This window comes from Mya arenaria, chromosome 3 (genome assembly GCF_026914265.1).
Source record: "Mya arenaria isolate MELC-2E11 chromosome 3, ASM2691426v1".
NCBI classification, from domain to species: Eukaryota; Metazoa; Mollusca; class Bivalvia; order Myida; family Myidae; genus Mya; species Mya arenaria.
Window position 1 is genome coordinate 52,415,119 of NC_069124.1, and position 144,179 is coordinate 52,559,297.

At 36.1% G+C, this 144,179-nt stretch overlaps 9 protein-coding genes and 2 long non-coding RNA genes across 15 annotated transcripts in view; 1 reads left to right on the forward strand and 10 right to left on the reverse strand.

Annotated features, from left to right (window-relative positions):
- LOC128227065 (uncharacterized) overlaps positions 1 to 2,077 on the reverse strand; it is a 6,119-nt gene extending 4,042 nt beyond the window's left edge. Inside the window, exons 1-2 of the mRNA XM_052937268.1 lie at positions 1,595 to 2,077; positions 534 to 578 (exon numbers count right to left, since the gene is read on the reverse strand). Coding sequence (XP_052793228.1) covers positions 534 to 578; positions 1,595 to 1,764 — 215 coding nt within the window. The 5' untranslated portion in view covers positions 1,765 to 2,077. The remainder of the gene's footprint in view (positions 1 to 533; positions 579 to 1,594) is intronic.
- Positions 2,078 to 4,293: 2,216 nt separating this feature from the next.
- LOC128227063 (uncharacterized) lies at positions 4,294 to 10,529 on the reverse strand. 2 transcript variants are annotated; one of them, XM_052937264.1, is made up of 8 exons: positions 10,313 to 10,529; positions 8,472 to 8,591; positions 6,937 to 7,020; positions 6,699 to 6,782; positions 6,284 to 6,485; positions 6,062 to 6,139; positions 5,545 to 5,622; positions 4,294 to 5,455 (listed from the first exon to the last, which is right to left on the reverse strand). In XM_052937264.1, the coding sequence occupies exons 1-8, from the start codon at positions 10,474 to 10,476 to the stop codon at positions 5,105 to 5,107; spliced, it is 1,161 nt and encodes a 386-aa protein (XP_052793224.1). In that variant the 5' UTR covers positions 10,477 to 10,529; the 3' UTR covers positions 4,294 to 5,104. The 2 variants fall into 2 exon arrangements, with proteins under 2 accessions (XP_052793224.1, XP_052793225.1); XM_052937265.1 differs by lacking the exon at positions 8,472 to 8,591.
- Positions 10,530 to 21,154: 10,625 nt separating this feature from the next.
- LOC128227064 (uncharacterized) lies at positions 21,155 to 26,929 on the reverse strand. Of its 2 annotated transcripts, XM_052937266.1 has the most exons (8): positions 26,717 to 26,929; positions 25,102 to 25,185; positions 24,403 to 24,465; positions 24,233 to 24,316; positions 23,436 to 23,637; positions 23,198 to 23,275; positions 22,492 to 22,569; positions 21,155 to 22,407 (listed from the first exon to the last, which is right to left on the reverse strand). In XM_052937266.1, exons 1-8 carry the CDS (start codon positions 26,830 to 26,832, stop codon positions 22,054 to 22,056), a joined length of 1,059 nt encoding a protein of 352 aa, XP_052793226.1. In that variant the 5' UTR covers positions 26,833 to 26,929; the 3' UTR covers positions 21,155 to 22,053. The 2 variants fall into 2 exon arrangements, with proteins under 2 accessions (XP_052793226.1, XP_052793227.1); XM_052937267.1 differs by lacking the exon at positions 25,102 to 25,185.
- Positions 26,930 to 32,488: 5,559 nt separating this feature from the next.
- On the reverse strand, positions 32,489 to 37,159 carry LOC128227069 (uncharacterized). The gene is made up of 3 exons (XR_008259762.1): positions 36,938 to 37,159; positions 33,139 to 33,216; positions 32,489 to 33,047 (listed from the first exon to the last, which is right to left on the reverse strand). It is a non-coding gene; the product is annotated as an uncharacterized LOC128227069 (long non-coding RNA).
- A 1,152-nt stretch (positions 37,160 to 38,311) lies between these two features.
- LOC128227070 (uncharacterized) lies at positions 38,312 to 44,262 on the reverse strand. 2 transcript variants are annotated; one of them, XM_052937270.1, is made up of 9 exons: positions 44,134 to 44,262; positions 42,302 to 42,531; positions 41,013 to 41,054; positions 40,813 to 40,884; positions 40,488 to 40,583; positions 40,141 to 40,342; positions 39,864 to 39,938; positions 39,419 to 39,505; positions 38,312 to 39,232 (listed from the first exon to the last, which is right to left on the reverse strand). In XM_052937270.1, exons 2-9 carry the CDS (start codon positions 42,502 to 42,504, stop codon positions 38,861 to 38,863), a joined length of 1,149 nt encoding a protein of 382 aa, XP_052793230.1. In that variant the 5' UTR covers positions 42,505 to 42,531; positions 44,134 to 44,262; the 3' UTR covers positions 38,312 to 38,860. The 2 variants fall into 2 exon arrangements, with proteins under 2 accessions (XP_052793230.1, XP_052793232.1); XM_052937272.1 differs by lacking the exon at positions 41,013 to 41,054.
- A 3,794-nt stretch (positions 44,263 to 48,056) lies between these two features.
- LOC128227071 (anhydro-N-acetylmuramic acid kinase-like) lies at positions 48,057 to 53,977 on the reverse strand. Its single transcript, XM_052937273.1, has 2 exons — positions 52,356 to 53,977; positions 48,057 to 49,329 (listed from the first exon to the last, which is right to left on the reverse strand). The coding sequence occupies exons 1-2, from the start codon at positions 53,100 to 53,102 to the stop codon at positions 48,931 to 48,933; spliced, it is 1,146 nt and encodes a 381-aa protein (XP_052793233.1). The 5' UTR covers positions 53,103 to 53,977; the 3' UTR covers positions 48,057 to 48,930.
- A 14,044-nt stretch (positions 53,978 to 68,021) lies between these two features.
- LOC128227072 (probable protein phosphatase 2C T23F11.1) lies at positions 68,022 to 90,525 on the forward strand. Of its 2 annotated transcripts, XM_052937274.1 has the most exons (11): positions 68,022 to 68,109; positions 69,272 to 69,447; positions 69,906 to 69,989; positions 70,598 to 70,633; positions 74,659 to 74,724; positions 75,069 to 75,134; positions 75,976 to 76,049; positions 80,260 to 80,401; positions 81,356 to 81,439; positions 82,579 to 82,724; positions 83,235 to 90,525. In XM_052937274.1, the coding sequence occupies exons 2-11, from the start codon at positions 69,345 to 69,347 to the stop codon at positions 83,424 to 83,426; spliced, it is 993 nt and encodes a 330-aa protein (XP_052793234.1). In that variant the 5' UTR covers positions 68,022 to 68,109; positions 69,272 to 69,344; the 3' UTR covers positions 83,427 to 90,525. The 2 variants fall into 2 exon arrangements, with proteins under 2 accessions (XP_052793234.1, XP_052793235.1); XM_052937275.1 differs by lacking the exon at positions 70,598 to 70,633.
- A 1,311-nt stretch (positions 90,526 to 91,836) lies between these two features.
- LOC128227074 (GH3 domain-containing protein-like) lies at positions 91,837 to 99,586 on the reverse strand. The gene is made up of 7 exons (XM_052937276.1): positions 99,530 to 99,586; positions 98,082 to 98,335; positions 96,713 to 97,619; positions 96,376 to 96,503; positions 95,908 to 96,053; positions 95,042 to 95,115; positions 91,837 to 93,837 (listed from the first exon to the last, which is right to left on the reverse strand). Exons 2-7 carry the CDS (start codon positions 98,306 to 98,308, stop codon positions 93,607 to 93,609), a joined length of 1,713 nt encoding a protein of 570 aa, XP_052793236.1. The 5' UTR covers positions 98,309 to 98,335; positions 99,530 to 99,586; the 3' UTR covers positions 91,837 to 93,606.
- Positions 99,587 to 121,479: 21,893 nt separating this feature from the next.
- Positions 121,480 to 123,080, reverse strand: LOC128227075 (uncharacterized). Its single transcript, XM_052937277.1, has 2 exons — positions 122,752 to 123,080; positions 121,480 to 121,875 (listed from the first exon to the last, which is right to left on the reverse strand). Exons 1-2 carry the CDS (start codon positions 123,046 to 123,048, stop codon positions 121,780 to 121,782), a joined length of 393 nt encoding a protein of 130 aa, XP_052793237.1. The 5' UTR covers positions 123,049 to 123,080; the 3' UTR covers positions 121,480 to 121,779.
- Positions 123,081 to 127,400: 4,320 nt separating this feature from the next.
- Positions 127,401 to 133,341, reverse strand: LOC128227076 (uncharacterized). The gene is made up of 7 exons (XM_052937278.1): positions 133,331 to 133,341; positions 133,012 to 133,174; positions 131,424 to 131,468; positions 129,632 to 129,833; positions 129,088 to 129,162; positions 128,609 to 128,692; positions 127,401 to 127,786 (listed from the first exon to the last, which is right to left on the reverse strand). The coding sequence occupies exons 2-7, from the start codon at positions 133,167 to 133,169 to the stop codon at positions 127,433 to 127,435; spliced, it is 918 nt and encodes a 305-aa protein (XP_052793238.1). The 5' UTR covers positions 133,170 to 133,174; positions 133,331 to 133,341; the 3' UTR covers positions 127,401 to 127,432.
- Positions 133,342 to 139,373: 6,032 nt separating this feature from the next.
- LOC128227078 (uncharacterized) lies at positions 139,374 to 143,889 on the reverse strand. Its single transcript, XR_008259763.1, has 3 exons — positions 143,778 to 143,889; positions 142,933 to 143,006; positions 139,374 to 142,017 (listed from the first exon to the last, which is right to left on the reverse strand). It is a non-coding gene; the product is annotated as an uncharacterized LOC128227078 (long non-coding RNA).
- Between the last annotated feature and the right edge of the window lie 290 nt (positions 143,890 to 144,179).

Below are 144,179 nucleotides of genomic sequence, written 5' to 3' on the forward strand. Positions count from 1 at the left end.
TGGACTGATAAGGATTAAAACATGTTAAAGTTGTCAATGGAAATGACGTTTACTCGAAATCTTCCTAAATTCTACATTTACCGAGCAAACTTGACCATAACGTTTTATAACAAATGTTATTTGCGTATACATGTGCAACATGTTCAGCAGATCTTCTATTTATTTTTGAAGTTTTTGATAAAAGCGCGCCAAATTAAATGCGAACATAACATCATTTTCGGAAATGACGCAGTTCAAGTCTCGTCGCAGCCTTGTGCGCGCTGACGTTTGATTTTGGAGTGAGTGCAGACTAAAATTTCTTAACAGTGAAAAATCTCTATTAAGGTTTATATTAAAGGTGTGTAAAGTTATGTTCCTTTCAAAAATATTATGATATATAAGAAAACCATGAATACAAAAATATATAAGAACTAGAGATCATTGAAATAAACGTTAGTAAATAAGAGTTTACAGCCAAATGGATATTCAATTTGACGTGTGGTGATGGATTAGAATACCATTAACAGTTGTAGTATGTAAAAGCAAGTACGAACCTGTATCTAAGATCTCCATCTTCGTGTCTATGCCGTCTTATTTGCCTACAGTGGAAATAATAGTTAGTGCTACTCTGCGACATTTTAATTTGCAATAGTTGTTTTTTATAAGTGTTCGATTTTATATACATGTAATTACTATATGACAATTAGAAATTAGAAATAGTCATAGGAATGAAATTAGAACTTAACAACATTTGTCTGAACAAAAAAATAAAATAAACAAAAGTGCTCTGTATCAATTTTTATAATTATTGGCAAAAGTGATATCAATTGTAAAAAGTTGTATATTAATTACAAAGCATTTAAGTTCTGCAAGCCATTGTTTAATTACCCCCGTGCCAAAGAGCAGGCATATATTCCCAAAAAAAGATAATTCAAGAGGTTGTAGCAATACAAATGTGTAATAACAAATTAATCCATCTTACTACAAATCAAACAAGGTTTCCAATAGCCAACATACTAAATTGTGTATCTATGTTGAAGCTGCACTCTCACAGATTTACTGTTTTCACAACTTTTTTATATTCGTCTTGGAATGAGCAAGTTTTTTGCGTAAATATCTGCAAACCAGTGGAGAAAGACTGTTGACAAAAGATCAGATCGCAGATTTTCATATTTTCGTTCGAAAATTAATGTTTTATGGCTAAAAGCGTTACTAATGGTTTAAGACAAATGCAAAAAAAAATCTGTTTTGAAACTTTAATATAAAAATCTGCGATCTATTTTTGTCAGCAGTCTTATTTTACTGGTTTGCATGCATTTTCGCAAAAATTTGCTCGTTTCAAGACAAAAAATAAAAACAGCTGTCAAAACGTGTAATCTGTGTGACTGCAGCTTTAAAACATTGATATTATATTTGGACTAGGCAGTTGCATTATAGTCCACATAATACTTATAAGACAGAAACTCTGTTTGATTATCATCTTTTTCAAATTCTATGCAAGATAACTATGCTCCTCCCGTTTTAACCATCTTTTCAGCATTATCTGCCTTGCAAAATAAAACGAAATATTCGTACCAACTGTGTAAAAACGAAAACCGAAAGTCGGCAAGATTACCCTGCAAATGGCTGTCTGTTAACCGGAAGAGTATCTATCGGTTCTGCAATGAGTCTTTGTGTCAATAAGTCTTCATCATCTTGGTATTCGTTTGTACAGAAGCGAATGCAGCATAGAAAACAAAAACCACTTCCTTGTTCTTTTTCTTCCGGGTTCACTGAATGGGGCATTTTGAATGTCAAACTGATAAAATTACGTGGCCAAATGCTCCTATTTTCAACCTAATAATTTATTCACAAACATATTCCATAATGTTTAATTCAAACAGTCATTATAGTTCAATTTGTAAAAGGAAGAGCAATAATTCACATCTTAAAGGACACCCATTTTACTTCCGTACAGCGAATAGAGATTTCAAGTTGACATAAATAAACTGCTATTAGGTTGATATTTCAATACCCGTTAAGTATGTAATGCGGAGATAAGTTCATGCATTTACAATGCTGTATTTCATTATTATTCATATTTAGAAAAGAAACTATAGATATTCCATTCCATTCATCTTTTTATATAATACGTTTTAAAACATATATGTTCTTGAAAAAGGGTAGAAACATTAAATATAGACATATTTTTATCAGGCTGTCTTTGCAAAAATCAATGCAGATATATTTAGCGTGATACCATGAACTTCATTATTATTGCATTTAGTGAAACCCCGTATTGGTTTATATGTGTATTTTTATCCCTAAAATATCTCATTTTTACCATATATAGTCATTTATAATGCACACATCGCTGTGTAAAATGATAAGCTTTCTCCATCCACGGCACTTACCTAGTATTTTCTATATCCATTCATTCATCTTCGTAAAGAATGCGTTATGTTTAAAAACGTAATTGATCTTGAATAGTCGTGAACAATATGATTTTCAAGTACATGTGCTCGCTGATATGTTACATTCGTAAAATAAATTAATGAAAATCATATTCGAATCGGCAGTAATTGGTAAGGAAGTTTTGTAAACGGTTGGTATAAGCACAGAAGGCTAAGAACAATTTTTGAGCTTAGAACCAAATTGGAAAAGGAGATTTAAATTAAAATGTAGTTTTATAAAATCATTGCTAAAATGACAGTTTGATTTTTGATGGGCAAAGGGCAAAACCTTTATCTGTCAGTCATTTTGTCAGAAGAATATATTATAAATTTTATAATATTGCCATCGTTTTGCTGCCGCCGGCTGCTGTGCCGTTGACGAAGCGGTGTTTAACGTTAGAGTTGGCTACAACTTTTAAACAGAATGAACTTTTGACAAACCGTAAATGCGTAGCAAGTTTCAAATATCTGATTCAATTATTGTTTAGGTATACCCATGGAACGACATTGGGAAAAAGAAAGTATCAAACAGCAAATTGGGCTTACACGGTTTAACACATTGGTTCTTACATTCGTGGGTCAGCATAGTAACAAAACTAAGCGTTGGTTTGAAGGAGAAATCAAAGAAAGTCAATCATTAATGTTTCTACAACTAAATTTTTGACAACTAAACAATTTGTAAACATCGCAATTTGATATTTGCACGATGCTAGTAAACAGAGAAGGTATTTGTATCAAATATTACAGCGATCATAGTAATAAGAAAATTGGATTGTTAGTTTTTAAAAACTGATTTATGTCTCCGGTCATTTTATGTTTAATAAGATGATTATTGTTTCAACACATTGATTTCCTGTATGCTGACATGCAGAATATACGAATACGAATAGTTTATTACGTACTACAAGGCCTCCAGCCCAAAATACACATTATCACATTTGTTATATAGATGACATATTCATAATTTAAATAATAAATAGACATGCACATGTATGTACAGTGAAACATATAATGGTTATGAAACGATAACATTGGTGCATAAATAAGTATGTAGGCAATATTTAAACATGTTTGTAACATATAATTATGTTCGTAATTGAATGTTGTTTAAACTTGAATAGTTGAATATTAAACTAAATGTTGATAGAAATTATATTAAACCGTCCAACGGGAAGTATCTATATGAGAATATATGTCGTTTAGTGTAGAACTGAGGTGTTCCTGACATTTCCGAATTACCTCACGTATAAATCAATTATACAAAGAGAGGTCCTTCAGAGGCACAAAACTAGCTGTCGCAGTTCGATTGAAACTGTTCAATGATAGTAATAGCAAGTGTAACTTTCTGAATGGTACTACGCTTGAGTGTGTTCATTTACGTATATGTACTCCTCAAGTTCACCTGAACTTCTATTCTTTAAATGAACTGCCTTTCGTCCATTGCGAATGTTTTCCGATGAAGGCAACATCATCGGACATGTTCGGATCACGAATCATCGCATATTAATTTGCATGCATTCTCATTCATCAGATGTGTGATAATGGTCAATATAACGCATAGTATCATCGCTCTGGTGTACGAGAATGTGTACATGTAAATTTAAAATCAGCATGTAAGAAAGTGTTCATAATATGTTAAATGTATTTTTGTCATTTTTACGTGACGTTATTTGATAAACTGTTTCCGGTTTATGATTTTCTTAACTGAAATGAAGTACTTTTTAACACTGCTTTAATATAATAATGAGCTATTGGTGTAAATATAAGTAATGATTTGTGTGATTTATATTATAATCGGGGATATGAGCACAGTCGGGCTGGTTAATGTACGAAGGACTCAACACACCTTAACCAGCCCAACTGCGTTTATACCCCGATAATGACATTAATCTTGCAATTCATTCCTTAATTATTGAAGCGCAGTTTTATCGATATTTATTTGTCAAAAGGCAGCCAATTCACTGCAGATCATTTCCTCGTGTCTCCAAATTTCTAGTTGTACAGTAAACTCCAAAAACAATGAACTCCTCTGGATCTTCAGAAGTGTTCATTATATCCGGAGTCCCTTATATCCGAATAACGAACTAACTCCTTTTACATGGATTGTGTATAAAACGAACTGATTAATATAACGAACAAGGCTTGTTGACTCCTGTCGAATGTTAAATTATTAAATCCACATTTCATGACATTATTTATTTTTAGATAATTCATGGTCATATTTTTAAGAAAGTAATTCCCATTATAAACTCTGTGTCAGCCATTGCACTCACGAGTACCCATTATTAATATTCCATAAAATATATGCCATAAAATGCCATTGTATAACAACAATTATTCCTTACGCATGTTCGTGTTTTTGGTCTCAAAGAATATAAACACAACTGAATGATTATTTACAATAAATAAACACAAATTCATATAACCAGATAATTTTGAATACATAAATACTAATGTTTTAACAAAGATAATAGAACGTTTTTATAAGAAACAATGTTACACAAATTAATGATAGGATATTTAATTCAATGTCATTTCTATTAGAGTATGATCCCAAACGCATTCGCTCTTAAACTGTGTGATCTCAATTGTTTCAGTGTTTTCTCCACTGCCTTCTATTATTGATCGTTTTCTTCACTTTGTATTTAATGCAATTTCACTTTTAGTAGAAAATGAATCCAAACACCTTGGCTCTAAAGTTTTGTGCTCTCAGGAGTGTCTTCACCACTGTCTTTTATCATTGTTTGGTTTTCTTCACTTTGCCTTTCTTCAACCAATCCCTGTGCTATGCCTTTCGATAGCAAAGGACCTTCTATTGTGAGAAACAACACAGGCCAAACGACATAGTCAACCAGTTCGCCTTTCTGTGTGTAATACTTGTAATGGTTGGTGTCCAGCGGTTGCCCATGCGTGTTGACGGAAGTGTCCACATAAACTGGTGGGTCTTGTACAGCCATCAGCCAGCAAAGCTCAACACTTTCGTTGATAAAATTCTCTGCTATGTCGATAGCTTGTTTATTCTCGGCAAAACGACCGTCCAATTTCTAGTAAAACAAACAATAATTTTTTAGTCTCAGCATTATTTTTTATCAAAACCAACAAAATTCAATAAATAAATAAATGAATAACTTACAGCCGTAATCTGGTCCTTGGGTACCATCGAAGATTTCTTTCTCTTGTCTTTCAGCGTTTTCAAAGTTTCTGTAGTACCCTTTCAAATTGGATAAATACATTTAATATACGAAAAAAATGTTTTGTTTTATAGTAAACATTTACAAACTGTCTTTATGTATAATAATCAATCTCAACTAAAATCACATTACAGTGTCATAAACAGAGAATATTTTCCTTCACATAAGCAAGACTTTATATTCAATATCCCACAGCATTGAACCGTTATTCCTCCATAACTTTAGCAATTAATTGTTTAAACCTTGGTAAATTGGTTTTGGTTTTTGGTTTGGTCATAGTTAGAAAAGATGTTAATTGATTGGCTGATATATATCAAAATTAAAATTATTCGCCTACAATTTTTTAAGTGTGGAACTAGCAAAATGTAAGTAGCCAAGTTTAGTTTAGGACCGCAGGTTCACATGTATCGTTTATGTTTATAAAAAAACTATATTTTTACAATAATAGTTTATTCTTACTGACTGAAACTCTTTCAATATTTTTCTTAATTGCTCCAAATCCTTGGACGCTTTTTCCTCACACGTTTGGAATATATTCTGAAAGAAACATCCTTATTTAGAATGTATTAATTATGTAAACATTATTGTTTATTTGAATATCTTTTACAAATTCCTCGCGATTGTAAACTGCATTTCGTACGTCCTTGTTACAAAGATACATCTGATAGCAATTATGCGTACAATAAATAAGCCCAATATCCATTTCATAGATTCTTTGTCTTCCCATTTCAGAATATTCGTCAACCCATCGTAACATTCGGTCCACTGATTATCGTAGAGTTCCGAGTATCTTTCAGCCAGTTGGGTTGGTCTATTCTTGTCGCTCAAGTCGGCAATATTCGGGTTTGAGTCGGTCACCTGCGCACTTATTACAGCACTCAGCCTGAAGTGATATTTTACATAACTGTTCAAATCTGTAGCGTTCTTGCCTTGGTATCCTGTTATAACCCTTTATCACATATTATTAATTGATAATGTCAATTCATACTACTAGAAATTAGTAAAACATACGAACGTTATAAAAAAAACATTTTAAATATTTTGATATATTTTAAGACATTGTTATAAGATTGTATAAAGCTAGCAACTACATAACCTTGTCCGCAGTTCTTCTAACTCGTGTATCAGGCCCTCTTTCTCAGAAAAAAGAGTCTGTCTTTCCACCTGTTCTTCTTCAATCCTGAAATGTTTCACATATATATATATCTATTGGAATGTTAGGATCTAGAATATATAGGATTTGTCGTTCGACTGACAAACGATTGCCTGGGAATAAAAGTTTTATATTTAAACATCGACGATATCATTTAAAAATAGCCATTAAAATGTTCTACCTGTTCTGTAGCTTTTTTATTTCAGTTTCAAGGCGTTCTTCGTCATATTTCAGCGATTGTATTGTTGGCTTATTATATTCGTTTCTGAAATTGGAAAACACATCATTTTTAAGAATATGCTTACCTGGAAAGTAGTTTCAATATATTAGGTTATTGTTGACATGTATTGACTTTTTATACAACGGAAACAGTCATTCGAAAGGTCAACTTTTAAAATTAGTCACCTTATTAAATCACAAATGAAGCCTTTAAAGACATTTAAATAGAAATAGTGGGTTTGGTCTATAGCATTTTTATGAAATTTAACTTAGGATAAAATTTGTTGAAAAGTGATAGCCGCTTATCGATTTTTTAACCTCAAAATAGATTATTCTTAAATTATGGTATATGTATAAATGGAACAATGGTATAGAAAATATATAATATCATATGGCAGCATGTGAAACATTGATATTATCAACCCGAGAGCAGAATGTCACCCGAAGCTTTAGAAGAGTGTGACATTCTGTTTCGAGGGTTGACACTATCAATGTCACACATGCTGCCATATGATATTTATTTTATTATACCGAATACAAAATTTAGTACATAAAACGTTTTAAAATGATTTTAATTCAATTAATAAAACAAGTTTAACAAGGTTAAGAATATAACATAATACAATAATTATATGTAGAACAAAATTCCACCGTTAATATCCTGTCGTCTGATGTGTACACATTGAATAGTGACGTCACTATTGTATGTGTATAAGGGAGGCAATCACGTCATGATTTAGCTTAAATATTGAAGCAGTTACTTGCCCTTATATGACATTCAAAATGTCACTGCGGTCACATGACCTAACAGTGAATTTTCGCTTGTTCACGTGTCAAAACTGTTGCAAATGTTCCAGACAGTCAAAATATCTCTTTTCGGGTAATGGGATTTCACCATTGTAGACAAAGGTGAGGTATAATAACAGTAAATAATTCATAATACCAATTGATATTCAAAATTCAAAACTTATTATTGAACAATTCCTTCGTATGGACAAAACACAGCATAAAATCTTGCATTTCTGTTAAGTTATTGTAATGAAAATTATGATTATCATAACCCACTATTTGTCTTTGAATATTTAATTTATATTGTATAATTTAAAATAGCTTGATCGAGAATCAACGATTATGAATTAGTTATTTGGTCAGATTTCCAATCCCTACGCCTTGCGATTGCCCCCGATCTCGCTTATGTCGCAAGAGTAGCCGTGAGCATAATAGTAGTAAAATTTGAACTAGGAAATTCCTGTCAACAGTGTATAACATTGGCCCTCAAATGTGAACTTTACCTTCGAAATAAGACCAAGAATATTTGAAAGAAGAAGAAGGTTTAAATAACATTATTTGCAAATTAAAATCAAATCTCATCTATAAAATAACAGTGTTCTTGCTAAAATAAGATTGTAACGAACGAACGAACGAACAAACGAAACGACGGACAAACAGACAATGCGTTAACCAAATGCCGCCCTTCGGAAAAGGATAAAATATAACCGTTTCCAAGGAATCCATGATCGAATAGTTTGCTTATATTTAGAGTGTCTCTTCTTGATTGGCGATGGTGATGGCGATGGTAACATTGGTGGTGTTGTTCCGTACATCGATCCTTTGTCCCTACATGCAACAAATACAATTATAAAATTGCAATATGTATTACTGATTAGAGTAATACAAGCAAACATAGTTTCTAAGTGTGTCGACTGCACACTAAACACTGAGTAGGTCATTTTAATTGAAACAATTCTTTATATTTGTTAATATATATATATATATATTATTGTGCCTCATAATTCACCAGTTCATTGCGTTTATTTATCAAATCTGATATCACAAATGCTTGTACAAATGAGTATGATAGCGTACGTATATAAATGAGATACTGGGGCAATATAAACATTATATATATTGAATTCTGAACCGAACTATTGATAACACCGATAGTTTGTGGACTTTGATAACAGAACGTCAAGCTTAAATATCGTGCTATACTAAAGGAATTACTCAAAGTAACTATCAAAGCAAACTTATAAGATGGATAGAGATAATGAGATCATTTCAAAATGATTGCCACAGGAGCACAATTGTAGACGTTAATGATTCAAGTATTCACTATTTGTATTGGTATTGTTTTATTAAGTAATGGCTATTGTTTATTTGCAGATAATTATTGCAAATGAATGTTCGAACCTAGCGGAGTTCGAAGAACACGTTATTTTCATAACGACCTCCAAATAAATGATAACGTATACAACAGGACACGCCCCTTTCAATCGGACATGTGTTCGACCTTCCTGTTGAAATATGTACGCGTAAGCATGAATACTTCTAGGTATGTTTTGTTATTTCAACATGTCTATTCGTTTACAGATTATTTTCTTCTTTGTTTATTAACCTGAAATAACGTGTTCATATAATAAAAAGTTGATTAAATTTCAGTTTACCACATTTAAGATGCTGTTGCTGTGTTTCGTTTGTTGTTGCTGTTGTTTTCGCTCAAGAAAGTCTCCTACGCGCTTTTTGATTATAAGTGTCAGCCAGTGCGTCATCATGAACTAATGTTGACCATGTTTAAAACAGTTGAAGACTTCTCCCATAACTTAATACCAATTGTAAAGACTAAAAATACCATCTTCATTGTTAAATGATGAATTTGCAGGTCAAAATAGATGTTGACGTATGCTGTTTGGCTAATAAGCGACGAGTTATAGAACTATTGAGAAGTTTCATAAATATCTTGATTTATATGATATATATGTGTATACTGGGAGAGCACCTAAATCGTAACTGTACCTAAATATGGAACACCCGTTACAAAAGCGTTGATACTCCGTTAAGTATTTCAAACGCAACTATCATTTAAAGTTGTTCTTGTTCAAATGGCAATAAATGGCACGTGGGGGAATGACCTCATGCTTGCCACAATCACAGCATACTGGCACAGTCTGTATTTTTAACTAAAATAGTCACATTTTATTGACAAAAATGACAAAATAACAAGCTGGAAATAACATAACTTATTTAATTTACTGAAACAAAACATGTAGCAATAATTTTAAACTAGTACTATTCATGCAGATTGGAGGTATCTTGAAAAATACCATTTACATCAACCAATTGGTCTTGAATCCTAGTATGCTGATGGAAAATTTTGTATTTGTGGTGCAAGTCTTTCTAAAAATAATTTTAAATAGTGCCGAAAGCGTTCCGATTTAGGTACTCACCCAGTACAGTCGATAATCACATTACGCTTTTTTTTACAATTCCTTTCTCGTACTCAATCACAGTGCTGCCTCGGTTCATATTAATTTCTAAAAATGTAGTGCACGTCATCTTACTGTGTATGCTGATGATCGTCATCGATCAAAGATTCCTCTAATTCATTAGACAAATCTTTGTTCTTCCTGTAACAGCGACAAAGGTTTAATAGCTTGTCCGTAAAATCACCACAACAACTATTACACCGCTTGCCCTTAGCGTTGTCCATGCTCGTCCTCACCATGCACTTAGCCAAGTATGTTAACACCGGTTGATAAAGAAGATACGTTAAGTCAGCCTTCTGCACAAACTATCTTCCGTTTGATTAATGATCAAGGAAGTTGTTTTATTAAGTCAAATAGTGAACTCGCTTACTGATAATTATTATTATTGTCAACATTAACTGGTTCAAGGTGGATTAATTTAGTTTTGATCAAGGGGATGTAACTACGTTTGATTTTTAAAGTAGTTCCCCGAGATGATATTTTCGATCATTCATTTTTCAGTGATTTATTTTCACTGTTGTCATTTAAATGATAAAACTCCATTTTTCACACAAAACCATGGGAGAAAATACGATCTTACACTGAAACTCGCTACGCGTATGATCGATATATGAGTTTATTGATACCTTTGATATATTTCATATATTTAATCGATTTTAAAAATAGATTCAAAAACAAGATGCGGAGTAAATTTTGCTTTATTAGGATATTTGACCACGTGATGTTTATCTACAGGTAGTTGGTCATATGACCACGAAACCGGACTTCTTTTCTCTTCGGAAATATCAGAAGAAAAACGCATACACCACTAACGAATCGTATCAATAGGCCGCCAAAACCGAACTCAACAGTCCCTCGCTCAGAAAATGCCATCACTGTGCATGTGCAAAGACAATCGGCCAGAAAATATACATGTAAACTTACCCCTCCAAAAAATGCAGAAAAATGTGCAGCATCAACCGTGATTTGTGGAATAATTGTAACATAAATATATAATTGTTTGTCGTCTATTCCAAGTTTATACAATAGTTAAACATTTTCTGTTTTGAATTGATATCGAACTTCTAAAATGTAAATACTCTTACTATACATGTATTGAGTAAATGTGGACAATTTTGATACCTATATTTTGGGATAATTAAATACAGCATGGGTAGTCGGCTGATATCAATGTGAAAAACAACAGATGCACCCTTCTTTAAAGGAACTTGCTAATTTATAAGTAATTTGTCGTGTGTTGATAGCAATGCAATATAATAAATATATTACTAGGTAAGTGCCGTGGATGTAAAAGGTTTATCTGGCAAAGCAGACGTCCTCTGCCTTGCCAGATAAACTTTCACCATCCACGGTTTGTATTAATCAGCAAGTTCAGCTTATACGATTGAGCTCATTTAGGCGAGTATTGTCATCGCATTGATGTTTTGTATGTTGACATATAAAATATTAAACTAAATGCTGATGGAAACTATGTTAAACGTTTTATCTAAAGGCAAATATTTATATATGCGAATATCTGTCGTTTGGTTTAAACTGACGTGTTTCTGAGAGTGCTGAATTACCTCCCCTATAAATCAATTATGTAAAGATGTCCTTCAGAGGCAAAAAACTAGTTGTCGGTGTTTGATTAAAACCGTTCATTGATAGTAAAAGTAAATGCAACACTTTAAGCAGTGTTACGTTCGGGTGAGTAAGTTAACGTTTAACAAAGCTCAGCGTTATCGTCCATAGTCAAATGAGCAGCAGATTCACTGCAGAACACTTCGCCATGTTCCCAAATATCAAATGCCAAAGATGTACAGTTGAGTCCGAATATAATGAGTTTTTCGGGATCTTTCAGATATGTTCATTATATCCGGAGTCCTTTAACTCCTTTTATCAGGATTGTGTTTAACGAACTGTATTATATGACGAACAAGACTTGTTAACTCATGTCGCATGTTCAATTATTGAAACCACACTTCATGGCATTTTTTGTAATCAAAACCAACAAAATTCAATAAAATTACAATAACTTACAGCCGTAATCTGTTCCTTGGGCACCATTGAAGACTTCTTTCTCTTGTCTTTCAGCGTTTTCAAAGTTTCTGTAGTACCCTTTAAAGTTGGATGAATACATTTACAAAACGAAAGTTAATATTTTGTTTGATGGTAAATGTGTACAAACTTGCTTAAGGTATATTAAACAATGTCGATTAAAATCACATTACAATGTCATAAACAGAAATGCTTTTCCTTGGAATTAGGAAGAATTCATATTCAATCTCCTTCGGTTCTGCATCCTTTTTCGACCACAACTTTATATAAACATACCTACTTATATATGTATGTATGCACTGTGCTGTTTGTGGAATTTTGTGATGTTTTTCCAAATTTCTTGTTTGTGATTTTTCATTGTTGTGTTCTATGGCTTTGGTTTTTACACAGTGGCATTAAACCGGGTTTATGTTTAAACATTTTGCTACTGAGCTTGTTTCTGTAGTTTTTCACATAAGTATTCTTCAGTCAATTGTATAAAGATGGGTAAATATTGAGGTCATCTTGGTCATTGGAAGGAAAGAAGTTAATTGATTGGCCAATTTATATCCAATAATAGCGACAGCAGTTAAAATATATACGTGAGAAACTAGCTAAAAGAAAGTATCCAAGTTTAATTTAGGTCTGCAGGTTCGCATGCATTCGTTCATGTTTAAACTCTTTCAACACTTCTCTTAATTGCTCCAAATCCTTTGCAGCTTTTTCCTCACATGCTTGGAATATATTCTGAAAGAAACATACTGATTTAGTATTATAATATGTTAAATATCTTAAATGTGTATACATTATTATTTTTTATTTGAATGTATATTACAGATTACTCGCGATTGTAAATGGCATTCATTTGATTGCAAGTATACTTACAATAAATAACCCCAATATCCATGTTAAAGAATCCTTCTCTTTCCATTTCAGAATTTTCGTCAACCCTTCGTAACATTCAGTCCACTGATTATCGTAGAGTTTCGAGTATCTTTCAGCCATTCTGGTGGGATTGTTTTGGTCGCTAAGGTCGGCAATGTTCGGGTTGGAGTCGGTAACCTGGGCACTTATCACAGCACTCAGTCTGAAGTGATATTGTACACAGTACATTTAATACAGTTTGAATACGTTTTGTTCAAATATGAAGCATTCTTTCCTTGGTATCGTGTATTAACCTTTTATCATATTAATATTAAAGATGCACTTTTACTCCCAAATAAGACCACAATTACTACTTTTGTTTTAATATTCTGAAAAGGATGATGTGTCGAAAGCAATGGTTCTAATGAAGGATACCGAGTTTAATTGGAAAGAAATGTGCATAAAACACGGTATATCTACCTTATGAGTCAATTGTAGATCACAGTGAATCCTTTAGCATTCACCAATCAATTTTTTTTTGTTATTAAATACAGAGATACAAACTTGTTATCAGTAATAAATATTTTCCATAAATGCATTATTTAGTAAGTAGTTAAAGGTTAATCAGTCATAATTGATGTCTGTTATACACGTGTATGTATTGATTTGAATAAGAGTGTCACTTTAATTGATAATGAAAAGTCATGCTAGAAAGTAGTGAAAAGTAACAAACTTTATAAAAATCAACAAACATTTTTTCATTTTTCATATATTTTAAGACAAATAACAATATATCGAAATAGGAACTGCATAACCTTGTCCTCAAATCATCTAATTCGTGTATAAAGTCTTCTCTCTCAGCTGTCAGATCCTGTATCTTCACCTCCTCTTCTTTAATCCTGAACAAATAAACATACATATGTATTTTTTGGAATGTTAGAGTCTATAACATGTAGAATTTGTTGATCAACTGAAATAACGATTGCTCAAGTATAAATCCAAACTTTATATTCAAGCATCGACGATGTAAATTAAGCAAACTCATAAGAAATGTGTTACCTGTTCCGCAGCATTTTTATTTCAGCTTCAAGCAATTGTATTGTTTGCTTTTTTTCGTCATTTCTGAAATCAGAAAGCATCCGTTTAACACATTCTTTGTTCAATAATATGCTTATCCGGAAACGAGTTTAAGTATATTAGGTTATCGTTGACTTTTTTAACTTTTATAATGCTGTGGAAAGTGGTATATGACAGGACCTCTAGTCAGATACATAAGGTTAATAAATAACGCATATGAACCATCTAACTTCATTGAAACAATCATAGTTATGTAAATCACGTTTTCAACATTCGATTCAACAAAACCTGCGACGGACACGTGACTAAAGATAAATTTGTCTTCAATCATTTAAGATTGAGGTCTTCGATAAACGATCGCAAAATCTCAAAATCGATTATCCATACGTGATGGTATCTGTATATATAGAATAATAATATATAACATCAGTAAATATATCAATTGATATTCAGCTAAAAGTAACTTATCACTGAACAATTATAGTATAAACAAAACACATTATAAGTTGATGCGTTGATGTTAAGTTAGCGTAATGCACACGCGTAAAATTAAATAAAATGCAGATTATGATAATAAATACAAATTTTGAATTTAGAATCTGACAATGATCAAGCTAATAACAGTGTAAACAATACTCAAGTTACAGCAGGATGCATTAAATGTTATCAGATCGTTTCAAACTGATCGCCACTGATGCAAAACTTTCGACAGGTGTTCATAATATTGTTTTACCTCACCCACCCCTCAAAATTTTTCAACAAAATAGCGTTGTCCTCATCATTACCTGGAAATCGACCTGTCTTCAAACAAAACAGACTGGTCTCTGGCAGTAAGATGACTGAATATCAATGTATCATGAAACACATTCTAAAACTAAGAAATATGTTTTATATCCAATGATTATCCGCAATTCTTTTGCCAACACATTCGACCTTTCAAATTTTCATTTAATACATGGCGGCATAGAAATTTGATTATGTATTCATGCCCCGCTTAAAAGTGTTTTCGTTATTTTTTTGGAACATAGATAAAAACTTCATTGATTACTGTTCATAAAATCTTTGCACTAAAAAACGAACGAATAATAAATTATAAAAAAAATATCAGCGAACTTTTTGTCAACTAACAGGAAATAGAAAATTGACAGCTACGTTATAGGCTATTTTAAAGATAGAATTTGCGTGAGGGGCGTCCCACGGTTAGCGGCGTAAAAACACCCTTTTCAAAAAAGGGGCCAATTTAGAAAATAAATAAAAGTACTAATAAAACTCCGAAAAAAAGCATAAAAGAAACAGAAAATCTGTTTATTTCAATGTAAGATCGTATTTCATGAGTGTCATAAAAAACATATCTTCACGAGTGGCTCTTTTACTGATATATTTGGGATATTAGATAGGACGCTTTTCTGGTGACCTGTATCACGTCGAGTTCGGTGTGTAAACACATATCCGTCGAGACCACAGTTCACCAGACAATCGTTCTATCGTTATATTCCATTTATTTTATACCTGCCTATTTAATTATTCCTTTTTATTTTTTCGGTTTCAATTTCATTTAAATTGAGCGCCATCTGTCAAATGCGCGTATGAATTAGAATGTGTTACGCAGTTTTGTGTAATGACGGTAAGGGATGCTACTACAGCGAAACGAAGTCAGAAGTTACAGAATTCACTTTATTAAGCAAAAACCGAACAAAATGTTTTATGTTTTAGCAAAATTGACAATTTGCTAATACGAGAACAATTATTAAATGTCACAGCACAAAAGAAAAAAACGGTACTTATTTTACGAGTATACACTAATTGTCCTTTCCTGTAGACGTGGAGCGGCCATTTTTAACAAAGTAAATATTCGTGGGATTTTTTGACAATCACAATATGCAGAATTGAGGGAAGTTCGTGAGTCAATCGCTTGTTCTATCGTTGACGCGAATTCGCCTTCTTTTTTGTATTGGCGAGCTGCTCATATTTATGATAATAAACATGGATAATGCATAAATTTATGGACTTCGAAATGGCAAACAACTAGTTCACTGAACACGCTGTCTAGATAGATTGGAAGTGTTCTCTGCTTCGTGCGTATCCTCATGGTTCTTTCAAGAACATGAGAACTATGTTCCTGAATATTTACATGCTTCTTGATCGTGTGTAAAGTTAGATAGTTTAATGTTTTTAAAAGTTAACAGGTATTACTCGTTTTTTTGGTCACGCTATTTTTAGCAACGCGAAAGTAGCTCTGAGATTACACACGGTACTCGCATGATACGGAATCAGAAAACGACAGTATCATGATACAGATTTTTCAACATGGCGTGCTGTATTTTCACTGTTGGATATGTAAAAGGAATCTGATAGGCATATAATATTGATTACATTTAAGAACTTGCTTTTTTATTTTTATTTTTTCAAGAAAATCTTCCACGCGCTTGTTTTTCGTAAAATGCAGCCATCATGGTATATTTGAACATTGTTTTATCTAAGCAGAACCGCATTATGGCATACCCAATTTCTTTTTAAAACACTGTTATTGAAGCATGACTCTAACATCACAAAATAAGCAGATTGCATGTGCAATAGGAACGGCTGTATATATTTGCGATACTATCAGGTACAATACGGCAATTGAAACGTCGATCAATATAGAAAAAGAAGGTCCAATCTATTTGAATTACTGCTATCGCAATGGTTCTCATTGATTACAACAATTATATATTTCATTGCTTCCATTTTAATTCCGTCTTTTTATTGTAGCAAAAGGTTATGATGTTTTTGTTCAGTTGACGTTTTGACAATTTTAAAGTACAATGTATAACTTTCACAGTCAAAGTGCTACTTCAGTTCACATAATTATATTCCTATTTATGTGAGTATAAAGACAGAAAGCCAACCATTGTGAATGCTGATCATCGATTATATCTCTATATCAGACAAATTAGACAAACCGCAATGTATTTCGGTTGATTCCTTTGTTTTTCCTACAACCACAACCACAGTTTAACAGCTAAATATGTTTTGTACTCACCATGAACTAAGTCGATAAAGTAAACATTGGCAGATATAGAAGACATATGTATTCATTTATCTGGGACAGCTACCTTCTGTTTCATCTCTGATAAGGAAGTTGTTTTATTATGTCAAATGTTGTACTCGCTTATAGGTAAAGGGATATCATAACATCTCTGAATTGCGGATTTACAACCGAGGGCAAACGTACTAATTGTCAAATAAAATGACATTACGACACAGTTGATCATTATAATCAGAAGAGTATTTATGTATCCCATATCTGAGTACTATATTTATAAAGAATATGTATGTTGCAAGCGTATGCCATAAAACCCTGGAGCCTTTTCGAATTCTATAGTAACCGCTGAGTCGAACATTCCAATGTGATTTATATCATAGCGTCCATTGGCATTTCAAGAGATGCAGATTATTATCGGTTAAAGCATATTAATTATATGTTGCATAGACCTACATGTATTTTGACTGTTTGATTAAAGATTCACTCATAACGAAATTACCAATGTCAATCATTAAAATCGAAAGTAAAACTCACCATGGACCACTTTCGTAAACATCAAAGCGCTCAAAACGCTGGGATACTCAATGGGTCTGATTTTATTTCAATAATCGCAATTGTTTTCAAACATACAGCTCTGAATATATGATATACAATGTAATAAACACTTAATAAACTGTTTAATAAAGAGAAAATATTTAAATTAAACAAACACATATATAAACGTTTTATTCTTGGCTTTATTTTCTTATATATATATATAGGTTAGACATGAATACTAGGTATGAAGAGTAGAGACCACTGAGTGACGAACTACTAGCATATACAGAGTTTCCACAATTAGTCTAGAATTTTAGGGATGTTATATACGGATCCATGGAGAGTTGAACTACTAACATATAAAAAAACATGACTTCGACAAATACATTAGAGGCAGATCATACGCGAAAACTTTTACGGTTTTGCTTAGTTAACGGAAAACATATCGTCAACTTATATTTCGATTCTGCCATCTTTCTATTCAAATTACGGATATACAAATAGTTACTTACCTTTTTGCACGGCCAGTGACTTTAGTGTCCATGATAGGAGGCAATGCATGTCTTTCTACAAATGGGCATTGGTCCATGCCCTTGACACCATGTTCCGAATGTTGAGATGGTTAAAACAAAAAAAAATACTTCTTTTATGCATGTACATAAACCATAATGGAGTGCGCGTATATGTATTTACATATTTAGTTGTTAATGTTACGTTCAAGCTACAAATAATCGAGTATTGATTTCAATATCATTTTTCAAATAATTGTGATTGGAATTCGTCCCCAACGATAGAAACGTCATATTACAACGGAAAAAAAGCATATGGAACTCACCACAGTTTTTTGTAGAACAGAAGTTGAACTTGTCCATCCCAATATGCACAAGTATTTTAAAATGTTAGGGGATCGATTTGTTTGAACAAGTTGGAAAGAAGATAAGAACACTGATAAATGAACTGGTTTTCAACCGTCTGATCAATATTTTTATCAGTGCAAAAGCATACAATAAACGCCAGGGATATAAATCCTAACGATAAAGCGCGATATTATTAAACCTGGCATTAAGAAAAATTAAAAATTGTTATGTTAACAAAGGGAGTTAACGGCTGAAAACATTGGGTTGTGTACAAAGCTAAATTAATTTTCCTTCTTAGCTGTGTATCGACGGATGGACATAATGGTAGCCCACGTGTTATTTTGATATCAGTTGAATGTTTCCTCTGAGGGGCCCTCCTATGAGTTTCTGGTCATTTAAGTTGTAGGAGTTAACCAAGAAATTATTTCAGTTTAATTCTCTTTTGTGCACTTGACTGATCAAGATAGATGGCATGCTTTGGCAGTTTGATGGTTTTATTAATGTTGTTGGACGGTGTTGGAAAAAGTGTTCTATTTTGTTAAAAATTGGAAGTTGGTTGTACAATGAGTAATTGTTTTTCTTGGTATTTTGGATTTAGTCAAATCTCTGTATTTTCATAGCAGTATCCGGACCACCATTACTAGTTGCGTAAATCTGTGATGAAGTTTTGTGACGGATGCGAGGACACTCGTTGTTATTGTTGTTGTTGTTGTTGTTGTTGTTGTTGTTTTTGTTGTTGTTGTTGTTCTTCTTCTTCTTCTTCTTCTTCTTCTTCTTCTTCTTCTTCTTCTTCTTCTTGCAGTTTGTTTTGTTGTTGTTGTTGTTCTTGTTGTTGTTGTTGCAATGGAACTTACATTATGTAATCGCACATAAATAAAATGGTATATTAAATATATCGAATCCGCTTCTGTGTTGTTTTCGCTTACAAATTTAATAAAAATGTGTTAAAAACATATGGAGATTACAATAACGTAAATGCGTAGCTAGTCCCATGAAAATGGCATGATGTGCCCCTATATCGACACAGAAAATAGACTCGTGTTCGTATTAACCATAAATTGTTCGTAGCTCTATGTGACAGTCTGTCTCAGAATTTCCAATTCGACGGTCTGTCATCTAAGCGCTTGTGCTTCTGTAATTTTAAGGCGTTTTAGCTAAAAATGCAATCATTCTAAAAAAATAAATAAATAAACCTTGACTCAAATGGCATTTTCAGTATCAAGCGGTTGAGTTCTACAATTATATGCACACATTTTAAATTAGATTTTTTTTCATGTAACATTTCACCATATTTCGGCATTTTGTGTGCTCATCAAAATCACTTAGATAAGTGGCAAATATTCATTCTACAAAAAATACCCACATATATATACTACACTTCATATTATTCATAGAAAAACAATAGCCGTCTCCCCCCCCCCCCACCGCCCCCCCCCCCCCCAAAAAAGTGTTGGATTTCCTATCCGAATAAAGCATGTCCGAATAATTTTATTGCGTTTTTTTTTCAATTTTGTTATCATTCGTATGTCTTTGCTCGCTTGTACCAAAATAAAATAGCGATATTTACGCTCTAACTATAGCCTGGTCAGATGGATTATAATCCTTCCTATTTATCGCTCTCAACCACTCCCGTTTCACACACACTTCTTGCATTGTCTATATTCAGACAAAAAAGACATCGATTACAAAAAGCATCAATTCATCAACATTCATAGGTGATTTATCGTTTATTTACACCTTACTTCACTTCAGTATTGCTTATCAAATGTCTTTATGTTCATATAAAAAATTAACAGGTATATTTCATTACGACTCAATCACCAAGTCATAGACGTAGAATTAATGTCTCCATTACATTTTGCTCATATTCAATCGCCAAACTTCAAAAATGTGAATTCGTCTGCAGGCAGTTGCGAATGTTAAACACATCAATAGAAATTGAATGGATACAAAAGGTTCATGACATGGACATTTCCTTGAAGAAAGCCAACATTTCATATACTTGAAACCACTGATTTTAAATGAATTATGAGCATTTAATTTTCGACTACCGACACCACACACTCTCATTTGATATCATATCTAAAGATTCGGGGATTCCCCAAGTCAAAAAACTAGATGTCGCAGTTTGATTGAGACTGTTCATTGATATTTATGATTAGTGCAAAATTATAAACACTTCTACCTGTGATGTTGTTATTTTGCTTTAAACAAAGTTAAGAAGTTTAGTGTTTACTGATATTAGCCAAAGAGCCAATATACTGCAGAATACTCACTCGCGTTTCCAACTAAAAAGAGCCAATGATTTTTCACTGATTTTTTTTCTAAAGGAAACATCGCCCGGGTAGAGAAAATTAGAGTTGAGCTTTCACATTAAAATGTTATTATGACCTAATCGCAACTTTTAAAACGAACTGTGTAGTCCTGCTCAATTTCCCACAAACTCTTTGCATTTCCATTGTCTAACACCGAACTCACCTAATGCATGAACCTTTTTTGTGCCAGACAAAGCACTTCAGTAAAGTAACAAAACTAAAAATGTACAATAGGTAATCATAATTTATTATACCACATAATGGTGAATTATTTACACCAATGTGTTAACAAAGATGACAGGTCGCTTTTGTAAAACATCAATGTAATACAAATATAATTCGGAAATATGCACTGAACTGTACTTATATTAGCAGTACATTATAAATTTTGATGTAAGAAAATCAAATTTCTGTTTATCAGTAGTTTTTAGTTCGTCAATATCAAGAGCCAAAGATATACAGTCGAGTCCGAATATAATGAGCTTTTCGGGATCTTTCAGATGTGATCATCATATCCAGGGTCCCTTATATCCCTAGTACGAACTTACTCCTTTTATCTGGATTGTGTTTAACGAACTTAATTATATAACGAACAAGGCTTGTTAGCGCATGCCTAATGTTCACACATTTGAAACAACACTTCATGGCATCAGTTCGTGTTAGGTTTCTTCAGATAGTTCATAGTCATTTTTTAAGAAATTAATTCCCAAGTAGTAAATTATAAAATTAATGTCAGCCATTGCTCTTACAATATGCATTATGTTAGAAATTTGTTTCAATCTAATCGCAACCTTTAATTCGAATATTGTACACATTATTAATTTTCCATGATTGATAAATATGGAATGTCATTGTATAACAACGATATTTCCTTACGCATGAACGTTTTCTTCTCTTAAAGAATACATCTCTAAACTAACACAACTTAAATGATATTTAAAATAAACACAAAATCAGTTTAACATCATGATTTCGAATACATTGATACTAATGTGTTAGCAAAGATAATAGAACGCTTTTGTAAAAGAATCAGTGAAATACAAATAGATACAAACTAATAATTATAATAATGAATATTTAATGCAATTTCATTTCTATTAAAAAATGATTCCAAACACATTGGCTCTAAAAGTGTGTGTCAATTGTTTCAGTATTTTCTCCACTGCCTCCTACCATTGCTTGTTGGTCTTCACTTTGCATTTGATCAACAAACCCCTGTGCTATGCCTTTTGACAACAAAGGACCGTCTTTCTTGAGAAACAACACAGGCCAAACGACATAGTCAACCAGTTTGCCTTTCTGTGTGTAGTACTTGTAAAGGTTTTTGTCCAGAGGTTGCTTATGTTTGTTGACGTTACTGTCCACATAAACTGGTGGGTCTTGTACAGCCATAAGCCAGCAAAGCTCAACGCTTTCATTGATAAACTTCTCTGCTATGGCGATTTCTTGTTTTTTCTCGGCAAAACGACCGTCCAATTTCTAGTATAACAAACGAACATTCTTTAGTATAAGCAGTTTTTTTTATTAAAACCTACAAAATTCAATAAACTTACAATAACTTACAGTCGTAATCTGGTCCTTGGGCACCATCGAAGATTTCTTTCTCTTGTCTTTCAGCGTTTTCAAAGTTTCTGTTGTACCCTTTAAAGTTGGATAAATACATTTACAAAACGAAAGTAAATATTTTGTTTAATGGTAAACGTGTACAAACTTGCTTAAGGTATATTAAACAATGTCGATTAAAATCACATTACAATGTCATGAACAGAAATGCTTTTTCTTGGAAATAGGAAATATTCATATTCAATCTCCTTCGGTTATGCATCTTTTTCTACCACAATTTCATACCTTGTTTTTTATATACAGTATGTATGCACTGTGCTGTCTGTGGAGTGTTGTTGTTCTTCCATGTTTCTTGTTTGTGATTTTTTTGTGTTTGTGTTATATGTCTTTGGCGTTTACCAGTTAAGCCGGGTTTATGTTTTAACTTTTTGCTACTGAGCTTATAGCAATAGTTTTTCACGTAAGTATTCAACAGTCAATTGTATAAAGATGGGTAAATCTTTAGTTCATCTTGTTCATTGTAAGAAAAGAAGTTAATTGATTGACCAATTTATATTCAATTAATAATGTTTACCAATCAAATCATTAACGTGAGAAACTAGCTTAAGGAAAGTATCCAAGTGTAATCTAGGACTGCAGGTTCACATGCATTCATTCATGTTTATGACAGTTTATTTTTCTAAAGTATATAATAGTTTATTCTTACTGACTGAAACTCTTTCAACACTTCTCTTAATTGTTCCAAATCCTTAGTAGCTTTTTCCTCACATGCTTGGAATATATTCTGAAAGAAACATACTCATTAAGTATAATAATATTTAATTATCTAAAATATATATACATTATTATTTTTTATTTGAATGTATTTAACAGATTACTTGCGATTGTAAATGGTACTTGGGCGTCCTTGTTACAATGATTCATTTGATAGCAAGTATACTTACAATAAATAACCCCAATATCCATGTTATAGACTCCTTCTCGTTACAGTTCAGATTTTTCGTCAACCCTTCGTAACATTCAGTCCACTGATTGTCGTAGAGTTCCGAGTATCTTTCAGCCAGTTTGGTGGGTCTGTTTTGGTCGCTTAGGTCGGCAATGTTCGGGTTTGAGTCGGTAACCTGGGCACTTATCACAGCACTCAGCCTGAAATGATATTGTACACAGTATATTTAATACTGTTTGAATACGTTCAAATATGTAGTCGTCTTGCCTTGTTATCTTGTATTAGCCCTGTATCATATAAACATTAAAAATGCACTCTTACTCCCAATTAAGATTTTACCACAATTACTACTTTTGTTTTAATATTCCGAAAAGGATGATGTGTCGAAAGCAATGGTTCTTACGAAGGATACCGAGTTTAATTGGAAAGAAATGTGCATATAACACGGCATATCTACCTTATGAATCAATAGTTTATCACAGTAAATATGTTATCATTCACCAATCATTTAATATTTTTGTTTTGTTTTTTTGTTATTAAATACAGGGATACAAACTTGTAATAAATAAAAAAATATAAATGCATTATATAGTTAGTAGTTAAAGGTTAATAATTGATGTTTGTTATACATGTGTATGTATTGATTTTGAATAAAAGTGTCACTTTAATTAATAATGAAAATTCATACTAGAAAGTAGTGAAAAATAACAAACTTTATAAAAAATCAACAAACCTTTTGCATTTTTCATGTATTTTAAGACAATTAACAGTATATCGAAATAGTAACTGCATAACCTTGTCCTCAAATCATCTAATTCGTGTATGAAGTCTTCTTTCTCAGTTGTAAGATCCTGTATCCTCACCTCTTCTTCTTTAATCCTGAACAAAAAAAAAACATACATATATGTATTTATTGGAATGTTAGGGTCTATAACAATTAAGCCAACTCATAAGAAATGTGTTACCTGTCCCGCAGCATTTTTATTTCAGCTTCAAGCAATTGTATTGTTTGCTTTCCTCCGTCATTCCTGAAATCAGAAAGCATCCGTTTAACACATTCTTTGTTCAAGAATATGCTTACCCGGAAAAGAGTTTAAGTATATTAGGTTATCGTTGACATTTTATTTTACTTTTATAATGCTGTGGAAAGTGGTATATGAAAGGACAACTACTAGTCATGCACATAAGGTTAATAAATAACGCATATGAACCATTTCATTCCATTGAAATACAAATAGTTGTGTAAATCACGTTTTCAACATTCAATTCAACAAAACCTGCCACGGACACGTGACTATAGATAAATTTGTACGCGATCGTTGAAGACTGAGTTCGTCGTTAAACGATCACAAAATTTCAAAATCGATTATTCATATAAGTGATGGTATCTGTTTACATAGAATAATAATATAGAACAACAGTTAATATATCAAATGGTATTCAGATAATCTATCACTGAACTAGTTTCGTATAAACAAAACACATTATAAGTTTTGCATTTATGTAAAGTTATTGAAATGTACACTTGTAAACATTCAAATGTAGATCATTATCGAAAACAATATTGAATCTAGAATCTTACAATTGATAAAACCAATATCATTGTAAACAATATCAATGCCGCCATTCTAAAAAAAAAAAATATAACCGCTTCGAAAAAAGACCTTCTCTTTGATCCCTTATCAGACGTTCTATTCCATATTGCCGCCTTTGGTGTTGTTGTTGCTCCGTACGTCGATCTATTGGCCCTAAACAATATAAATTATTAACTATGCAATTTGTATAAGTAAAAAAAACTCGTATAAGTTGCTGGAGGCTCTTAATATGTCAACTAAAATTGTCAACATGTACTGAAACATTTCTTCGTACCTGATTTCGTTAGTCATACTTTTTTTATTGTTTTTACGTTTCTAGGTATATTGATGGAATGTTATGTCACTAATGAATAACGCGATGAGCGTTTTAACGTGTATGACAAAGAACGGCATTGCAAATGTTATACATACTGAAATTAAAAACTTACTGTTTATAACACCGGCTGTATGTAAAATTCGATAACAGGGCTTAAATATCACACTATATTCAAAGCCTTACTCAAGTTACTTTACAGCATGAAGTATGATACTACGTGATGTAAATGTTATTAGATTATTTCAAAATGATCGCCACTGACGCAAAATTAAACACATTAACGATACAGATATTCACGAAGATTTAGATATTGTTTGTTTAGAAACATTTATGGTAATTTAACGTTCAATCCTAGAAAGGCTTCGGAACAGATAATTGTTCATGAACACCACCTATTAAATGAAAATGTATATAATGGTTGAAATGTTTGTGTTTGCTTGCAAGTCAGGCCAATTTAAAAAAAAACAAACATGTTGCGCCGTTGAAATATGTACGCGTAAGAAACTAAAGCAATGTGAATACGTGTATATATGTATTTTCTTTACAACCTGGTCTAGTTGTTGACATATTGTTTTCATCGATATTGATTAAGCTAAAATGAATTGTCTTTGAAATAAGTGTTGGATTGATTTGAATTATAAGATAGTATTGTCGATTTTTCTTTCAAGAAAATCTTCCAAGGGCTTGTTTTTCTAGAATGACAGCCATGGCGGCGTTGTTGTTTTCATACTAAGATGTTAAACATTAACTTTAAAGTTATGTTCCCATACTTGAAAATGAATAATAAAGAATAATACTGTTTACATAATTGTATGAAATGTTATCAAGCCAAAATAGCCTATGTTGACTTTTGTAATTTGACCTACGGATGAGCGTTGTGAGTGGCATGCATAATTATTGTGTTGTCGTGCTTCTTATCGTCCTCCTTGTATAGAATAAAATGTCAGTTTTCCAAATTAAACTATTATGTAATCTAATACAGAATTTTATTATGGTACACTCGCATTCCTTTTAAAGCGCTTGTATTGAAGATATATCAGATTTCAAGTTAATTGAAATGGAACGTGTGTATAAATTGGCGATGCATGCAGGTACGCCACTTGACTAATACAGAAATAAAAAGTCAAATGTATTGAAATTACTGATATCCCAATAGTTTAAAATTGATTTCAACAATAATATATTTTATCACATCCATTTCAGTTCAGTCTTTTTATCTTTAAATAATGGTTATCATGTGATTGTACAGCCGAAACTCAAACACGCATTGTTGACAAGTTAAAACATAACTCCGCACCTACGCTAAATGCTTCTTCAGTTCACATTTATATCTTATTCTGTTAAGATTAAGAGTGTAGGTCAACTTACTGTGAATCCTGATCATCGACCGTAGATATCGTTTCATTATCAGACGCATTAGACGACTCGCACAGTTGTTCGAATGAATCCTCTTTGTTCTTCGGACAGCAACAACTACTGCCCATGGCGTAGAAGGTTGTTTTGTCCTCACCACGAACTAAGCTGATGAAGAGGACACACCTACAGAAGACACGTTTATTCCGATCTCGCGAACAATTACCTTCCGTTTTAATTCTGAACAAGGAAGTAGTTCTATAATTTAAAGGTGTACTCGATTGCAGTAAAAGGAATATCAATATTGAAATAGCGGATAGCGTGCAAATGGAATACTAGATAATATAGTCATGTATTTAATCTCTTTACTAATTTGATGGAAAAAATTGATTCATATTTAATGAAAGCTCTTCAAATCAATATTTTGAAAATAGAATAAGCTTTTCAAAATGTGGGTGTAAAAATGAAAGACAAACGCAATTTGACGATTCTTCTGACCTAAATGACTTTCAAACACTGTACCTGACTCATGTTTGTGTTTAACATTATTATACAAAGACTTCTCTCATCTCATATTTCATTTGTGGATTGAGAGCCGTACACAGTCTCAGATGTCTTATCTAGAACAAATTCCTGTTAAACACTTTGTATTTATTGTACAATAAATGTATCAAAAACACTTACATTATACAACCATTGACCGTTATGCTCAGAAGCTAATTAATGCATCCCATGTATCAATATTTTTTTATTATATGAATTTTGCAACCCTATGATATAAACACTGAGGCCTTCCCTGCATTTTATTGACGCCTCTTTGACAAACACTCCAGATTGATATATTTCTATTATAGTATATCGTACATAAGCATTTAAACAGATGCAGAACTAGAGATTGCTTTTTTGAAAAAGCGCTTGTCTCCCCTATTGTGTGGTCGTAGCTGAGAAAAAATAAATGATGGACATGAAATTTGTAACTTTGGACTGGAGACAAACCAACAGTTAAGTTTGGTTTATTCGATTATATTAAATAGTGAAGAGAAGAAAGTGTTGTTGATTAATCATGGAAAATGTAAACGAAGTTTGCATTGTATGAAGTTCCTGGGCGCAAGCGTTATTCAATTATTGATCGGAAACCATTTTTCAGCTCACAGTCATCGTGACCATGACCTTTTACCTACTGATCACAACATCAATAGGGATCATCTACATAACCAACTTGCATACCAAGTATTAAGTTCTTGGGTGCAAGTGTTCTTTAGTTACTGAGCGGTAACCATTTCTTCAACTCAAGGTCATGGCAACCTTGACCTTTGACCTACTGATCTCAAAATCAATAGGGGTCATCTACTAGTCATGACCGACTAGCGTACCAAGAATGAAGTTCCTGGGTACAAGCGTTCTTAAGTTATTGAGCAGAAACCATTTTTAAGCTTAAGGTCACCGCCAACGTATCATTTTTTACCTGAAGGTAACCTTGACCTTTGACCTTTTGATCTGAAAATCAATAGGGGTCATCTTCTAGTCATGAACAACTAGCTTACCAAGTATGAAGTTCCTGAAACCAAAGGATCTTTAGTTATTGAGCGGAAACTTTTTCTTAACTTCAAGGTCATGGCAACCTTGACCTTTGACCTAGTGATCTCAAAATCAATATGGGTCATCTTCTAGTCATGACCAACTAGCATACCAAGTATGAAATTCCTGGTTGCAAGCGTTCTCTAGTTATTGAGCGGAAACAGTTTCTTCACCTCAAGGTCACGGTGACCTTGACCATTGACCTACTGATCTCAAAATCAATAGGAGTCATCTACTAGTCATGAACAACTATGAAGTTCCTGGGTACAAGCTTTCTTTAGTTATTGAGCAGAAACCATTTTTAAGCTTAAGGTCACTGCCAACATAACATTTTTTACCTGAAGGTAACCTTGACCTTTGACCTTTTGATCTCAAAATCAATAGGAGTCATCTAATAGTCATGAACAACTAGCATACCAAGTATGAAGTTCCTGGACCCAAAGGATCTTTAGTTATTGGGTGGAAACCGTTTCTTCACCTCAAGGTCACGTTGACCCTGATCTTTGACCTAGTGACCCCAAATTCAATAGGGGTCATCTATTAGTCATGACCAACTAGCATACCAAGTATGAAATTCCTGGGTCTAAGAGTTCTATAGTTATTGGGCGGAAACGAAGTGTGACGTACTGACTGACTGACTGACAGACTGATGGACTGACTGACGGACAGGGCAAAAACAATATGTCTCCCCATGAATGGGGGAGACATAAAGATATTACACGCAAATGATTTTTACATGGAAGGTCACCACGACCTTGACTATTGACCTTGTTACCCCCAAAACAATTGGGATCATCTAGACATCATGACCAACCTGACTTCAAAGTTTGGTGAACCTAGATCAAAGCATTCTCCTGATATTGCACGGAAATATTTTTTTACATTAGAGGTCACAGCGACATTGACCTTTGACCTTGTGACCCCCCAAAATATAGGAGTTTTCTAAACCTCATGATCAACCTCCCTACCAAGTTTGGTGAACCTAGGTCAAACCATTCTCAAGATATTGAGCGGAAATGTTTTTTACATTGGGGGTCGCCGCGACCTTGACCTTTGACCTAGTGACCCCAAAAACAATAGGGATCTTCTACACCTCATGACCAACCTCCCTACCAAGTTTGGTGAACCTAGGTCAAACCGTTCTCAAGATTTTGAGCAGAAATATTTTTTATATTGGGGGTCGCCGCGACCTTGACCTTTGACCTAGTGACCCCAAAAACAATAGGGATCCTCTACACCTCACGACCAACCTCCCTACCAAGTTTGGTGATCCTAGGTCATGCGGTTTTCCAGTTATCGATCGGAAACGAAGTGTGACGTACGGACGGACTGACGGACTGACGGACTACCGGACTGACGGACAGGGCAAAAACAATATGTCTCCCCCAGAGAGGGGGAGACATAACAATCGGGAAAAGCAGACTAAATGCAGTTTGCTTAGACTTAAATGTTGTCTGGCTGGTTATTTCAAGAACCACTCGAATCAATTTTTGAAATCAAAAGTAAACCGAAGAAGGAGCATTTTAGCAAAAAAGTGCTGAAAAAACTGGGGTAGTGACTGGATTTTATTTTATTCAGTATAAGCAAGGGTACCCTAAATTATAGTTATAAATACCTGATATTCAATATAACATTTTTATCATCTTGTTTAATATAGAACAAATGTTCAAATCGTTCCATTTGCCACGCATCCTGTTCTTCAACGACCACGCTTTGCAGATGTTCAGTTTATCATATTTTCTTTGAATGGAGCTGTAACCACTGTTCCTGCATATTTTTTCAGGCCAAACGCTGTCTGGCTTTGGACGATATCTGCGAAAATCCTTCACTGTGAGATTCTCAAAACTAATGACAACACCATAGACCTTTATGATCAGAAATATCTCAAAAATATTATTATTATAAATTATATGTGCATGTATGTTGCAACCCTATGACATAAACGTCTTGGAAATTCCCTAAATTATTTTACACTAACATTTTAAGAGTTGCAGAATTATCTGTCATAGCACAATAAATGCAAGTTGCATGCATTTAATTTTGTACAAATGTTTAAGTCAAGAATCAGTCGAATCGAAATTAAAATTTCAAAACATTGAAATCGAAAGTAAAACGCACAAGGGACCACTTTATAAAAATCATGTCCTGATTTCATCTTCTTACCATATTACAATAATTTTACTGACGGTTACAAGGCGGTGCCTAACAGTCCTTCATAAACATCCCTAGTTTTTTATACATTATATATGTAGTGCGTTGTTTGTGGAGTTTGGGGCTGTTATTCCATGTTTCTGGTTTGTGACTATTTGTTTTTGTGTTTGGCATTGACCCTGTGCCAATAGACGGGGTTTATGTTTAAACTTTCGACTACTGTACTTGTTTCTGTTGCTTTTCATACAAATATTTAGACAAGTAAACTACTATTCTGGAGACCGATTGACAGCGAAAACTTTCACTGTTCTTCCTAATTTAAAGAAAACATGTCGCCAAATTATATTCGTCTACCTTCAATCCAAATGAAGCGTAAATAATTAGTTACTAACATCGAAGCTAGTAATTCTAGTCTCCTCACGAGTTCGGATAACATATGATTTAATGTCCGCGTTGTGGTTTAAAATTGCTAGAAAGACTTCTGGCCACATATCCTCCGGACTCATCAGATTCTCTACTTCCTGGTTTGCCAGTTTTCTTTAGTAGGTTTCTTAAAATCTCGACACGAGAAACACAATTGTCCATTATGAGAACTGAAAATGTTAAACTGATCATTTAAAACGCATTGCTGTCGTTTTTGTCAAATTTGTATTTGCGTCTGAAATTTATGTTATTCATGTGACCAATTTGGTCATTCAACGTGTGAATTACGTAATGCCTGCTGAATGTGTCATGGGGTTAATTCGTTCCATGTAATCTAAAAAAAATCACAGCAGACTGAATAACGTGTTTTCCGTCTATTTCATTTATTCATGTACTTAACCATCTTAGTGCTTAGATTGGTACTTAAACAATTTTGGATTTGATTTTATGTTCAAGCTCCAAATTCTCAAATATTGATTTTAATGATAATTTCAAAATGACTGTGAGTGAAGTTCGTCCTCCACAAGAGGACAACGAAAAGCAAACCATATGAAACTTACCTCAGTTTGTTGTATAACTTTAAAAGAACTTGTCCATCACAAAATTCATTAATGTTTTACTGACGCACGGCAACGTATGCGGAATTATTACAATCTAAAAATATATACGGGATTGATTATCCAAATTGGACAGATAAGAAAACTGATAAATAAACTGATTTTCTACCATCTGATCAATATTGCTATCAGCGCAAAGGCACCAATAAACGTTAAATGCTTGTTTGTGCATAATAAGAAGGCAATTCGATATTAAAACTTGCACTAAGAACGTATATGCTAACCAAGGGAGAGAACTCATTAAAATAATGGGTTATGTACGCACATAGATTGATTTTCCTTTATTTGTACAATTGGATACAATGTTCATAAGAGATGATTTGTACTTGACGAAAACGGCATTCAAGACATTAGGAATGGCTACAATTTTAAAACGGGTAATAACATGCATATTTGAAATATCGTACATTCGTAGGCATTTCCGGGAATCTGGCTTAACTATTAAACAACTAAAAGCTAGCTGTCGTAGTTTGATAGAAACTGTTCATTGATAGCAATATTAAGTGCTACACTATAATTGCTACAACATTCAAAGGTGTTAGTTTACGTTTATCGAAGCTCATTGTTATCAATAGTTGTCAAAAAAGAGGCCATTTCACTTTCCGAACACTTCCCCATGTCTCCAACTATCAAAGCCAAGGATTTTTTGCATTTTATCTGCTTTGCCTTAGTTATCTTTTTGAAGAAAGCATTTCCGACCTTGTTTGTTGTAAACTTTGCGCCAGCCATTGCTCTCACAATATGCATAATGATAAAATGTTGCTTAAACTAATCTGAACCTTTGATTAGTTATGGTAACCAATGCCCAATTTCCCCAAATCTCTGAGAAATATGCCGTGGTATAACAACGGATATTTCTTACGTTTATTTTGTCAAAGAATTTACTGTAATAAATAAGTTAACAATAAGTAGATTCAAAATTCAAAACATAGCATAATGTTGAATACATTAACATTTATATTTTGAAAAAGATAATTGAACGTTTGTGTAAAAAAACTAATCAATGTAGTATAAATTAATAAGATAATATTTATATGGAAAACTACAAAACAAATTCAGTAGCCAAACGTTTATAGATAAACCCCGTTTAATGGCACAGGGTAAACGCCAAAGACATAGACGCAAAAACAAACAAGAATCATGGATCAACAGCGCAAAACTTCACAAATAACACAGTTCATATATACTATATAAATAACTAGGTAAGTTTATTAAGGATTGTTAGGTACCGCCTTAGTACGGTGATATTTAATGTAATTTCATTTCTAGTAGAAAATGAATCCAAACACCTTGGCTCTAAAGTTTTGTGCTCTCAGAAGGAGTTTCTTTACCACAATCTTCTTTCATTGTTGGGCTCTCTTCACTTTGTCTTTCTTCAACCAATCCCTGTGCTATGCCTTTCGATAACAAAGGACCGTCTGTTATGAGAAACAACACAGGCACTTGTTGACATTACTGTCCACATAAACTGGTGGGTCTTGTACAGCCATTAGCCAGCAAAGCTCAACACTTTCGTTGATAAACGTCTCTGCTATTTTGATTGCTTGTTTATTCTCGGCAAAACGACCGTCCAATATCTAGTAAAACATGAAAACAAATTATATATAGCTTTTTTTTTAAATAAAACACAAGTCAACAAATAAACAAATGCAAAGATAAATAACTTACAGCCCTTATCTGATCCTTGGGTATCATCGAGGATTTCTTTCTGTTATCTTTCAGCCTTTTCAAAGTTTCGGTTGTACCCTTAAAAATTCGGATAAATACATTTATTATACATTTACTATACGAAAGTAACGGTGCTGTTTACTGATAAATGTGTGCAAACTTATATAATGTCAAATAATCAATTCCGATAAAAATCACATGACAATGTAATAAACAGAGATTATATTTAATGTTCTACAATTTCCACCTTTTCCGTACCACACCTTCAGCATCCAAGTGTATGAACCGGGTTTAACATTTGGTTGGATCTAATGTGCCAAAATTACCATTAATTGGCAAATATATACATCAATTAATGAGTATTCACCAATGAAATCATTTAAGTGTTAAGAAAGCCAAAAGAGGTAATAAAACTATTCCAGGTTTAATACAATTTTCTGCAGGCTCACGAGCATTCGCTCACTCATGTTTATAAATAAAAATAGTATATTCTTACTGACTGAAACTCTTTCAACATTTCTCTTAATTGGTCCAAATCCTTCGAAGCTTTTTCTTCACACGTTACGAATATGTTTTGAAAGAGACATGCTAATTATCTATATGGTGTAAACATTATTTTTTTTATTTGAATGTATTTTCGATATAAGGGCAATTATTTTATGCTTGACAAAACTTCACACGGTGCTCTATAATTCTGTAAAGTTTAAAAGGAATCCCATTCAAAGTTCTTGCTTACGATATGTTGCAACGAATGGACACACGGACGTATGAACTTTACTTTCGAGATAAGGGCAATTATTTTATGCTTGACAAAACTTCACACGGTGCTCTATAATTCTGTAAAGTTTAAAAGGAATCCCATTCAAAGTTCTTGCTTACGATATGTTGCAACGAATGGACACACGGACGTATGAACTTTACTTTGGTGATAAGGGCAATTATTTTATGCTTGACAAAACTTCACACGGTGCTCTATAACTCTGTAAAGTTTAAATGAAATCCTATTCAAAATTCTTGCTTACGATATGTTGCAACGAATGGACACACGGACGTATGAACTTTACTTTCGAGATAAGGGCAATTATTTTATGATTGACAAAACTTCACACGGTGCTCTATAACTCTGTAAAGTTTAAAAGGAATCCCATTCAAAGTTCTTGCTTACGATATGTTGCAACGAATGGACACACGGACGTATGAACTTTACTTTCGAGATAAGGGCAATTATTTTATGCTTGACAAAACTTCACACGGTGCTCTATAACTCTGTAAAGTTTAAATGGAATCCTATTCAAAATTCTTGCTTACGATATGTTGCAACGAATGGACACACGGACGTATGAACTTTACTTTCGAGATAAGGGCAATTATTTTATGCTTGACAAAACTTCACACGGTGCTCTATAACTCTGTAAAGTTTAAATGGAATCCCATTCAAAATTCTTGCTTACGATATGTTGCAACGAATGGACACACGGACGTGTGAACTTTACTTTCGAGATAAGGGCAATTTTTTTATGCTTGACAAAACTTCACATGGTGCTCTATAACTCTGTAAAGTTTAAATGGAATCCCATTCAAAATTCTTGCTTACGATATGTTGCAACGAATGGACACACGGACGTGTAAACTATACTATCGAAATAAGGGCAATTATTTTATGCTTGACGATACTTCACACGGTGCTCTATAACTCTGTAAAGTTTAAAAGGAATCCAGTTCAAAGTTCTTGCTTACGATATGTTGCAACGAATGGACACACGGACGTGTGAACTTTACTTTCGAGATAAGGGCAATTATTTTATGCTTGACACAAATTCACACGGTGCTCTATAACTCTGTAAAGTTTAATTGAAATCCCATCCTAAGTTCTTGTTTACGATATGTTGCAATGGACAGACACACGGACGAATGAGGGAACAATCTGACAATGCGCGTATAAAATGACGCTTTTCGGACATTTTCAAAGAAGCTATATCCGAGAAGCTCTTTCCTTATGAGAAGGTATTTTCTCGACTGGCGCCTTATTTATCCAATCTCATGTCACAAATATATGATAGAGTATGCAATACTGAGGCATCGCAATAATTACAATATTCGACAGACTGATAGATTGTAAAAGAAATATAAATTCCACCCTTCGGAAAAGGATAAAATACAACCGCTTCCTAAAAGGCCATCCCCAGGCTGGTTTTTCTTTATCAGACGATATTTTCTCGATTGGCGACGTTGTTTGTGATGTTGCGCCGTACGTAAGGCTATTGTCCCGGAATGAAACAACCCTCTTTTAATAACGTATTAAAGTATTACAGGTAAATAGAGGTACTCAATACATGTATGTCGTCTGCATATTAAAAACGTACATGGTCAACAAATTCTAAAGCATTGTTTCATATCTTATTATATATACATCTCACTCATAATTTTTCGACTGTTTGCCCTTCTACGTTGATTGATCAAATCTCATGTCACAAAAACATCGCAAAATGAGCATGATAACTTATCAGATACTGTGACATCGCAAACACACTGAATTAAGAATCTACCAATTGATAACACCGGTAGTTTGTAAAATCCGATAACAGAACGTTAAGCTAAAGTGCAATAACATTTATATTTAACTCCTTACTCAAGTTACAGCCAATGCATACTAATAATTTGGTTACTTATTATAATAACATTTCAAAATGACCGTCACTGATGCATCAGTTTAGACGATAATGGTTTAGGTATAGATCAGTTTAGACGATAATGGTTTAGGTATAGACGAAGTATACCGTATTGATACGTGAATTGGTTTATGGAAATTAAACGTTCGAGTCTGGCACAGCTAGGCGAAAGTTTAATTTGCATAGACACCGCTAATAAAGCACAAAAGTTATAAAATTGTTCATTTTTGTTTACTACCAAGGCAGGCCTATTTCAATCAAACATGTTTCAGTTATACAATTGAAACATGTACGCGTAAGAAACTGAAGTATGATGAATATTTGTGGGTTTGTTTTTTTCATTTTCAACATGGTTTATAGAGTTGTTGGCATATTATTTGCTTTGTTGCTTATTAAGGTAAAATATTGTTTTTATTGATATATGTGTTGGATTGATTTACTTTACCACATTAAAAATTGTGTTGTTGTATTTTTGTTTTGTTTGTTGAATAAAAAATCACAGCTTGTATTTGATGAATGGCAGCCATGATGACCATATTGTTTTCATGGAAAGATGTTGAACATTAATTAATTAGTTATCATAGTTACTTTAACAATTAACCATTATATATTTTACAACAATTGTGAAGGAAGCTATGATAGCTTATACTAAGTCGCTCTCGTTGGCACGATGTTGCGCTAGAGTGTGGTCTTGTGATGTGGGGGAAACCGGAGTACCCGGAGAAAACCCACTTGTCCGGCTTGGTGACCACTAACCAAACTCACATGCGCCAGGCCGGGAATCGAACCCGGGTCGCCTTGGTGAGACGCGAGTGCGCTAACCACTGCGCTAACCGGACAATCATAGTTAAGATGTTAAACACTATTTAATTAGTTTAATAACATAAATCCTCACGAATAACTTTACCATTTCCATTAATTATTCTATCAGAAGTTATTATGCAATAACAAAGGTAATATTACTGTACCTATAATCAGTCGGACTGTAACCCTTTCTTGCCATACTGATATCGTTGATTATTGAAAAGAACGTATGAAATGAAAAATTGAACTTCAAGCTTAAATTCAGTGCTACCTCAGTTCTTATTTATTCCTAAGTTTGTGAAGAAAAAGAGTGTATGTTAACTTACAATGAATGCTGATCATCGTCTTCCGTCTCCTTATCAGACACATTAGACGTAATGCACTGTTGTTCGGATGATTCTTCTTTGTTTTTGCAACAGCAGAAACAGTTTAAACTCCTCATCTTTGTCCTCACCATGAACTAAGAACGGCAGTAACAGAAGGCACGTTCATTCACCTCTCTCTAACAAACACCTCCCGTACCAATCTGATCAAGGAAGTTATTTATTTAGGTACTCGCTTACATATAAAGTAATATCATTACATATCTCTTTTGCGGATTGATAGCCGGGCGCATCTGGCGTGCGCCCCTATTTTAAATGCTTTGTCTAAAACAAATTCATGTTAAACTCTTGGAAAAAAGTATCATAACACTTCACATTTGACCATAATGACCAGAAACGTATATATGTATATGGGTCTTCCCTGTATTCATAAATCACCACTGTGTCGAACATTTCAAATTGATTTATATCAAAGCGTTCATTAGCATTTCAAAGTATGCAAAATGATCGGTTATAGCACATTAAATGCACGTTTCATGCACATACCTGCTTTCTGACTGTTTCGGTCATTAAACAAATGTCAAATATTAAATTCGGAAGTTAAACACACCAGGGACCACTTTGACAAAAAACAAAGCGCTGAAAACACGGGGGTACTGAATGGGTATTTTTAATTTCAATAGCAGCAATTTGTTCCTAAATTACAGCTATAAATATCCGATACCCAATAAAGGTCTTTTTAGAATGTTTTATAGAACAATCGTTCAAATTAAACAAGGACAGATTAAAACGTTTTATTGTTTGCATCCCGTTTACGATCATGATTTTCTGCATTTCGGCTCATTACTTCTTTTCCTTAAAATAAGTTTTTGTCATTTTTCCTAAGTGTTTTTTCAACCCAAACCCTGTCTGGCTTTGGTCCACATCTTCGCAAATCGTTCACTGTGAGATTACGCGCGAATATGGATCGGATGAATATGCCGGGATAAACAGATTGAATAGATGCAACAGCTTGTTTTTATGCATGCGGATAGCGTGCAAATGGAATAAAGGACATATATTTCATCTCATTTTTTCCATTTTGATAATGACTGATTCTCCTCAAACCAATATTTTGAAAATAGAAGCTTTCCAGATTTTCAAACTTTGGGCGTTAAAGTGAAAGACAAACACAATTTGACGTTTCTTCTGAAACTGATGCGTAAGCTGCAGTGGCCTGATTTTAACTTCTAGCCACATTCAAAAACAAAGGTTTTAAAGTGACATTCTTATTCAAAATCAATACATACACATGTATAACAAACATCAATTTTGACTGATAAACCTTTAACTACATACTAAATAATGCATTTATGGAAAATATTAATTACTGATAACAAGATTGTAACCGTGTATTTAATAGCAGGAAGCGCAAAAATTATTAAATGATTGGTGATAGGTAAAAGATTAACCCACTTTAATATATATTTTTCAAAATGTTTATCATGTTTTCTTTTGCTTTGGTTTCTAATTATTGTTTTGCTTGGGCTTTCCGTTTGTAGATAAGCTGTTTGCCTTATTGTCATCCTCCGTTTACGTAGGTTTCTTATTTCGATTTCTTGTGGGTGTTTGACTGGAGGTTATAGGAATGAGTTCTGGAGAATTGGATTCCTTTACTTTAACAATTTAGTCACCTGATGTGTTCGAAGACGACGATTCTTTGTCACTGACTGGATACTCTTGTTTTTTAATGTTTGATTTACATTTATTGCCTGTTTTTTTATGTTATTTGTGACATCTTCACTTCGGCTTCAAGGCATGTTTCGATGACATGTTCCTTCTCCATAATCATTTAGGTATCACCTCTATTGCTTGTAGCGAGTGGCTCCTTATTTTGACAGTGTTTGTGCATTGCATGTTATAAATGTGTATCTTCTTCGACGTATTTCATAACTTCGTTGATGTTACATCCGTTTGAGTTTCTGTTAGTACCGTCGTCTGCGCTGACGTCATGTGTTCGTTTTCACTCACCATCTCTGTCTGTCCTTGTGCAACTCCTTTCACCAAAATGTTTCCACCTTCAGTAAGGTACAACACAGGCCAAACAATGTAATCAATGGTTTTCCCGGATATAGTATAAATCCTATATATGCTGGTGTCAAGAATCTCCCCTCTTTTATCGATGTTTTTATCTACGTACACAGGCGGGTCTTGAACAGCCATCAACCAGCAGATTGTTATGCATTTTTCAAAGAATGGTTTGAGACATTTTCTTTGTTCTTTTGTTTCAAATTGTTTCTTGATAGTTGGTCGTAGCTCCTGGAAAGAAAGTTCAAAGGGGTTATGTAACGTTATAAAAATATTTAACGCACAATATACACAAACCATTGCCTTGATACAGTTTTAGATTTCCAACGTGATTCCGTCTCTTAATAAACTTAGGTCTCAATACAAATTGTTCACATTTTAACTCTACATGTACGCACTTGAGCGTGAAATGTATACCTTTCTGAATTCTTTAACGGCAGTTTCATAATGCTTCTTCCGATTGTCTTTCATCTGTTTGACAAGTTGGGTAGATGGCTCAGGCATCTGTAATTTGTAAAAGGCTACATAAGTCTATCCACTTACCAGCATTATAAGGTAATGCTTTAACCTTTTCTGGCACGAATAATCTCGTAAGATAATACTTTTCCTTAAATAAAAAATATTATTAGCGGCTCCATTTATTCGTGTTAGATGGGGCGTAAGTTTAAAACTTGAAGAGCATAAGTTTAATCCTCTTGAATTTGCTGGGCTTGTCTGGATATGATCATGATTACATTATTTGGTACCAAATCTTATACATAAATCAATTATATACGTCTTTTTTGTGACCATTAATTGATATTACCAAACACAAATAACGAATGACAGGTGAGTCAACATTTCATTCGCTGATGAATATTACCTGGAATAGTTTCAAAACTGTGTTTAACTCGTTCAAATCAGCGTCAGCCTTTTGTCTACATTGAACATAAATATCCTGAAAACAAAATGTTTGTATGCTTTAATTTTCATTCAGAGATATCGGGTGGTTCAAATTCTAGGCAACGTGATATGATTTTAAATACGAGCTTAACAAATGTAACCAGCGTGGCTTATGACCAGATCTTATTTTCGCTCACTTAATTTAGTAAATTGTTTCATTTATAAATGAATAGTAATCACAGTCTATAGCATTTTACCACAAATATCTTTAACAAGTTCTTGCATGCATCTTGTTTTTCTTGTGTGTCCTTCTCGGTAAGTACATCGTATGCTTCTGTCCATTCATTGTCGTAGAGTTCCGAAAACATTTCGGCAAGCTTTGTTGGTCTATTTGGATCGCTAAGATCGGTGATGTCGGGGTTGTTGTCTGACATTTTTGCTCCAAGTGCTGCACTCAGTCTGAAACCGCATATGCATATACCAATCATAATAATGTCATATATTCATTTTGTTTTATAATTGTATTGTTTAGAATTGTATTGATATTGCGACATGTTGTTTATTTGTGAGAAATTGTAGGTTTATGTTTAAAAACATACCACACCTATTCAATAGTGACTGGTTTTCTTCCGTAAGTCTTTGAACTGTTGAATGTAGATCTGCTATTTGCGTCCTGCATTGACATATTTCCGATTCTGGCCTGCATTAAAAATGGAGGGATACCAGATACAGTGTCACAGCATTAAAATAATCAACTTGTTAAAAAATCGTCAATTCAACCTGAGATTGCCAATTAAAAACCATTCAGTCAAATACGTTTGTCTTTAAAAATTTGACATAAACATGATCCCTAGTCATCTAAAATAATTCAAGATATTTATAACTTTACAGGACGACAAAGAAAACATGATTGCGTATAATGATCTTACCTTTTACCTTTCTTTTTCTTGTTTTTCAATAATTTATTCGGTACAGTAGTGATCTCGTTTTTGCCCTCATCTCTAATTGGAAATGTTAAAAAAAATAAGATCATTTAATGGTGTGATTTTGCAAATGAATAATGCATGTATGTTTCAATAACCATAGCATTTGTTATTGGACATTTCATATCATGCAGCTAGATACATACATTGTTACGGGGATCTCTGACGAGCTTGTTGGCGTGGACGATCTAAAAATAGATAAATTTACACATTTCTTCCAAATGATAGTGGCATTCCTTTCCGGTCTGCATTAATAATAAAGGGGTGCATCATATTGTGTTACAACTTATTATGTCGAGCCTTAAAATATAAAACGTCAATTCAACGTAATATTAAAAATCAAAATCAAAATATTCATACTGTTAAAAACATTAATTTTTCACGACGATGTGATTTAGTTAGTTAAAATAGGTTTCATTCCATTTACAATATTTATAGCATGACCGAAAAAAATGTCATCAACTGATTGGCGAGCTACTAACATCTTCGGGGTTTAGACTAGCAACTAGAATTCTAGAGATGTTATACAGGAATCTACTGAGTGACGAGATACTAACATCTACAAAGTTTAGACAAGTATGCTAGAGTTCCAAAAACGTATTAATGAGTGGCGAGCAACTGACATCTACACAGTTTAGACAAGTATGCTAGAGTTCCAAAAACGTATTAATGAGTGGCGAGCAACTGACATCTACACAGTTTAGACAAGTATGCTAGAGTTCCAAAAACGTATTAATGAGTGGCGAGCAACTGACATCTACACAGTTTAGACAAGTATGCTAGAGTTCCAAAAACGTATTAATGAGTGGCGAGCAACTGACATCTACACAGTTTAGACAAGTATGCTAGAGTTCCAAAAACGTATTAATGAGTGGCGAGCAACTTACATCTACAAAGTTTAGACAAGTATGCTAGAGTTCCAGAAACTTAATACTGAATGGCAAGCAACTAACATATACAGAGCTTAAACAAGTATGTTAGAGTTCAAGAAACGTAATTTTCAGTGGCGGCAAGCAACTAACATATACAGAGCTTAGACTAGGGTACTAGGATTCTAGAGCTGTTATATAGGAATCTACTGAGTTGCGAGCAATTAACATCAACAAAGTTTAGACAAGTATGTTAGAGTTCAAGAAACGTAATACTGAGTGACGATCTACTAACATCTACAAAGTTTAGACAAGTATGTTAGAGTTCAAGAAACGTAATACTGAGTAACGAGCTACTAACGTCTAGTACTAGGATTCAAGAGACTTAATATCGGGATCCACTGAGTGGCAAACTACAAACATCTACAGAATTTAGAACATCAAAATAGGTTTCAAGACATCGGTCATTCAGTTGTTTGCTTAAATTACGGAAAACATATCGCCAAATTATATTTCGATTCCGTCATCTCCCTGTTTCACAGAATGGTATATAGATAGTTACTAACCTATTTGCCGAGCCAGTGCGTCTAGTCTCCTCGTTAGGTGAAATTCCTTTCAGGCTACTAACCGCGTTTGGGTCGATATTTACTGAGTTGATGCTTCTACCCACATATCCTGCGGGCTCATCAGATTCACTCCTGCCTGGTTTGCCAGAGTTCTTGTTTTGTTCTCTGGGACTGACATTAGCACGAGAAAAACAGTTGCCCATTATGAAAACTGGAAATGTCAAACTGACCTGTAAACAAGTAATTGAATTGTTTGTGTCAAAAATGTTTTGCAACTGAAATTACATTTATTCTAGTGACAATTTTGGTCATTCATTGTGTGAATGTCATACGGCTTACTGAAGGTGTCATAGAGTTTAAACATTCGCTACAGTCTATAACAACAAAACAAATCAAATTGGAAACCATGTTTTCACTTCACTTTTATCCATTTAAGTAAATTATAATTCAGTGTGCGTCTTGTTACTAAAACAGTTAAGACTTAATTTTAATGTTCATGCTATAAACAGTCAAGTACAATGTATTTGTTTTCATATTATTTTCAAAGTATAGAAGAAGTAGAAGAAGAAGAAGAAAAAGAAGAAAGTTTTTTTCAAAAAAAATATTATTTACAATTATAAAATTATCAATACAACACACTACACATTTGAAATAGGCCAATATGATCAAATTAATGTAATACAATGGCTTATATATGCATGTATGATGGAGCGTATTTATAAATAGGTTTATCTATATCACAATGTTAACATATCTGTATCTGTATAATTCAATATACTTTTCTAAATATATCAGCTATGAAATCTTTCTCTGTTGTATGCCTATTATAGGTTTTACTTACGTTGAAAAAACATAAATTATCCAATTAAGGGCAAATGACAAATGATCAAAATTAAGAAATACCTGTTCGTAAATAAAATAAAATAAATTATTAAACAAATAGACATATCACAAGACAGCAGCTTTATCTCAATTGAGTATACCAATCTGATAATAATATGATGTTCATGACTATTAATAGTGAATAAACATGTTATGCACCAGTCAATTGTAACCACGCCCCCCCCCCCCCAAGGTCCGGGGAATAGCGGGAACGAACAGATGGTAAAATCCCCGCCAAATGCCCCCGCACCCCAGGGACCCTAGGTAAGGCCCATTCCCCGCTATATTTAAAGAGAAGACAAAACCACCGCATTCACCCGGCACTGCGGGGCCACCTGAAAGGTAAAAACACGGCCCATTTCCCCCGCTATTCCCGTATGCCCCCGGACCTGGGGGCCGTGGTTACAATTGACTGGTGCATTACTAAAATGGTTATATATTTTGGTCAACCAGCATGAAGGCAACTTAGGTATCCCTTAATTGACCTGGATTTGGGTATGTGACTTTCTTATTTCAAAAGCATTAAATATGAATACAGCTAATTTCCTCACAACATTTGCGTTTCTGGATTTTAAGAACTGAATAGTTTTAAACATACTTGGTCTTTATATATATAGTATCTCTTGATGTATTGAATTCGTATATCATTATACAATATGCACTCAAATAACAAATGGTATTCGTGTTCTAACTTATTACATGTAGCGCATAACCGTTCTTCTCTTGGTACGTTTCTCCATCGACCAGTCTTAATACCAAGCCGGGGTCAAGACGAACGTAACTTTGTAAGTGCTATTCTTTGCTTCTCAATAGTACCGTTCAGTTCAAATTCAGCTTAAATTTCTCAGTTAAAATACTACGGTCAAGATCTTCTCTGGTATCCACTGGAATTCGTCCTCCACAAGATAGAGACGTACAGTCCCAAAGAAAACAAAGCAAATGGAACTCACCTCAGTTTGTTGAGAAGAGAACTTAAAGAACTGTTGACTTGTCCATCACGATATGCGCTAATAATACTTAACAACGCAAGCGGAAGTATAATCAAAGGTATACATAATAAGAAATAACAGAGATATCGAAAGAGGAAGTTAAAAAGGAAATCTATATATGACCTGATTTTCTACCGTCTGTTCATTATCTTTAATTGTTGAGTTAACGTTGCTGGCTTTTTAAAAAAAAAATCGATTTCGTGCACTGGCTTTCAACCGTCTGTTCAATATCTTTAATTGCGCAAAGGCACAGTATAAACGTTGCTGGCTTTATTTTAATTCGTGTTTGTACATGACGCCTATATTAGGGCACGATATACATGAAATGTTTGTTATGTAAAACACTCGTCCTAGCTTAATGTAAGCGAAGGGAGTGAACTACTTTGGACATTGTGTTGTTTATGAATCATGATTAATTTTCCTTCATAGACGTATTAATGTTTATACAATAGTCAACGTTCTGCAACTATTTAGAAACTACGAATGCACATATGATGCATGTTCAATTAAATGTTTAAATCTTTGTATCACTATACAACACCATAATAGGTATCATGAGTATTGGGGTATCCATCAAGTTGGGGTTTTTGTATTTGAATCGTTGTGTGAAGTTTTGAATCTTTCATCCAATCTTTACAATGTCCCCGTTGCAAAGAACACCACTGCACCACTGCAACTGATGCTGTAATATTCACGATCATTTGATAGGAATGAACTCCTGCTTTGGTGTCATAAAATCTGGGCTACATTTAGTGGCATTTAACCTAAAATTATATATACTATTTCGAGATATTCTGACATTTTTAAACAGCAGTTAATTATTCATAGTTAGTTTATGCTAGATCGTTGGTAGGAGTGACCTCTTAGATAAATCTGAATAAATAGATAGGTTAAATGTTTTGAAGCATTATAAATGGAATTCAACAACGGTGCTGTTTTCCGCACACAGTGCTTTGAACGGGTAGAGAATCATAATTCAACGCTAACTCAAACCCTCTGAGCATGCGTGTTTTCCGTACTTAGCGAGTGATTTTCAAGGGGGGTGGGGGACATCATTCGATCGCTGATTTTTTTATTATTATTATCTTTGCTATTTCATTGTTTACTTTCTCCACTCTTGATAGTTGATACTGAACTTCAAAAACCCATAAAGTAAATGTCCAACCCCCCGTGCGTCTTTATGAAATCAATACAACTCTTAAGTGATGCGTTAGAACTTTGATTAAGTAAAGAGGCAAGATATTTGGCCAGACAAAAGGGCTGATCAAACATACATTTAAAGAGATAAATTATACGTCTGCTGAACGTTTGATTGTTCTAAAATATTTCAGCAGAAAAACGTACGAAATATATGTACAGTATATGATTAAGTAAAACATTTCATGATTTGCGTTAATGGATATTTCTGTAAACATCGTCGATGAATCCTGTCGACCGTATATTGGACTAAATGTCGCTATGTTCCGATAACACCCCACCCCAAACTCCCACCCCGCCACACACACACACGCACGCACGCACGCAATAACACCCACCCACACACACACACACACACACACACACATATATATACATACAAAAGCAACAACAACAACAGCAACAACAACACCAACAATTCCGAATCTCAAATTAAGCTTTATCAATATGTCATTTCCAAATTGAATGATTTTTTTTCAATGCATTTGTATTATACATTTAGTGTCTGAGTCTTCATTCCTAATTTCTTACATCCACAAGCGAAAGAAATTCCTATTCAACGGGTATTCATTTAATCATATTTTATTGTTCTCTTTCATACACATCAAGACAAACAAATTATATTTAACCTTAAAAATCACATAAAAAGAACCAGTGGATTTGGCTAAAAAATAACGACATTAGATTCAGCATATGCCGGTGGTTGTATCCAGTGTGCAACTTATGTTTACCTTAGGGTCATACATCATTGACTACATTCACACTATTAGTAAATTATTTATAACAAGTAATCCGATTAGCTACATCGTTGTTTGATCCAATTAAGACCAGTAATGAATACAAGCCCTGAACGATATGTAATGACAATAACGTTTTTGTTTGAAACCTTTTTGCTAGACGCAGCACTAATCAAGTAACGACGCACAGACAGGACTCTCGCTAGCTCAAATCCTAATACCATTCGGAAAACCTCGGCCGATTTCTATCGAAACAACCTCGGATGTATATGGACGGTTTTCATTGTCAGAAATCGGTACACTCTAACTACGCTGCAAGTAGATCGCGCGGTAATCTCAATTTAGCAATTAAACTTAATGACTTAACTCTTGGTAATCTTTATTATGTTTGCATTATATTAACATGATTCACTGGTTATCAATTTGAATTTAGATAAACATATACAAGCTTAAACACTTCATTTAATTAATGATATAATTCAAAATATTACGAACTACTTCTACTGATGTACCGGCATACATCCAAAGTTGTTTCGATAGAAAATGGCCGAGGAGTTCCGAATGATCCCGATACCAAACTGATCATCGTGTCTGTAAATATTTTGATTGCCCCTGTAGTTTCCATTGTATCGTTGGTATGAGTGAGTGACAACTATTTTACCGTCAATTCATTTATAGATAATAAATAACGCATGTGCTCATTTTACATAAAAATAAACATCATAACTTTATTGTCATTGTATAGAGGGTTTAAAATAGTTGAAGTGATGTATGACCGTATTTAAAACCGCGGCTTACAATCATTATAAATACGTGCAGTACTGCAAGTACTCGCGCTAGTTTAAGTACGAGGCTTGCTGGGATATTGATATAGTTTGGCCAAATTATTGATTCTGAAAGAAACCATAAATTTATTGAAGTGTTATATAACTTCATATCAAATATCCATTTGATGGATAATGCATTAATGTGCCACTCTTGTAGAGATCCTCTACAAGAATAGCAAATGATGTTTATTAGCTGTTACTAATATTCATTTTCTTAACAACCATAAACAACCTAAAACAAAGTAAAAAGAATATCCCCAGACACCTGTTAGACACATAAATGGTTAAATTTATTGTTGGGTATTTAACTGAAATGTGTGGGGTATATGTTGCACAAAAACCAATACCGGTAAACATTGCTATGAAGTTTCATTGTTGTAGGTGCTATCTGTGCTACAGGATTTTCTAGAACATTTTAAACTTAGTCAAGGATTATAACTCTAATTTGCCCGAGTGAAATGACACAACAATGGCTGGGGCACAACAGCACATAATGACCAACATGCATGAAGTTTCATGGATGTATGTGCATTATTGTTTGTACTATATGCTACACAACAAAAATCAGACCATTCTTTTCTCAGTCAAAGGTCATAAAAATGTTTGCCCAATTGATATATGACATCAATTTGCTAGTGCACAACAGCCCATGCTAATTGACATACCTTTAAAGTTTCGTGAGTGTATGTGCAATAATGTGATGCTACATGCTACACGAAGGTTCTCAGACCATTCAAAAATCTTGTTTGCCGAATGGATATGTGAGAGAAATGGCAGGTGCCCAATAACCAATGTCAACTTTCATACCTAGGAGGTCTCGTGGTTGTAAGTCAACTACCTATTGAGAACTATACGACACAATATGTTTGGAACGCGACAGGACGCGCCGCGCCGCAGGGACCGTAACTCCTTTATAGCCCCATCTATCTAGGGCTATACTATCAGTCCACGTGTACCAGGGTTGAGAAAAATTGATGTGATTTTTGTATATTAAGAAATTTCGTTAGTTTCGTAAAAAGGCAAAAATCATTCTGGGGTACCCCTTCTTCGAGGCATAATGGCTGGCTAGCTGTTAAAGAAACTTGACTTCATGCACTCAACAATGTTGAGGGATCTCTCACGATATGTTTTGTAATCATTTAATACGCAGTTATACGTAGCCATACCTATACATACACATATGTAGTGGTTGGTTTAATATATTTCATCATGATTAAATGCCAAAGACATAATGTTTCAAGGACTTTACACCAATAACATTGAAGAAACGCTGACACAATCACTTGTTCAACACATGGTTACTTATCACCTTGACATGTTAATCTCCAGTTAGTCTGATGTGTCGCATGTTTGCATTACTTCATAAAGGTCAGTGATCGAGCGGTAAATGTTGAAAGTCGAATGTACATTTAGACAAACTCACACTGTGCGTTGTGATGATTGGCATTGCAAGGTTACTGAACAAACAAACAGAAAAACAGTCTGGCAAAAACAAATTGCGCAGTTGATGTTTATGATTTCTTTTTCATGCATAATGCTCGTGTCATCTATATTGCGGTATATTACGCCTCCAACATAAATGACGAATTGCCAATAGTCTAGGACTGGTCACGTGGTGACCCCATATTTTTGCATGTTACCAAATTTATATCGTACCAAAATGGCGTCTATTTTCCGATTTCGATGAATTGATGAAACATATAAACATGTAAACGGGTTGTCGACGTGATATATACGTTACGGGGTTAGTAGGTGGCCCGATATGGGATATACGGGGCGCAGGGAACCATGTTCTTGTTCGAGCTTCACTCTCACCCGATATAATTTCCATTGCCCGGTATATCCCATGTCAGGTCACCTTCGAACCCTGTAATTTATAATAAACTAACAGATGCGACCTTGGCAGCAATAATACTAGAATGCCTTTACAACCACAACTCGGCAGGACACTGAACACCCGCTTTAAATCATTTAGTCAATTTAGCAATGTCAACAATTCAGTGTAATAAACTAATATGCTTGGCACTTCCACTTGACAGCGGTCTGTGAATGCTGCCAGATACCGAGTCCTGGCGGGCGCCTGTAGTCTCGCTGAACACATTGTCTTCACCGAGCAAGCAGCGCATGCCAAGGAACGCGAAAATCAGAGCCTCTTTGAAATTAATCGTTTCTTCGTCGACTTGCTCGATTTCGAAGCCTTGCGCATCCAGATATTGGCCAATCAGTTCAACAAGGTATTTGTTCAACGCCCCTCCTCCCGTTATCAGGACTGTCCTATTCGGATGGTGGGAAGTTGTTGCTATGGATGGCTTGGCCTCGAAGCAAGCATCTGCTACCATGGACGCAACGTGCTCTGTGCATGTTCGCAAGAGGTTTTCGACTTTGTATTTGTTGCACTGAAACAGGTAAGGCAAGTTTTAAAGTACAAAAGTAGAATATATATTCTCAATAAATGCAATCCAAATACATCAATATGTCTCTGTATTGTGTAAGAGGCTCCGAATGAAACAAACTCATAATCATATATTAGCGTGTCAAGATACGTTTGTGAACGCATTTTTACTTTAAAGCTGCACTCTCACTGAGTTACCGTTTTGGCAACTTTTTTTTTATTCTATTGTCTTGGAATAAGCCCATTTTTGCGTAAATATCTACAAACCATTGATATCACACTGCTAACAAAAGATCAGATTGCAGATTTTTTATATTTCCGTTCGAAAATTATGTTTTATATTTTATGGCTAAAAGCGTTACTAACGGTTTAAATAAATGCATAAAACATCAATTTTGAACTTAAATATGAACATCTGCGATCTAATTTTTGTCAGCAGTCTTATATCACTGGTTTCCATGCATTTTCGCATAAATTGGCTTGGCTCGTTCCCAGACAAAAAAAAGTTGTCAAAACGATCAATCTTTGAGAGTGCACCTTGAAAGTACTCATGTTTTTGGAACGAAAAAAAGGTTAACCGGTAATGCATCTGAAACACTTATTTAAGCATTATGTAACTCTTTTATATCATAATTTCAGAAAAAAATACAGTTATAGTATAAAAATGTATTCTGGTTGAAGTGGGGTTCGAACCCACGCCAGTAAAGTCAAGATTTTTTCTATAAAAAAAACGACGCATAAACCACAAGCCCACGGGGACAAAAGTGGCTGATATTATGACCTCTTAACAATACATTGATAACATCACATTATTATGTCAATCGACCAATCACGCAACAACATAAGGTGAGTATTAGTGTTGTTAACGCTAATGAAAATTGTGGTCATCAAAGACGATATTTGAGCAAATATCAGCATTTGCAAAAGTGTTCCAGCTTTTGGTAATTTTGTTTCAACACTCTCAATGAACTGTCATACTTGATTTTGTCATACGAAAAAGTGCATTTAAAAAAACATGAGCGAGTAGCTTTAAACATAAGTGCTTAGTGAGTAATCCTCAATGATGTTTACCAAAACCCGCCGTGTGAAATTATATTTACTAAATACGAAAACATTTGGTTCTCTTTCTTTAGTTTATTTATCATGTTCAAAAATGTAGAAACACAATCGAAAGTATTGTAACTTAAATTGTGTAAGACGTAAACAAACAAAGGTTTTGCAAAGATTAAGGTCAATGACATACTAAATCGCATTTCGCAATTTGCGTATCGCTATCGTCAAACTTGTTTCATCTGGTTATGTTTCGACCGATATGTAGGGGATCTGGCACACATCACAGCGTTTATCACTTATTTTTTAAATTTTATTCTCTAAAACGAGAACCAAATCGCAAACCAATGGATCCATGCATATGTGATTGGAATTGAGGTGTTGATTTTTCTTTGTCAGATAGACTAACTGCAACTTTACAAAACGTTTTACGTATTAATACACTCATGTATACTAGTGATCGATATAATAATCGAAAATCAATTGAAAATCGATTATTGATTTTTATTTTATTTTTAAACAGATATCTCAAAATATGAAATGCAGAAATAATTTAAAGTTACTAAATGCAAATAGTGAAGTTTATACAGCATGGAGATAATCGATTTCAATCTCCGATAATCGATGTTAAAATTTGGTCCGATTCCAAACTTCTGCATACTTTGAGTAGAGAATCATTCCAGTAATAAAAATTACGACAGTGATATCGTTTGAGTACTGAATAATTTGATTCATATATATTATATATAATAGGTGCATTATACACAAACGCTTTGTGACTAGACTATTTGGTAGGATTTATTAAACTGAAGTAGCTGATCCTTTATTTTAGGGTTAGCTACATTAAGAGTGTATGTAGGAGGGGGCTGCACATCTATTCTGGTCTAGCTACGCCCCTGACACTGTTATAAGATTGATTATGACCTGTATACACTCGTATGTGTACTTTGTATCATTGGCGTAGCTCCAGATAGGGATTGTAGGCCCATGTCTACACATGATTTCAAAAAAATGGTATTATTGAAAGGTTGAACACTAAAACTGAAGGTAAAAGGTATATGATTTAGAGGCAAAAAGTATAACCCAGTATTTCATTTAAGTGTCCTTAATATTGTATTTGTTTTCTTTGAGTTGTTATTATATTTCAATCTGTAATGGAAAACACATTCTCCATTAAAACTACGCGGGGGGAGGGGGCTGCACATCTATTCTGGTCTAGCTACGCCCCTGACACTGTTATAAGATTGATTATGACCTGTATACATTGTTTTGTGTAAAGAAACCAGCTGTGACCAAACTCATATTGTTCATTGGAAAAAATACCACTTATGTTATTGTAAACCGTTTGTAATAGAGACGAATGGAAATGCGGATTTTGCCATACTGGTAATTACACTATTAACTGCCGCGGCGACAGTTACCCCAAAACACTGACTACCTTTAAGAAATGAAATAAATCACGATTTGTCTTAAACAGGCACGTATTGCTAACATTATAAACATTTTAAGGGTGAGCGAAAATGGTATCGTATGACCATATGACGCAAATTATTTGATATGTCTGTTATAATGCATTATTTTGTGACACCAATTGTTTATACTTGCGTAACTTTCTTATGAGTTTAAGGTGTTTAAACGTTGCAAAGGCGAATTGTTATAGCTGTCGTTTTGTTTTATGTTTATAATTTGCGTCGTCATACTTCGCAAACAACTTCAACAACGAAAGGGCCATGACAATACAATTATAAACTAAACGCTTCCGGTACAGATCAGTCGTAAAAAATAAGGTTTTGCATTCACTATTTTGTCTCTTGTGTACTCAGTACGTGATAATAGAACAAAATATATTTGTTAAAACAGCTATTTTATCATATTTATCAGTTATGCCGTGTTAACTTATTGTTTTCTATTTATTGTTATTTGTGTTTCATCTGGATAGACATCAATGAACCAATCAATCAACTATTCAATCAAACTTACATCTAATATTGGCAACACGTTCTCCTCAATATAGTCGACCCAAAGTGACTTCGGTGGGTCTTGTTGGTAGTAGGAAAGGTTCTGAAGCTTCACAAGCACTTCCGGTACCATGTCACCTGAACGCGCCAGATCACCGTCCTTGTCATACTGTTGTCCGCCGCCTTTCTCCAACACCAGACTATTCAATATTCTGTTACACGGGCAAATGTCATAACCACGCATCCCTTTAATGCCAATGTTTGCAATGCCACCAAGATTGATACAGATGTCACTGTTTCTAAACAGGTATTTTTCTCCGCAGGGCACTAATGGTGCACCCTGTCCACCAATGGTTACGTCTTTGGCTCGGAAATTGCAGACGAATGGCACCTTAAGCATCGCCGCTGTAACCTCGCCGTCTCCGAGTTGGAAGGAAATGCCCTCCTGCGGCTTATGAAATACCGAATGTCCATGTGATGCCACGAACTGCACGCGTTCATTTAAACGGTGCTTTGTGATAAATGTCGACACGCATTTCCCTTGAAATCGTCCGTAATCAACATGCAATCTGATCAATTCAATACCAGAAAGGTTATCTGCGTCACGCAAGCGTTCTGACCATTGCTTAGAGTAAGCAACGGTTTCGGCCGCAAGGATGCGGTAGCCCCACAGGTCAGTGAAAATATCGCCCGTAAATTCCACGCAACAAATATCCAAGCCGTCCATCGACGACCCCGACATACATCCAACACCAACAAAGGAAGCCATGACCGAGTTAATCGTTCACTTCATCAGTGTAGCAAGCCGCGCTATTTAAAAGTGAATAACAAGATTGCCTCGCAAGTAAAACGTAACGAGTAGATCACATGTTTAAACTAGTTTTGCTCACTTTAATCAGGTGTTTAACGGAAGCAAGCCTACTTTATCCCTCTCCGATTTAGCCCCTTGAATTTCATTTGTTCTCCATTTAAGACGGCATATCCAATATACTTGAAATTTAAAGCACTGATTTTTGTTCGTATTCACAAGCGTTAACACTTTTTATGCACGACTAACAGGACATAAGTTTTTTATGTATCATGCCACGTTTCTTCCAATCTCAAATATCCTTCACCTGAATAGTATTGCACAAATACTCACCGTGATTGTATGTGACATTCAGTCAAGAACATGTATACTAGTATCAGAGTATGTCGTATCTACGTATTTAATTTCGGTACTTCAAATGTCTAACTGATAAAAGTATAAAAGTATGTCAGGGTCTGTAATTCAATACGAGTGGAAGTTCTGTTTTTCCATACTCAACTAGCATAGCCACAATTATATAAAAGGCAATATGACAACGATGTAGTCGTATTTTCTTTTCTTATAGCTCGACATTATTTACTGAAACGCGTCTTAAGTATTCTTAAAATATCAGATATTCATCTTAACTTATTCCCACTGTCAAGTTTATATCCACGTCTATCTTACACTTTATTACGTTGTTGGTAATAATCCTATTCATCGACAACATGGATGAATACTAATTACGTATGAGATCACTTTTGCTACAGCGTATAATTATTATAGCAAACTTCATTTCCAGAAATTCCAGAGTGCTGACAAGTGATGAATTAATTGTGACAAACCCCCAGCTGGAACGGAGATTATGCTTGTTTTCAGTCACTAACAAAACAACATGTGTTTTGGCCTTGACGTGGCCATGAAGTATGTCAATATGAAAATATAATCAATTTACCCTACGGCAAGAGCCAGTAAAGCTCGGTTTAGAATCAATACGATCATACGTACAACGTTACAGGACAGTTTGCATGGGGCGGATCCAGGATTTGACGTAAGAGGGGGCGTAATCATTTGACCTGCACCACTTTCTCAGAGCCAACACTTATTTGGTATAAAATGTTGGCAAGGGTATTTTGGGGCTCTCCCCGAAGAAAATTTTAAACAATTCCTAGTCGGAAGTGGTGCATTTGGGGCGTTTTACTTTTTTTCCATTAATGCAATAGAAAGTATATTTAAACGATTTTCGGGGGGTCGACGGGTGCGCATCCCCCCTCCTTGCTTTGTTAGTGGTACGAGTCGGAACTGATTTCCTGGGCTGGCTTCCACTACCAACTTAGATTTAACTTCAGATTTAACTTACTAGTATTTAAGAATATATATGAGTGTTTTGTTTGGAATGTAAAATGTAGGTCAGTAGACCAAGGATTAGGATAAAATAATATTGCCAATGAATATGACCCAATCAGTATAACAGATATATATCCGATGTACATGTATAAGTGGGGATTAATATGTGCACTTTTGATGCCAGGAGACACCATATTGAAAGAGTTTAAATTTAACGTTAGGTTAATGTAACTGTCAAAGAACTAGCATATAGTTTTTGGTCCCTTAAAAGGGACTAAACACCACATCGTCCCAAAATCAGCATATACATTTTTTTCACAAAACATCACTTCACATGATAAAAATATTGTTTTGTCGCTGTCTCAGCTGAGTAAATCCGTTTAAAATTAGCGCATAATGGTTTCCCAGTATATAGACTGGTGTAATGTGTATAGTTCAGCTCAGATACATATACCGACGCTGTTTTTAAATTAACTGGGGTTTACGTGGTAGACAACCCCAGTAAAGTTGGAAAAATACGCAAAAACTACGTAAGATAAAGTTGTCATGAGCGATGTGATACACCAGTAAGAAAGTGTCAATGCGTTATACACTATGATAATAACTTTATGTAAGTCATTGACAATTTTCTCTTTTTTTTGCAATTGTATCATCTGGTGTATTGTCCCTTTAAGGTACATCCTTTACATTCAGCAATACCTGGTAGCAACAGCCTTACATTATCAAAGTATTTTTATTGACAGCGACCGCATCTGCAACGACGACAGTTGCCAGTAATGTGAATTAAGCAATTGACCAGTGGCTATTAGTCGGTCAAACAATCAGTTGATCAATAACAGGATTGATTTATGTTCTATAAATGAATAAAAACACATGGTTGCATTGCCCAATTGATTGACTAAAATCCCTCGTCAAATGATCTCAACAAGTGGCAGTAATTGCTTTGGCGACGGGTCAGTTCGAAACAGACTAAACCTACGTGATTAGAAAAAGGTCTTATATAATGAAAACATTAAAAATATGTGCTTATTTCGTTAATCTAACATATACAATATCAGTTCAATTCAAATACTGCATTACTTATGATAATTTATTCATATCTGGCTGTGATGTTTTGTCCTGAATGCATTTGTATCATTTTGCGTATATCATTATTCACGGTTTAGACATTTTGTGACAACCATAGTGATATATTAAAATATTGTGTTTTGTATAAATCAGATATAGTGTATACGTGAAAATCTTTTGGAAGGCGACTATAAATTAATTGCTAGATTTTCATCCCTGCCACGGTTAAACAGTCATCTGAGAAAAATGAAAAATAAAAAATGTCACCGCGATTAAAATAAATAGATGAAAATCTAGCAAGTATTTCTTATTGGCCTAACTGAGGTGACTCGTCTGGTAACAGTCAAGTTGACCGATCCGAAGCCAAGTTAATCGGACTGCAAAATTGCCGAAGAAGTCGCAATGTAACACATTATGTATAAGTGGATTCAATGTTCCTATTACCAGTATGGAACAAGATTTACTTTAACATCAACGTAGAAATATATGTACTAGATACACCAGGTGCGTAGCTGACTGTAAGCAAATACGCACATGCGTAATGCAATTTTGACAGGTCTAAGTTTTTGTCATACAAAATACCCGAATTTTAAATAAAACCGAAGGGGGTAGGGGGTGAAAGGGGTCATATGTTGTCCGTCATCGATCTGCGTAACCCCAAATTGGCCCTAGCAACGCGCACGTACACTATACACAGGGGCGTAGCTAGGGCCTTAAAAAACGTGTAGGCCCGATGATTCTATGTGAGTTTTGGGACATTTATATGCACATTAAACACACTAAATTATACTTGCAATGATTACAATAAAACCAAGTAATATACTCTGTACGTACATGAAGTTTGAATAAACAACAAACTTGCCAGGGTAAAAAAATGTTCAAAGTGTTTGAATAGCTATTTGATTTTAATGCATTTTTTAGTTATTTAAATTAATGTAATTGTCATTTTTCATTAAAGTTGTAGGCCCAGGCCTACAAGGCCTATATGTAGCTACGCCACTGATACACTGCACTTATCACATAATAGTATGTTATATGATATGTATAAGCTACTCCTAAGCAGTGAATTTACAATCATAGCTGGATTTACGATATAGAAGTTTTTTGGGGGGTTTTGTGTTGTTTGTTATGCACGTCTTTATGCAATATGTTAGTTAAATTAAATAACAAGGTTTTCAAAGTTTTTCTTTATTATTTTTATTGAAAAAATGTGTTTTTTTTATAAATTTTTGAATGACGCCACGCTATTTTGATATTCAAATCAACATTTCTAAACAAGGATAACTCATTCAATTCACCATTCGTCTTGTATGCATTTACATTTAATGCTGTACGTAATTATATAAAACAACGGAACAACATGTAGTCCACACGCTGGGGCGAATCCAGGAAATGACGTTGGAGGGGGCGTAACTTAGGGGCATAACCTTTTGACACTGCCTCTCCTCCCGAACCGAATTTAGATAGTTTAAAACGTTCTCAGTGGGGTTGGAGGTGCACCTCCAAGAGAATTTTAACCATTTCAAGTCCGAAATGAAGCATTTTGATCGTATTTTGTTGCTTTCTTCTCCGTTATTGACATAAAAATCAAACTTGGAGAATTTTAGGGGAACAAGACAATAAGCAAAACACAACCATCAAAAAATGTTAAATGGTGGTGATGTATCCGCCTCGGTTCGGTCAGTAAATATTATATTCGGTGGAATTTTAATGTGTTCTTAAACGGCCAATCTCACACACTTTGGCTTGTAATCTTGTAAATATTTTATAAGGAGTGAATATATCCGTCTCAACTTTCAGGACTTAGATAATTAAAAAAGAAAGACGTTTAACAAACGGTAACTGGATAGTCTCAAATAAACCCACGCTGCTCAAAGTGCATAGTTTGCAAACGCGTTTCAGATATCTAAATCGATGTGCTGTGCATTTTCATTGATAAAAAACTAGACGAATTCAATTTGATGCGAGACATCAAGGACGCGACTCAATAGGTGATTGAAATAAACAGGGGTAACTTTAAAGATTAAATAAAATGTATCCCTCTAACACCAAAATGAAATCCATTTAGTCATTTCGAAGTTTATCTCTGTTGGACAATACTCCCTTGTCCTTTAATGGCTGCATAACAGCTTAATTAATGTGCATAATTGCATGGCATGGTGATAAACCACAGAATTGTACCCCCTGAATCTTATCGTTGAAATTTTCGACTTGTATGCGCCAATCGTAACAACTCGGGCATCCCCGGCAAGCTTTGAAATATTCAATTATGTTGGATACTGGCCGAGGTGATCCGATTGTGGTATGCGCGATGTGAATATAAAGCGATTTTTCAAGCGCAGTGCTTTCCCTTGGCGAAGGATATAACTATTTCACTGTCTGACCAGCACCCAGTCTAAATGAAAAAGACAGCCGTCTGGCTAACATTTCTTTATAAAAAAAAATAACATGGTATGTATCGCTTGTTTAACTAATCATTGATATCAAAGCGATTTCCTTGTAACTTAGAATAAGAAAAAAATGACTTACTGATAAGAATTCACTTTTTTTACAGTCTCAACGTTTATCCGTAGAAACTTGTCCATTAAGAATTTAAACATTTTTATCGGACCCTTTGATAAAAAAACGACACATCAATACTTTATTGATAACCTGAAGATAAACGGCCACCATTTCAGTTAAGGCTTACTAACTGACGTTTATGAGTTCGTTCCCCGCTTGCAGTCTATGCGTTTCGGTGGAACATGGATGAGCGACTGAACTAGAGCTAGTACAGGTATGGTATTAAATAGATCAATTTCGTGAATTATGTACGGCAATTAAATTTCAGTGCATCAAGTCTCTTTTGTTTAAGGCAAGCGCTGAAAATATCGTGAGAAAGAAGTGATCATTGTAGTATAAATTTACAATTATAAAGGTCATACAAAACAGGTCGTCCTCATTTAAAGCGGGATAACATAACTCCACTATCGGTTGGCGTCACCGACCATGCCAAGCGACGCAATCCTGCGGTTCATGTATTGGTGCTGCCCTTATAAAACCAGATCATGTATGATCAAGTTATTGTTTCACTTATTTTCTCAAATATTATAACACATTCTATATGTTTGTATCGTTTTATTTAAAAAATAAATAAACACAACGGAAATATACTGGCAAGTTCATGCACGCACTTTGTTTATTTGTATGAAAGCAAAAAGACATAGGGCTGTTTTGGTTGTTTTTGTGTTATTTTAATGTTGTTTCATTGTTGTTTGAGAGTTTGTTGTTGTTGTTGTTGTTTTTAAAAAAAATACTATATTACGTTGTAATCAAATAAGGCACAAACAGTTGAGTTATGCTTCTAAAGCATAAAATACGAAGTGAAAATTGCCTTCTTAGTTTGGCTGAGATGGTTTATTGACCAGGGCGTATCCGAGGTTGAGATGGTTTATTGACCAGGGCGTATCCGAGGTTGAGATGGTTTATTGACCGGGGCGTATCCGAGGTTGAGATGGTTTATTGACCGGGGCGTATCCGAGGTTGAGATGGTTTATTGACCAGGGCGTATCCGAGGTTGAGATGGTTTATTGACCAGGGCGTATCCGAGGTTGAGATGGTTTATTGACCAGGGCGTATCCGAGGTTGAGATGGTTTATTGACCGGGGCGTATCCGAGGTTGAGATGGTTTATTGACCAGGGCGTATCCGAGGTTGAGATGGTTTATTGACCAGGGCGTATCCGAGGTTGAGATGGTTTATTGACCAGGGCGTATCCGAGGTTGAGATGGTTTATTGACCAGGGCCTATCTGAGGTTGAGATGGTTTATTGACCAGGGCCTATCTGAGGTTGAGATGGTTTATTGACCAGGGCGTATCCGAGGTTGAGATGGTTTATTGACCAGGGCCTATCCGAGGTTGAGATGGTTTATTGACCAGGGCGTATCCGAGGTTGAGATGGTTTATTGACCAGGGCCTATCCGAGGTTGAGATGGTTTATTGACCAGGGCGTATCCGAGGTTGAGATGGTTTATTGACCAGGGCCTATCCGAGGTTGAGATGGTTTATTGACCAGGGCGTATCCGAGGTTGAGATGGTTTATTGACCAGGGCGTATCCGAGGTTGAGATGGTTTATTGACCAGGGCGTATCCGAGGTTGAGATGGTTTATTGACCAGGGCGTATCCGAGGTTGAGATGGTTTATTGACCAGGGCCTATCTGAGGCATTTTGGACTGTAGGCCATACACAACATGGGATCGTTCATGAAGGTCTTTCTTTAGTTTGGTCTGTATATGTTATTGGTGGTGGAAGCGGTAGGATGTACCCATGCAACCGTAGTAATGTTTTGTAGAATACAGGTATAAAGGTACAATTTTTATGCAGTCTACAGGCTTACATTACATTGTAGTCAACATACAAAAAAATAAATAAATAAATACATCTCAGTTGGGGTTTTACAAGGCATCATAACATGTATGTCAAATAAATTCACAGATTTTGTGAAATTTCCATTTACTGTTCGCATAACAGTGGACCATCTAGTCAGTGGTTATAATTCTCCATTTATGAAACAGCCGAGCATAGTATTTCTATACATCCGAATTTCACGACAAAATGCATTTAATCTAATTCTTCAATTGCATAAATAGAAGAAGTATAATAAATTACTTGAGACGTACGGTATGAAATTGTCAGCTGTAAAAGAAGTAAGTCCACTGGTCTGATTACATGCGTGTTGCACCATGGTTACCACTGTTCGCATAAGGTCGGGTGTATTTCTTCATTCTTTCATCAGGCTGGGGAATAGAGACATCGGACAAATAGTCTAAATTAGTCTGGCCCTTGTAAATAATCGTTCCGTTCTGTTCCGAAAATTCCTTTCCATGTGGGTCGTAGAAACCGACTCTGCTAGGTATTCTTTCCCCTTGGTCCAGAGTACTGTAATGGGAAGAAAAATCATCGTGGTCAGAATTTGTGTCGCTTTCAAAATTGTCTCTGGCGGAATGAGCTTGGTCTCCTTTAATCCTGTACGCAACGGGGCTAGGACTGCTTTGCCTGCTATCTCCCCCATATCGTTTTCGTTTTACTGTATCCGTTCCGTTGAAAAGATATCCGCCTACATTTTCACTTCGTTTCAAAGCATTTTTCATGCGTCTTGGTACGTCTAATTGAACGCGTCCCTTGTCGTAGCTCAAGTCTGTGTCAAGCCCTTTCATTGCCGATTTTGTATACGATCGTCTGTTTCTTTGAGCCATTTTATCTCGGTTTCCAAATGATTCACTTTCAGATTCCATATCATGATCGTAGGCGTCTGCGCTTCTAGGCCGCCTCTTTAGATTTTTCATACGTTGTTTCTGGATATCCTTTTTTCGAAGGACAAGTTCGTGTGTTTTCATTCTGAGTTCGTCCATGTCCCTACTGACACGTCTCGTCGTATTAGGGGAGCTGACTGAAGAGATCGGCTCGGCAGAAGCAGGTCTATAATGATTGTGTTTGTACATGTCGCGGGCAAGCACTTTTTGTTTTCTTTGTGGTGAAGGGGAAGCTGAAATCTGTTTTCCATTTAACCGGCTTCGTCCATTCCGATTGGCTTGTATGGTGGAAGGGTTCTCGCGCTTGCCAAACAGATTTTCTTGGCTTCCGTAATATGTTGGCAAATTAGGGTTATGCGAATGAAGTGAGATTGCATCAACATTGTCATCGAAATGAACCTGATTAAAAATAAGCCTTGGCTCATGAGAGTCATGTCCATTTTGGGGCGGCTTCAAGGGTTGTTTATTGTTTGCAAAGTTAGGCGTACAGTATGCTCCATCTTCGAGTCTGTATTCCTGTTGAGATGGTGCTGGATATTTCTTCCGTCCTATATCATCGCTGTTGCCGTACTTGTTAACTGGACCGGGGTTTGAAATATGCAGTGATTCCAAAGGCTTTAAGGTCCTGTAATTGCTAACATCTTGTGTGTAGGACAACGGACGATATTCGCCACGCTCAGACCGGCGCGAAGGCACTTCATGTCGTTGAAAAAGATCAAATCCCTGTGGGACGGCGATTGAGTATGGGCGAGTTTTAATTGATTGGCCATATTCATCGCGAAAATATGTTGGCTCTGACCTGTCCATTGCAACTTCTGTACCACTGCGATTGTCGAAATATGGAGTCTGCCTCGCGTCACGAACACGCCTCGATTCAGAACCATACCTCGCACTGCCATTTGGTTCTTGCATCGAGGACTGCCCAATAGTTTCAAATGGCATCCGGTTCACAAGTGATGAACGACGATTCATGCTTTGCTGGTTAAAATTGTTGTCTTGAAGTTTGTACCCAGTCGGCTCAAGAATAGTGCTTAGACGAACATCGCTGGTGTCAGAGACGTCATTTGAAATAGGTTCACTACACGTGTCACTTTCATCCCATGCATTCATGGGCATACGAGGTATGTAGCTGCGACTAAATGAAAGAAAAAGATATATATTGATTGATATTTAGTGCTTTCTTTCAACGTAGTTCAAAGGAAATAAAGCAACGCTACTTAATCTGTATTTGAGATTAATTTAGTCTAGTCGATAATTTTTATATTACTCTTTGACGTAAGAAAAATAAATCACAAGAAATAGAAACCCAGAAATTCGTTCCACCTATTGCAGTGTTTGACGGCCACGCAAATGATGATAAGGACCACAAACACTGTGGAGGCGATGCCAGCCATCAGTGGCACGTCCAGTGCCAAGGAAGGTTCCTCCACCTCTGATGCCTCCTCACCATCATCGGCAATACTGTCTTCTGTGGCCTCGCCTTCTTCGCCATTGTCGCTTATCACATTAGTGATGCGTTGCTCCTCTGTAAGAATTTACAAAAAGCAAACTAGAGCTATCGCAGACGTGATGAATATCCGCCTTAATATTACAGGAATTGATAGACTATGTATTTTGGAAAATAAAACATAATATCTTTGTTATGTTTTGAAAGGGTATGTATGTTTGTTGTTTATGTCGGAAAATAGCTCATTGAGCTAGCGTTTCTTGATAGCATATACTCGACTTTAAATAAATATTCTTGTACCAGGGATATTGTAGGCGTTTTCTCTATTAAACTAGCCAACATTCCTGTGAAGTTTAAGCAATGTAGGCCCATCAATTCTGAAGGTGCATGCGACCTTACATTATTTCAGACTATTTTTACTAGTCAATAGCCATTAGCCATGTCCGTTTGAGTGAAATGTCAAACAAATGGCAGGTTCACATCTGTCCATGCTCCCCAGCATTTCAATGAAGTTTCTTGAGTAGAGGTGTAATAATTTTGGAGCTATATATGTATACGTGATATTATATTTTTCTCGGACTAATTTTAATTAGTAAAGGGCCATAACTCTTGTTGGTCCGAGTGAAGTGTCAAACAACCAAAATTACTATGAAATTTCACGAGTGTAAGTGTAACAGTTTTGGAGCTAGATGCGCCATAGCCTTGTTTCAGAGCACGGGACGGGACGGGACGTGGCGGAACGGACGCAAATCATGTATAGCGCCCAGATTTCAAAATCTAATTGAGTTGCCATTGAGTGATTTAATGGATTTTCCTTTTTATGAAAAGCACGATTTTTGCTTGAAGTATGTTTTGCATGTATCTAATTTATATGATGTTCATGATTCAACTCATGATATGATAATTTAGCTGGAAACCATGGCAATAATTAAACAGCATTTAAATATAGTGCATAGCCACCGGCTAACAAGTCAAGTTAATGTTCCATTTCGAAAGTTACAGATATTCGTCTAGAATATACAATGTTAACTCTAAATAAAAATGTTCAAGCGTTAAAATGCTCACTACATTACACATACTTGTACTTCACATACTTGAAAAGGCAACAAGTTTATATGTGAATATAAACACACACAAACAGTTTCCTTCTGGTTGTTTTAAAGGAACGTGATCACATTTCAAACATGTGATGCATGCATAAGCATTTATTTCAGATGCAGGTCTCTCATGGCTTACCGATTGTGTTCGTCAGGGGATGACTTTTCGAACAATCTAATGCACCAGTCAATTGTTGTAAACACGCCCCCCCCCCCCCGGTCCGGGGGTATACCGGGGATAGCGGGGGAAATGAGCCGTGTTTTACCTTTCATGTGGCCCCGCAGTGCCGGGGAATGCGGTGGTTTTGTCATCGCTTTAAATATAGCGGGGAAAGGACTTACCTAGGGTCCCTGGGGTGCGCGGGCATTTGGCGGGGATTTTACCATCTGTTCGTCCCCGTCCCGGGCGGGGATTTTAGCCGGGGTTGGCTGGACCGAAAGTCAAAGTCCTCCCTATTCCCCGGACATGGGGGCGTGGTTACAACTGACATAAGCATAACGCCCAATCAGTAGACTTATTAATAACGAGATTCAGCTAATCTCACTTGGTTGTATCACGGACCTATAAACCAAGCTTTATAGGTCCGTGGTTGTATTTTGACATTTACTGTCTCATGTTTTTTTCTTTAATGACTGACACCTTTAAGGGAAATCACTGGAAATAGGATGCATAGTAACAAGCTAAATTTTGTTATGTGGAATCTTGTTTTAATAAGGCGGTGCAACTTCTTTGTTTAACGTGTTTAATTTATTTAAACAAATTCGAGAAAAAGAAGACCTGTACCAATCCTATATTTCTTTGCAAACGCTGGCCTTCTGTTCTTGACAAGTGTGCATAGTCTTTGTCTCATTATCGTCGGCATTGGTGTTGGCGTTAGCGCGTTCCACTTATGCACCAGTCAATTGTAACCACGGCCCCCCAGGCCCGGGGGTATACCGGGGATAGCCGGGGAAATGGGCCGTGTTTTTACCTTTCAGGTGGCCCCGCAGAGCCGGGGGAATGCGGTGATTTTGTTTTCGCGCAAAATATAGCAGAAAATTCGCCTTACCTAGGCTCCCTGGGGTGCGGGGCATTTCGTGGGGATTTGACCATCAGTTCGTCCCCGCAGTGCGGAGATTTTACCCGGGGTTGGCTGGATCGAAAATCAAAGTCCCCGCTATTCCCCGGACCTGTGGGCCATGCTTACAATTGACTGATGCACCAGTCAATTGTAACCACGGCCCCCCAGGCCCGGGGGTATACCGGGGATTGCCGGGGAAATGAGCCGTGTTTTTACCTTTCAGGTGGCCCCGCAGAGCCGGGGGAATGTGGTGGTTTTGTTTTCGCGCAAAATATAGCAGGGAATTCGCCTTACCTAGGCTCCCTGGGGTGCGGGTGCATTTGGTGGGGATTTGACCATCAGTTCGTCCCGCAGTGCAGAGATTTTACCCGGGGTTGGCTGGATCGAAAGTCAAAGTCCCCGCTATTCCCCGGACCTGGGGGCCGTGAATACAATTGACTGGTGCATTTGCTTGTGTAATTTATCGATAAGCGCATATTTATTACATTGACAAACGCATATTTCTTAATACCAAACCGACCATACATATATATGTGCGAAGATAAGCCCATGTTGCCAGTATTAGATTAATCATAAGAAATTCGTAACAAATTTGACAAACTACTGTCTATGGTTTTTAAAAGTACCTTTGAACAATAGTGTTGTAACTGTCAGTCGAAGAAATCTTGACTGGATTTCAATCACGACTATATCACAGCAAGAAATATACTACCGGTAGCTCCAGCAGCATATCAACTTGCTGCTGGCAGCTTGCTGCTATGCTGCTGTGCTGCTAACTTCACGCACATGGTAGCTTGTCAGTTGATATGTTTGTTGTAGATTGCCACAATTCAACTGGAACTGCCATGTCCATACACCGAAATGTATCCTTGGTGTGTATATTTGCAAACGCCTTTTCTCTTGGACACTGGTATTTTTCCAAGAGTTTTTTTCTGAAAGAAATAGGATATCATTACCTTTGATCTGACAGTCCTTGCCGGTCCAACCAGGGGAGCAGCCGGCTCTACACTCCCCCGAGTCTCTCCTACAGGGGGCACCGTTCACACAGTGACAAGTGAGCGAGCAGTCCTCACCGTATCGATGTTCCCCGTCAACCGGCATGCAGCGACCCTCTGGAAAAGAAATGATTTTAAGATTTTGACAATTATGTGGTTTTATTAAACGTTTACAAGATATATCAGAAGTAGTCAGATACTCATCAATTTTGAATTATGATAGCTATATCAGAAAAAGACTAACATACTATTAGAAACGGTTTGTCTTACAGGCTGAACTATTTTAATAAAGCCATTGTATTCGTACACTTCTGCACCATAACTCGGGACGGGATACAACATGGATATTATATTAATTATTAATATTCAATAGTTGACGAACTTTTCCTTCAATGACTTTTAAAATAATTTTGAATGTTTCCTGCCGATGTTTGAAATAAGGTTTGCCACGGTATTCTTTAATCCCGTTATTACAAAGAAAACAAGCTGAAAGGTTTGACATTCCGTTGTCAGGTTTAGAATTTAGAATTTGCTAGAAGGGCATTAGTATTCTACTGGGGCCCTGCGATCACATCCAAAGAAACGAAAAGATTAAGCCCAAAGCATGGAATTAGAAAATTGGCGCTTATTTGTATATACAATGGTGCACTCTGATGTTACATATGTGTATCTTCTATACCATAATAACATGAAAAGATCACTGAAGGTTGTCCGGTTAGCACAGTGGTTAGCGCACTCGGCTTCTCACGAAGGCGACCCGGGTTCAATTCGCGGCCAGGGTGCATAAGAGTTTGGTGGTGTGTGGTCACCAAGCCGGACAACGGAACGCCCGGAAATGGTTTTCTTCCGGGCACTCCAGTTTCCCACACAACAGAAGGCCACACTCTCGAGTAACATCGTGCCAACGAGTGTAATAAGAGAGTAATTAATATTATGTTATTATGATATAAGGTAATATGTAAAAAGACCTTTCAATTGCGGATGTAAACATCGGACATACATCGAAGTCAAAAGTGTTGGGATTGGTGAAATTATTTGTAATTCGGATCTGTCGATTTTTCGTTATCTCGTCTTTTTTCCTAGGTCCCGACAAAGTCGACATAACGAGTTTCGACTGTAATAACTTGTTCCACAATCGTTGTAAAATAAATAAGTTTAAACTAAAAGCTCATGTGGGCCATATCAAGGGGATGCCTCGGGCGCTCGCCGTGTGCCCAGTTCCGTTTGATCCGATAATTACTTATGTCAGACAGATAAATGCATATAACATATAACTTTGAGTCTTATTTCAGCGGAGGAAAGAGGCAGCCAAGCTTAGAAACATTTTTTTCTTTGTTTGGTCACATACTGTTTAATACAATAACACAAATAATCGAAAATAACTAATATCATAAATGATCAACTCTTACCTATTAGCGAAATGAATCCACATCCAATTAAAACATGCAATATAATCAAAATAGAAGTCATAACTTAAATGGAAAACTTTCCCTTCCGTACAATCAAAACTAATAAAATAAAGACAGTGCAACAGGTACAGATGCCATGCCTTTTGACATCTTGTAAAATTGCTAAGTTTCTGTTGTTGATTGCTCGCAGCGTAGTGATTCAGTAACAGTATTTGATGCTTAAGAGTTTACGACAGTCTTATTTGAATACATAACAGTTATATTTCATATTCACTCTTTAAGAATTGCATAATAATGTTATTCTCTCTTCAGGGCAATGGTCATATGTATGCATACTTAAAGAAATGAACGGTGAATTAATTACGGCGCAATATTTTCGAACACGGAGTCTTCACAGTTCTAAGTTTACACTTTTTAAAAAATGTTGCATTCTTAAGATGTGCATTTTAAACTAAACTGCAATACGGTGCCCCAGCCTGGGTTTGAAAAGCGCACAGTGCTAGTTCAGAAGGGGCACTTTTGATGCACATTGATTGAGCTTCAATGGGGCACTTGCAAGGATCAACGTTCAATTGATATTGTGTATCATGTGTCAGTGTAACTACTTTCAATACTTGTAGTTTGTTATGAAAACATTAGCTGTTGTCATTACTTAAGTGTTAAAATTATGTATAATTGATATTTTTATTCTTATTCAGACTGAAAATTGACTTGACAATATGTCCAATAAATATCAAATACACTTCATGATCATCAAAGGGGGCCCTGTCAAACCCGGAAGGGCATCATATATTGAATATACATGTAATTATCATCTGAATGATTATCTGTGTGGGGGTTGTCCGGTCAGTAGCATTTTTATTTCAAATGTCTATGTATGTGCATTCGTTATTGAAATAAATCTATATATCTATATAGCATTAAACAGCAGTTTAACATTATGTAACTCAAAAGACGAACAAGTTACGGGTGCTCTTGTACACTAAGAAGTTTATGTTCTAATGTTTTAATACTATGACATGGGTTAGATGTTTACATGTTTAAAGAATTGTTTTACGTGACTAATTTAGTATTAATTTAACAGCTTACGAGTAAGAATGATAAAAAAAATACCGTTCTGCTTTCATTTTGAATGTTAGTATGTCGTAACCTTTATTTTGCGATTATTACAAGTGAAATTAATTTAGAAATGTCAAAAAAAATCAGCGCCATCTATTTCCTGTAACCATCGAAACATTTTTAACAAAACTTCATGGATTTGTTTGAGAAATCAGGTGATTGTTTAATTAATTGAAACAGCATGATCAGTAAAATAAACTTTGGTAAATGTTAGATGAGTTCATCACCTCATATTTTTCTGTTTGCTGGGAGTATCTGAGACTGGCGCAGTCGTGTTTGCTTTAGTTTTACCCGAATTTAAATTTTTAACGAGTATACTATATATAAATATGTATAGATATATATATATATAAATGATTGAAGAGACTTCAGGCGTAAAAGTTCATGTGCTTTAGACTCAGATGATTAAAAAATATAAGGGCTGACAAGCCAACACCATGGTTAACCGTTACAGGACATTTTACATTTTAAAACTATATAGCCTAGGCTTTCTAGTTTCAAATTTTCCTTGAATATGGGTTGAAAAGACCCTTGTTTAATGTTGCCCTGTACCAGAAAGGAAGTTTAAATAAATTGCCAAATCTGGAATGTCTATTTTTTGTTATTTTCTGTTGATAAATTACATGTACAATTACAATGTGTCTTCATAAAGAATTAGAAGGTAAATTTGCTTTATTTTCATTCATTATCATAATCCACATCAAAAAGAGCCAAAAAATGTGTAATTGTTCACGTGACTTTCAAGTCTGAGGAATGTCATGCGGATTGTTATTGCCATTTTGTTGGATTCTTGATCTTGAAATAGTAGTAAATGGGTTTCAGAAGGCAACTACTACCACTTTCCATACACTTTTTCATTTGTTGTTTTTAACTGTTTTAAGTATTATTATTGTTGTTATTACATACTTGTAATGTATGTTGATTAATTTGTAAAAAAAACTATTTTTTTAGAAATTAAACCACATAAAAATATAAAAATCCACGGATTTAAATATAAAAGTGGATTTATGGCTGATTATTGTCTGTGCAGTATCCCTTTCATGTATATGCTGTACATGAAGTCTTCAAATGTGTAAACAACGGTAAACATTCAATTTTTTTTTTTCGTATAAAAATGTTAATACCTAATTGTATATAACCATTCTGTTTGTACGGAAAGGTGAAATTTAAAATGTAAGGTACAGTGTTGCAGCAGCCTGGGTTTTAGTAATACATGTAGCAGTTTGAGAATGTAATATTGAACTGTTTAATGCCAATTGAGACTTAAAATGAATCAAAATAAGCTCTTACGGTCCATTATGGTTATTTATTCTTCAGTTACAATATAAACCGCCATCAATGTAGTTGAACAAGAGTGATTCATTAAACCGAAACAAGCAAGGGCTGAGAGATGGGTCAGACTCTGTCAGAACCAGTGACGACGAAGGAGACCTCCAGCTGCCAGAATGCAAGTGTCAAAGTTGGCTCCTCCAGTATGCAGGGATGGAGAATCAGTATCCTTTGTATAAGCTCAGAAAGATCTTTATGACTCCTAACCAAAGCAGATACAAGCCAACTTTGAGATCTTCTTTGAAAACTGTATCAGATGGTGTTGTTTTTTAATTAACCCAGCTGTGTAATACATCGTCAACAACCATGTTACATATGTTGGGGTATTCGACAATGGTGTAATAGGATTTTAAGAACTTAAGCATAGCCAATTAAATTTAAAAAAAGAGAAATAATTTCAATAGTTTATTAATATTATAGCCAATTTCTGATATTTAATTATTATTTATTTTGTGTGTCTTGTCAGTCAATTTCTATGAAAAATTGTATAAAGATATTACATGTAAATTTCTGCTTCATGTGGATATTTCAGGAAGTATTATCCATACTTTGTAGACTTAAAAGAGTCAGTATTAGTTAAATGTAGTTACGATGAGTATGTTTTGCCTTGACCACCACCCAGACATGGAGGACGCCCACACCCAGTTGCTTACACTCCCCGGGGACAAGGATTCCATGTTCTTTGGGGTCTTTGACGGCCATGGAGGTTAGTAAAGCACACAGCATAAATCTTGAATGATGTGAAACCACTGGTCAACCACCTGTTCAAAATGGAGGGCTGATCAAGTTTGATTTACATGACGTTTATTTGACCACCATTCAGTAGATCTAGGGTAGTGACTTGAAGGGTTCTCACTTAAAAATCAAGTGTATTAACACAGGCAGTTTTTACCAAACTTGTGAGTCAAGCCTTCCTGGTTTATATAAATTTGACAAATAAACAAATCCAGAGACTGACAAATATGTTAGTGAGGACCCTTAAATGCTTTGTCATCCAATCCCAGTGCTGTTTCTCTGTTAGATGTTCTTAATTTAAAGTTCCAATTGGGTTTGACCATGTTTTACTCCTTTTGCCATTGTTTAACATTTCTATGCATTAGAACTTCCTTATATTGTATGAACCTTTTTGGTTTGTGGAAATTTAGTGAACCTTGTACTTAAAACAACTTGTTGGAACAAAGAAAATTATTAGTCTAAAGTGACTTCATATTTCTAAAATTTATATTCTTTCATAATCCTTTAAAAGTGGTCTTTGTTTTGGTTAATTTAAGTTAATAATCATGTGCATAAAATAAACAAAATTTGCATCTGTAGAAGACAGCAATCCCAGGGCAGCTAAAAACACCAGAGGTATGTGCGACCACATCGTTGGTACCCCGGTACTCAAAACATGCCCTGTTCCATGGTTTAACAAATGTGTGATATTTCACTGGCAAAATATTGTTAAGTCACAAGTGTCTAGGAGAAAGTTCAAACATGACACACTTATCAGCATAAGAAGTTTTACATGTTTTAAATGTTATCATCAAATTTGATTATAGACTCAAAATTAATTTCCTATAGATTTCTATTGTTCATATGGGTCTGATATCATTTGATATTTGACACGTCAACTTCTGATAACGGTTGTGGTACTACTTTTCTGATAATTGTTTCTAAAAGAGTGCACTTTTTCTGATAGTAATTTCAAAAGGTGTGCGCAGTTGTTTCAAAAAGTGTACACCATTTCTAGCTAAAATGCTGTTGCAGATGAAAGCAGTTTTTGCACAAGTTTTTAAGCCATATCCATAGTATTTCAAATGTCAATAACTGTTTTCTTTGATTCATTTAACGTTTGGTGAATGTAGAAATTGTATCACAGACTGATTTAAGAGACATTGAAATATTACAAATTTATCGAAAGTGCCTCAATTTGTTCCTGTTTGGTAAATGAGAAAACATTGTATTGCTGGGTGCCTGAAAATCCTCTAAAGTAGATCTTTTGTTACGACTAAACCCAGGAAATTTTCAACTCCATTTCACTAAATGATATAGGTCAGTGAATTATCCCATGCTGTTTGTATATGGTGGGGTTTAAATGTGTACCATGGGTGTCAACGGTGATGCCATTTTCATAGCTGGGCTTTCCATGGTATTAATCATACAATTTGAGGTGTTTGGTCATTTTGGTTGAAATATCTTAATTGTGATTTAAAATTACCATTATTTCCTTGCATATTTACATTTTAATGATTTTCTTTGTTTCATACTTTTAAAGAAAAAACGACAAGGTACATGTATTATCATAGCCTTGGCATCATCATCATTGGTGTTGTTGTGGTTCGAAAATATGAATTCTTTGCCATTTACCATTACTCAAAATATGTTCTAGATATTGAAATGAAACTTGGTACATGAGTATGAAACTTGGTACTGGAGTTACCAGAGATGATACACACATGTTGAGCAAGGTCTATAACTGTACAAATGTTGGATTTAATGATTTCTTTTTGGAGCTCTAATGCTAGGATATGTATATGGTTTACATACAACTGTAGCAAGTTATCAGATCTCATAAATAAACAGGTTGTAAAAAAAGGTTTTGCAGATTCACTGGGCATCGTGAAAGTATTAACTAGAATAGTTTTTATGTCACTTAATGAAATGATTTGATGATTTATGTGTAGAGAAAAACAACAACATCTCTTCTGTTTTGGCATAATGACTGAGTAATGCCGAACCAATTCAATTTTTTTTGGCCTGATGAAAAATTAAAAATACAAAATACTCATCTACCGGTAATTCAAAACATAAGTGGTCGTTATGTGAAACTATAATACTTATGCTAAAATACATTGTATATAAATTATATTAGATATCTTTGATAGGATTGATTTTTGCTTGCTAAAATTAATAAACTTCCTTGAAGTTTTAGTAAAATATAAACAAATGAACTGACCACAACTGTTTCACTATTCACTAGATACAGACTTGTATGTTCTTTTATGCAATTTCTTGAATTAACTACTTGTACTTAAGGGTGAGAAAAGCGTAGTGGGGAAGGTGTCCACATGCCCCTCCAACCCAAAAAGCTGTGGGTTCAATCCCCATCATAATACACTCTCATTGTCTCTGAAATAGGACATCAGTACTTGTATCTGCCCAGGAAACAAACTCCACAGTGACTGTGACTCACATCAGCTTTCGGCTGTCTTCACAATTAATATAATAAAATAGAATTAACAAAACTAGCTAATTGCATGCCATTTCTCTGGGAAATCATGGCGAGGAAATAGTCTGCACATAATGGCGAGGAAAATAGTCTGCACAGAGTAAATGGCAGGTTTTTTAGCTGTCTGGTTTTCTGAGGGCAAACAAACCGGAAGGAAAAAGTCACATGTAGCCTTGATGTCACCAGCTCATCTTTCATTGTCATAATACAAAAAAAAATATTATAGGGACTTTAAACTATTTAAGACATTTTATGAGTTTTTAGTTTGACTATTCCAAGAATGAGGAAAGCTGTACTTCTCACATTTGCGTCAGTCACACCTTTTTTAAGGTTTTGCATGTAAGCACCTTTAAGTCATTATCTGAGTAAATACATCATGTATTGAATTGAAACTAACGATGTGTGTACCCTACTATCCAACATACTTGATGTATTGCATTTAGACTTTTTCTCAGCAAAGTTCTACTTGATGTATTGCATTTAGACTTTATCTCAGCAAAGTTCTACTTGATGTATTGCATTTAGACTTTATCTCAGCAAAGTTCTACTTGATGTATTGTATTGAGACTTTATCTCAGCAAAGTTCTACTTGATGTATTGCATTGAGACTTTATCTCAGCAAAGTTCTACTTGATGTATTGCGTTGAGACTTTTTCTCAGCAAAGTTCTACATAATGTATTGCATTGAGACTTTATACATCGGTACTCTACCATTCCACCTACTTGAATAACCAAGTAAGATAACTCTGTTTTGCATATAATGCAAATTTGACTTAAAAATTCTGTTTAAGGTTTAGCATGTTAGTGCATTTAAGTCAATAGCACAGCAATTTGATCATGTATTGCATTGTATAGCAATGTTTCCCATCCACCCGACCCACTTTATATGCGAGTTAGGTAACTCTGTTTTGCATATAATGCAAATAATTGCCCTTTAATTGCATTTTAACACATATTGGTTTTTATCTCAGCAACTGATTGATGTATTGCATTGAGACTCCATACATTCGTACTCAATAATCAAACATTCTTAAATTATCAAGTAAGATAACTCTATTTTGCAATTCTTTAACTTCAAAGCATTGGAATAGTCAAGTGTGTTGTCTCTCTGACAGCTCTTGTTGTACACATGTAAACATCATCATGGTTATGACTTGTGTTAGCATAATTGTAAAGTAATCATGTTATGCTCTTTGTTTAACTGGAAATATCGGACGAACGTTTACATGGTGCTGTTATAAGCATGGGCAGATATTCTATAGCGGCCTGTGTGCTGTTTTCTACCATGTCCTGTGGTTGCTGTTTTGCTAATGGCATTTAACATCATATTTATGATCCACAATGTTTTGTTATGAGCATTAATTCTGGTTAATGTAGTGCAAATAATACATTGTTGCACTTTTTTGTATCTAATTGCCTATTTTTTTCCTTATAAATGTGTTTTCGGAAAGCTATTGCAATTGAGTGTTATCGACATTGAAACTTATGCTATTTGTTTGATAATAACTTTACTTATGAAGGTTTATTGTAGTAACTTAAACAGGAAAAATAATACTTTTTAATTGAAAGACTCTTATGTTAACTAAAAATAGTCAAGCATGTACAATGTACATTGAAGTTGTGAATGTACAAATGTATACTTTTAAGCAGTACCGGTATATATATATAAACATGTAGGTTAAGTTTGAGATCAATTTGATTAGGTTTTTTCTGTACACATCATGAACACTCAATGGGGTTTGTATTGGCAGAATTATTTTCTTTGCATTATTGTGGCAATTCATTTCAAAAATAAACAGCTAGTAGAAAACTTGCTGCCATGTTCGCATTTTTATACTGGAAAACGGAGATGTTTGTTGCTAAACGACAAGTTTGGACACAAATAAAATATCATCAAAATGGGCTGGCTATATAAATGTTTGGGGAAATAACAACATTTCCATTTGGCAGTAAAAATAAGGGTCTGTTGGGCAACTGGAAACAGTCTTATTTTTTTGGCCACAGTTTATAAACAGTACTTTCCAACTTTTGTTGCATACAATAATTATGTAATTGAGCAATGATGTAATATATATAAAGCCCTACATAATATCCCCATTTCTCTCGGCTGCAATTACCATGTTATCCTATATCAACTAATGTAGGACTATTTCTCTACTTTCAGGTGCCAAGGTTGCACAACATGCCAGCTTGAACCTGCATAAGAAAATCATCATGCAACCAGCATATGGTCAGTTAAAGTCTTGTAAAATATGGCAACACTGTGGTTTTGGGGTTTGTGTCGGATGATTTGTTGAAATTCAATCATGTGTGACTATTTCAGGCTTGTTGAAAGTCTAAAGAAGTACATTCCATTGTCATTTGTTGTTCTTTTCATGTAAAATTCATAGTTCTGTTTGTCAGGATAAGTTTTACATTAAAATGGATCATACGAGAAACAGAATTAATTATTCTTGCCTGAGAACATTTATGTACGAAGCTAAACATAACATGGATAGATTAAGAAGAATTAAGCTATTTTCAGCAGTTGGTTTCGATGTTTGTAGTAATAACATGAATTAATATATTTTCCAGCTCAAAACCGTATAGCCGATGCTTTGAAGTCTGGGTTTTTGCAGATGGATGAAGATATGACTAAAGGTACATCTAGGTTGTTAATTAAAGCATTTAATATTAACTGTGTGTGTGGATAGGTCAAGTCGGAAAGGGGTCTGATCAATTTTTGGCCGTACTTTAGGATGTCACCTGCGAAGCATGGCAGAAATGTATGGATCATGTCTGGCTGCATCTGCTGAATCACATTTATTTCTTCTCTTAATATTTCATCTCCCAAGTTTTGCAAAGGTGGGCAGCGGTGCTTTTTGGCGTCATATCTAAGAGTTTGATTATTAATCCGATTGCCATTTTCACTGAGGCTTAAGTGAAACTTAAGACAAAAAATGACCGCCAAAGGTCCAATTTGTTTTATTATTTCTGATATTCAGTGGTTTGAGCATGCCCGCTGACTAACAAAGAGACATTCTAACCTACACTGACATAGTTGTTATCTGTTTGGGCTTGACAATTCAAGCGTCATCCCGGTAGTAATGCAAAAATGAACTATTACATACTTGATTAAATCAGCGTTACAACAACCATTATTCTGAGTCCGAATCTCAAAAGTTAGACTCAAGACAATAGTTCATGTATGGGCCCTGGGCCATGTTAACAAACAGTCTCAAGTCGGAGTTCAGACAAAAGACTCAAAATTGCAAATTTTTATTTCATTGTAACTTTCTTTCAAGCAAAGCATTCATGCTGAAGTTTGGTGAATTAAATATCTATTTGGAACTTAAACTTCTATAAACATAATTCACTTTTTAACCATTCCTTGATGAAATGTAAAGATAACATATATATTTTATAAAGGCATTGTTAAATATTTTTTAAGAAATTTCATAATCAATATCTCCTTAGCTAACTTATTGTCCACACATTTCAGACGAAACCATGAAAGATGAGCTTGCAGGGACCACAGCTATAACCATGCTGGTGAAAAATAACCGACTATTTTGTGTAAGTCTAAAAACCTTTTAAGTATTGCTATTTGCATAATGCTGTAAGGTATATGAAAATGTATTGCAAAACTCCATTTATGTCTGCACTTTTATTATGCTTGTTTTGGTAGTGATATTCTTTCTAAAGCAGGTTAACATTTTACTTTCTCTTAATCAGCCATCTGGTTAAACAATTTGTTTATTGATTGGTCAATATTAATTCAATAAATTCATCCATCCTCAATGTGCTTAGATTGGAATTATTGTTTTTATATGCCCTTCATAAAACAGGACAAATTATACTTTTACCCGTGGCATACAGTTGGGAAGGGTCTTGTATGCTGTTAGCTCAATATCTTTAGTAGAATTTGTCAATTTATCACGAAATATAGTCAGAATGTGTATGAGCATATTATCTTGGACAAGTTTGATAACCAGCTATATTGTTTGAGCCACTCAAGAGTTATTGTCCTTTGAAATTATCTAAAATTTGTCTAGTATGATCAATAACTTTAGAAGCCTTTGTTCATGGGCTGAATATCCTGGTCCAGTTTGATAACCTGACATGTCACCCAAGTCATTCCAGAGTTTTGACCCATGAATTGGCAAAAAATGTATTACCATTTCTGCACCTCTTGAGTTTGGCTTTACTCTACATTGTACACCACTTATCACCGAACTTGGTATCCTTAAATTTGGACCAGTGTACTTAATCTGACAGTTGGCGTTCTTGTTATTGACTATATTATTATATATTTCTGTTGTTTCATTTTCTTACCTTTCATATTGTTGTATATCTGTTCATATTGTATAACAATTTATACCATGTAATGAGGAGCAAGTATGTTTTCAAATTACTTAATAGATGCGTTAAATTATGAATATAATTATTTAATCCTACTTCCTAGCCTCAAGGTATCCTATAGTCAATATACTATTCAAGATTTATACATTTTGCTACAACAGACATCTAAAAAGACTATGAATTAATTGCTAGATTTTCATTCCCGCCTGCCCCCTCTTTTTTCTGCTGCTCTTTTAATTATATTGACTCGAATAAAAATGTGGAACTAGGGTCTGTAATTGTGTATCGGTCCTGTACTGTCTGGAAATGGTGTTTGTTCATTACTTACAGTGTTGATGTATAACATTCACAAGTAAAAAAGGAGAACTGTTACTATGGTGTTCATGGTTCGTCTAGAAACAAATGTATATGGTCCCTTAGGCCACTCCTTTTTTATTTTTTGGTTTACAAGAATTTTTGGGAAAAATGTCCACCGGGCGGTCGAAAAAAAAAAAAAAAAAAAAAGGTTAAAATTCACAAAACATACTCTTAAAGTAAATATCAGAGAACAACATAAAAACATTGAAAATTTATATCATTTACATGACATTTTAAATTTTTAAACTGCTATTAATGCATGTTTTAATACACTCAAAGTTTCAAATTTTTAATTAAACATACAGTTTAAATCTTACATACTGTGCATATAAAACATCAATGAAATTGACTATAAAACATGTTTACATGTATAAACTACACTTTTTATCAAAGATACATTGAATATCACTCAGCAAGACATTTGTTAAGCTTCAAGGGTATGCTAAAGCAAAAGTGAATGCAGAACACTAAACTGAACAATATTAAATTGAAAAAAAAAAGAGAAGGCAATTTTTCGCATTAAAATACAAAAAATTGCACTGTATTAAAACAATACATAATATTTTCTAAACATTGTTTCAGTTATTTCAATATTGGAAAATGCCAATAAAGTGAAATAATTACCAATTTTGTAAATAAGGAAGTAACATTTTATGAAGACATTTGAGCTTTAACATTGTGAAAGCAATTCCTGAAAAACTAAAAACCAAACTAGACCTAGATTTGAGTTTTAATAACCTTTACCATGGTGGGTCCTAGTTGTGTGTAACCCGATCCATGCTAAGTTCGGATATTTTCGGACCGGGATATTTACCATGGGATGTTCACCAAATCCATTTCAAATTCAAATCTTGCATCAAATTACCACATCAGTACGTAAAAATCACATAACAAAATAATAAATCTAGCATGTGACTTAACTTTATGTACCAATGATAGTAACAGAGAAATCCATAATTATGTATCGGATATTTTCATCTTCTCCCAACTCCGCCATTTTGTGTATACACGAGTTCACAGGGCATCTATACTTCATGCTTGTTTATTTTTCATTTTAAAGAGTATTCCTTGGTTACAACAAGAAATCTCATTTATAGTGAAATATCAAGTTCATTACAAATTGAAATGGACTTATTCAAAATAGTTTTCCGTGTAGTTTTATCTAAATGTTTTGCACACAACTCATGGCATTAGTATTAAAATGTCATCGAGACATGTGTTCAACTCTTTCATTGTTTTTACTCTACTATTAACCCAAACATGAATAAACATGTAATCTAGAATAAACACAAGCTTTACATGACTCAATAACAAGTATTTCCAAACCATTTTGTGATTTCAAATCCATAAACACCATCGACCGAACTTGTGAAATTAGGTCACCGGTATCAACTTAGAAATTTTACTTTCGATTTCACCACTCACACTTAGTGCACTGTTATTTGATATTTGACCATAACATGTTATAAAATGTTTTTCTCACACATAATTTACAGATATTTGTGTCTACTAATTCGATGGCAGCCGCTGACAATTTTATTTTTTATCTATTAACAACAATATTTTCATGACCTAAATTGGCGGGGAATAACAACAATCACGTGACAGTTATTGTTTGTGTCGGCTGTTAAATTTGCCAGTGTTTATTGCTATTGTTATTTTAACAACTCCTGCATATTTTAATTAATTATTTCATACAAAGAATGACTGCTGTCGTCAATTCCGCCATTGCCATCGGCGCTGCCTTAACAGTTGACTGGCTCACATGCTATAAATTGGCAAATACGGCCACGGAACAACAAACCAGTCCAGATCTACTGCATTCGTACTCTTATCTGTGCGTTTTTCTTTCCTTTCGCACCAAAATCAAAACGGTCGGGAAAATAATTTTGAAAAAATAGTGAAATTCATTTTTTTATTTTTTTTGTACTTTTCGGAAAATTAGACCCGCCGGTTTTGTAAACCAATTTATATAAAAGTAGTGGCCTTATGCAATATAAAAAGAGCTTGAATACATATTCTACGGTGAAGCAGTCATCTAAGAAAAATAAAAAAATAAAATGTCACCCCCATAAATTAGTTTAATATGGATATAGAATTAACTAGAGCAATCTTTTATGACTAACATTATTGATGTGAAGTTCTGTAACTGGCAAGATGCAATTTTGTTTGATGTACAGAAGCTTACCATTGGTATTACTGATGAAGAGAGGTATAAAATCTAATAGCACCACCATATAAATATATGTCCCAACTTACCAATTTTGTGGGTAAAAATAACTACAAAGCTATTGAGGGTTAATGATGTATCTTTGTTTTGTTGGTTTTTTTTACATCGGCTGCTACTGATTTCCCCGAGATAATCAGTGACAACAGGTTCTTATTGATAGTGACTGAAAACTGGGCTGCTTGTTTTCAATGACGACGTATTGATTATTTTTCTCAGCTATATTGGCAGAATTGCAGCAAGACATCAGTCAGTAATACAGACTTTTGTCAATTTGTTCTTACAAATAAAGGTCCACAATCATGAAGAGACTAATTATGTTGTATAAAAGTCTTGGGGTTTTTTTTGCATAATTTTTATACTACAGCAATCTGATTTTATGAGTTAACACTTTAAAACATTATGTGTGTGTTCCTGTTCTTGCCTAGCTGTTTATAAAAAGAACTGTTACTCTTTATGATATACGTACTGCAGTAAATTTACTCAGTGGTCTAAAGTTCATTAAAAATCTTGAGCCTAATAAGTATCTTATTTCAATAAGCCAAAATTGTAACATTTTTACAATGTCTTTTTCATACAGCCAAATTACTTATACTTAATTTTCAAAGAAAATCGAAAACATCAAAATGGTTATTGTAATCATTTTGTAAATAACTTCCTTTGACATCAGAACACTCCTGAAATGGAGAAAATTTATCAATCACTACCGAAAGTTGTGCCTGATCCTGTTAATAGAGCGACTTGTTAAAAAAAATAGTGCTCTAGAAATTGGGGCCAAGTGTTTTAAATAATTGACGGTACATGCCTAACTGCAAGTCTACATTCTACTACTACTTTCAGGCCAATGTTGGGGACTCGAGAGCGGTGGCAAGCGTGCGTGGGCGTGCAGACAATCTTTCACACGACCACAAGCCAGGAAATGAGATTGAGACACGGCGGATAATCGCAGCAGGGGGATGGGTGGAGTTCAACAGAGTCAATGGTTAACATGCTAACAATTACAAAACAATAAAAAAAACTTCTTAAATTTAATAAGAATAACTAGGAGAATTTTGCCTTTATTTTCTCATTGTGAACTAAGTCAAGTTTGAAGTTCAGATTTTGGATAGGCCATGTCTTGTATGCACAATAATTCGAAAACAGTTTGAAATAGGACCATGAAACTTTATTGGAAGGCTGCCCTTGAACAGTGGATGGTCCCTCACTTTGGTGTCAGTATGTCAAATGTCAAAAGCCTTATCAGTTATTAAAGTCTTGTCTGTGCAGTATTTCTACAATGATTTGACCGAGGACCATGAAACAGCAGTGGAATGTTAGCTTTGACTCATCCATGACCTGTATGACTAAATTTCAAATGTAGGTTACCCTTGACTAATACGGAAGACCCCTTTTATGTTTTTTATTAGAACGTCAGAGGTCATGTTCACAGTCAACAATTTTATTTTTAAAGAAAGAAATTGTTATCACAAAACCATTTTATGTAGGACCGTAACCACTAGACGACACCTGTTGATTTAAAGGTTAGTTGGTCAAATGTCAAGGTTGTGGTGATATCTATTCAAAAATATTTTTTTTGCTTAAAATTATTTATTCAAGGCACTATATTATGGTCCTCCAACTTAGTAGGATTATTGATCATGAACACTTGATTTTGAGGTCAAGGTAACCTTTACTTGAAATAATGCCAGCTTCGCCTTGGTTCATCCAAGAGGCTTGGTCCTATGGTCCTTAAACTCAGTTGAACTATTGATAATGAATAATCAAAAGTCAGTCATAATGACAGTTTAAAGAGGTTGTCAGGTCCCTAACCTTTAAGCCTTATCCATTCATTTGCTTATGATAATGACAAGTGTTTTCTTACAAATTATTTCTTTTATACATGTATGTTCTTATCAATGATATTGATAATATTTTAATAATGATTTATTTATTATAGGTAATTTGGCTTTGTCAAGAGCTCTGGGAGATTTTGTATTTAAGAAAAATGACAAGAAAAGGGCTGAGGAACAAATTGTGACAGGTACGGATTTTCTTTTTTGTTACTTAAGTCATAACCTTGAACAGTATTTTGAAGTTGTCACACTCGAATATCGAATATAGGTTGCTTTACCCCTGAAACATTTGATGTTGCATCTATATGAGCTAAGTCTGCTCCCAATTCTTCAAAATGCTAAGCAAAACAAGCTTATTTCTTTACTATGAAATTATAAATATTCGTGGGACATTCATTTTCATGGATTTCGTCGGTTGGCTTATCCACAAAATCAAGATTCCAACGAACATTTGACCTTTAACAGTTCGCAAAAATTCTTAATTGACATTCAAGGACTTCACTATTTTATATCTTTGATGTGGTGCATCTGTATTTGTGACCCATAAATTACCGATTAAGCGATAATTGACATGGGTATCTGCGATAATTGACATATTGTCCCATTGTAGTGTCATAAAATGCATGACTTACATGAAACATAGCCCGAGATAAGCGCATGGTGAATTTGCAGAATATTTAGGATTCTTTTCAAAAGATGAAAATCCATGCCACAAAAAGTACCCACAAAATTGTCCTTTTTCGAAAAACCACGAAATTTCAAGCCCACAAATATATAATTGTTTTCACAGTATTTCATTTAGCCTAATAAGTTACATAAGATTTATTTTACAATATGAAAAACAGTTAATTGTGATTATTATAAAAAGAATATCCTTAAAAGGAAGTCTTCAAAATGTTTTATATAACATTAATGGTACCAAAACAAAATTTGTTAGCTTAGCTTGATCATGTTATAGGGACTAATGCTTGTTTGAGAAATTAGAACCAGATGATTTTGGATTTCTGACATACCATATGACGCCATTACACATAGTGTTATTATTTTTTACACATAGTGTTATTATTTTTTATACATAGTGTTATTATTTTTTACACATAGTATTATTATTTTTTACACATAGTGTTATTATTTTTTTTTAGTGCCTGATTGCTATAGATCAGAAACTAAAAATGGAAAAATACTCCACACAACTAGCCATGACATGGCCAAGTGTCAGACATGGTTTGTCTGGTAAGATTTATTAATAAAAAACAGAGCTACAGATAATTTTTACAAAGTTCTGAACAAATTGCCCATTGACTGAAGATTGTCTTCATCTCTACAGCATACCCTGATGTCCAGGAGCGTCAGTTAACGGGAGATTACGAGTTTGTGGTGCTGGCGTGTGACGGCATCTGGGATGTACTCTCAAGCCAGGAAGTTATTGATTTTATACGTGCCAGGATTGCTCAACGAATGGAACCAGAAATTGTAAGTGATCTGATGCATCTAAGAAGTAGAGTTTTCATTCAAGATATGTACATAATTCATCAAAAAAGCTATTTTAAGTCATTTGAACAGATATATTACTTTTGATAATGAGTCTTTGAAATTAATGTTTTCTAAAGAAAACAAAATTCACAATTTCAAGTAACTAAATGCTGTTGCGCTTCTTTTACCCTGTAAGCACAAAAAACGAACTTCAAAGCTTCTTCCTCAATTCTGTCATAATTATTCATTTTTGTTTTGTGCATACATCACTTGTATTATTGCAATAGTAAATCCTTTAATTATGGTATGCTCAAACTTTATATAACTGGAAATTGAAAGTTGACTAGTTATTTGCAATGCCAGTATCAATTCTCAAAAACTTCAAACCACTGAAACTTGGACTATGCTCACTATGATAAAATGTGCATGTGTAGCTATATGCCAGACTAACAAATTCATAATTTTTACTGCATTATAAAAATAATGTTCATATATGCTGTTCACATGCAGATATGTGAGGAGTTGATGACACGGTGTCTTGCCCCGGACTGTCAGATGGGAGGGCTGGGCTGTGATAACATGACCGTGTGTCTTGTGTGCTTCCTTCACGGCAAACCGTACGAGGACCTCATACGTCGCTGCTCCCAGCCGTGCTTCGGCGGGCCCGTTCCTCACCTCAACACTTACGACGACCTGAAATAACAGTCCCGGACTGATGGCAGCTGTTACATTGTTGATTCTCTCCGCGTATTTGGTGTGTGTGGTGTGAGAGACTAGGTGCCCGGGATTTGAAGGATTTACAGATTAATAAATTGTGTTGTTGGACTGATGTGTTAATCAGGGTTTAGAAGAATTTCTAGGAATATTAGCTTGTGTTTTTGTTTATGATTTGTTGATTGAAATGGTTTAAATTTAATGCAAATTTTGATTTTGAATGATGTGTAGGTCTTATTGACCAGAAGAATGAATTGAATATTGGACTTTTGTCATTGGCAACCTGATCTAAAATTTATAAGTATTACTTATTGCTGTTTATAACTATTGATAAAATGCTGTTAAAATGAAAAGATTAATCCATGGGGCATTGCTAAATGCATTGATTTTTGAACTGATTAACATTTTTATTACACATATTTATTTAATCTTTAGTTAACAGCTATATTTTGTTTAAATTTTTAATATCATGAAATGAAATCAGGTGATGAAAATTACCTAAATGTTGCGAAAAGAATGCAACAATATTTGTTTCATGTCTGAGCAACTAAAAGGCCACTGCCATTTTGTGGTGGCTTTTTGTGATATTTATTGGTATGATTGTGTTCTCGGAATTTGTGATTTTGTTATCAGTTATATAATATACCCGTATGTACATTTTTGAAGCTGAACTAATTGATTTTAATATATATGAAAACCGAGAATAATTAAATAATGTTCATCTTATACAGTTAATGTTTAAGCATCATTATTGTGAGTATTTTGGAACAAGATTAAGCGTTACGTAGAACTTGTAAAAGGAAAAGCTGCAGGGGGAGTAACCCTAGCGCTCTGAGGTAGACAACTTGAGTCCGGTAGGCTAACAAATGTTACTACCAAACTTACTTTTGATGAAATTTGACAGCTTTGTTAATGATATTAGCACACTGATTGGATGGACAAAACTTTAATTTAGTATTTATCAAAACAGCGCAGTTTATATCCTTGATGTAAATAATGATTTTGAACATGTGAACATGTGAAATTGTTTAGACTGTATCCCAATATGAGATATTATCATGCATATTGTTGGGAAGTTGCCAAGTTTTTCATAGCAGGGGTTCCATGAGACTTTTGTACAGTTGTAGATTGTTATGCTTCCATTAAAAAACAGCAGGAAGAACTTTGAAATTAATATAAATGACTTTGGGAACAACTTAAAAAGGGGTCTCAGCGGCTTTACCCTGTGTTGGGCATGAATTCCTCGTACTCAAACAGACCCCCTGCTATTTTCAGGATTGACAATTATCAGCAGTTCAGACCCCTATCTAAAGATTTTATTTTGAAATTCCTTTAATTATTTTATTTGAAACTATTGAATTGTTATAGTAATTCACAGAAGCAATATTAGAAGCCCTGTTGTGGATGTGATAGCATTCGCCTTTAACCCAGGTATACATGAAACGCATAATGTCACTTGTTTGTGGTTGGAATTATCTTAACTTTGAAGGGTAAAAATTAGAATTTGTCTTACTGCCTCTCTTATATAGAGGAATTTTGGTATTCCATTATTCATATACATGTCAAACAGTTCATAGCTTAATGATAGCAGTATTTAGAATATTATCATAGTACTTTTACATCTCGTAAAGGAGTAAAATACATTTAAGCACAAAGATCTAATTGAAAGAAATGAACTTACAGGGACTAATTCACTGCTTTTATATTGGCAACATTTTCAAATTTTGTTAAAATCGATTTTTTCTACGTTCATTTAGAATATAATCATAGTACTTTTACATCTCGTAAAGGAGTAAAATACATTTAAGCACAAAGATCTAATTAAAAGAGATGAACTTACAGGGACTAATTCACTGCTTTTATATTGGCAACATTTTCAAATTTTGTTAAAATCGATTTTTTCTTCGTTCATTTATTATCTGAATCAATAGCAATTAGAAGATACTGTCTCATTAAAACATTATTTTGTAAAAAAAAAGCAATCCGAAAATTGTTCAAATTTTAATAGCATTCCTGATGTGTTTTGGTAAAATTGAGCCTTTTTCAATATCTTTTTCCATACAAGAGCATTTATTTGACTTTGTGATGATGTTTTATCATTGTTTCAAGCATTTTGTTTACATTTCACATGAAAAAAGTGTTTTTGATGTCCTTATAAAATGTGAACCAGTCCCTTTAAACTTGAATCACTCTCTAAATCTCTGATCTTATATTAGTAAAAAAAATAATATCTGATGATGAAAATCATGTAGGTTATTGCGTTTCTGCAATACAAAAAAGAACAAGCATAATACTGATGGAATATATGTATTTTTTTCATTTTTGCATTTCATTCTTTTACTCCCTGGTATTGAAAGTTCCAATTATTATTTCAATCTTTCTGTTTATTAAACCTAAAAAAGTGATTATGTTTATTAAAGGCCAATTACTTCTCATGAGGCGTATTATGTTACTTTGTTAATTCATTATAGATGATCTCAGATGACTCGGTTTGTTGTGGAGAGTAATCGTTATTCAAATCCCAAAGAATATGTTAATGCTTCAGAAGGCCCTTTCTCACAAGTCAACCAAGGCTTGGTTTCATCAAAATCATTGTTCTAGTTTTAGATAGCTTGTCATTTTTGGATGAACAATCCACTGAACTAGTCCACCATTTTTTTCTGTTAAGTGCCACTTTATTTTTTTTGTCGTAAATTCCATGCACGATTGAAACATTATATGTTGTACAGTCGAACACTGTTGGCTCGAACTCCCAGGGACCGCCCAAAATACCTCAAGCCTAGCAAATATTGAGCCAAGCGAGAATGCTTAAATAGAGTACAAAAAAATTGGTCCTTTACATTAAGTAAGAGCCAATGAGGAAATCAAGCCAACGAGTTTCAACTGTAGTAACTTCATAGATATGTCTTTATTTAGTCTGAATTTGGTTTGATAATCAATGCTGATATGTTGCATATTCATATACACGTAGCTTTTAGACTATTTATTGAGTTACTCTACATAGACACATTTTGTTGTTTGTTGGATTAAAAGTGCTGGAAAGTTATGTGCTAAAAACCATTGTGCTAATAAATATGCATGTATATTTTTAGTACATATTTATTTGCTTTCGAGTTTATTGTTCTTTTGTACATGAAATCCAGTCTGTAAATTGGCTTCGAAAATTCATATTCTTGAAAGTTAATTATATTTCGTTAAGATAAATAATACTTATATGTTCATGTATTCTTCACCTTCACAAATATGTATATGGATATTTTTATTTAGTTTCATATGCGATTGGAAATGTCAACACAGTCAGAATAATGACGGGAAATAATTTGGCAGCTGTAGTTAATTAAATAACATCTAGTTGAAATAAGCCATGATACGCTTGTCTGTTTTGCGAAGAAAACAAGTCGTGCTCTTGAGCCTTGATGTTTGCGGTGGGTCATCGGCAGTGGCATTGTGCATTTAACCTAGGCCATAGCTCAAAAATGATTTAAGATATTCAAATCAAGATCTGTACACTTGTTTCAAGATACAATACGCACATGTTTAGCAAGGGGCATAACTCTGGCTTTAATCATTATTGAGTTATGCCCCTTGCTCCACTGAAAAAAACAAAAACAAGAACAGACATGTGTATGAGTTCGTTCAGGGTCGCTCTTGTTTTAGATATATTGTTCATCCGGTATTCTCTTCAATACTGGTATTTGCTCACAGCTATGCCGAAATTCATACATCAAGTATTCGAAGTGAAATAAAGGACACAAATTTTGGTGATATTTTGACTGTAATGATATTGTAATCACCTTCGGAACCCACGCTATAATGTTACATATTATTAACTCGACATTGCTGTTAGCTTAGTACGGTAAGAACTATTCCATTTAAACATATAACCCCTGGTAGGAAGGCACTTTTAAATTATGCCACCCCCCTACAGAAGCAAATTTACAATTTTGGTGTCCAAATTAGCGAAGACACCCACCCATATACTAAGAATATAATTGCCTTCCCCCCGGGGGTTATATGTTTCACAGGAATAGCCCCAAGAGAGTGTATTCGATAGGCCAGGTATTGTAATACATCCTGTACAGGTTTGGTTTGCTCAGAGTGACACTTGTTTGAAGTTGATAGCACATTCAGATTGTATATTCATTTGTAGATAGATGTTTGTTGTTGATTGGACATTTGTTCTCAATAATTATTAATACATGTTAATTGTAATATTTAGTTATTCAATACATGAACATTCTGATGTAATTGTCTTAGTGGCATATGCGGTCACTGTTTACCAAAAACTTAAATACCCAAATAGCCAGTAACCATTTCATGGTCACTTTTTATGTTTTAATACTTATATAAATTGACCATTTATCAAATAAGTCATGAATTTACAGGTGATCAAAATTATGCATGGGATTAAGAGATTAAATAAATGGACATGTTCATAAAGAATTAAATTGTAAATTGAGAGTCACCATATTGTAATAAGTGACAATCAAAATCTTTATGAAACTTTACCAATCGTTTTTGACATGCAATCTAAATACTGCCTAAGTTATAGTAATCCAAAGACAAGATATATATGTCAATATATGCCATTTATAGTACATCGCTTTAAACAGGCCAGTTGGAGCTGTCACTTCCTTGGATTGAATTTTTTTTTTTTAATATAAGGACTGCAAGCTATAGAAAAATCATAAAAAACTGATAACATTTCAGAGCATAAAACTGATCTCGACTACAATATTGAACTGCAGTTTGATTAAGGGTACACATTATAATGGCATTGAGGCTTCACATTTTGTTTATAAATTGATTAAGATTACCTGTTGTAATTCCATTCCATATTTTAAACACATTTTGATAATGGGTAACAATTATGACTCATTTATGACTCTTATTTTGGTAATGCTAATCTTTATTTCTTTGCACTAATTCTAACAACCTGAAGGTGTCGTTAAGCTTGCATCAGGTAATTTTTATGCACACTGTGTATAGTCTACTATTTTTGCGACAATGTCATGTGAATGTTGACTATTTTTGTGAATAACGATCCTTTGTTGTATGGATATAAACTCCAAAAACTTTAAATATATTCCAGCAATGGAGATATTTTGGTACAAGCTACTGGCAAAGATAAATTTATGGAACATATAAAGATCCATAATATGCCAAATTTATTCTAAACACATTTCTGATAGGCAAGTGATTATATGTACACCAAAAGATGATGAAATTTTTGAATCAGTTATGTACCTAACATTATCATTAATTATTATATGTTACAGTTTTTTCCCTTTTTTTATACGCCCGAAGGGTCGTATTATGTTATGGCCTCCATCGTCTGTCTGTCTGTCTGTCCGTCCGTTAGCAATTCCGTGTCCGGGCCATAACTTGGTAACTAATAAAGCGATTTTCAAATAACTTTATACAAATCATCACTACATTAAAAGGATGTGTTGCGCGCAATTTCCAGGTCCATACCTCAAAGACTAGAATCCCCATGGGGGTGCGTTAGCAAATCCGTGTCCGGGCTACAACTTGGTCACTAATAAAGTCATTTTCAAATAACTTTATACAAAGCATCATTACATTAAAAGGATGTGTCGCGCGCAATTTCCAGGACCATACCTCAAACACTAGAATCACCATGGGGGGGACGTTAGCAATTCCATGTCCAGGCCATAACTAGGTTACTACTAAGCAATTTTCAAATAACTTTATACAAATCATCTATACATTAAAAGGATTTGTCAAGCATGCTTTCCAGGTCCTAAAGGCTAATTTCACTGGGGGGCGTTAGCAATTCCGTGTCCAGGCCACAACTTTGTGTTACTACTAATAAAGGAATTTTTAGAAAACGTGTCCTAGCCACAACTTTGTAACCAATAAAGCAATTTTTAGATAACTTTATACAAATTATTGCTACATTAAAAGGATGTGTTGTGAGCACTTTCCAAGTCCTGCTACTTTTAAACTTAGTAAGCAGTATACTAGCATAACCTAAATGTTTATTAAAGACCTCAAGCCGAATCTTCTTAGGGCGTATAATGCTCCGTTTCGCGGTGCTCTTGTTTATTCTATTTATATACTCAAATTGAAAGTGGTTTCCTCCGTACCCTTTGTATAATTAGGTTTAATTGTACAATCTCTTTATAAAACTTATGCAAAGTACACATATTCTTTGCAACACATCATTACCTCAAAAGATTCCGGAGTGATAATTTTCTGCAATATAGCTGAACTGAAAGTGTAGTTAACATTCGACATTCGATAACAGGCTTAAAGCTGCACTCTCACAGATATACAACTTTATAATTTTTTGTCTTGGAAAGAGCAAATTTTGGCGTAAATATCTGCAAACCAATGATATAAGATTGCTGACAAAAAATCAGATCATAGAATTTCATATTTCCGTTCGAAAATTAATGTTTTATGGCTTAAACCGTTACTAACGGTTTAGGAAAATTCATAAAACATCAATTTTTGAACTTAAATATAAAAATCTGCGATCTAATTTTTTGTAAGCAGTCTTACATAACCATGGATTTTTGCAAAAATTGGCTCGTTCCAAGACAAAAATTAAAAAATTGTCAAAACCTCCAATCTGTAAGAGTGCAGCTTGAAGTTCCTGGCATGATGTGCTTGTCTTATAACCAGGATTCAAAAAAGCACATCTTAGTTTTATTGTAAGATTGGTGTGACAAAAGTGGTCATATTTTATTAGCATTTAAACAATATGAATTATTTTTATAACATTAGGAAGTAGCTATCTTCGAGCCTTAAACCAAGACTCGAGATTTAGTGGATATGGGCAAAGATATGTTGACTTAAAGTTGATTAGTCATTTGGATTAGCACAAGCTTATAAGAAAGCGTATAGACTTAATCCACATTTGGATGACAATTGTAAATTTGTCCAATAGTCATCACAATTTAAATGCCAAACCAACATGTTTTTTGTCATTGTTGCAGTATTATCCTGATTTTCAATGTCCTAAGAAATTTATGTAGTTGTTGCCTAGCAACCGTTCGCAGTTGTATGCAAATTGTTATCATTCTTAAATTTTGATTTGAATAAATATTGTATAAATAAACCTGTTAATTTTCTTTTTCAAACGACGTTTTTTGACATCTTGAATGATTTCGAACAACTCTGTACAAAATGAATGTTCACCAACATTAAGGCCACATGTTCCAGTCACGTTAGCTCAAGGTCAAACTTGGGGTTCATGGTCAGAAATGGTTAATGGGGTAGATTCCGCAACTCGACCACTAGAGGGCAATGGTGAGAGTGATCTAGTGGTAAAGGTGTCCACTCAAGATGTTGCAGGTCGGCTCCTGGCTATTTTCGATTCAATCTTGATATTGAAACAATGTTTATTCTGTGATAACCAAGGTGACACAGTGGTCAAAATTGTAGAATTCCATTTTCTTCACCATGCTTCATAACTTAAACTGGAAGGATGTTGTAATATGACTGTGACTAGTCAAGTCAATGAAGCTTACAGGTCACTCTTAAGGGTCCAATGTTGTAAGTCTGTTTCATAAGTCATGTTAGTGACTTGTAGAGCCCATGTACATATAGGTTCAAAGTCACTCTTAGGGGTCAAATGTTGAATGTCTGTTTCTTAAGTCATGTAAGTGCCTTGTGGAGCCCAGATTGTAGGATGTCTGTTTCCTAAGTCCGTAAGCGACTTATGGAGCCCACATTGTTGGATGTCTGTTTCATAAGTCATGTAAGCACCTTGTGGGGCCCGGATTGTGGAATGTCTGTTTTTTATTGAGTCATGTAAGCGCCTTGTGAGGCCAGATTACGGAATGTCTGTTTCTTAAGTCAAGTAAGCATCTTGTGAGCCCAGATTCTGGAATGTCCGTTTCTTTAGTCATGTAAGCGCCTTGTGAGGCCAGATTGTGGAATGTCTGTTTCTTAAGTCATGTAAGCGCCTTGTGGAGCCCAGATTGTGGAATGTCTGTTTCTTAAGTCATGCAAGTGCCTTGTGGAGCCCAGATTGTTGAATGTCTGTTTCTTAAGTCATGTATGTGACTTTATGGAGCCCATGTAGCTTAAAGGTCACTCTTAATGGTCAGATGTTGGATGTCTGATTCATAAAATGATTATACAATATTGTTTATAACACTTACAAATTCCTAGTGATTTCAAATCAAGAATAAGGCCTACAGATGGAACGTCCGACATTAAAAATACAAGTACGCTCCAAAATTGATATGATGCTGAACCATCCTGATTTAAATATTCTAAACTTATAAACCAATAGAGAAATTAAAATCTCATGATAAACCTTGAGAAACATGAAACACACTGATATGAATTCGATATATTCTAAAGTAACCTCTTCCAGTCAGCAGATGGTTGACCTATAAGATTCAACAAAGCAAAACAATCCAACAGTTCAATATTTATTTCACAAAAAGTTTGATAGAAGAAAAAGTATGAAATAAAGCAATATTTAACAAGACTACAAAAGTCATATAAATTAATAAAGTACAAAAAAATATTAACATTTCTGGGCTATTAATCATACATATACTCTTAATTATTTAAATAAAAATCATGAAAGGCCTTTTTAAGTTGCAAAATTGTAACATTTTCAATCTTTATAACATTTTAATTCTCACTCTTCAACTTAAATATATTGAAGTCATGATATGTACATGTGTTAAATTTTTCTCAACGAAGACATTGTATGTTTGATTTCAAATGCCTTGCACTATAAAGTATGCAAACCAATAAATTTTAAGGATATATATTGTTTTTTTATGAGACATTTACATTATTAAATAATATTTTACACCTCAACTTCCGTTCCTTAAATGAACTGCCTTTCAGTAAATGCGTTCATCATCTTCGGATATGTTCGGATCGCAATTCATCGCATAACAATATACATGAAAACTATTGATCTTGTTATTGTTTGTATTGTGTGAGCTGGTCCCGTAAAATATCATCTACATTTTAGAAAGTGTTCATTTCTTATATTTTAATTGTATTCAAATGTTTCAATTTTACATATAAAAGAGTTTTCAAGTGGTCTTTTCCCACGTTATTGTGATGTAATTTGAAAAAATGTTTCCGGTTACAGTCGTGTCGTTCTATTTACAGAATGGGTAAGAAAGGATTACTGAAAGGTTTTCTTAATTTTTTAACAATTCTTGAATGGAATAACTATTGATGTATATATAAGGAATGAATTTCGGGGTTGATGTCATTATAGGGGATATGAACACAATTGGGCTGGTCAAAGTACGCGTGGAGTCCTTCGGACTCCACACACTATGACCAGCCGAATTGCGTTCATACCCCGATAATGACATCAACCCCGCAATTCATTTCTTAAATAACTCTTGATCAACAGTAAAACATTCTATAGTGATTGTATCCTTGAATGAATCACGCTATAAGAAATTGTTGGTTGTGTTTCTTATGTAAGTTTTGAGTATTTGTTTAAAAATGTACATTGTACAATGTTCGATTTACAAATAACCATGAAATCTTACAACAAACACGGTTACACCTCAGAGAGCAATATATAAGACAGGATTATCTAGACAGCAAGGGAGACACTGTATTTTCATTCACCAGTCTTGAAGTACATCAAGTTACGTTTTATTCATAAATAGTATGTTGGTAAAAAAATAATACTATGTTTACCCTACACATGATGATCAGCTTTAAGAAGAAAATCATGACGTTTGAAAGGTACTCCTTTGATATTGTTTTAACAGATTGGCAATAATAAAAAAACCTAGATTGTGCACACTAAGAAATTATACAAGTCACTAAGTATTGCTGGCAATACACTAGTCCCCTAAGGGTTTTGTTGCCTTAGCGGCACTTTTTTAAAACTAGAAACTCCTTTTTGACATTAAACCCTATACTATTACCTTGTTTCATAAATTTAACTTGATTACTATTTTATTGAGAGATCGCAGTATCCATTTTTTCAAAACAGACAGAAAGACAGTCCCACCATTTTCTATAAATTCCTGAAATATCTTCAATCTAAACAAAACTACAATATATAAGGGCTCCATACTTTTGAAACTGTTTCACATTTCATTGAATAATCCATATTATGACATAATGTATCGAGCATCCTTACATTATCCACTTACACAGAAGACTTCTGAATACAATATACAAACAGTATCAGTGATTACAACAGACAAGCCTCAACTCGATCAAGCACAAACTTGACGGCCTCGGGCTTCTTCAACACCCTTGGGACCTTGTACTGGTTTGGGGAGCCCGTTGTCTTCTCAATCATGAAAGCCCGCAGCTCAGAGAAAGTGCCTGGCTTTACCACATAAACCTGCATGGGCCCGATGCTGCCCTTGCGTCTGAAGGAGGCGTACACGTAGGACATGGCCTTCAGCTCCTCGTCAATCTGTGAGAAATGTTTTATTAACAGTAATTCTCTACACAAAATTGCAACTATCAATGATATGAAAAGTAATATTTGTCTAAGTTCGATGAAGTTAGTTCAAGGCTCTACTTAATGTGATGTAAAGCATTACCAACACAAAAAGATGACATGAAACAAAGCCTTAAACATACTAAATCATTCTTATGTGATACTGAATTTTGTAATATTGCATTAACAATAAAACTACAGCTTTCATGATTTTTTTCCTAAGCATATATAATAGGGATGCAAACGAATGGCAAAATTGATATTCGAATATTCGGTAATTCTTTCGATCGAATATTCGATTAAGAAAATGAATGTATTATTAATTTGTTGTAGCTGGTACCAGCGACGGCCTAGTCTGTTTCCAATATAAGACCATTTCCAGAAAAATCCAACAAAAGGCAATAGATTTTGAACAAAAAAAAACAAGTATAATTTCAATTCCAATGCATTCATATTTGTAAGCAATACCCTGGTTGAATGGCGTTATGCACAAACAAAAGGTCGTTCTGTACGAGCAGCCTCGTTCTGGGATTATATGGGATTCTGAGTTACATTTCTGAGCACGAACGTTATATCGAAACATGGAAAACAGTGTAGAGCAAATAACTACCACATGTCATTCTTATCATAACGGCGATTTGAGCAATACTGTACATCTTAATTGGTTGCCATGACACCACTTTGGTGGCGATTCTGATTATCTGTTATTGGAATGGTCATTAAAACTTATCTAAAATAATTTAAACTTGTTTAATAGCCAGTATTCTTAAAATTACAGGAACTACTTATAGTCCCGACGATAGGTCCCTAATTAACATAGGACGCGTCTGATGTAGGATTAAATATTGGTCCCAGGACGCATGTATAGTGTCATCACGCATACGCGAATATATAAAACAACACAGTTGTGGGCAAAATTATTTCATTAATCAAACAAAAATTTTATTAATCAAACAAAAAACATCGAATATTCGAATACCGATTGTGACATTTGAATATCAAACGTTCGATCGAATATTCGAATGTTCGAATATTCGATTGCATCCCTAATATATAAGCAAGAGTTTTTAACCATGGTTCAAACCATTATATAACTTACGACCAAACAACTCCAAAAAGATTCTAAGAACCTTTCATGTTAAACATTATCATTTTACAAGTGAAAATGTGAACTCACAGCCACTTTATTGACTGGTGAACCTTCCTCCAACTCCAGGAACACATGGTAGCATGGGCTGGATGACTTTTTACCTGTAATAAGGAAGTCAAGAATGGGACTTGAAACAATGTGAATGTATTCCTAGAACGGTAACTACAGTACATGTATGTGAGAGCATTCCTGAATATGCAATATGGGGACAACTACCCGTTAAACAAGAGCGCCACGGAGCAAATCTAATGGTCAACAATTTTTTCAGCCGTTTACTATACAATTATAAGGGCATCAAAGTCATAAAACATGCTGTACATTTGCATATGGTGTGTAACAAAATATGTCCTGAGTTTCATTTGAATACTGAATAGCAGGAATGGTTTCAAGTAATGGCCATTTTGATTACATTAATTTATTATTCTGAAACTATTTGGATAGATTAGCATGTAGTTTTTTTAATACGAGCCAAATTTTCCAACGTTTTGGTCTCCTTTGTCCGTGATTCAATTTAAAATCTGCATGAATGTGTCTTTTGAAGTCACATATTTCAGAACCACGGTCATTGAGTGAAAAACAGAGATTCCTAGGCAAGTTTTGTGCATGTATCACTATAAAATAAGCATCATTTGGATGCACATGTTTAAGAATAATGTATCCTCAGGAAAAACAATGAGAGTAGGGTTTTAGATGCACAGTTAAATGAGTTACTTTATGAATACTCGATCTAAATTTAAAGGCTAACTAGTTTTAAACAACTGACTTCAGGAACTTACACTGTCAGACATTAGTTGACATGGACAATGTATGTACATGGACCAGTAAGAAATATTCTTCCTGTTTGAGTAGCCAATAAATTATATCTGGAAAATGATTCAACGTCACAAACTAACCTGGTGTGACCTGGTCCACCATGACATTTTCTGTACAGCAGTAGTCGACCATCTGTACCCCAGACTTTTGCAGGGCCCCAGTCAGGGCCTTGTAGAAGGCATACTCGCTTGTTTTCTCAGCATGGACATTCAGGAATTGCCCTTGTCTGAAGAACAAGTTTAAATGTGTATACCAATTATTTATTTTTTGTGACAAGCATAACACAGAAATGCCGATTAGAACATGAACATCACATGATGCCCATAGCCTAGTATTAGGCCTTTTTTGTTTTAAAATACATGTATTAACATATCCGCATCTCAGAATGCTTAAAATTTACTGTGACCAAGATAATTCTTTAGTAAAATAAGATAAATAAACTTTAACTGCCAATTTAACTGATAAATCTCAAAATGTCCAACATCATCTCGAATTGTTTTCTGATCACATTTACAGATTTTGTTGCTAGAACTGTTCAAGATCTGTACCTATACTGGAACTCTATGACAGGGCATGTGTTGTGATGACCGACAACCTTGATCACGTCCCCAAACCTGTACCGGTACAGCCCACTCGCGTTTGTAATCACAAGCTCATAAACTTTGTCTACCTTAACCTGTTAATAGAGTTTATCAATGAAGGTTAACAAAAAAAAACATATTATAAAATGCCAATGACTGAAACAACATGACACATTTTCAACAGTGTTTACGAGAAAGGCATTTACATTTCATTCACCTATCTTTTGATATTCTGTTGTTATTAAGATTGTAACACAGTTAAGTTCATTTTAGTCTGAAACCAACAAATAGGCTAGCCTTTTACCTGATCGAGAAACAATGTAGGAGGGTTCTCTTCTTCACATCTCTCTACGGGAATGAACTCGAAGAACATTGAGCGAGGAGCTAGTAAGTATCGACTGGGACGCTCTCTCGGCCAGATGTTGACACCTAACAATCCCTCTGAGGCTGCATACAGAGGGGAATATACAGGCACATCTTTGCAGTACAACTCTCGAAGCCTCTGACCATACAGTTCAAATGTGCCTGAATCTGCAGTCATCACAAAGTTCAGTTTTGGCCACACTCTACTTGCAATGCCAACTGTTCCTGCCAGTTTGGCATTACGCAGCTCATCAGCTCTTTTTGGGTCTGCAGATAAAACCTGATTGAGCTCTTTACGGACTGAATCCTCAATCTTCAGTTGATCAGATACTGAGCCAGTTTCAATGTCCTTTACCAGGGAATCCCATCTTTCATCAAGAGATCTGAATGCTGAATACACAAGAGAAGCAAAGTTGGCTTCAATTATACCCAGATTTTTGTCCTTCAAACCAAACAACAAATGGATATACAAAGCCTCGGGCTCAGTCAAAATGTCGTACCCAGCTTTAGGTGTTGAGTACATGCTCAATATTCTCTTGGAATTAGCCGGCGAGGAAGAATTTGGACCTATTGGAATGCCACACTCTGCCATTCTGAGTCTAGGTGTGTAAAAGAATTTCATATCTTTTTGAGAACTGCTTTGATTAGGGAAAGCGCTCCTCATACTGTCATAAATAACACTAATTCCTTGGGTAAAAAATGTACCCTGCTGTTTTTTCAGCATAGGAATGATTGCATGTTTCCCTGACGTCCCAGAGGTGACAGCAAATATTACAGGCTGGTCCTTGGTGAGAACATTTGTCTCCCCTTGCATCATTCTCTCTATGTATGGCTCATAATGCTGGTACCTAAAAAAATATTTATTATCATTTAAGAACATGAATAAGAAATTGAATAATGAAAATAATTTCATTATCTCCAAATATTAAAATTGCATTCCTTGTAAGTATTAAAACTTAGCAGTATGTTATTTAATTCATTTACATTTCAATATATATAACTTAGAACAATTATAAATTAATTGCTAGATTTTCATCCCAGCACCTTAAATTGTATTGACATGAATAAAAATGTTGAACAAGTGTCTGTATTAGAAATACTATAACAAAACTTAATAAAAAGTCTGGCATTTGGGTACAGGAAAAAAGCTGAAAATGCTTGTCTTATGTTTTAAGTTGCTTCTAACAAAAAAGTATGAACTAAAACAAAACAAACAACATATGAAAGCTTGGAAAGAAACAGCTATACTGGATTAAGGAACCGTATTAAATATCTTATGAAATTGATAAATAATAATATCTTCTAAAAACCTTGTGAGTGGATGCGCTTTAACAAAGTCATCTCTGTCTTTGATCTCACTGAAGAGGAACCTCTTGCCATACTCTGTATCTGCATTCTCCTTGATTCTCTCTATCAGTGTCTCTTGCTGGGCTTTCTTCACATCCTTTGTGGCTTCTTCCAGCTTACGTCGCTGGTACCATCCGAGCCAGCTCACCCCCGATACTGTGATGTACCGGTCCACTGCACTGAACACCATCCTTTGATGGATATTATGCAATCACTTCTGAAAAAAATGATGCAATATAAATCAAGTTAACAAAGTCTGCTGTGTATTGCTTTGCAATGATTAAAATATCTTTTGTTTTCAGGAAATGCCCTCTGTACTAGTCAAAATGGAAATTTACTGTTCAGTGTTTTTCAATGACTAAATTGGGGCCCAATTGTCAGCCCCATTCCCATTTGATAAAAAATACTTTTTTCCAAACAGTGAAAATAAAATTTAACTCTTTTTATTTATTTTTCTCAAAATAAGTTGGATCCCAAACCGTTTTTGCATTGAAGTGTAGGTATATTCTTATTATTTGACATTTTCTGTCTATTTCTTAAGCTTTCTTGTTTATATATAGGCAAGATTAGAATTCCAAATTTAACAGTTTAAGTCCAGATGAAGCATCGAAACTGGCTGAAAAAATACTTGTACAGAATCTTGAATTGATCAAAATAAAAGCTGTTATTTTTGTCATTTATCTTAATATATGTCACCACGAGGTGCAAGAATAGAAAGTTAGAATATTTGCCAATTTGGCTGATGCACAGTAATGTACCAGTCAATTATAACCACAGCCCTCACAGGTCCGAGGGTATACCGGGTATACCGGGTATAGCCGGGGAAATGGGCCGTGTTTTTACCTTTCAGGAGGCCCCGCAGTGCCAGGTGAATACGGTGGTTTTGTCTTCGCGCAAAATATAGCGGGGAATGGGCCTTACTTAGCGTCCCTGGGGTGCGGGGGAATTTGGCGGGGATTTTACCATCAGTTCGTCCCAGCAGGATGGGGATTTTACCCGGGGTTGGCTGGACCAAAAGTCAAAGACCCCGCTATTCCCCCGACGTGGGTGGGCGGTGGTTACAATTTACTGGTGCATAACCAGTTTGATATGACTGGGGAGATGGGGGAATGGGGCGTGGCCTTATAAACGTAACATCAACCGGAGAATTACATGAATATTAACAGAAAGCATATTTCATTGTATGTCGTTACTCATATTTACTGCATGTTATACCGCATAATCTAGGTGTATTTTGACAAAAATATCCGAATGTCAAATATCCGGATTTATACCAAATTTTATTTACCACTTTTAAATAAAAACAACAAAGCTCAAGTGAAAAAAGACAAAACAGAAATACATTATTATGTTTGCTTTTAACAAATAACCAAATGTCTTATCATGTCAACAACATAAGAAGATGTCTAACCTCCTGAAACTTTTGTTGTTTTACGTAAACTGACAGCAAGCTAGCAGCCAATAACAGCAGCCAATAAGTACAGCAGCCAATAAGGGACTTAGCAGCCAATAAGTACTTTTACCACGAAACACGAAATGTGAAAGGAATCTACTATTTTCCAGCAGCCAATAAGAACACCTGCCACACAACAACAATGTTTCAAAGAAAATATCATTAACGCAAATGGTTTATATAAATAAAACACGATGAAACATAATCAAAAAGAACCAGTTCGAACAAAAGTAAACCATAAAATTAATATGTACTACAGTACTCAGTAGAGGCTACCCGCGGCTAAATAGTATCCGGGATAACCAGCTAATATGTTGATAACACATGGGGGAATAATTTAAATTGGATTTATTTTTGGCCTCAGATAACATAAACATTTAAAATATTACATCAGCTTTTTAAAATATTATTACTGGCACAGTTTACCCCCATTCCCCCAATAAATACTGTACTTTATAATATTTGGTATTTGGTTTTTAATCCGAAACACCCGCTATATTAAGTAAAAATATGTATAATATGAATAGCGTTCTCGTAAAATTTGGTATCAAAATATTTAACCAACATTCTTCAATCGTTTTACTATGAGTTGCATTCTGGTTGTTTAGTCAGTATTTATAAAAGAGCAATGCGATTGTTTACCCTCGCAATCAAGTAAAATCCTGTCCGCGAGCACGGTTTAATCTACTTCTTCTATTCTATTTGTACCCCAAATACCTAAACATCTCGGTTTTGCCGAATTACGGCGATTTGCCGCGTGCATTTATACGGAATTAAGTCGTACGCAGAAACAGCAGTAACAGCAGATGATTGCGGTGACGACGCGCACCACCGCGTTGGCTGCGGTGGAATATATCGTTGAGATGTTCCGCGATGACGCATTCTCTCCCGCGGTGGAAACGCTTTTTTTGAAAGAAAAAATCCCGCTTTGTTGATAGTGTAATTATCTAAGATTCATGCTGATCAAATAAAGACTCCAGAAGACAGGGTAAGCATACGACGCAGACCCTTTAAAAAGACTATTCCCTGTAATCATTTAATAAGCGTAGTACTGGGGTTAGGAAGACCATATGTATCCTCCAAGACGAGGTCAGTGCATGGCAAAGAAATTAAGGAAATTGTGTTGTTAGTACGACAGCAAGATGCCGCACCTAAATCCTTGGGACCCCTTGTTACGACCAGAAGGAGGCAATTTGACGCTCTAAGACAGGGTACTAGCAATGGCTATGAACTGGCACCTACAAATGACTTCCATCTTAGGGTCAGCTTGAATAAATTGACCCCAACCTCTTTGGCCCTTTTGATTGAGTTAAACAAACACATTAAACTACTTTGGGTTGCTAATACGACCAAAAGGAGGCGATGTAACGCCATAAGACAGGTAACTGGCATAAAATGGACATCTGGGCTATCACCTAGCAGTGCCGCATGACTTCCATCTTCGATTCAGCCTAAACACAATTAACTTAAACGTAAGGGAAACTCATATTTGGTTAAAACAAGCACATTGACCTACTTTGGGTTGCTAATACGACCAGAAGGAGGCGATGTGACTCCCTAAGACCGGGTACAGACATGAAGGGGACATAGAGGGCTATCACCTAGCACCGCCCAATAACTTCCATCTTGGGGTGAGCTTGACCAAAATCGACCCCCAACGTCCAGGGCCCCCTATTTGGGTAAAACAAGCACACTGATCTACTTTGGGTTACTGGAACGACCAGAAGGAGGCGATGTGACGCCCTAAGACCGGGTACTGGCATGTAGGAGACATCCAGAACTATCATCTAGCACCGCTCAATAACTTCCATCTTGGGGTGAGTTTGACCAAAATCGACCCCAACGTCCAGGGCCCCCTATTTGGGTAAAACAAGCACACTGACCTACTTTGGGTTGCTGGAACGACCAGAAGGAGGCGATGTGACTCCCCAAGACCGGGTACTAACATGAAGAGAACATCGAGGACTATCACCTAGCACCGCTCAATAACTTCCATCTTGGGGTGAGTTTGACCAAAATCGACCCTCAACGTCCAGGAACCCCTATTTGGGTAAAACAAGCACACTGAACTACTTTGGGTTGCTGGAACGACCAGAAGGAGGCGATGTGACGCCCTAAGACCGGGTACTGACATGAAGGGGACATCTAGGGCTATCACCTAGCACCGCTCAATAACTTCCATCTTGGGGTGAGCTTGACCAAAATCGACCCCCAACGTCCAGGACCCCCTATTTGGGTAAAACAAACACACTGACCTACTTTGGGTTGCTGGAACGACCAGAAGGAGGCGATGTGACGCCCTAAGACCGGGTACTGGCATGTAGGGGACATCCAGGACTATAACCTAGCACCGCTCAATAACTTCCATCTTGGGGTGAGCTTGACCAAAATCGATCCCCAACGTCCAGGACCCCCTATTTGGGTAAAACAAGCACATTGACCTACTTTGGGTTGCTGGAACGAACAGAAGGAGGCGATGTGACGCATTAAGACCGGGTACTGACATGAAGGGGACATCTAGGTCTATCACCTAGCACCGCTCAATAACTTCCATCTTGGGGTGAGTTTGACCAAAATCGACCCCCAACGTCCAGGACACCCTATTTGGGTAAAACAAGCACACTGGCCTACTTTGGGTTGCTGGAACGACCAGAAGGAGGCGATGTGACGCCCCAAGACCGGGTACTGACATGAAGGGAACATCCAGGACTATCACCTAGCACCGCTCAATAACTTCCATCTTGAGGTGAATTTGACCAAAATCGACCCCCAACGTCCAGGACCCCCTAATTGGGTAAAACAAGCACACTGACCTACTTTGGGTTGCTGGAACGACCAGAAGGAGGCGATGTGACGCCCTAAGACCGGGTACTGGCATGTAGGGGACATCCAGGACTATCACCTAGCACCGCCCAATAACTTCCATCTTGTGGTGAGCTTGGCAAAAATCGACCCCAACGTCCAGGGCCCCCTATTTTGGTAAAACAAACACACTGACCTACTTTGGGTTGCTGGAACGACCAGAAGGAGGCGATGTGATGCCCCAAGACCGGGTACTGGCATGTAGGGGACATCCAGGGCTATCACCTAGCACCGCTCAATAACTTCCATCTTGGGGTGAGTTTGACCAAAATCGACCCCCAACGTCCAGGACCCCCTATTTGGGTAAAACAAGCACACTGACCTACTTTGGGTTGCTGGAACGACCAGAAGGAGGCGATGTGACGCCCCAAGACCGGGTACTGACATGAAGGGAACATCCAGGACTATCACCTAGCACCGCTCAATAACTTCCATCTTGGGGTGAATTTGACCAAAATCGACCCCCAACGTCCAGGACCCCCTAATTGGGTAAAACAAGCACACTGACCTACTTTGGGTTGCTGGAACGACCAGAAGGAGGCGATGTGACGCCCTAAGACCGGGTACTGGCATGTAGGGGACATCCAGGACTATCACCTAGCACCGCCCAATAACTTCCATCTTGGGGTGAGCTTGGCAAAAATCGACCCCAACTTCCAGGGCCCCCTATTTTGGTAAAACAAGCACACTGACCTACTTTGGGTTGCTGGAACGACCAGAAGGAGGCGATGTGATGCCCCAAGACCGGGTACTGGCATGTAGGGGACATCCAGGGCTATCACCTAGCACCGCTCAATAACTTCCATCTTCGGGTGAGTTTGACCAAAATCGACCCCCAACGTCCAGGACCCCCTATTTGGGTAAAACAAGCACACTGACCTACTTTGGGTTGCTGGAACGACCAGAAGGAGGCGATGTGACGCCCCAAGACCGTGTACTGACATGAAGGGAACATCCAGGACTATCACCTAGCACCGCTCAATAACTTCCATCTTGGCGTGAGCTTGACCAAAATCGACCCCAACGTCCAGGACCCCCTAATTAGGTAAAACAAGCACACTGACCTACTTTGGGTTGCTAGAACGACCAGAAGGAGGCGATGTGACGCCCTAAGACCGGGTACTAGCATGTAGGGGACATCCAGGACTATCACCTAGCACCACCCAATAACTTCCATCTTGGGGTGAGTTTGGCAAAAATCGACCCCCAACGTCCAGGACCCCCTATTTGGGTAAATCAAGCATACTGACCTACTTTGGGTTGCTGGAACGACCAGAAGGAGGCGATATGATGCCACAAGACCGGGTACTGGCATGTAGGGGACATCCAGGGCTATCACCTAGCACCGCTCAATAACTTCCATCTTGGGGTTAGTTTGACCAAAATCGACCCCCAACGTCCAGGACCTCCTATTTGGGTAAAACAAGCACACTGAACTACTGTAGGTTGTTGGAACGACCAGAAGGAGACGATGTGACGCCCCAAGACCGGGTATTGACATGAAGGGGACATCCAGGGCTATCACCTAGCACCGCCCAATAATTCCATCTTGGGGTGAGCTTGACCAAAATCGACCCCCAACGTCCAGGACCCCCTATTTGGGTAAAACAAGCACACTGACCTACTTTGGGTTGCTGAAGCGACCAGAAGGAGGCGATGTGACGCCCTAAGACCGGGTAATGGCATGTAGGGGACATCCAGGACTATCACCTAGCACCGCTCAATAACTTCCATCTTGGGGTGAGTTTGACCAAAATCGACCCTCAACGTTCAGGACCCCCTATTTGGGTAAAACAAGCACACTGAACTACTTTGGGTTGCTGGAACGACCAGAAGGAGGCGATGTGACGCCCCCAGACCGGGTACTGACATGAAGGGGACATCTAGGGCTATCACCTAGCACCGCTCAATAACTTCCATCTTGGGGTGAGCTTGACCAAAATCGACCCTCAACGTCCAGGACCCCCTATTTGGGTAAAACAAGCACACTGACCTACTTTGGGTTGCTGGAACGACCAGAAGGAGGCGATGTGACGCCCTAAGACCGGGTACTGACATGAAGAGAACATCCAGGACTATCACCTAGCACCGCTCAATAACTTCCATCTTGGGGTGAGTTTGACCAAAATCGACCCCCCAACGTCCAGGATCCCCTATTTGGGTAAAACAAGCACACTGAACTACTGTAGGTTGCTGGAACGACCAGAAGGAGACGATGTGATGCCCCAAGACCGGGTACTGACATGAAGGGGACATCCAGGGCTATCACCTAGCACCGCTCAATAACTTCCATCTTGGGGAGAGCTTGACCAAAATCGATCTCCAACGTCCAGGACCCCCTATTTGGGTAAAACAAGCACATTGACCTACTTTGGGTTGCTGGAACGAACAGAAGGAGGCGATGTGACGCCTTAAGACCGGGTACTGACATGAAGGGGACATCTAGGTCTATCACCTAGCACCGCTCAATAACTTCCATCTTGGGGTGAGCTTGACCAAAATCGACCCCCAACGTTCAGGACCCCCTATTTGGGTAAAACAAGCACACTGACCTACTTTGGGTTGCTGGAACGACCAGAAGGAGGCGATGTGACGCCCCAAGACCGGGTACTGACATGAAGAGAACATCCAGGACTATCACCTAGCACCGCTCAATAACTTCCATCTTGGGGTGAGTTTGACCAAAATCGAACCCCCAACGTCCAGGACCCCCTATTTGGGTAAAACAAGCACACTGAACTACTGTAGGTTGCTGGAACGACCAGAAGGAGACGATGTGACGCCCCAAGACCGGGTACTGACATGAAGGGGACATCCAGGGCTATCACCTAGCACCGCTCAATAACTTCCATCTTGGGGTGAGTTTGACCAAAATCGACCCCCCAACGTCCAGGACCCCCTATTTGGGTAAAACAAGCACACTGACCTACTTTGGGTTGCTGGAACGACCCAAAAGGAGGCGTTGTGACGCCCCAAGACCGGGTACTGACATGAAAGGAACATCCAGGACTATCACCTAGCACCGCTCAATAACTTCCATCTTGGGGTGAGCTTGACCAAAATCGACCCCCAACGTCCAGGACCCCCTAATTGGGTAAAACAAGCACACTGACCTACTTTGGGTTGCTGGAACGACCAGAAGGAGGCGATGTGACGCCCCAAGACCGGGTACTGACATGATGGGGACATCCAGGGCTATCACCTAGCACCGCTCAATAACTTCCATCTTGGCTTGAGCTTAACCAAAATCGGCCCCCAACGTCTAGGACCCCCTATTTGGTAAAACAAGCACACTGACCTACTTTGGGTTGCTGGAACGACCAGAAGGAGGCGATGTGACGCCCCAAGACCGGGTACTGGCATGTAGGGGACATCCAGCGCTCTCACCTAGCACCGCTCAATAACTTCCATCTTGGGGTGAGTTTGACCAAAATCGACCCCCAACGTCCAGGACCCCCTATTTGGGTAAAACAAGCACACTGACCTACTTTGGGCTGCTGGAACGACCAGAAGGAGGCGATGTGACGCCCCAAGACCGGGTACTGGCATGAAGTGGACATCTATGGCTATCACCTAGCACCGCTCAATAACTTACATCTTGTGGTGAGCTTGACCAAATTGACCTCAACGTCTTGGCAACCTCTATTTACGCACAAAAAGCAAATTAACTTACTTTGGTTGTATGTTACGGCTAAAAGGAGGCAATGTGATGCCCAAATACCGGGTACTGACATGGAAGGGACACCCAGGGTTTTCGCCTAAAAACGCATAATAACATCCATATTCAGGTCAGCTTGACCAAAATTGACCAAAAACGGCGTTGGATCCCGTAATTGGGTAACACAAGCTCATTGGACTACTTTGGGTTAGCAGTATGACCAGAATGAGGTGATGTGACGCCTTTAGAACAGGTACTGACATGTAGGGGACGACAGTATTTAGCACCGCCCATTAACTTTAATCTTGGGTCAGGTTTGCAAAACTCCACCAAAAACGTCTGGGGCCGATTATTTGGATAAAACATGTACATTGACATACGTTTGGCTTCTGGTACGACCAGAAGGAGGCGACATGACGCCCTTAGATCCAGTACTGGCATACAGAGGACATCTATGGCTATCGCTTACACCGCCAAATAACTTCCATCCTGGGATCAGCTTCACAAAAATTAACTCCAACGTCTTACGAACCCTTATTTGAGTTAAGCAAGCACTTCAGATTGCTGTTACGACCAGAATGACGCAGGTGACGCTCTAAGACAAGGTGCTTGAATGTAGGGGACATCCAGGATTATCACCTAGCAATGCCCAATAACTTAAATCTTTGATCAGCTTGACCAAAATTGATCCAAAACGTCAGGGCCCGTTATTTGGGTAATACATGCATATTGACTTACTATCGGTTTCATGTACGACTAGTAAGAGGCGATGTGACGCCCTAAAACCGGGAAAAGGTTTGTAGAGGATATCTATAGCTATCACCTTACACCCAAATAACTTCCATTCTGCGGTCAGCTTGACCAAAACCGACCATAAACGTTTGGGGATCCGCTTTGGGTAAAAAACCACATTTAACTACTTTGGGTAACTGTTACGACCAGAAGGAGGCGATGTGACCCCCTCTTTTCCTTGCCCCTGTGTTTTCCTTGATCATGTGTTCTCTTGCTCCTGAGTGTTCATTGCCCCTTTGTTGTCCTTGATCCTGTGTTTTTCTTGTCCATGTGTTGTTCTTGCTCTTTAGTTTTCCCTGCCCCTGTGTTTTCCTTGATCCTGTGTTTTTCTTGCTCCTGAGTTTTTCTTGCACCTGTGTTTCCTTGCTCCGGGGTTTTCTTTGCTCATGTAATTTTCTTGCTCCTGTATTTTGCTTGCTCCTGTGTGTTTTCTGGCTTCTGTGTTTTTCATGCTTTTGTGTGTTTTTTTACTCCTGAGTTTCACTCTCTTTGAAGATCCGATAATTTAATGCTTTCTTTGAATACAGAAGAACAATATTTAGTTTTTTAGTTAAATTAGGACGAAATAAAAGTAGATATGACATTTTAGTCTAGCAAACGACCGTAATAGAATACCTGAAGTTGATTTCGATAAGGCATTTTCCACGCAAAGGTTTGTTCAATTTCAAATTCAAGAGGTTTCATTTTAAGAGTACTAAATTGAGGCTAGATTTATCGAAATATTTTTAATCAATTGCAAACCATTTTTGATAACATGACGAACAATCATAACTTTACCAAACCCTTTGTTGTTCAATATATAAAACAAAACCTACTAAAGTTGAACTATTCTACTTTCTTAATCCAATTTCTGCTAATTGCATGTTAGGTTGGACGTCAAAACTCCACCGGTTGCATGGACGGAACTAAAAGCGAGTCAATCTAAACCAAACACACTGACCTTTAACGTTGTATATTTGTCCGTATTTGATCTTCCGCAAGGCTCGGTATGAACTTCCCATGTCTGGACGATCCTGTACTAAAGAAAAAAAAAACATTACTAATTACTAGACGCAAAATTGGGACATGTCGACCCCGTTTAAAGAGCCTTTGAAAAAGACAGAATGCTTGTCCATGCAATTGCAACACAAAATAACATGGAGCTATACAATAAGGGGATAATTATTATTGCAAGGTAAAGATACGGCCTGGACAAGATTCAGTCTGGATGGACGGACAGGCACACGTGTAGTCTGCAACTCTCTGCCTCATCTAGGCACTGAACTTCCATGACAAGTTTTATTCTAATCTGATAATGCATGTTCAAGATTTAGCCCGGATAAGGACCATTTCAAGTTCACTGTCATTATGTATCTTAACAGGTAACACAATAAAAAGCAAGCAAATGCTTTTAATTTACGCCCGGCCACTTGACGCATGTCGCGCACCAGTCTCATCCTTTGACCCCTAGATATGAACTTGACCTTTGAGGTATAGACCTGGCACTGGTGCGCGGCATTCCGCCTCATCTTTGTTAACCTTCAAGGCATGTTTGTTTTAATCCTATTATGCATAGACAAGATACAGGCCGGACAAGGATCATTTCAACCTTTGACGTCTAAGCGTTCCCTTGACCTTTTAAATACAGATATTGGTCTTGTGCACTGCGAGCCACCTCATCATTGTGAACCTTCAAGGCAAGTGTTTTTTAACAATTATATTATGCATTGTCAAGACACAGGCCGGACAAGGATCATTTCAACCTTTGAGATCTAAACGTGACCTTGACCTTTGATGTACAGACCTGGGTCTTGTGTGCGATACGCCACCTGATCATGGTGAACCATCGTATATTTCTTTAATGCATGGTCAAGATGCAGCCCGGACAAGATTGAGCCCGACGGCAAATGTGACATCTATGTCTCGCTCAAAACAAAAAAGCGAAAAGTGGCGGAATGAAACTGTGCCATGTGGTAGGGTCAAAACGGGAAATAATTATATCGTCATGCCACAAGGCGCATTGTCGCCTCGCCACTTGCCGTTTTGTCGCTTTTTTTCTTGCAATTTGGCGCATTTTTGCATTCTCCCCTTCCGATCGACATATGCATGTCCAAATAGGTTTAAACCTTTCCAAGAATATAGCCATCTTCTTGAAAGATGCATGAACAAGTGCTCAACATTTCATGTATGTACATTAAAGGTACGTTTATGCACAGTTTTGACATTGCAGCGGTATAATTTGATTTCATACAGTTTTGGGCATGCCTACCGGAGAGCGAAAATATGAAGATGACATAAGCTCTTTATCGTGTCATCCAGTCCACCTCGAGGGGTGAATACGAAAGGTTCTATTATTAAGTTATATACATAAAATAAAGAAGCCGATAGAACTTTTTCGCTTTCACCCCTCGATCTGAAATATCATTAAGATGTATTGAGGAAGTGTTGATCTGCTAAAGGTCAAGATTGAGTGCTTTAAATTTTTTAGTGACATTTGACAACATGCACCTGTCTATTGTTTCCCACATAGAGGGACAAGGGTATTCCTGTCTATTGTTACCCATATGGAGAGACAAGGGAATACATACCAATTGTTTTCCACATGGAGAGACAAGGATATACCTGCGTATTGTTCCCCACATGGAGAGACAAGGGTAAACCTGTCTATTGGTTCCCACATAGAGGGACAAGGGTATTCCTGTCTATTGTTACCCATATGGAGAGACAAGGGAATACATACCAATTGTTTTCCACATGGAGAGACAAGGGTATACCTGCCTATTGTTCCCCACATGGAGAGACAAGGGTATACCTGCCTATTGTTCCCCACATGGAGAGACAAGGGTATACCTGCCTATTGGTCCCCACATGGACAGACAAGGGTATACCTGCCTATTGTTCCCCACATGGACAGACAAGGGTATACCTGCCTATTGTTCCCCACATGGAGAGACAAGGGTATACCTGCCTATTGTTCCCCACATGGACAGACAAGGGTATACCTGCCTATTGTTCCCCACATGGAGAGACAAGGGTAAACCTGCCTATTGTTCCCCACATGGAAAGACAAGGGTATACCTGCGTGCTGTTCCTGTTGTTCCCCACATGGAGAGACAAGGAAATACATTCCTATTGTTCCCAACATGGAGAGACAAGGGTATACCTGCCTGTTGTTCCCTTTGTTCCCCACATGGAGAGACAAGGGTATACCTGCCTATTGTTCCCCACATGGAAAGACAAGGGTATACCTGCCTATTGTTGCACACATGGAGAGACAAGGGTATACCTGCCTATTATTCCCCACATGGAGAGACAAGGGTATACCTGCCTATTGTTCCCCACATGGAGAGACAAGGGTATACCTGCCTATTGTTCCCCACATGGAGAGACAAGGGTATACCTGCCTGTTGTTCCCTTTGTTCCCCACATGGAGAGACAAGGGTATACCTGCCTGTTGTTCCTGTTGTTCCCCACATGGAGAGACAAGGGTATACCTGCCTGTTGTTCCCTTTGTTCCCCACATGGAGAGACAAGGGTATACCTGCCTATTGTTCCCCACATGGAGAGACAAGGGTATACCTGCCTATTGTTTCCCACATGGAGAGACAAGGGTATACCTGCCTATTGTTCCCCACATGGAAAGACAAGGGTATACCTGCCTGTTGTTCCCTTTGTTCCCCACATGGAGAGACAAGTGTATACCTGCCTATTGTTCCCCACATGGAGAGACAAGGGTATACCTGCCTATTGTTCCTGTTGTTCCCCACACGGAGAGACAAGGAAATACATTCCTATTGTTCCCACATGGAGAGACAAGGGTATACCTGCATGTTGTTCCCTTTGTTCCCCACATGGAGAGACAAGGGTATACCTGCCTATTGTTCCCCACATGGAAAGACAAGGGTATACCTGCCTGTTGTTCCCTTTGTTCCCCACATGGAGAGACAAGGGTATACCTGCCTATTGTTCCCCACATGGAAAGACAAGGGTATACCTGCCTGTTGTTCCCCACATGGAGAGACAAGCGTATACCTGCCTATTGTTCCCCACATGGAAAGACAAGGGTATACCTGCCTGTTGTTCCCCACATGGACAGACAAGGGTATACCTGCCTGTTGTTCCCCACATGGAGAGACAAGGGTGTACCTGCCTATTGTTCCCCACATGGAGAGACAAGGGTATACCTGCATGTTGTTCCTTTTGTTCCCCACATGGAGAGACAAAGGTATACCTGCCTATTGTTCCCCACATGGAGAGACAAGGGTATACCTGCCTATTGTTCCCCACATGGAGAGACAAGGGTATACCTGCCTATTGTTCCCCACATGGAGAGACAAGGGTATACCTGCCTGTTGTTCCCTTTGTTCCCCACATGGAGAGACAAGGGTATACCTGCCTGTTGTTCCCTTTGTTCCCCGCATGGAGAGACAAGGGTATACCTGCCTATTGTTCCCCACATGGAAAGACAAGGGTATACCTGCCTGTTGTTCCCCACATGGACAGACAAGGGTTACCTGCCTTTTGTTCCCCACATGGAGAGACAAGGGTATACCTGCCTATTGTTCCCCACATGGAAAGACAAGGGTATACCTGCCAGTTGTTCCTATTGTTCCCCACATGGAAAGACAAGGGTATACCTGCCTGTTGTTCCCTTTGTTCCCCTCATGGAGAGACAAGGGTATACCTGCCTATTGTTCCCCACATGGAAAGACAAGGGTATACCTGCCTGTTGTTCCCCACATGGACAGACAAGGGTATACCTGCCTATTGTTCACCACATGGAGAGACAAGGGTATACCTGCCTGTTGTTCCCCACATGGAGAGACAAGGGGATACCTGCCTATTGTTCCTGTTGTTCCCCACACGGAGAGACAAGGAAATACATTCCTATTGTTCCCCACATGGAGAGACAAGGGTATACCTGCATGTTGTTCCCTTTGTTCCCCACATGGAGAGACAAGGGTATACCTGCCTATTGTTCCCCACATGGAAAGACAAGGGTATACCTGCCTGTTGTTCCCTTTGTTCCCCACATGGAGAGACAAGGGTATACCTGCCTATTGTTCCCCACATGGAAAGACAAGGGTATACCTGCCTGTTGTTCCCCACATGGACAGACAAGGGTATACCTGCCTATTGTTCCCCACATGGAGAGACAAGGTTATACCTGCCTGTTGTTCCCTTTGTTCCCCACATGGAGAGACAAGGGTATACCTGCCTATTGTTCCCCACATGGAGAGACAAGGGTATACCTGCCTGTTGTTCCCTTTGTTCCCCACATGCAAAGACAAGGGTATACCTGCCTATTGTTCCCCACATGGAGAGACAAGGGTATACATGCCTATTGTTCCCCACATGGAGAGACAAGGGTATACCTGCCTGTTGTTCCCTTTGTTCCCCACATGGAGAGACAAGGGTATACCTGCCTATTGTTCCCCACATGGAGAGACAAGGGTATATCTGCCTATTGTTCCCCACATGGAGAGACAAGGGTATACCTGCCTATTGTTCCCCACATGGAGAGACAAGGGTATACCTGCCTGTTGTTCCCTTTGTTCCCCACATGGAGAGACAAGGGTATACCTGCCTATTGTTCCCCACATGGAGAGACAAGGATATACATGTCTATTGTTTCCCACATGGAGAGACAAGGATACACCTGCCGGTTGTTCCTGTTGTTCACCACATGGAGAGACAAGGGTATACCTGCCTATTGTTCCCCACATGGAGAGACAAGAGTATACCTGCCTATTGTTCCCCACATGGAGAGACAAGGGTATGCCTGCCTATTGTTCCCCACATGGAGAGACAAGGGTATGCCTGCCTATTGTTCCCCACATGGAGAGACAAGGGTATCCGTGCCTATTGTTCCCCACATGGAGAGACAAGGGTATCCGTGCCTATTGTTCCCCACATAAAGAGTCAAGGGAATACATGCCTATTGTTCCCCACATGGAAAGACGAGGGAATACTTGCCTATTGTTCCCCGCATGGAGAGACAAGTGTGTATATGCCTATTGTTCCCCACATGGAAAGACAAGGGTATACCTGTCTATTGTTCCCCACATGGAGAGACAAGGGTATGCCTGCCTATTGTTCCTCACATGGAGAGACAAGGGTATCCGTGCCTATTGTTCCCCACATAAAGAGTCAAGGGAATACATGCCTATTGTTCCCCACATGGAAAGACGAGGGAATACTTGCCTATTGTTCCCCACATGGAGAGACAAGTGTGTATATGCCTATTGTTCCCCATATGGAAAGACAAGGGTATACCTGTTTATTGTTCCCCACATGGAAAGACAAGGGTATACCTGTTTATTGTTCCCCACATGGAAAGACAAGGGTATACCTGTTTATTGTTCCCCACATGGAGAGACAAGGGTATACCTGTTTATTGTTCCCCACATGGAGAGACAAGGGTATACCTGTTTATTGTTCCCCACATGGAGAGACAAGGATACACCTGTTTATTGTTCCCCACATGGAGAGACAATGGTATACCTGTTTATTGTTTCCCACATGGAAAGACAAGGGTGTACCTGTTTATTGTTCCCCACATGGAGAGACAAGGGTATACCTGTTTATTGTTCCCCACATGGAGAGACAAGGATACACCTGTTTATTGTTCCCCACATGGAGAGACAAGGGTATACCTGTTTATTGTTCCCCACATGGAAAGACAAAGGAATACATGCCTATTGTTCACTACATGGAGAGACAATGGTGAGAATAGCCACTTAAATGCACGGTTTATATCATAGTATTTCCAATATTGGACAAGAGAAATAACTCATTAATAGTATTCTTGCTGATAAATACATATTAATACAACAGGTTTGGTATTGAATGCATTAAGGTTTTTCATTTTGCAGTGTAAAGATCAATCTTTAAAATTGAAATCCGTATATATTCGAATGTATTTTTATTGAAAATATCACTGTTCTCCTTTGTCAAATACTATGGATGACAGGGAATTAAATTAGACATTTAAATTCGATTTGATAATAGATAAAAATGGATAATCGTGGCGTTTAACTGATTCGTATTGTGACAGCAATCAATACAATGTTTAAACAGATATTTAATACGTTTACATATGATTGTAAAACTAATATAAGACATCAACCTAGCTTCATAAACTTCTCTTAAATATTTCGACAAACATTTACAATCTAATTTTAATCTCAAAATACCTAATAAATGCGTTATGAAGGTTTTGAAAATCGTTTTGATACTTTAGTTAACATCGTTTGGATAAAATCCAGAATATATGTTTATATCTCAATTGACTAACAGTACCCATTTTAAAAAGCTATAACATATGTCTTGTTCTTCATTTACTTCAACTTATCTCCATTAGAATAGCCATCACAGAACATCTTTAAAAAATCAAACAAATTGGAAAGTAGGGGAATCTATAATTAGAATCTTAAGAGATATTAATTGCAATTTAAACTCAAATAAGAAAACTTTGACCTCACATTTATGTTAATAAATAAATATGTTATAATAAATTAATACTAATCACGATGGATTACCATTAACACCTCTTGAAATTTACTAAAATCAGGGCAATCTACACTTGACCCATACTTGTCGAATAGCTGACCATATGATTGTTCTTAATAAATACTGCACCAAATAGTATAAAGTGTTTCGATTACTTTCATACGGAATGCCTTTCGGGCCATCGCATGTAAATGTGTCAATCTGAAACGCGATACTCGATAGTACGATGATGAAAACGCGAAATCACGAAACTAAGACGGTGAAAACGCGACATCACGAAACTACGACGGTGAAAACGCGACAATACGATGGTGAAAACACGGAAATATATCGCTTTATCATCATCGTTCTCTCATATAATCGCGTTTTCGTTATCGTACCGTCGCGTTTTCATCATCGTACTGACGGATTTTCGTTATCGTAGTTTCGTGTTTTCATCGTCGAACTATCGGGTATCGCGTTTCAGATCAACGCATTCACAGGCGATGGCCCTAACGGCATTCCGTACTTTCAGTCCTCGTCAAAGGTACTTCAGGCAACTGACCAGATTTTTGTAAGACGATTTAAGGTTTTTCAAAGACGCTTTATAACCACTTCATTCCGAGCCTCCAATAATACCACTGCACACATACAGGCTTGAAGTGTCATGTTAGGAATAAGTTGAAGAATCGAAAATTATTTAGACTTTTTATTTTTTTTACTAAATCCCTTCGAAACATTTTTATATTGTAAAAATATCATGCGAACCATTATAGATAAACGAATTCGCTTTTTCTTTTAAGTACAAGCCCATCAGAGTAGTCTACCCATGGTATATGTTTTCGGGCACTGGTACTTCCATCTTTAAAGGTCATTTCTAGTATTCTATCTCCGCTCCGAAAGTGCGTTTTTAGGCTGTAGTACCGCAAATCAACATCAGGTATCGTCAGATCTACTTTTTGACATGTCATGTTAAAAAAAATTAATGCACCGGGATTACAAAATGGGACGTATGATGTTATGCGGTTTAGAATAGTGCGAATTAAAATACCACTGTATTCAAATACGTTCATAAGATTGTAACTTTAATGTGAATTTGAAAAAAGCTGAAGAATCTTTAAAAAAACATCAAAACGTCCTCAGCCAATATAGGGTTTCATTTAACTCGATTCATCATGTCATATGAAAGGTATCAACAAACTAATGCTTGTGACAAAAGATAATGGTGTTTTTTTTAAACTAGTACAACTTCCTTTTCTCAATTCTAATTCTTAGCTAGATGTAATCATTACGTCTAAAGCGATACCTAAAATTATTTATCGTCAATCTTCAAACAGCAACATACGTAACAGTCAAAGATTATTTGCCGTCGATTACGTCGGCCTTCTTTTACATTTCGTTTGAGCAATACCAATGTGTATACCACGTGGTGAATTACGTCATATTTGCTACGTCGGAAGGCAACATTTTTTCTAAAAATGAAGACATAAACAATGATAACTTTTCTTTTACTACACCATTCTAAATAATACAAACGACAGTCTATGCCGCTTCAAGAGCCCCGCCTTCGTTTTTGTTACCGGATTTTGATAAGGCGATTAGTTTCATCAAATACTTCGACAAACCTGTTCGTCAGACGACCGTTTTGTGAAACGGTTTGTCGAAGTGTTTTAAGAAATTAAACTCTCAATCAATCTCTGATAAAAGACCGAAGGCGGGGGTCCGTAAGCGGCATAGACTTAAAATGGTGAAGAAAAAGAGAAGTAATTTTTGTTTAAACTTAAAGTCTTCATTCGAAGCAAAATGTTGCCTTCTGACGTAGCATACATGACACAATTTGTCACTTGATGTACACACACTGAATACTGGACTTAGTTAAAGTGAAGTCAGATGACGTATTTATTTGTGAAACTAACATTGAAATTCAAGGGTTATGGAAACAAAAACAAAATAGATCTACTTACCGAGGACGGAGATCAGAGCACACGTATAATATCCAAAATTCTGTCCAGCTGAATATGAAAAGCTCTAATGTAAATAAGCTCGTTAACGTATAAATAAATGGTCATCAAGTTGGTGACACGTTTGTCACTAAATCTAAGTGTTGACAGAGGGGATATGCGATCAATTTTAAGTGTAATCAAAACAAATCCAAGGATTTCGTACAAAAGTATTTATTTCGTGGGTAATAAGCTGTAATATGATCTTTTAGAGACATTTTGTTCAAATGATCTTTTTGTAGACTTTAGTCATTTAATTTGATAGTACTTGAAGTGCATGTTAATTTTTATCGTGGGCGCAATCATTCCAATATATAACGCTAGTATTAAGTTGTCAATCCACTCAATGTTTCATTGATTGCTGGAGATTTTGCTTCAAAGTTAATAAATTTCATCTGACACAAGTTAATATACTTGAATTTAATGAATGACTTTTAAAGCGCGTTTTCCACATAATTATATTTAGATATTTATCAGAAGTTGACATTTTATATAAAATCAACATATCTAAAAAAAAAATCATAACGAATCGATATGGAATTTATTACCGGAAATTAACTCATTCTTGTTCGTACAAAATCAGTTTAAAGGTAATATTTCAATCACATTGGATGATTACAAGAGTATATAATATCTTGCTGTTCGGATGAAAACGTTTACATAAGGACATGTGCGAGAGCGTCCCATGATTTTTTACCAAGGGCAATATATATTCTTGGCGAAAAAGCGTTGCATGATGATTTAATGGTTGAATCATGTACATGCAAGGTTCCACAAATGCATGATTATAGAAATGATGAGTACATCTTTTTTATGATTTCCGGTAAAATATCATATTATTTTCATTGATATACAGATATTTTAAATTTTAGCATCATATAAAGGAATTAATGAATGATTGGAATATTAAAGCTGCACTCTCCCAGATTTACCGTTTTTACATCTTTTTTATTTTTTGTTATGTAAAGAGCAAATTTTTGCTTAAATATCTGCAAACCAATGATAAAAGTTTGCCGACAAAGGATCAGATCGCAGATTTGCATATTTCCGTTCGAAAATATGTGTTTGATGGCTTAAACCGTTACTAACGGTTTGAGAAAATGCATAAACTATTAATTTTTGAACCTGAATATAAAAAAACTGCGTTCTAATTTTTGTCAGCAGTCTTATATCACTGGTTTCCATGGATTTTCTTAAAAATTGGCTCGTTCCAAGACAAAAAAAATAAAAAAAAGTTGTCAAAACGTTCAATCTGTGAGAGTGCAGCTTTCAAACATTTGCGTTGATCGCATGGTCAGCTTTAGAAAGCGCTCAGTTTGAAAGAGAACTTTGGAAAGGTTACAATATCATCTCCCTTGATAACGAGCACAAAACAGTGGCATTTACTAAATAACCCTTAATGTGTGTCTACCAGTTGAGTTGTAGAAACGCACCAATCAGTGTTAGCTTAGCTTAGCTTTGCTTATGAGCAATTGTTGTTTATAGTTCATAAAATAACGAATGCTACATACACTAGAAATTGATTCGCCAGATATGACCGTCTGATCTGTAGCCTAGTAAGATACCAATTGGCCTGATCTGTAGCCTAGTACGATAACCATTGGCCTGATCTGTAGCCTAGTACGATAACAATTGGCCTGATCTGTAGCCTAGTACGATACCAACTGGTCTGATCTGTAGCCAAGTACGATACCAACTGGTCTGATCTGTAGCCTAGAACGATACCAACTGGCCTGATCTGTAGCCTAGAACGATACCAACTGGCCTGATCTTTAGACAAGTACGATACAAACTGGCCTGATCTGTAGCCAAGTACGATACCAACTAACTGGCCTGATCTTTAGACAAGTACGATACCAACTGGCCTGATCTTTAGACAAATACGATACAAACTGGCCTGATCTGTAGCCTAGTACGATACAAACTGGCATGATCAGTAGACAAGTACGATACCAACTAGCCTAATCTGTAGCCAAGTACGATACCAACTGGCATTGTCAGTAGACAAGCACGATACCAACTAGCCTGATCTGTAGACAAGTACGATACCAACTGGCCTGATCTGTAGCCAAGTACGATACCAACTGGCCTGATCTGTAGCCTAGTACGATACCAACTGGCATGATCAGTAGACAAGTACGATACCAACTGGTCTGATCTGTAGCCTAGTACGATACCAACTGGTCTGATCTGTAGCCAAGTACGATACCAACTGGCCTGATCTGTAGCCAAGTACGATACCAACTGGCCTGATCCGTAGCCAAGTACGATACCAACTGGTCTGATTCGTAGCCACGTACGATACCAATTGGCCTGATCTGTAGCCAAGTACGATACCAACTGATCTGATGACTAGCCAAGTGCGTAAATAACTGACCTGATGACTAGCCAAGTGCGTTTCCAACTGACCTTATAACTAACTTCGTGTGTTACTAACTGGACTGATAACTAGCCAAAGTGCGTTGCCAACTGGTCTGTTCACTTATCCGATGTGTTTAAAACTGGTCCGATAACTAGCCTAGGTCGTTACCAACTGACCTGCTAACTTTCCGAAGTATGTAACCAACTGGCCTGCTAACAATCCTAAGTGCGTTTCCAACTGGCCTGATAATTATCTTTATTGCGTTGCCAACTGACCTGTTCACTTATACGATGTGTTCAAAACTGGTCTGATAACTAGCCTAGGTCGTTATCAACTGGCCTGAAACTACACAAGGGCGTTGCAAACTGGCATTGTAACCAGCTAAGTGCCTTACCAAATCGCCTGATAAATATCTCAGTGGGATACCAAAAGGCCCGATAACTAGCAAAGTGCGTCACCAACTCGCATGATAACTACCTCAGTGGGATACCAAAAGCCCCGATAACTAGCAAAGTGCTTCACCAACTCGCCTGATAACTACCTCAGTGGGATACCAACAGGCCCGATAACAAGCAATGTGTGTCACCAACTCGCCCGATAACTACCTCAGTGGGATACCAACAGACCTGATAACTAGCAAAGTGCGTCGCTAACTCGCCTGATAACTACCACAGTTGGATACCAACATACCTGATAACTAGCAAAGTGCGTCGCCAACTCCCCTGATAACTACCTCAGTGGGATACCAACAGACCTGATAACTAGCAAAGTGCGTCACCAACCCGCCTGATAACTAACTCAGTGGGATACCAACAGGCCCGATAACAAGCAAAGTGTGTCACCAACTCGCATGATAACTGTGTCAGTACGATTCTAGCTGACCTGCCTGATAACTGTTTCAGTACAATACCAACTGGCCAACCTGATAACTGTGTCAGTACGATACCAACTGGCCTGCCTGATAACTAGCTCAGTACGATACCAACTGGTCTGCCTGATAACTAGCTCAATACAATACCAACTGGCCTGCCTGATAACTAGCTCAGCACGATACCAACTGGCCTGCCTGATGACTAGCTCAGTACGATACCAACTGGCCTGCCTGATGACTAGCTCAGTACGATACCAACTGGCCTGCCTGATAACTAGCTCAGTACAATACCAACTGGTCTGCCTGATAACTAGCTCAATACAATACCAACTGGCCTGCCTGATAACTTGCTCAGCACGATACCAACTGGCCTGCCTGATGACTAGCTCAGTACGATACCAACTGGCCTGCCTGATAACTAGCTCAGTACAATACCAACTGGTCTGCCTGATAACTAGCTCAGTACGATACCAACTGGCCTGCCTGATAACTAGCTCAGTACGATACCAACTGGCCTGCCTGATAACTAGCTCAGTACGATACCAACTGGCCTGCCTGATAACTAGCTCAGTACAATACCAACTGGCCTGCCTGATAAGTAGCTCAATACGATACCAACTGGCCTGCCTGATGACTAGCTCAGTACGATACCAACTGGCCTGCCTGATAACTAGCTCAGTACAATACCAACTGGCCTGCCTGATAACTAGCTCAATACGATACCAACTGGCCTGCCTGATGACTAGCTCAGTACGATACCAACTGGCCTGCCTGATAACTAGTTCAATACGATACCAACTGGCCTGCCTGATAACTAGCTCAGTACGATACCAACTGGCCTACCTGATTACTAGCTCAGTACGATACCAACTGGCCTGCCTGATTACTAGCTCAGTACGATACCAACTGGCCTGCCTGATAACTAGCTCAGTACGATACAAACTGGCCTGCCTGATAACTAGCTCAGTACGATACAAACTGGCCTACCTGATAACTAGCTCAGTACGATACCAACTGGCCTGCCTGATAACTAGCTCAGTACGATACCAACTGGCCTGCCTGATAACTAGCTCAGTACGATACCAACTGGCCTGCCTGATAACTAGCTCAGTACGATACCAACTGGCCTGCCTGATAACTAGCTCAGTACGATACCAACTGGCCTTTTAACTAAACAAGTGCCTTCCCAACGTGCCTGATAACTAGCATAGTGTGCATTACATACGAAGTGTGGTACCAACTGGCATTAACAATAGACCGATGCGTACCCAGATGGTCTCATTTCTAGCCTAGCGCGTAACCAGTTGTCCAAATCATTAGTTGAGTCCGTTACAAACTGGCCTGAAACTTAGTTTAATGCGTTTCCATCTAGCCTGATAAATAGCCCAGTGCCTAACCAACTGGTCTGATGATTAGCACAGGTAACGGCTTATTTCATTTATGATAAACATGTTAATTAACAAATATCGACTTATATCCCTATATGTGGTTATGGTTACATTATCAGTTATTTACAATATAGTATGTGTTACAACTCCTTATCTGGACCAATATACTACTTTTAAAGAGTTTATAACACGCTTGTACTTATCAATTTATAACTGAAAATTGATAAGTATATACTTATGTAACACGTATGCTATAAGATAATAATATTTGGTTCGGGTATGAACAATATTCGATAGATTCAAAGTTTTTGATTAGTAAATGTTATCCTTATTAATAAAGGATTTTTTATGAAATCAACTACAGAACAACAATGCAAATATATTTTTTTAGTAAGTAATTTAACAAATTGTCATAAGTATAGAAAGTAAAAATGTCAAACTTACTTAAGTATTTTGCTTTCTTGCTTGATGTTTTGCTATTGGTGTACAGACATTTACTATATTTCGTATATGCGTTCACCTGTAAATACTGATAATACTATTTGTCCACATGGGTCATGACCTTCTGGATGTTATGCGAATCAAACTTTGAAACATTGAAACTTAATCATTTCTATTGTAAAACGAGCCACAAAGGGTTCAGAGTAAATACCCAGTGATACACACTGTAAACCATGGCAATGTTTAGTAGTACATGTAACTCCTTTTTCTCACACACGTACCTCAAACCTAACCCACACGTGTGTACCCACCAGGGAATTGCATTGTTTTTTTCTATAAAGAAATATACAGGTGCCTCCTTGGGCTAGTAAGTTGTTGAGGAAACCGGGGTCATAGTCGGGTTTGTTGAAGTTCCAGGTGTCCCATTGCCTCTGTCCGTTCTCGCCGTCGTTTCTGGCCGCTATCCAGTAGTCCAATATATGATAATATATAATATATACTTTCAATTTAGCAGTTAAACTTACCGACTTAACTCCTGAGAATCTTAATTATGCTTGCTATAAAACACCTCACTGGCAATCAATTTAAAACTAATATAATACAAATACACATTAAAACACTTAGATTAATTAATAATTTAATTTGAAAATTTAAGAATTACTTCTACTGATGGACAGCATACATCCGAGGTCGTTTTCGATAGTAAATGGCAAAGGAGTTCCGAATGCGGCACTATCAGATATATCAGGTACCATTGTTCCTAGAAGCCTTTTTGTTATGTCAAGTTATGTCAATGTTTGCCGTTGATTGCGATGAAAATTTGACAAAAAATAACATTCATCATAAAATTTCTCGTGTTAAACAAAACGCAACATTACTAAACGAAAACAATCCCAGTGAGCTTTTAAACTGCACTCTCACAGATTGAACGTTTTAACAACTTTTCTTTTATTTTTTTTTTGTCTTGGAACTAGCCAATTTATGCGAAGATGCTTGAAAAGCAGTCACATAAGACTGCTGCTAACTAAAATTAGATAGCAGATTTTTATATTTAAGTTAAAAAATGATGTTTTATGCATTTTTATTAAACCGTAAGTAACGCTTTTAGCCATAAAACATTAATTTTCGAACGGAAATATAAAAATCTGCAATTTATTCTTTATTCAGCAGTCTTTTATCATCGGTTTGCAGATATTTACCTAAAAATTAGCTCATTCCAAGACAAGAAATAAAATAGTTGTAAAAACGGTAAATCTGTGAGAGTGCAGCTTTAATATATGGTATTAGATAATTACGTATTTCAACTGTTCACGAACATAACGGACACTCATCGTACCTGATTCGTGTATATTTTCCACTCGCCGTCACTCAGCCACCGCTCCTTGCCACTGCTACTGCGTGACATCAGTTCACAAGCACGTGTCTCGCCGTTGTAGCGAGCCGCGTGGCAGCTTTCACCGGTATTTCCGTGTTGCGCGCACAGCGAGCTGCACCTCATGGCCGAACGCGCTGTCGTCTTATCTAAAATTGTTCCCGTCAATGCCGAACCCGTGTACTTCTGATAGTCTTGGGTTGAAACCTCATCCGTTGTCGTCGCAAGTAACTGAAGCAGCAAGATACCGACCAGCTGCATATTTGCCCAAAGTGTGCGACAACTGCAAGAGTCGACTGTCTGCGTCCTAGTGTCTATCTGAATGCGTCGGTCGTTGTTTGGAAGTTAGGTTTCTGCAGCTATGGCAAACAGACACGCGCTAAATGTATCGAGTCTTAAAGCTGCATTGCCGACAGGATTTGATTCGGGTAATTTTATAGATTCTTGTCTGCCCAAGTCAGTCCACTCTCCGGGATAAAGAGTAAGCCGGCTGCTTTACTCTGTATGTTAGAACACTACAATTAACGGTATAGTAACAGTAACAATTATCAAACTGGAACTGTAGTTTGCAGTTACGGTCAGGATTACATGTAGTTTCTTTCTTTAAATCAATATGACCATAACTGCAAGCTGATCATTCCTCCTTTGACTGGAACAACCGAAACATGAGTCCTATAATCATATATTATTAAAAAAATACCCATTTCATAATATTGTTAATATATCGAAAATAGTACCCCAGAAGCCACATTTAAGAAGTTATTATCCATACCCTATTTAATGCCACTGATACAAATCAGTCGATTAGCCAGTTATATTTAGTGTCAATTTAAAACACATTACAAGTAATTGAATCTTGAAATTAAGTTAAATCTAATATGTTTTTTTTAATACAGCCCCATACTTATTTTGTTTTTGTTTTACCTATTGCCTGTGAATAAATCGTCTATGAGAGAATGGGCAATTAAATGAGTAAAATAAATAGAGGATATTTGTTTATTTTAGTGTAAGATCGTATTTTATTTCTCGAGTTTCATAGAAAAACATATTTTCACAAGTTGCAAAGCCTTAGTTTATCTATGATCACGAGCAGTTTGGTACGAATAGTTTGTTGAGGCGTGGGTGGGGTAAACAAAATATCTGTAAATTGTTGTGTGAAATTTGACTTGGGTATTTTTCTGTTATTGGGTTCTAATTACGAGACGCATTAGGTTCTGTGTAGTCGTCCAGTAATTCGCCGACAATATAGTTATTGTTTTGTTGTTACTGTTTTATATCCACGGTGCAAGGGGGCGTTGCCGTTTGTTTTTACATTATGTATGTATTCTCCAGATTCCAAACAAATACTCATTAACAAGTACATAATTCTGATCTAAAATCTGATCTTAGTAAATTGAGGCCACAATTTACTAAGTCGTGGCCTCAAGTTAGTAAGTTGTGGCCACAATTTACTAAGTTGTGGCCACAATATAAATTAAGTGTTGCGGATGTCACCTCTGTGCCACCGTAGTATGCCCTTGTAGCGAACGAAATCTAATATTTATATAGACCTAAAGCAGTGTGTGTTTACCACGTGATAAATTGCGTCATAAATGCTACGTCGGAAGGCAAAATTTAGTTTCGAATGAAAACTTTAAACAAAGATAACTTCAGCATTTCTTCACCATTTTAAATGAAACATAGCACAGCTTTGTCCGCTTAAGGAGCCCCGCCTCCGGCCTTTGACCAGAATTTGATTGAGAGTTTAGTTTCTTAAAACACTATGACAAACCTTTTCACAATACGGCCGTCTGACGAAGCACTGTCAAAACATAAGTTTGGAATCAGGTTTGTTGAAGTGTTTGATGAAACTAATCACCTTATCAAACTCCGGTAATAAAACGAAGGCGGGGCTCTTTAAGCGGCATAAACTGCCCTTTGTTTTATTTAATTTGGTGTTGTAAAACAACAGTTATCTTTGTTTTAGTGTCCATTTGTAGCAAAATGTTGCCTTCCGACGTAGCATATATGACGTAATTTATCACGTGGTATACACACACTGAATTAAATAGACCTAAATGATTGGTGTTCATAAAACCATCTCAAGTAATTCACTTGCTAAAGTAGATTTCTTAAAATTGACGTTGTCAAATTATGAAAATTATTCACGACCAGTCAGAAACTTAAATAAGGAAAATGATAAGTTAGGAAATGACTAAAATGTTTCGGGACTGCATAGTATGATGCCTCGCCCTGATATAACACCTTTAGGCTGTGAATCAAATTTGCAATATCACTATAAAAGATACTGACATCATTTCTCATAAACAATACGTTGACATTTCCCCAGCCGCTGATTGTAAAAGCTTATAATATTTTAATTGTTTTCGATACCTCGCGCTGAGCTCACAATCAAAGAACAGTATAAATTAATTAAAATCAGTAATACAACTACCTGATTTAAATCGTATGCCGACGCCATGCTTTTGGTTAGTTACACTTTACACTTTACAACTGTCTCTGATACAATTGTTGTTAAAATACAAATGAAATATTTACACTTTTGCATGAGAATGCTTTCAAATGCTAGCCATGGCATTACGGTGTGAAATGTGACAAAAGCAAATGTTTTAATTTTCCATTTTTGGCATCGTATCAAAAGCAAGTAGATAAAAGTCATTAGAAAGAAGCGTAAGCAACTTTTAACGTATCACTCACCGTAAGAACACATTACATCATATGGGTCTGCATTCTAGTTATTATCGCAAAATAAACCCAAATACAACACTTTTATATTCCCATCAATACAACATTTCCCCTACATTACCAAATTTCGCCGACAATGCCACAAATTTCCTACACTGCCAGATTTCCCCTACAAAAACACATGTCCCATTCAATGCCACATTTCCCTTACAATGCAACATTCCTCCTTCAAAGCCACATTTCCCCTACAATACCACAATTCCTATACATTGGAACATTTCCCGTGCAATGCCACATTCCTCCTACAATGCCAGATTTCCTCTACAACGCCATATTTCCCCTACAAGCCAACATTTTCCCTACGATGCCAAATTTCCCTTACAACGCCCTAACAACGCCACAATTCCCCCATACAGTGCAACATTTCCCATACAATGCCACAATTCTCCAAAACAATGCCCTATTTCCCTTAAAACGCAACATGTTCACTACAATGCGATATCTTCCTTACAATAACACAATTCCCCTACAATGCCAATTTTCCCCTACAACGCCAGATTTCCCTACATTTACCATACAATGCCAGATTTCCACTACAATACAACATTTCTCCTACAATACAACATTTACCATACAGTGCCATATTTCCATTAAAATGCCACATTTCCTAATACAATGCCACATATCCGCTACAAGCCACATTCACCATACACCATACAATGCCATATTTCCCCTTCAATGCCACCTTTCCCTATATTTCCCATTACAATGCCACATTAACGTTACAAGCCACATTTTCATTACAATGCCAAATATCCCCTATAACGCCACATTTCCCCCTATACAATGCCACATTTCCCCCAATACAATGCCACATTTACCATACAACGCCACATTTTCCCTACAATGCCAAATTTCCCCTATATACAAGGCCAGATTTCCCCATAGAATGCCACATTTTCCCAACAATGCCACATCTCCCTATATTTCCCAATACAATGCCACATTTACGTAACAAGCCATATTTTCATTACAATGCCAAATATCCCCTACAATGCCACAATTTCCCACTTTTTTTACAATACCAAATTTACCATACAATCCCACATTTCCCCTACAATGCCAGATTTCCGGAAAAATGCCACATTAGCCGTATAACGCCACATTTCCCTTACAGTCCCACATTTCCCATCCAATGCCACATTTCCCATACAACGCCACATTTCCCATTTTCCTGCTTATATCAGTACATTTGTTTGAAACGTTTTAATGAAATAATGTGGAAAATAACGCTTCAATACATCGACTTTCAATGCAGAACGCGGTATATAATTTATTTTGATGTCATAAATTGGCACTTCACAAGCAAAATATGTGGTTGGCTTAACATTGCTATCGGCCTGAAGCGATTGTAAAACGATCATGATGTTTGAAGATATTCCATTGGTGACCAAATATTTCTGTCGCTGTGTTCCTCAAGCCAAACGTTTCAAACGTTACTTAAGAATGAACATTGTTTTTCTGCGTTTCATTGATGTATGAAGTGTTTGAAAAATTACACCTAATTTGCATTAACACCGAAGGGTTTGGGTTGTTTTATCCAATAGGATTTAAGCATTTACTCGCACCTACTCAAAGTTGTAATTATACGAATATTAAAAGTAGCCATGATTTGCTTATTTGACACGTACTCGTTCGAGAATATATTTCTAAGACGGCTGGACTAAGTGCCAGTGTTTTGCAAAACCAGTCTGATAAGCTGCCATTGTGTAAATTGCTGATTTTATATCAATATAAAATCGAATTTATCTACTTTAGATAATTTTAATATGCGGGTTTTAAAAGGCAAATAGGAAAACAATATCCTGAAAATATAAAAATATAAATAAGCGATATATTTTTATGTAAATAATCGCTAAAAACAGTATTTTAAGTTTAGTGGTTTTCCACATGTATATGTTTAAACAGGTTTTATATCATCGGTGCCAGTATTGATGTTCATACTGCTATTGTTCTCTTTCACTGGAGTGTTCGTCCCCTGTGCAACGCCCTTGAATAACAAAGGACCTCTTTCGTGCAGAAACATCGCCGGCCACACAACATAATCAACGTGTTTTCCGTTAACTGTATATGGCTTGTAGCGGTTATAATCAAAGGCTTTTCCGCGTATGTCTACGTCTGTATCTACCCAAACGGGTGGGTCTTGGATAACCATGAGCCAACACAACTCAATACTTTCGTCAATAAATGTGCGTGACAAGTCGATGGCATTCTCAGATTCTGAGAAACGTTTGCGTATGTCTTCGAGGAGCTTCTGTAACAACGGTTTAAAAGTGGGTTCTTATTCAGAATCACATACACATGTATAACAAACATCAAATTTGACTGATAAACCTATAACTACATACTAAATAATGCATTTATAAAAATATTTTATTACTGATAACAAGTTTGTTACCCTGTATTTAATAACATAAATCGCAATAATATTAAATGATTGGTGAATGCTAAAAGATTTACTGCGATCTTTTATAGTACCATAAGATAGAAATACCGTGTTTTATGCACATTTCTTTCAAATCAAACTCGGTATCTTTCATAATAACCATTGTTTTCGACATATTTTTGGTATATCAAAACAATAATATAAATTGTGGTAAATTATATTTGGGAGTAGGAGTGCATCTTAAATGTTAAACTGAGGATTTTAATGTGATAATTCTTTACATTAAAGTACAGCAAATTATGTCACATAATATGAATACATGCATGTTATTCAATTCATAATTAACGCAAAACAAAAAAGGTTAATGGAGAAAAGGAATAGTATTTGTACTCAATGTTATGATGTTATATTAAATGTGAGTCGTCCACGGTAAATAAATGACATTCTGTTTGAAAAGCTCTTAAATTGAAGTTGTGTTTATTATGAATACAATAACGTTGTGGATACCGCGTATGATTGCAATAACGTTGTGGATATGATTACAATAACGTTGTTGATACCGCGTATGAATACAATAACGTTGTGGATACCGCGTATGATTACAATAACATTGTGGATACCGCGTATGATTAATATAAAGTTATGGATACCGCTTTGTTGTTTTTTAACACCAATCATGTGTAGACTTACATGTTTTATTCTGACCAAATGCGTTCGGAATGTTTTCTTTCTGTTCTCTTTCAATTGCTTCATCATTTCTATGTTGGGCTGCGGCTGTAACAAACAATTTATTACAAATGATTTAACAAGAAAATGCGTACAAGCTTAAAACTAATCAAATAACACATGCATTTGTAACAATATCTTGAAGTTTCAAAATTTAGCATTTCCTGTTCATATTTGAAAAAAAACAACAACTGTTTTTAACATACTAGTGTTCTATCATAATATCTAAGAACAATATCAGATTTAAAGCTATTATTTATCATAATGTATTATACCAGGCTCGGTTATAACTGTCATATCCCTAGCTAGTAAGAAATCAACAAACGACCAGCATAGGTTTGTAAAAAGGCATTTATTTAATACCGTAACAACACTCAGTGGTATAAAAATGTTATTTATCATATGATTGTTTGTTCAAACTAATGACAATAAGGAAGTTCTACCTGAAAACTTTGAAGCAATGTTTGTACCTCTTCTAAATCATCTTCTGCCCGTATACGACAAGATTCAAAGATTGTCTGAAAAATGTATTATATTATACAGTCGAACCTAAAAATTCGAGCCAAGCGGTAATGCAATTAGTATATAGAAAATAGAGCCAACGAGGATTTCGAACCAAGCGAGTTCGAGTCAAAAGTGTTCGGCTGTACATTGATATAGTCATTAATCTTATTTCACATAAGGTAAAAAGAAAACATTTTTTAAACAACTACTCATAAGAAGAACTCAATAATGGACACCGTGATTAATCACTGAGTGTAAGTGCTTATAGTAGTGTTATATAATGACGATTTAAGTTTTCAAGTTCCAAGTTTTATTTATAATAAACAAGAATGTCATAGACCCATGAGGCATAAAGTGCATTATGGTGACTAATACAAAAAATATGTACTTGTGCAGTAACATATTAATTTATAATTTGTATACAAAATTAGATTTAGAACATGCATACATATATAATTATTTAGGTTTTAAAAGAAAGCATACAAGAAAGAGGTTCCTAATCCAAAGTATAGTCTCTTCTTCTTTCCACGACACTTTTTTCGTGAGACGCTCATAACATTCGGTCCACTCATTGTCATAAAGTTCTGAGTACTGCTCGGCCAGTTTTGTAGGTCTGTTATTGTCATTGAGGTCGACGATATTTGGATTGTTGTTTGTTAGTTGAGCTGACACCAATCTGCTTAATCTGAAATATTTGCAACATTTATGACAAACAAAAACGCGGAGGATCTGGTTTCAGTTGAATTAAATGTAGTTTATACAGAGTTAGGAATATTTTTTAAATTTGGTCAAGGATTGCGTCGTTATTATACAAGCAAATCCAAAATATTTCACACTTGAAGAGGCAGAAAATAGCATAGTCTTTTATAGGCTAAGAAATCTTTTTCCTATCTTTTCTCTAAAAGGTTATTTAGGAATTACTGTCAATTTCTTGCTTCTGACGGCGCTAGCTTTGTCTAAGTGTGTGGATGGTAGTCAGGATTTGCATACACCATGATGGGTCTAACGAAGGTTTGTTATCCATAAACCTTAATGGTCGGCTGGCTTTGTTGCCCAGAAAGGCAATGCTGCTGTTTTAGCTGTTGCAGAGACATCCATCTTGTTAGATATTTTTATACCAATGTCCAATATGTGTTTTGCCCACGTTCTGTAGAATCATTTGAGAAGAGGCGAGCTATTCAGGTAATGTGTAGCGGTATGTTGTTGATGTTCAGAAGTACAAGTAGGTCACCCTTATTGTACACCGGGTTCCACATTAGAGGTGTCGAATTTGTTTCCATCGATTAAGACATGTTGGCTTATGTTGACTGGGATTTCATTGGAAAGGATTTATCTGGAATACCACATTGCTCTCGCTTACGGACTAGTCCACTGTGAGGGATCTTATCGAAAGCCTTGCCGAAGTCAAGAAGCACGTCATATATCTCATCCATTTATACAGAAGGTATTGTATTGTGAGATCAACTGGCTTTTCCAAAATCCCATGGTGCCGGTTGCTGTTCATCCAAAGTTTCTCAAAATGTGCCATGATCTCATTTTTGAGTAGACACTTCGGAGTTATGTTTTAAAAACCTCGCTGCTGTCACGTCGATTCGCTTTAACTACTAAATAACGCTATTAAGGATCAAGTTGTAACATCATTGCTGTATGTGTTATTGGCATATCCACTTCAAACTAACTAATTGTCTATAGCTTTAGGTCGTGGGTAATTTTTGATGCAGAACCAGTTGATCTTACTTTACTAAGTGTCTTCTTTTTCGTCTAGACATTAGATTTGTTTAGTGTGAGGTCCATGGTCGAGAAAAAAAGTCGATGTCAGCCTTAAAATGACTTGTTCGTGTATGTACAAAGTGCTTAATGTTGATGTGATTAAATTACTGTTAATCTAGATGTAAAGTGGTCAGACTTTTTTTAAGTGTCTTTTTTCCTAAGTAGCATTGTACGTGTGTAAGGATCTAAAACAAACAATGTTTAGATTTGCGTAAGCACAGCTTCGTGGTCACTAACCCCGGGAGCTACATGCACAAGTGATTGGCGGTTTGTGTGAAACAAGGCAAGTTCGTTTTCATCTCTTGTGGTTACCTGTACGGAGTTCAGGAAAGATGACTGATGCCTACGAGATAATTATTTCCGAAGATGGTACATTTGTTATGATATTCAAAACAAACTAGTATGCCAAGAACATGGAGAAATAACATGGACGACGGTCGAGCAAAACACAATGAAACTATTCATTTTTATTTGTTGTAATTATCGAAAATGAAAACTTACGAACCTGTTTCGTAGCTCATTATTTTCTTGTCTAAGGGTGGTTATTTCACTGAAATAAAGAAAAACAACATTGACTAGAGATTGCTTTATTGAAAAAGCGTTTGTCTCCCCTATTGTGTGGTCGTAGCTGAGAAAAAATAGATGATAGACATGAAATCAACAGGGGTCATCTACTAGTCATGACCAACTTGCACACCAAGTATGAAGTTCCTGGGTGCAAGCGTTCTGTAGTTACTGAGCATTAACCGTTTCTTCACCTCAAGGTCACGGCGACCTTGACCTTTGACCTACTGATATGGAAATTAATAGGGTTCATCTACTTGTCATGACCAACTACCATACTAAGTATAAAGTTCCTGGGTGCAAGCGTTCTTTAGCTATTGAGCGGAAACCGTTTCTTTACCTCGAGGTCACGATGACCTTGACCTTTGGCCTACTGATCTCAAAATCAATAGGGGTCATCTACTAATCATGAACAACTAGCTGTCTTTTGTTACTGAGCGGAAACCGTTTCTACACCTAAAGGTCACGGTGACCTTGACTCTTAACCCACTGATCTCAAAATCAATTGAGTCTCCTACTAGTCATGACTAACTAGCATACCAATAATGAAGTTCCTGGGTATAAGCGTTCTTTTGTTATTAAGCAGAAACCATTTTTAAGCTTAAGGTCCCCGCCAACATATCGCTTTTTACCTAAAGGTAACCTTCACCTTTGACCTTTTGATCTCAAAATCAGAAGGGGTCATCTACTAGTCATGAACAACTAGCATACCAAGAATAAAGTTCCTGGGCCAAAATGATATTTAGTTATTTAACGGAAACCGTTTCTTCACCTCAAGGTCACGGCTACCATGAACTTTACACTGGTGATCTCAAAATCAATAGGGGTCATTCACTAGTCATGACCAACTAGCATACCAAGTATGAAGCTCCTGGGTCTAAGTGTTCTATAATTATTGAGTGGAAACGAAGTGTGACGTACAGACTGACGGACGGACTGACGGACTGATGGACAGAGCAAAAACAATATGTCTCCCCATGAATGGGAGTGACATAATAAGTCTGAGCTTTACAACTTCTTTGCGAAATTATAAAACACCATGCAAAGCATTTTCCGTAATCTTGAGCAGTAAAGCCAATGAACGGGTTATCAAAATTGGTGTTGGTTGATATAAAATACTTGAATAAATCGACTCACAATGCAGGACGTAACTTAAGGGCACAACCTTTTGACATTCGCCTCTCGCTCAAAACCGAAATATAAAATTTTAAATGTTATGAATGGGGATTTGGGATATTTCTCGAAGAAAATTTGGAAAATTTATAGTTTATTCTAGAGTAATTTTTACCTAATATTCTCACCGACATTGATATAAAAAGAAATCTTGGCAGATTTAAGGGTGCGGGCCCCTCTGGATCCGCTCGTGTAATAAACTGCTTATTTGCTGACAGTAAAATATTTTCAGTTATCGTCCGATACGGTCACCTTATCTTCTGAAATGAACATTTGTTGAGCATGATCTGTCGTGGCAAATGAAACTCATCATATCTTACGTTTAAAACAGAGAACGAAAGTTGAAAAAAAAATACCTAAGACTTGGCTGTCTCTCAACCGGATCTGAGTATATATCTTCTGCATTTGTCGCTAATGTCTTATCATCGTCGTTGTGTGTTTTTATAGAACAGCAGGCATTCCAAATTGAACAACAAGAGACAGCTTCTTCACTCGAGTTCACTGAGTACTGCATCGGATCTATTAAAACAATGTGATAGAAATATGCTCGCGTTTGTTACAGTTGTTTCTACTTGCGCAAACATGTTTTAAACATTTTCTAAAAAGACATTCCGAGACAGTTAGTCCAATTTAAGATTACAGAACACTTCATAGAGGAAGAAAATAATCACATACATTTAGGACAACCGCTTTCGTACATATATAGATATATAAAATATAGATATGAATTGCTTGCTATCAGGTTTTCAATATGATATATAGAGAATGTTGAAGTACAGAGTCATATCAAACTACGTTGTTAGCGTCTAGTCCATATCGCACGATAGCGTAGGTCAAGATTGATGTATATCACGCAAGCAACGGTTAGCGATTAAATGCCCTCATGTAAAGTGTATTTATCATATCGGGTAGTATACAACTGATTATATGCAGTACTCGTCGACTCAAAAATCATGCGCGTGAGTTTGAAAAGCTAGCCTATTGAACCATATATAGGGGATATAGGACGTTTTTCTGGTGACCTGTATCACGTCGAAATCGGTTTGTAAACCTGGTGACTCATCGAATGAGACGTGATGTACTTCTCTAGAGAAGCGTCATATCGTACAATACCATTTATAAATACCTTACTATCTAATTATTCCGTTTTTTCCGGTTTCAATTTGATTTTGTCCAAATTTGGAATGGCTTGCGCGTATGAATATTTTACGAACGTTTGTGTATTAAAGGCAAGTGAGGCTACTCCAGTGAAACGAAGTCAGAAGTAACAGAATTCACTTTAACAAATTGATAATACGAAAACAATTATTAAATGTCACAGCACCAAAAATAAGAAACATAAACGGTACTTGTTAGTATACATTACTCGACAGTAATCGTCATTTCATGAAGATGTAACGCGGCCATTTTAACAAAGTGAATGCACAAGGGATTTTTTAACGATCATTATATGCAGAATTGATGGACGTTCGTGAGTCAGTCGCTATTAATACCGATGGCGCGAATTCGCCTTCTCCTTTGTATTGGCGAGCTGCTCATGTTTATGATAATGTTACAATTTATAAGCTTCCAATTGGCAAACAACAAGTTGTCTAGATGGATTGGAAGTGTTCTCTGCTTCGTGCTTACCCTTATAATTCTGAATATTTGCATGCTGGTGACGACAGTACATTAAAGTACCTAATTTTACAGGATTTACCAGTTATTTTTGTCACGCTCTTTTAGCAACACGAAAGTTGTTCCTAGACTTCAATACGGAATCAGAAAACGACAGTATTACATTGATTTTCAATACGGCGTGCTCTATTTTCACTGTTGGATATTAAAAGGAAATTGATAGGCATATAATGAAATTAAATATTGTTATAATATGTTTGTATGTATTATCTTGTTCATGTAACGAGTTTAGTTAGCGAATATTATTTGAACTGTTTCCTTAAAGTATGTAAGTTTACACACTCAAATATGTTTTAATATACAATGTCGCGTAATGCCAACGCTCACTTAACTTTCGTGATAGTTCGTTCAGTAACCAACCAACAACTGTTCAAGTGTTCTAAGTCTTTATTGTTTACCGTTCTTTCTAAGTATAATAATCAGTATATAATACAGCATGACATTTAAGGTAATCCCACATCCTAACTGCCGTCCATTAAGGACCCAAGGCCGCGTTCCTTGCCTGGCCTAACCGCCCTCCGTTTTCACATCCCAAATCATCTCTTTTATACTAATTTGTTGTCTACCTATGACAGCTTTACAACCACAGGAATACACCTTTTTGTAATTAACATGACCATTTTGTACATTTGTACCAGGTCGGCTGTCAACCATCTGCATATTCAAATGACAATCAAATATGCCCTACATTACTAAACATACAGTATGTAGACATATATCCATTTAATTAAATCTTAATTATATCTTAAATATAACGTATTACGTCACATTCTATAGTAACTCTGTTACGTGACATTCGTCCCTTTTTTATCAAGATTTTTAAGAAAATCTTTGAGTCAACCCCAAACAATGGTTATAATTGAATAGATAAATAAAATCGTAGGAAAGTATGTTTCTCAACCCCAAACAGGTAAATTAAAAAAAAGTAATTCCGACAAAAAAAGATACGCAAAAGAAAATCTGTGCCTAAATCTCAAACAATGATATCAAATTGTATAGATACCGTCCCTTTTTAATGCAAGATTTTCTTTTCGTAAGCAATAGAAAGTAAACTGACACGTTATTTGTCAAAATGTCTGACATAATATAGACTAATTGGTAATTAGCCCTCAGGTAATTAATAAACATAGTTAACAATTAGAAAATAACACTGCATATTGAGTACAAGTAATTAACACTGACAGTACTGTTGTCAAATTTGGTAATTAGTCAATGTTTTATGTAGCGCTGCTTTTCATGTTATCATTCTCAAGGCAGGGAATCATCGTTGTTGTTGTTGCTGCTGCCGTGTTGTTGTAGCTGTAGAGTTTATAGCCAAGGGGTTGTTTGATTGTAGAATGTCCCCACCGACTCGAAATGTTCTGCCATTATACGACTGCTAATTCTGGAAGTGTACTTAGATAGATGTGTGCAAGTGTTCATGTTATTGAAGATACTAACGATCTCAAGTTGGTGTTGTCCATCACACAGGAATCATCACGGTCCTAAAGACTTGATCATGTGACGTCAAGCCGAACACAGGTCATACGAGAATGTGTGCTTAGCTCCTCTGGATATTCCGAAGTGTAACCAATTGGTTAGCACATCACATACGCAATACCAGAATATAGTTCGATCCTTTATGAAACACCGATGACCACTTAACACATTATCGCCAGTAGGTATATTATCTCGATATCCGCTGAAGAAGTATGTTGACATTGACTGTTCGTATCACGTGACATATTACCTGTACTTCTAAAAACCTTTCATTGACATAGGTGTTGCTATTACCATGAAATTTTATGTTGATATTTTCAAGCAGGCTTATATTTTGAAAGTGGCCCCATTTATAATTAATTACTGTATCTGCGCGTAAGTGTTCGTATGTTTGATTTAATGAATGTTTGACCTTAGTTGTTGTTTTTTGTGAAACGTTTTATTTTCATGAACAACATTTTATTTTATTAAGAACCTTTTTTATGCAATATTTTACAAAGCTTATATGTTAGCTTTACCACACTAAAACACCCTTTCATTCAACATGTGCATTAATTCCGTTCTGTCCTGCATGCTTATCAGCCGATAACTAACACAGATATTTAGAACAAGATTGATGATCCGTTATGTTTATCATTTGAAAACTTTTAATCTCATAATTATTCCATTATTTTAAGAAAACTAATACATAAGTGATTCAATTAATTTACTAAATAACTCACACCCTTATGTGACTTCACAGGAGTCCAACAATTTTGTTGAAATTCAATATCTTGAACGTATCATCTCCAATCACTTTTAAGAAACCTGGTCTTTCTTGACCACTATCTTTGTTTATCTTTGTACAACTTTGTACATCTTCATAGTTATAAGAAAGCTAAACTCTAGCTTAACATGTTACCGTCATGCTTATCATCTGATAACTTACAACTTTATAATTGATTCATTAGTTTTACCAAACTAATCTGTGAGTTACTTAAATAATTTAATTAGATTACTTACTACCTAACAAACAATTTTATTAGTGATTTCGAAAAAGAAAATCACTTGCCGTATTCAGGCGATACACTTTATATAATGACATCTAAGAAATTACTTTTCGTTTTGCACGCTTTCTCTCTGAGACCTTACTATGATCCAAACAATGATTTATTTATATGATTTTTAAAACTTTAAAACCATCACCAATTTACTCAATATAATATAAAATGATATCTTGACAAAATACTACAATTATTTACACAACTATAACCTTACTTAATTTTAATGATTTCATATCATTAATGTCAAGTCAATTACAGGTAACATTGAATTCATTCACCTATCTGATTTGTTTGACAATGACTTACAGTTACATGACAACTGAAGTAATAAAACCTGCCATTTGTCTCCTTCTTCGACATAAAAATATCTCATTTTGTATTATCTTCAGTGTTTGCACTAAACCCTGAGTATAAGTCATTATTTTTTGTATTTATGCAACTTTCATTAATGTTAGACCTGCTAAATAAGTTTACTCAAACTTCTTTTAATTACATTTCTTTCCATGTTAATTATTCAATTAATGTCCTTAAATGACTTAGTTTTCTTTTTCATCTAGTTATTCAATAATGTACTTAAATGATTCCTCGTTTGGATTTAACAACGTTTTTTTTCACACCTGTTTTACTTTTTTTATCGATTTTCTCAATATCTTTATCTTTGTTACCTTAAATACTCATTCTTCAGTTTATTCTTATTTAAATCAAATGGTTTTATTGTACTAAATAATATGGAACGTTGTTAAATTAGATTGCTTAGGGGTTCTTTCAAAAGAACATCTTTGCTCTGATTGCATTTATTATCCAAAACTTTAAAATTTTGCCCCGTTAAATTTCCCAAAATTATAGCAACACATGTCATATCTAGGCAAGAAATACAAAGTAATAAAACGTCATTAACTTTTGTCCCGTGGCCTGGTCGCGCTGCAATGTCCATAGTCACTCGAACCGCAGTTGTCATCATGTACCTTTTTCTTCTTCATTTCAAATTTGATCCAATAGTTGTCAGTACTTCGCCGTTGTGTTCCACGTCAACCCTGTTCTTGAATATCTTCGGTCAGCAGGCACCAAACTTTTACGTGTCGCGTAATGCCAACGCTCACTTAACTTTCGTGATAGTTCGTTCAGTAACCAACCAACAACTGTTCAAGTGTTCTAAGTCTATATTGTTCACCGTTCTTTCTAAGTATAATAATCAGTATATAATACAGCATGACATTTAAGGTAATCCCACATCCTAACTGCCGTCCATTAAGGACCCAAGGCCGCGTTCCTTGCCTGGCCTAACCGCCCTCCGTTTTCACATCCCAAATCATCTCTTTTATACTAATTTGTTGTCTACCTATGACAGCTTTACAACCACAGGAATACACGTTTTTGTAATTAACATGACCATTTTGTACATTTGTACCAGATCGGCTGTCAACCATCTTCATATTCAAATGACAATCAAATATGCCCTACATTACTAAACATACAGTATGTAGACATATATCCATTTAATTAAATCTTAATTATATCTTAAATATAACGTATTACGTCACATTCTATAGTAACTCTGTTACGTGACAACAATTCTATATACTAATCAATATACAAATGATATTTGTCATTACAAATAGGTAGACCTATTGTCAATTACAGTATCCTCTTTGTTTGTTATTGATATGATTTATTAAGTTTTTCATTGCAGGTAATCTTTTGAAAGAAAAGCTCAGTCATCTGAGATGCAGTGTTGCAGCACTGAAAAGCATTGGGTATGACTGTATATCTCAGCGTATGATTAAACCAACTATTGCAAAAACTATGCAAACAGTAATCGTGGAGTAGGATTATTATTATATTTTTTAGTGTTATTAGACCCAGTCTTTCAAAAACAGATGCAATTGCCATTATAACATAGTATGAAATAAGAAAATACTTGCTACTGCTTCTTGCAAACTACCGATATTTTACCAATATATGTAATCTTAATACAAAATATCACTGTCAAGGCAGGCATTCCATTTGAATATGAGAAATGGCTTTTAAAAAAACAAATTTTTACTGTAATGTTTTTTTATCTCTTAAGAGAAATGTGTACTTATACAAGAAATATTATCAAGAATTGTATTTAAAAAAAAATGTTAGACCATTTCTTTTTTTATTTTACTAACAACTTTCACGTTTTATAGTAAAGATTATGTATCTTCTATTTTACAGGTGTCCATCATAGAGTGTTTCTCTTTGCCTGCAATCAGGATACATCAACTGACCTTTGAACTGTGTTTTCCAACTTGGGATTCAAACACATGCCCTCTTGGGTAGGACAAAGTCAGACAAACACCTGTGGCTATATCACTATACTTCTTCAAGTCTTGCTCTATGAGTGATCATGATGTGAAATAAAACATAATGCAGTCATCTTTTTGTTATATTAAATAAGTTATGAACAAATAAAATATTTCAAACATTTTATTAATTCGTTATTTTGAAAAACAGTATGAATAAACATACATGTATACCAAAAGACAAACAAATAATTGGCAAAGAATGGGCACAAAAATATAAGAATATTGAAGTTGGAGATTTATTGTTAATATTGATTTTAATGTGACAGAAAATGCCCCAATTTGCCAAAAAGCATTGAATATCAATTGACAATGCTTGGATTTACAAAATTCTGCCCAAATGAGTATAGATCTGTGAGTTGTTGTTTGGTATTTGTTCATAAAAGTCATGATATATAAATCAAAGTTTAAAAAAAAATGTTGCAAACATAAAACAGTGGAGGATCTGATGTTATGTTAAAATGATATACTTGTATAAGCTATTTAAACTGTATATGAGCAGATTCTTATGGAAATATGAGCTTTAAGTATTACTTTATTCCAAAATGGTGACCTAGAAGGTTTAGTTCCTTGTATTGGTCAATGTTATATTGTTCACTTAACAGCTTGAGGTAAATGCAAGATATAATACAGTCAAGTTCAGAAACTGCTCAACAGTTATAATAATAAACCCTTCCTCTCAATATGATGTACATTTGTGGGAAGTTATATCAAATCCTTCAAAAGGTTAAAGAGACATGGAGCAGAAACAATTTGTTACAGACGGACAGACAGACAACTAGAGCTAAAAGAATTAGTCTATTTCAGGGGGATACATACTTAGCCAAATGGTTCTTGAGAAAAAGTCATTAAAAATAATTTATAAAAAGTACAATAAACAGGCAGTCATAAAAGTTAACATGAACACTAACTTAGGCTTAGATGAGCTGGATGAAAAATGTCTTAAACAAAATAATTGAGAAGTTGCCCAAAATGTTACAGCTACATGTAAGAAATGAGCCAATTATCAACAAGAGATGTTTGTCAAACATTATGCCCCCACCTGAGCGCCATGTTGTCAGGATTATATGAACAATTGAATGAAATAAGCATGGACCGAAATGACAGCTGATTAGTCACTGACATTGGATGGCGTTGAGGCAGTTTTAAGATTATGACCATTCAAAGTGTGAGAATAGAGTGTGTTATGACCATGACCTTTGACTCTATGACCTCAAAATCCATATGAGTCATCAGCTGGTCTACAAAAATCTAAATGTTAAGTTTGAGGGACATGGGTTCAGGCATTGACATGTTATCACACAGGCAAGCTTTTTTCAATCAATGTCACTGTGACCTTGACGTTTGACCCGATGACCCCTAAAATGAAAGGGACTCATCTACAGGCCAGACACAACTCCAAGTCAGGTTTGAGGGCCATGGGTACAGGCATTGTCAAGTTATCACTCAAAACATTTTCGTATTCAAGGTCACTGTGAACTTGACCTTTGACCCAATGACTCCTAAAATCAATAAGCGTCATCTCCTTGTCAGGACCAACTTCCATGTCAAGTTTGATGATCATAGGTTCAGGCATTGTTGAGATATCCCTGAGTGAGGATTTGTTATCTTTTTTGCATTAAAGGTTATTGTGACCTTGACCTTGGCTTGATGACCCTCAAAGTCAAGAGGGGTCATCTACTGGTCAGGCCCAACCTTTATGTCAAGTTTGATGACCATTCAGACTGAATGGCATGATTGGTCCAGGAATTGTCGAGTTTGCTCTCAAGATCACTTTGACCTTGACCTTTGACCCCTAAAATCAAAAGGGGTCATCTACTGGTAAGGCCCAAACTCCGAGACAAGTTTGAGGGCCATGGGGGCAGGCATTGTTGATTTATCACTTGGACAACCTTTTACCATTCAAGGTCACTGTGACCTTGATCTTTGGCTCGACGATCCCCAAAACCAATAGGGGTCATCTACTGGTGAGGCCCAACTTCCATATCAAGTTTGATGACGAGATGACGAAAGGTCTAGGCATTGTTGAGTTATCACTCGGACAAGCTTTAAAATTAATTTACCATTCAAGGTCACTTTGACCTTGACCTTTGACCCGATGAGCCCTAAAATCATCTACTGGTCAGGCCCAACCTTCATGTCAAGTTTGATGACCATACGTCCAGGAATTGTTGAGTTATCACTCGGACAAGCTTTGGTTTACAGACGGTAGACGGTACCAACCCACATGTGCAAAGCAATATACCCTTCTTCTTCGAAGGGGCGCATAATAAAAAATGTCTTATTATGCACAGCAGTAATTACATTGACAGAGACATTTTTTCTTTGAAGTATTTATAAATTGAGTCAGTAGCTGAGTCCTTGGATGACATAACAGTGTAGTATGTTGGTTATAATATTTGTTTCCTTTTTAAAAGATATGCCAGCATGTATATAGATGGTCTCTTCTTCCTGTATAGAGTCAACATCAAAGTCCACAGTAAATAGATTCATGTGAGTTGCATGAAGACAGAATTTTCAAGTTTAAACAATTTACAATGTTGAATTGATGTAAATAGTTGCTCAGATCACAGCAAGGGTAAACTGAATCAGAATGAATCCATTGAAGGTGTTGAAGCAGTTTCTGTTTGAAGGCTGTTCAACTCAAGCACAATCCTTTGATATGAGATGGTGGTATAAACTGTTTTGTGAATTCTGTCCTTGAAAAGTCTTTGGTAGTCTCAAGTATCACCTTGAAAAACAGTTAAGATGAATTTTGTAGAGATTGGAAAGTCTATTGCTCTTTCGGTAACTTTCATTCTAGGTTCTGAAGTATTTGTGACATGGCCCTGAGTCTCTGAAACGAAAATTATTTAAGAGCAAAAAAAACAATGATAAAAAAAATTGAGTACATATACAAAATATTTTAAATTTACATCTCTTAACAGTCACAGAATATTTCACAGAGCCACTTGTAAAGTAAGTATAATAACACCAGTTGTTTTCTCATTTAAATAAAGGGAACAACTCAAAATCACTTAAAGCCGGATTTATAGACCTAATAATTAGGACCTATACATCATATAAAAATATAATACAATAAAATTAGTGTATTGTCTCTGACATGACAGACGGCTATAATGATACCTTGAATTTGGTTCTTTGACAACAGACTTCTTTGACAACAGACTTATCTGCTAGAAATCATTAAAAACCCTTTTTATTTCATTTGTTTTCTTTAAGGCTGCACTCTTACAGATTAACAGTTTTAATAATATTTTATATTTTGTCCAGGAATGAGCAAATTTTGTGTAAACATCTGAAAACCAGCGATACAAGAATGCTGACAAAAAATTTTATCGCAGTTTTTCATATTTCTGTCGCAAATTAATGTTTTTAAAAATGCATAAAACATCAATTTTTGAAAATAAATATGAAAACTTGCAATGTGATTTTTTCAGCAGTCTTATATCACTTGTTGCTATGCATTTTCACATGCAATGTTACATATATACAGTATCCAGTGATGTGGATCATTCCATATATATGCTGCACATCTTTAATATTATAATTATAGAATGTGCATCAAACTATATGCATGATAAGCTTAAAAGTTTGTATTAAATTGAGATTTGGTAAAAAAAAGTGCTACAAACTGACTGTAAATACATACATAATGCACGATTTCCACTTGATTCGCTCTTGCGGTGTATTTACTTTTATCTTGCTTATAAATAACACGAGTAAACCGGAAATATGGAAATTTAGTTACCCATCCAGAAACCTGCAGTTCTGTGTAACAATCCGTCCAGCCTAGTTACCAGCATCTTGGATCCATGTCAGGATCTGAAATAAAAAATGAATAATCTATTTATTTATAAACAGGCTGTTTTCTTTCTGAAGCTTAAAATATGGTTGACACTTTTCTTTAAATGCAAGGTGGTTTCTGTTTTAATAAAGCCATTGCTTGAGCTCAAGTAGTCATCAGTCGTGCGGTTCAAGATCTGAACCTGTCCCACTTTTGCACCCAGGTTTACCGTACTAATATTATACCGTTCATGAGTGTGTCCCAGTACTAACCCACAAAGGTCAGATTGTTTGCAAATTAAGTTATCAGGAACAGTTTGTCGAGCTGGTTGAACAATTCAACTGCAAGCTTTAAGTTATTTTAAGTTCTAAGGGCCTGTGAGCCAAGTTGATAGAGCACAAACTTGCAAACAGGAGTCCCCAGTCCAAGTCCCATTTCTAGCTGCAATGTTTTCAGAACGCCAAGAAAATTGAAAAAAAAATGTAGTTTGGGACAAACAAGTCTCCCAACTGTGACCAATAGAGCTTATGCTTACCTTCTGGCTGATCTGGATATTTTAAAAAAAAATACTTTTTGACCCATCCCACCCCCCGCATCCCCACCCCCAGGCAACTTTTAAATTTATAAGCTTCAATGTTGATTTAGAATTTTTGAACACTATTAGAGACATGATAATCTTGTAAATATAAGTCAAAGCAAGTCATTTAAAAATTATAAAAACTTTGACAGATGAAATGACAGACACTGTCATTTCATCTGTCAGTTTTTAGCTTATTTGTTTTACTTAAAACACCGTAAAATTTAAATACCATGAGTCTAATGGTTGGATAGTATTTCAGTCTATATTCCAGTGTACTTATCACAACAAAACTCTTGAAATGCATCGAAATAAGAGCATTTTGTTTTTCAAAACATTTTGACAGTTGGCGCGAGGTTGCGTCCCCTGAAAATTTAGTCAAAACGGCGTCTTAACGATTTGTTAATTTACTCACCGGGTTGCAGATTCCACAGAGTCGTCTTCTGTCTTGAAATTGGCAGTTGGTTTTGTTAAAATACGCCATAATAAATGAAAGATCGCCAATATAGTATATTTCTGTTGTTGTGGCGGCCATTTTTTAGTCTACGAAGTTCGTACGCCACCCTAAGAGCTTTCGTAGATCTACGAAACAGGTGCTTGTTCGTACGAAATTCTTAATAAAACGGCTAAACAG

Coding starts and splice junctions, on each gene's coding strand:
- LOC128227063 (XM_052937264.1), bottom strand. CDS start 10,476: ATGGTGAGGACGAGCATGGACAACGCTAAGGGCAAGCGGTGTAATAGT. Junction 6,486..6,698: donor TTAGAAGAACTGCGGACAAG/GTTATGTAGTTG, acceptor ATATCACTTCAG/GCTGAGTGCTGTAATAAGTG. Junction 5,623..6,061: donor TATTGAAAGAGTTTCAGTCA/GTAAGAATAAAC, acceptor CCAATTTGAAAG/GGTACTACAGAAACTTTGAA.
- LOC128227064 (XM_052937266.1), bottom strand. CDS start 26,832: ATGGGCAGTAGTTGTTGCTGTCCGAAGAACAAAGAGGATTCATTCGAA. Junction 22,570..23,197: donor TGTTGAAAGAGTTTCAGTCA/GTAAGAATAAAC, acceptor CCAACTTTAAAG/GGTACAACAGAAACTTTGAA. Junction 22,408..22,491: donor CCAAGGACCAGATTACGACT/GTAAGTTATTGT, acceptor TTGTTATACTAG/AAATTGGACGGTCGTTTTGC.
- LOC128227070 (XM_052937270.1), bottom strand. CDS start 42,504: ATGGGCAACTGTTTTTCTCGTGCTAATGTCAGTCCCAGAGAACAAAAC. Junction 40,885..41,012: donor TCAGAGATCCCCGTAACAAT/GTATGTATCTAG, acceptor ATTTCCAATTAG/AGATGAGGGCAAAAACGAGA. Junction 39,233..39,418: donor CCGTTAAAGAATTCAGAAAG/GTATACATTTCA, acceptor CTTTCTTTCCAG/GAGCTACGACCAACTATCAA.
- LOC128227071 (XM_052937273.1), bottom strand. CDS start 53,102: ATGGCTTCCTTTGTTGGTGTTGGATGTATGTCGGGGTCGTCGATGGAC. Junction 49,330..52,355: donor ACGTGTTGCCAATATTAGAT/GTAAGTTTGATT, acceptor TACCTGTTTCAG/TGCAACAAATACAAAGTCGA.
- LOC128227072 (XM_052937274.1), top strand. CDS start 69,345: ATGGGTCAGACTCTGTCAGAACCAGTGACGACGAAGGAGACCTCCAGC. Junction 69,990..70,597: donor GGTCTTTGACGGCCATGGAG/GTTAGTAAAGCA, acceptor TTGCATCTGTAG/AAGACAGCAATCCCAGGGCA. Junction 70,634..74,658: donor GGCAGCTAAAAACACCAGAG/GTATGTGCGACC, acceptor CTCTACTTTCAG/GTGCCAAGGTTGCACAACAT.
- LOC128227074 (XM_052937276.1), bottom strand. CDS start 98,308: ATGGTGTTCAGTGCAGTGGACCGGTACATCACAGTATCGGGGGTGAGC. Junction 97,620..98,081: donor AAAGCGCATCCACTCACAAG/GTTTTTAGAAGA, acceptor ATATTTTTTTAG/GTACCAGCATTATGAGCCAT. Junction 96,054..96,375: donor GTCATAGAGTTCCAGTATAG/GTACAGATCTTG, acceptor CTTGTTCTTCAG/ACAAGGGCAATTCCTGAATG.
- LOC128227075 (XM_052937277.1), bottom strand. CDS start 123,048: ATGCAGCTGGTCGGTATCTTGCTGCTTCAGTTACTTGCGACGACAACG. Junction 121,876..122,751: donor GGAAAATATACACGAATCAG/GTACGATGAGTG, acceptor ACTACTGGATAG/CGGCCAGAAACGACGGCGAG.
- LOC128227076 (XM_052937278.1), bottom strand. CDS start 133,169: ATGCAGTACTCAGTGAACTCGAGTGAAGAAGCTGTCTCTTGTTGTTCA. Junction 131,469..133,011: donor GAGAGACAGCCAAGTCTTAG/GTATTTTTTTTT, acceptor TCTTTATTTCAG/TGAAATAACCACCCTTAGAC. Junction 127,787..128,608: donor ATTTGGTCAGAATAAAACAT/GTAAGTCTACAC, acceptor CCGTTGTTACAG/AAGCTCCTCGAAGACATACG.